This window comes from Sapajus apella, unplaced genomic scaffold (genome assembly GCF_009761245.1).
Source record: "Sapajus apella isolate SASKATOON/1434 unplaced genomic scaffold, GSC_monkey_1.0 scaffold89, whole genome shotgun sequence".
Taxonomy (NCBI): domain Eukaryota; kingdom Metazoa; phylum Chordata; class Mammalia; order Primates; family Cebidae; genus Sapajus; species Sapajus apella.
The window spans coordinates 8,608,684-8,752,862 of record NW_022437029.1 but is presented as its reverse complement, the minus strand read 5'-3'; the positions used below and the strand labels follow the sequence as shown (position 1 = coordinate 8,752,862).

At 39.4% G+C, this 144,179-nt stretch overlaps 1 protein-coding gene across 1 annotated transcript; it reads right to left on the bottom strand.

The window, feature by feature from the left end:
• Positions 1-31,797: 31,797 nt before the first annotated feature.
• MRPS9 (mitochondrial ribosomal protein S9) lies at positions 31,798-100,914 on the bottom strand. Its single transcript, XM_032255581.1, has 11 exons — positions 100,740-100,914; positions 89,590-89,769; positions 68,852-68,914; positions 68,738-68,768; positions 60,261-60,340; positions 42,218-42,303; positions 41,298-41,373; positions 38,755-38,923; positions 37,699-37,807; positions 34,421-34,590; positions 31,798-32,084 (listed from the first exon to the last, which is right to left on the bottom strand). The coding sequence occupies exons 1-11, from the start codon at positions 100,872-100,874 to the stop codon at positions 31,993-31,995; spliced, it is 1,191 nt and encodes a 396-aa protein (XP_032111472.1). The 5' UTR covers positions 100,875-100,914; the 3' UTR covers positions 31,798-31,992.
• Positions 100,915-144,179: the final 43,265 nt, after the last annotated feature.

The following is a 144,179-nucleotide window of genomic DNA, read 5'->3' as shown; positions in this document are numbered from 1 at the left end:
TGAGTCTCTCTGATCTGCTCTAACAGAATAGCTTAAACTGGGTGGCTTGCAAGAACAGAAACTTACTTCTCACAGTTCTAGAGGCTGAGTAGTTCAAGATCAAAGCACTAGCAGATATGGTGTTGATTCACTTTCAGGTTCATAGATGGTGCTTCTCACTGTGTCCGCACATGGTGGAAGAGGCAGGGAGTCTCTCTCAAGCTTCTTTTATTAGGATACTAACTAATCTCATTCATGAGGGCTCTGCATTCATGACCTAATCCCCTCCTGATGACCGTCCCTCCTAATGCCATTGTTTTGGGTGTTAGGATTTCAACATATGAATTTTCAGGAGACACAAACATTCAGACTACCGCAGTGATTCAGCCTGAGGAACACGCTATACAGCCATTGATCCAGCAAATGTGTTCTTTCCTATCACAACTAGAAAAAGAGGATCAGAAACAGCTCACTTTCAAAGGGAACAGACAACGATATGCATATACGGTTTCCTCCGAGGTTATGTTAACCCACTCTCTGTTGTAATGTTGTCTGAAGCTATCTGCACTATCTGGACCACCTGTATTGATCCATGACATAGATGACATTGTGTTGATTGGTCTAGATAAGCAGGAGGTGGCTAGGACATTGGAGGCCCTGGTAAGGCACATGTGCTCCAGAAGGTGGGAGATAACCCCCTACAGAGATTTCAGGACTGGTCACATTGGTAATATTTTTAGGGGTATATGGACAGAAACATGCTGGAACATCACCTTCAAAATGAAAGACGAATTATTCCATCTTGCACCTCTCGAGATGAGGAAGAAAGTACGAAGCATGGTGACCTCGCTGGTTTTTGGAGGGGGCCTGCGTCACAGTATCTTCTATACCGCTTCTGCCCATGTACGGGTAACATAAATGTCTCCCCGCTTTGAGTGAGGCACAGAAGGAGAAATAGCTTTGCAGTGGGTCTAGGCTTCAGGGCAAGCATTTATGCCACTTGGACCTTATGGTATTAGAAGTATCAATACAAAAAAAGATGATGTGTGGAGTTTGTGACAGGGCCCAGTGGAAGAATCACGTCATAAGACCCTGAGGTTCTGTGACAAGGCCATGCTATCTTTGGACAAGCAACTTCTGCCATGCCACTAGATCCTGGTAGAGTCATGTCTCCGGACCACAAGACAGCAAGTGACCAGTGAGCAGGCAGGGAGAATTACCTACCATGAGCTGGTTCCTGGCAGACTCCCCGAGTCATAAGGTTGGGTGAACTCAGGAGCAATCCTCTGTAAGATGCTAGATGAAATTGATGCATTCAGGCATTCCAGGCTCAAAGGAATGAATGAGCAGGTGTTCCAGACCTCAATGACATCCACCTCTGTTGTATCACTTCCCCTAATCTCAGTTCACATCTATGGCCATGTGTGTTTTTGTGGGTCCTTTACAACCAGAAGCAGGAGGAAGAGGAAGCCCGAGCTGGGGTTACAAATGGGTTGGCTTGGTACGTGGGTGGAAGCTGCAAATGGACATCAACTGTACTACAGCCTATGCTACAGCAACTAGAGTACTTTCAAGGGTGACCCTGAAAGACAATGGCAAAGGAAAATCTTTGCAAAGGCCAGAGCTTTGAGCAGCATATGTGATCATTGACATTGTATGAAAAGGGAGTGGTATGAGTTAGAACATAAATGGATTCCTGGGCAATGGCGAATGGCGTGGTTGATTCGTCAGGAGCCCAGAAGGAATAGGATCGGAAGATCATGTACAGAGAAGCCTAGGGTAAAGTCATATGGATGGATGTGTGGGAGGGATCATGAAGAATGAAGATAATTGTAAACCACCTTATCATCCACAAGAGTGCAGCCACCTTGGAGGAGACACTAACTTGTCAACATTATTGATATTTTGGGCCATATAATTCTTTGTTGTGGGGGACTGTCCTGTGTATCGTAGGATGTTTAGCAGCATCTTTGGTCTCTATCAACTAGACACCACTAGCACCCTCTCACTTGTGACAACCAAAAATGTCTTAGGCATTACTAAATGCCCTCAAAAGAAGGATGGGCAAAATCGTCTCAGTTGAGAATCACTGCACTAAACAACCAAATAGACAAAATAACTCAAATATTTGATGGCCAGCCTGTCTCTATCGCTAATCACTCCAGTGCTGGCACAGTGAGCACATGAATTAAATGGCCACGACAGCAGAAATGGAGGTTCCACATGGGTATCAAGCATAGATTCCACTTACCAAGGCTGTTCTTGCCAGATCTTTGCCAGATCTCTGAGCTGCCAGCAACAGAGACAGACAATAGATCCCAATATGACACCACTCGTCAAAGAGTCCAGTTGGTCAATTAGTGGCAAGTTGATTACACTGGACATCTTTCTGGAAGGGTCAGTGGTTCATTTTCACAAGAAAGATACACATTCTGGATCGAGGTTTGCCTTTCCCGTTCATGCGGCCTGAGCACCACCATCCACAGGCTTACACAGTGTTTGAGTCACTGGCATGTGAGCCTGTCTTGTGCCTATCTTTTTTATTCTGATGTTTTGTCATGGGGGGCCTTGTTGACCCTGGAGAAGCTGTCCTTCTTAGGACTAGCCAAGTCCTGGAGACAATAGATGACTTACCTGTGAGTGTACTTTTCATATGCACCGATCCAGACCCCACACCCCAACCACTTCTTTTATGAAGGTCTCACACTTCAGGCCAATATTTCCCTGCCCTTCTTACCTCATGCGCAGGTACCAGATAACTAGGGAAGCCCCTGCACCCCAGAGCCTGCTGAAATTATTCAAACAAGCCAGTTCTAAATCTGCAAACCATACCTCACCCATTCCTTCCTGTGGAAGCCACATGAAGGTTCTTGCCCATGCCATCCAGTGTCCATCCCCTCTGCCTTCTGACTGACCCTGGTGTTTCCTCATGTGTCTCTGCATGGCTTGCCTGCCTTTTGGGAACTGTGAGTAACATATGATCTTTTCAGTGGCAGTCATCTCCTGATCTGCTGGCCTCACCACACTTCAATAATAATAAAATCTGCATTGTAAATAACAGGCCCCACACAGGCTCAGACTAGAGGACCAATTTACAATTACAGCAAAGGAGGCATGCAGCAAGCTCCTGACTATGGACACACTGGTTGTACCACAGACATGTTTTCTCTCAGAGACAGAGGTCTACTGGGGTCCAGGAGAAGTGGAGTTACCAGAACAGGGCGAGGGGTGGGCTGGGATAGACACAGAGATGGGCCACTTTCTGTAAGGCAGTGCCCTGCCCAGCACAGGAAGCACAGGCCACAGGCACCTCTACTCATCGGCTCTTTCTGGTTCTTCGAGCTGCAGAGAGCTGCCTTGCCCAAGGTCACACTCATACAAGGTCGGCCCACATCTGCAGACTAAGTGAGGGAGAGGAGGAAGGCTGTCTTGTGATTCTGGGGAGCCGTTCTTGCTCCAAAGACACCTGCCAGATTGGTTACAGCTTTGTGGGGGTGCATGTCATTGGTTACAGCTTTGTGGGGGTGCATGTCATTGGTCACAGCTTTGTGGGTGTCCATGTCATTGGTCACAGCTTTGTGGGGGTGCATGTCATTGGTTACAGCTTTGTGGGGATGCATGTCACAGTACAGTTTCCCTCTCCACCCTTTCCCTTCACAGGCGCTGATCTCTGTGTTAGTCATCTTGGACTGCATAGCAAAGTACCACAGGCCTGTGGCCTTAAACGACATAAATTTATTTTCTCACAATTCGGAGGCTGGAAGTCCAATGTCAAGGTGTCAGCAGGGTTGGTTTCTTCTGAGGCCTCTCTCCTTGGTTTGCAGATGGCTGCCTTCCTGCTGTGTCCTTACATGGTCTCTCCTCTGAGTGTGTCTATGTCCTAATCTCCTTTTCCTCTTGGAAAGACACCAGTCATATTGGATGAGGCCCATCCTAAGGGCTTCATTTTGACTTAATCACCTCTTTAAAGGCCTATCTGCAAATGCAGTCCCATTCTGAGGTACTGGGGGTTAGGACTTCAACATGTGACTAATGAGAAGACATAACTTGGCCCATTAAAATCTCCAATGAACATCTTGCACCCAAGCTCCATCTCAGAATCTGCTTTTAGAAAACCCAGCCAGGGACTCCAAGCCAATGGGCAAAGTCCTGATTCCTAATGTCAACAGGCCTAGCCTGATCTAGTCTTCCATGTCCTCCCTTCTGGTCCACTGCCCTTATCATGCACCATCTACAGTCCTGCACTGCCCCTTCAGTCGGTGTAAATGCTGTTTCCTCCTGGAGCAAACAACTGAGGAAGAAGCTTTACCATCTTCATATCAATACTAAGTATCTCTTTATTTTATTTTTTGAAGGTAAACTAATTAAGAAAGCAAAGGAACAGTGATTGGCTACTCCATAAGCAGAGCAGCCTAAATATTAATATTTCTTTAATTTGCCTCTTTGCCATTCCACCGCCCCGCCTTAGTTAAATTCACCACTGTGCCTTGCCTGGGTTTTTATAACAGCATATGGCCTCACTGTCTCCTGTCTTGTGCGTGTTTAATTCATGCCCTGTACTGCAGCCTGAGTGATCTTTCTGAAGAACTCTGCAGGCACAATGTTTTTGTGCTATTAAACTGCTGTGTTTTTCTTTCTTGTAGATGATGTAGGCTCCCCTTGCATGGCATCCATGGCAGTCAGAGCTTGGGAGGAAGACTGCAAATGCCCAAAAAAAAAGGATCCCTGCTCAGGTTTGCATGACAAATGAGGTATTTTAAGTCCATGACTGGAATGTGTTCTTGTAAAGCTGGATGGAGTGAGAAAAAGGTTCATTTGTTTTTATTTCCTCCTATGTTTCAAAAGTGTTCTCTCGCACATCAGGAGCCAAGAGGAGAGTCCTACGCACAGTTTGCTGAGGACCTGGAGTAGGCAATGGCACTAGGAGATTCCCCACTGAGGAGCCCAAAGGGAGCCCTCTGGAGTTGAGAGGATGAACTGCCGGAGAGAGGGCCGGCCAGGATTCCAAGGGGAGGAAGCTGATTTTGCCTGGGGTTGACATGGAGATGTGCCGCTCTCTGTGAGGCAGTGCCTAGCACAGGAAGCACAGGCCACTGGCACCGCCACTCATCAGCTCCTTCTGGTCCGCACACACGCCCATGTCCTTTCCCACCTGAAACTTCTAGACAGCTTTGAAGGAAACCTCAGGACAGGGAGGGTTTCATCTCTATCAATTAGGCAGAGGCCATCAACTGCAAAATACCCTCCTTTGCCCCCTACTCCTTCCCTCTCCCTTCCCTTCCTTTCCTTTCCCCTCCTTTCCCTCCTTCTTCCATCTCTCCTTCCCTCCTTCTTCCATCTCTCCTTTCCTCCTTCTTCCATCTCTCCTTTCCTCCTTCCCATTCTTTCTTCCTTTCTTCTTCTCTTCCTCTCTTCCTCCTTCCTGTTTCTAAATTAATCAGTCGTGAGGAGGGGATCTAACATGGTCGGGAGGGAAGACCCAGCGATGCTAGCTTTGAGCAGGCTGCTGCAAACGGTTTGAGCACTTGCTTGCTTGCCTGTTCCTGTCACCTGATTAACCTGTTCGTGGACAGATGGCTATAAATGTAGCAGTTGAGTCGGGAGGACTGTAGGGGGCGCCCGTGATCCTCCTTCCTCCTTGTGTTAATCCGCTTCCCTTGAGTGTGGGGGACCCGGCCAACAACTAACCTCAAAATTGGCCGGGAGGAAAAGACTAGTAAAGACTTCTTTGGACCTTCACGAAGCCATCTCCTTGAAGGCGAAGGTCCCTTCCCAGATATCAGCAGCACGTGCCATGTTTGCATGTAAGATGATGAGCAGCGTCTGGGCGCACAGAGCACCCGGATGCCCTGGGAGGCACGGGCTTTCCTTGCTTCAGGGAAGAGGGTGAAAAGTTGGTGGGCTTGGGGGTGGGGGTGGGGGGCTTTAATCTGCCCTCTGTTGAGGGGTAAGGCTGCCTGTCCTCTGGGCCTAGATGCTGGCGAAGGAGTGGATTTCAGAATCTGGGATGGCCTCTCAGACTTTTCCCAGGTAGATGCTTATCCTGCAACTTGGTTATTTTGTCTGAATTGAACGCCCCCAGAATATTAAACATATGCATAATCAAACGTAAGTACCAGCCCACATTTGAAAGTCAAATAGAAAAGATTCCTGGATTTGTATCATTTTACATTATCCAGGTTTCTGCTTTCATCCACGAGAATGAATAAATAAGGGTAGTCTCAAACCAAAATAACTTTCTGGGCAAAGCAGAACAAATGTGTTAAAATGAAGAAGAAGAGGAAACCTCTGGAGATGAAAAGGTTTTCACCCAAGATTGAGCTCAGAGAGATGGAATCTGCCTGTTATTTTCAATTTTTATCATCCAGCTTTTTATTATCAAGGTAAAGATAGGGGAGTGGCGCCTTTGTGGAGGGGAAGAAAGGAAGCAAAAATGAACACACAGCGTTCATCAGTTAGCCCCAAGCAGGCGCTGCTGGAGCCCTCGACACCAACCTCCAAACACATTAGATTCCAATCAGTTCTCAAGGTCCTAATCAAATTCCTTGTTTTTATGAAAATCCAATTTCGTTTGATAATATTTTAGGAGGGAGCTTGAGAACGCAGCCCACCTAAGACCCTCAGTAGGCTGGATGTTCACTGAAATTAAGGAGATTCTTCATTCTGTTTCCTTTTTCCATTTTCAGAAAAGAGTAGACATTTTATAGCTTGAGGAATTTTCAAACCCTTCTAAAATGAGGAGAGATCATTTATTATAAAGCTATTTCTCTTCTGACAACTTGATATTTCTCATCTTGTGTTCTCTCTAAGAAGGGCTATCTGTAGTTGTAAAAAAGGCTTTCTTGATAACATTTATGCAAGAATTAGTTCTATTTTTAATTACACATATATCTCCCCTTGTCAAATTTAATAGGTGCTTGGATTAGAGAAATAGAATCGATGGCTTGAAATAGTATTTTTAAACGGGCTACTTAGATTTTTGCTTCTCTGAATACAGAAGATGCACTTTTTATTGTGAAAAAAACAGGAATATATATATGTGCAATTTAATAATTCTGAAGGGAACACTAGATTATTCACTACCTAGATCAAGAAATAGAACATTGCCAGCACCCCGAAATCGCATTCTGTGCTGGCTCCCTCACCCACGATCCTGACTTTGCCGGTGATCATCTCCTTCCTTCTTCTTACATGTTTACTTCTGAGATATGGATCCCTAAAGACAAGCTGCTCCCTCCCCACACTTCTCTCTTCACTCACTCATTATGGTCCCCTAGGTTTTTGTTTATTCCTTATTTATTTTTATTTTTAGAGACAAGGTCTTGCTCTGTTGCCCAGGCTGGAGTTCAGTGGCCCGATCACAGGTGACTGCAGCCTCAAACTCCTGGGCTCAAGCAGTCCTCCTGTCTCAGCTTCCAAGTAGCGGGGACTACAGGCACAGGTCACCACACCTGGCTAATTTTTTTTTTTTTTTTTTTTTTTTTGAGAACTGGGCCTCCCTATGTTGTTTGTGTTGGGCTTGAATTCCCGAGTCAAATGATCCCAAATGACCACCTTGGTATCCCAAAGAGTTCAGCCACCACACCCAGCCCCCTCTTCCTTATTTTAAAGTGATTATTTTTTTTTGAATGTTCAAATTGTCCTGATTTGACCAGAGGAATGCCCTCAATATGGCTTCTGTGTCCTTTTGACTTCCCAGTTTAATCTTTTTTTTAAGCATCAAGTGCAATATTACTTATAGAAAATAAAATGCATTCATTCTAACTAGAGTTCAGAAGTTTTCGACAAAGATAAACACCTGTATGACCCCACCACTATCAAGACACAGAATTTCCATCATCCTACCAAGTTTTCTTATGCCCCTTTTGGGTGAGTTCTCCATCTTGGCACCATGATCTACTTTCATCACCATTGATTCATTTTGTCTTTCTCAGTTTTCGTATCAATTAAATCGTACAGTAGGTGTTCTTTTGTGTCTGTTATTTTTTCACTGGCATAATGTTTTTGAGATTTATCCACACTTTTGTGTGTATTTATAGTTGGTTCCTTGTTATTTCTCAGTAGCCCTGCACTGTAACATATACCAAATTTGTTTATTCATTCACCTGTTAATAGAAGTTTGGGCTGTTTCCAGTTTGGGATTTGTGAGAATAAAACTGCTATGAAATTTGCAGTGTTTGTGTGGACAAATTATAGTTTTCACAGGTGTGGGATTGCTGGGTCATATGACAAGTGTGTGTTTAACTTTACAAGACATTACCACAAGACAACCATGCTCAATTTGCACAGTCGCTGTCCTAGACAATCCCGCCACTTCTCCAAGCAGTCAGGATTTCTTTAAAATAAACACGAGTATTTGGAAACTGGGATTGGGTGCTTGGTGTGCTCATTTTTACTGGTACCCACAGGCAGCAAAATGAACTTTGACTTAAACGTCACAACGTATACAACTAAAATCAACTGAAAATGAATCACAGGCTTTTGATAATGCAAAATGTCAAACTATAAAACTTTTCAAAAAATAGGGAAGAACATTTTCTGAACTTAGGACTAGGAGTTGGAACTCAGACTTGATTCCAAAAACACAATACGTAAAAGAAAAAATGGACCCAATCAAAATTAATAACTTTTGCTCCGTGAGAGATCCTGTCAAGAGGATGAAAAGGCTAGCTACAGAGTGGGAGGGAATATTTGCAAATCCCACCTCTGGTAAAAGACTGATATCTGGAATATAGAATTCTCAACACTCAACAGTAAAACAAAATCAATTCATTTAGAAAACAGGTGAAAGACATGGACAGAGACATAACCCATCTTCACTGAAGAGGATACAGATGGCCAACAGACACATGCTAAGATGCTCAACATCGCTGACCATTAGGGAAATGCAAATTAAGCCACAATGAGATATCAATATACACCTGGAAGAATGACTAAAATTTAAAAAAAGTGATGAAACCAAAGACTGGTGAGGATGCTGTGAAACTGAGCCATTCATACATTGCTGGTGGGAACATAAAATGGCACAGCAAACTGGGAAACAGTTTGGTAGTTTCTTACAAAACTAAACATGCAATCACCAGGCCATGATGCTCTTGGGCATTTATTCCAGAGACATGAAGACCTATGTTCATCCTCAGAAATGTACGTGGCTGCTTGTAGCAGCTTTAGTCATTCCCAAATTGAAATAGAAAATATTTTAAGTTAGAGAAAAAATGAAAAATTAGACATATTCATCAATACTTGCAAAAATAACCATGCCCTCCCACTTAACAAAATTAAAAATAAAAGCCTTTTATGAAATTACTTCCTGCTTTGTAGATAATACGAATCAGTAGATAATCAGGAAAATTTCTTGTTATGATAAGCAGTTTTCTATTTAGTTTGTTAATATTTCAAGAAGATTCTCTCACACCTGAAATGTCTTTTGAGAACAGAAGCAGAGAGAAATCTCTGTTTAAATGCGGAGGCTCTGCCAGACCCCAGCAGCGAGTGGCGCACTTCCTCCTGACAACACCCTAACGCCTCTTATCATTTCGATGAATTGGCAGAAATTAACACTCGGCTTCATTTCTTGCCTCTCTCATTAGAAAACTCCATATACCTTATATTCTGCCTATGCTAATGCTTTTAAACAAACCTTTCTATCTTATGTGCATATCAAAATATTGTTTGAATCATATGTTCATTTATTTTGGTTCATTTCAAGCTCAGAGATATGTGAGCATTGAGATAAGCCAAAACCTCCTCTGACCCCTAAACTCCGCTCTGTGAAACCTGGGCCCCTCTGAGTGACAGGTAGATGCTTTCATCATCACTGATGCTGGCAGTCTCAAAGATGCTGGGAGAGGGGCCTCAAACAGACCAGTCTATGCATTCCTTCCAGAACTGGAGGTATTTCTCCTATAACTTAATGCTGGATTAGAGACTTCTCTACAACCTGCTGTGTGCCAGGCATTGTTCTGAACATTTTATATATGCTATTTCTTATAACCACGGCATGAAGTAAATAATAGTGTTATCCTCATTTTACAGGTAAGAAAAGTGAGGCACGGAGGGGCAAATTACACATCCAAGGCTCTGCAAGTAGGTGGCAGAGCCTGGATTCAGGCCAAGCAGTTCAGATCTGGACTCAGGCTGTGCTACCTCCCAGCTGAATGAGAGTGACTGGCTGGAGAATATATGAATGTGTGAATGATTGAGTCAACAAATGAACAAGTTTGTCCCATGTGGCCCTAAGGTGTGGGGAGGACCCCATTGGCCCGGGAGCTCCATGGTGCCTGGGGTCCATTTGGGACCTGAGGCCTTGTTCCCGGCCAGGACTTGCTTTTCCATGAATGTCATGGTTGCTGAAATGTAGTATCAGGAGTTCAGAGTTGGGAGGCAGGAAGCCTGCCTTCTTGTTTTGGCTGCACCCACCAACTTGCCGTGTGTTCTCAGGGCAATCAATGACCCCTTCCCTAAATGAGAGCGTTCAACAAGAATCATTTCTAATATTTCACAATGCCATATGCTGGCTTGTTGGAGTGAAAGTCTGTTGGCAAGGCTAAAAAAGTCCAGCTCTGATCTTGAGACTGATTTTGGAGACCGTCCTCATCCCCATTTAGGAAAAGCACAGGGCCTCAGGTCTCTAAGTGGTCTCCATGGACAGGCTGAGACCATCCTCATCCCCATTTAGGAAAAGCACAGGGCCTCAGGCCTCTAAGTGGTCTCCATGGACAGGTTTTGTATGGGCAAGTTACAGTCTATATACTGTAAACATGTATATTCACCTCACAGCTTGGGAATCAATTTGTGTTAACTGTTGAGCTTAATAAGTAAAGGATAAAAGTGAATGTTTAGTTAGATATCCCTGTCTTCAGAGCTGAAGCAAGCTCTGTACAAAGTAGGAATTACAGGGAGTGTGGAAATACACCTTCAAAAGTTTAATAATGCCCTAGAGAAAACTTAGTTTGTTTTACAAAAGGGGAATTTACAGTCAAATAGCTCCATTCATTCTATGAAACCAGGTTTCCTGATGGAAGTATTCATTATCTGTGTGGGTTTCAGAGATCGGGGACAGGACTCCAGTAATCCTGCTGCAAACATCTCCATAGATTTCCAAATACACATGGCTTTGCCCTGAAATCCATCCAGTTTGGCTTTGCAATTTCTGTTATAAAAGTTTGGCTTCCTATCTCTATGGGTGATTCAAGTTGGAAAGAGTGAAGTTAGCTCTTTTTTTCATTTAACAGGGGAATGAACACGTGTAAATTCCCTGCATTTGCCCCGAGCCCCTGGTTCTTCCCCTTAGTGGGAACTGAGCTGTGTTGTTGTCTGAGCTGGCACACAGCACAGGGCATGGTGCCCATATCACAAGTCACACAGGGCATTCCCTGGTGAACAGCTCTTCAGTTACTCTGAACTTAGGGTAATGGCTGTGATTGTTTCAAATCTACGCTAGTGCTGGAGAGACAATATACTGGGGAGGGGGCATCTTGCACTAGCCACTTTTGCCCAATTTTCTCTTGAGACAGCTTCATCTAAACCAGTCTTCCTGATGAGGGGGCAGCCAGGACGGTCCTGCAGGCACACCCCGGTCAAAAACATTTCCACAGTGAAACACTAACTACCCGCAGTTGTTAGGGTGAGAAGGAAGTTTAGGTTAGATGGACTAGAGGGTAATAACTATAATTAGCATTCAGAGAAATTAAAAACTGCCATTTATTCCACAGCCAAGGGACATAATGAAACCAAGGAATATCACTGCCTTGCTACAGCTCTTGAGAAAAGATCCATTTCCTCATTTGCCAAAGATGAGTTGATGTTTTACTCTCCATCACAGACTGGGCTGCGGCAGAGATGACAACTCAGTCACGTAAGGGAGATGGGCACAATGGACGCCCACGCCTGGGTTGGACATGCGCAGTGAGTGCGCGTGCTCAGGGCCCTTCTGGGGCTGCAGGCAGGCCTGACCTCCCGTAGGAGGCGCTGTGGATCCAGTCCCACGGATGCGGAAGGCCAAGCCTGGGACCCGGGGAGCGCCCTGCAGAGGCTGGGTGTTGGCCAAGGTCACAGCCCCAGAGAACACTGTAGGGGCAGCATTGTGTCGCTGCGCTGTGTCTCTGCAGCCGGGGAGAGCAGGCAACAAGGCCTGAGAGGTGAGCTGAGACAGATCCCTCAGGGCGCGGCACATGCCTTGGCCTCTGAGCTGTGTCTGCAGGCACAGAGGAGGCTGAAGAATTTTTTTTAATTGAATTTTTTATTGTGGTTTAAATATATACATATGCACATAATATATACATATTTTATGCATATTTAATATATAAAACAATATATAAAATTTTTAAATGTTTTATATATAACAATATTGTATAACATGTGTATATTTTATATATATAATTTATGTTTTATATAGAATATATATAATATACATATTTTTATATGTTATAAAAACACACATATAAACAGATATATAAATATGTGTAACATAACGTTTACTCTTTTAACCACTTTAAGTTCACAGTTTAGTGGCATTAAGTACATTCACATTGTCATACCGCCATCGCCACCATCCATCTCCAGAATTTTTTCATCTTTCTCAACTAAATTCAACCATTGTAATTCAACTAAATGTAATCATTATACAATAACTCCCTACTTCCCTCTCCCCAGCCTCTGGCAATCACAATTCTACTTTCTGCCTCTATGAACTGACCACTCTAGGTATCTCCTGTGAGGAAATACAGTATTTGTCTTTCTGTGACTGGCCCGTCACCCTCAGCACAGCGTCCTCCTGGTCCGTCCATGCCACAGCATGCGTGAGAATCTCCTTCCCTTTAAAGGCTGGAAGATATTCATTGTGTGGTACGCCACGTCTTGCTTATCCACTCATCCCTCAACGGCCATCTGGGTTGCCTTCACTTTTGGCGGTTATGAATACTGTAATGCTGCTAAGAACATGGTGTACAAATTTCTGTTCAAACAGATGGGTTTTGAACAGGATAGTGGTTGGAAAAATCCTTTAGAAAGAACTCCCTGCTGGTGCAGAAGAAGAAGATGATGATGATAACACAACTAATACTGAATGTGCTGAATATATGCTAGGTGCTGTGCAAAGTACTTAACATGCATCAACTCATTTAATCCTCACAACTGCCCCATCCTCACACCTACTTTTTTGAGGTTGATGTTGTTATTATCTACATCTTACTTTTGACCCAGTGAAACCTACCCAGGCTTGCAGATAGCAGAAGGCAGACCCAGGAACTGCATCTGGATAGTCAGCCTGCAGAGCCTCAGAACTCACACTGCACCCCATGGCCTCTCCTGGAGGACTGGGAGGGGTGAGCTAATGCATGGAGGCTGTTGCTGGACCATGGAAATAATCCAGGCAGGAGCTGATGGGAGCTGTGAACTGAGCTTAGGAAGCAATAAAGAATAGACATGAGGCCAGAGACTTGAGATTTTTAGGGAGTGAGATGGACAAGCTCCCCAGAGAGACTGTGGGTGTGAGGAAGGGGAGAGGTCTAGGTTGACGTCAGCTTTTGATCTTGATCACCTAGGAGGATGGTGGTGCCATTCACTAAGAGAACATGGGTAAATTGGCAGGTAGAGTGGGAGGGGAAAAGAACGATTCCATTCAGTACCTGCTGAATCTGAGATTCCACAGGATATTTGGATACAGGTGTCCAATAGGCAGCAAGGGATGAGTCAAAGCCAATAGAAAGATCTTGTTGGAGACAGAGACTGGGAAGTCATTAGCATAGGGAGAGTTAGAATCTTGGAAGTAGATGAGCTTGTCCATGGATTATGTGTGTGGAATTGAAAAGAAGAGATGGAAATTAAAACCCAGGAATGGGTACTTGAAAAGCTGGGGCAGAGGAAACACACCAGGGCTTGTAAATTTCAGAACTGATATGACAGCAGAGAGGGGGCGAGGCCCCACGGCATCACCACATGTGCATTGATCCGCACTGTGCTCCCTTCTGGGGAAAACCAATGATTAGAGGCTGGGTCAATGGAGAGGAGACAGCAGGCACTTGGTGGGAAGCTTCAGAAGGGTAGGAAGATATGGAAGCCAAGGTGGAGGAAATATTTCTGGAAGGATGGCATCAAATGCCTCAAAGAGATAAAAAAAAATGGAACCAAAAAGTGCCCACTCACTTCTGCAGGTAACATTGCTGGTGACTTTAGAAAGGGACATTCTGTGGACGGGGTAGGAGCAGAGACCAGCTTGCCCTGGACTGAGGCATAAAGGAGAGTGTGGGTGTATATGGAGTATAGACGTCAGAAGTGGGCATCTGGGGACTAGGGGGACACGTAGTGGCTCCTAGGGTCTGGCCTGTGGGAGGCCAATGGAAGATCTTGAGTTCATTCGCAGATAAAGGGACAAAAACCAGTGCAGAAGCATGGTCGCGGGATCAGGCCTGGGAAGTCAGAAGACAAGAGGAGGAGCTCATGTTTATGAGCATTCCCCTTCAGTAGAGGAGGGCTGCCGGCTGCCTGAGGCCGGAGAAGAGAGCGGCTGGGCAGGCACTGTGCAGGGGCCCTGCGGAAGCCCGGATCTTTCAAAAAAGCATGTGCTCAAAGCAGATCTTGACACAGCAAGGCTGAGACACACATGTCAGAAATGGCAAAGTACTTTTGGGAAGTCATTTGGCAAAGGATATAAAGTTAGTTTTGGGAATTTGCCCTAAGGATAAATGAAAGAAAAAGCATCCTACAAATATGCTCCTGGCACATTATTTACAATATTATTTTTAAAAAGCACATGTGGCTAATGGCATGGAAGCGAGTTAAGTAAATTATGGAACATATGCTCAATGGATGGAATATTATGAGGTCATTAAAGTTATAATTATGAAGCTTACAGCTACACAGAAACATGGCTATGATAGTAAATGGAAAATTAGTCCTAAAATTGTATGTATACTCTAATTGCAACTAAGTGAAGTATGCTTTCCCATAAAAGTACATTACAAGAGAATCCCTAAACTGATACTAGCTGTTGGCTGGAGATAATGGTAAGATTACGGCTGACTTTTTTTCTTTTTCCATTTGGAAAGCTTGTTTTGAATCGTAATGCTACAGTTCCCCTTAAGACAACAACATCAACAAAAAGTCGCCTTATATCTTATTAGCTAGTACCGTATTTAAAAGAGAACATCAGGCCGGGCGCGGTGGCTCAAGCCTGTAATCCCAACCCTTTGGGAGGCCGAGGCAGGCGGATCACGAGGTCAGGAGATCGAGACCATCCTGGCCAATGTGGTGAAATCCCGTCTCTACTAAAAATACAAAAAATTAGCTGGGTGTGGTGGCATGTGCCTGTAGTCACGGCTACTTGGGAGGCCGAGGCAGGAGAATTGCTTGAACCGGGAGGTGGAGGTTGCAGTGAGCCAAGACTGTGCCACTGCACTCCAGCCTGGTGCCTGGCAACAGAGTGAGACTCTGTCTCAAAAAAAAAAGGAACATTGCTGGATTGTTTTTCCTCTCTACCTGACAGTATCGAGGCCTAATAGGGTGGATTTTATGTGGTGTGGCAATTCCATTCAAAGCTCCTCGCCTCTGATGTTGAGATTGAGTGTTGAGTGTAATGGGTGTCTCCTTCCCGCAGTCCAAAGCATACTTGGATGCTTCTAATAGAAAAGACACTGGCTAAATCTTGAACAACATTCCCAGCACAGGCGCCATGCCTTGCGAATGGCAGGCAGGGCAGAGAGAGCCGTCCTTGCCAGCCCTGTATCCAGCACACAGGTAGTAGCTTTCATTTTATTGGGGTCCATCCCTGGAGGAGTGTCCTGGCAGCTTGTCATAGAATCCCAAACTCTCTGGTGCCCAAGTCGAAGATTAGGCTGCAGTCCTAAGTCTTAGTCCCTTACTATTTGTCTTCTTCTACTTTGAGTTAAATTATCTTTATTTTTCTCTTTTTGGGGTACACTAATATTTAGAGAAGTTATGAATGGTTCAAAATATTGATACAATAGGCCTTTTGAAATGGAACTGAAAGTCAAATGGCAGCCATTCTATGCTAGGGACAGGGCAACGTGGGGTGGAATAAGTGGATCCCAGCCTCCTATCTGCAAGAATTTCCCTTCGTTAGAAGAAGCTGCTGCTGGCTGGGAGCGGTGGCTCATGCCTGTCATCCCAGCACTTTGGGAGGCCAAGGCAGGTGGATCATTGGAGCCCAGGAGTTTGAGACCAGCCTGGGCAACATGGCGAAACCTCATCTCTACAAAAAATACAAATTAGCTGGAAGTAGAGGTGCACATCTGTGGTCCCAGCTACTTGGGAGCCTGAGGTTGGAGGATCGCTTGGAAGCAGCAGGTCGAGATTACAGTGAGCTGTGATGGCGGCACTGAACTCCAGTCTGGGTGACAGAGTGAGACCCCGAGAAAGAAAGAAAGACAGAAAAAAAAAATAAATAAAGCTGCTGCTGCTAAGTACACTAGCTCTGGCTTCTAGTCTTCTCTAATAATTTACCTCTTTCATTGAAAGGAATCAATTTAGTAGGTGAGATAATTATAGGCTCAATATAAGCATAAGAAAAAATCAGAATTTAGAGATTCATCTGCAAAAGGTGCATTAAAAAGGATAATTAATACATCTGATGTTTTCAAGAGGCATTAAAATGTGCATGAATCACCTAGATTAAATCCAGGAGTGGGGCAGGAATTGCATCCTCTTCCTCCTGGTCTCTGGGTGCGTAATTGCTTATTCGGTTGTAAACTACTCCATCTTGTGGTTAAACAAGGGTACTAACAGAGCTCGAGGACCCTTATTTTCACACTGAAAATCACTGCATTTTCTCCTCTTAAAAGTTGTACATAGGCTTTAAGAAATCCAAGCCATTTAAGAATCATGAACAAGTTTTAAAAAATTCCAGTCATACCTAAATGAAGAAAGAAGCAAGCAAATTATCCATAATCTCATTATCTACACTTATCCACACAGACATATATTTTTAGGCAAATACAGGCACATAAGAACATACATTCTGCTTTAGGTGAGAACTAGTTACAATTTGTCTTTTTTCACTTCAAATGAATCACTATGTTAACACAATTCAGGAATGAGAGCTGGTCAGCATTTGATAAAATTAACAGGTTCAACTTTCTAGTTGCTATTGTAAACAGAACAATCAGGAAATCTATAACTTTGGGAAGTAGAGCTTTATTTCTTATAAAGGGTTATAGCCTGTAAGGTGGACATTCTAATAGGTTGGGAAATGGAGCCTCCAGCCAAAGCTATGGCCAGGTATACATATTCAACAGGACATAGGAGAAGCCATGAATATTCGTGAAAGGGGGTCTTGCGCATGTGTGAAAAGCAAATATGCATGTTATATACATTCCAGGTTCTCCTTGGGGAGACGTAACATTTAAATGTATTATAATTAGGCCCTATATGTCAAAAGGTGAAGCAGGGCGTCAACACACTCAAGTGGGCAGCCTCTCTAAACCGGCCAGAACCAGTCCATGGCCTGCGGTGGCTTATAAGGAGAAAGTTACAGAAGTCAGTCTCCTTGGGTCTGGGCCTCCTGATCTGTTAAAAGGGATGAAGGGTGGGTGTCAGAGATTGTACACCAGTGGGACCCCAATTCCCCTCTGCAGCCCTTCTGGCCTCCAAGGTGCCCAGGGTCTTACAATGCTCGCTGCATTTGTTGCCTGCCTGGGGAAGCATTTGGCTTGCAACAGTGGGATTAAACGAACCCTAAATTCCCCGCCACTTGAGACATCCAGCTGATGCTGTTCCAAAGCTGTAGTTATGGCTGGTGGAAGGGGCTGAGTTAGTCAGTGTCTGGCAGTGGGTGAGCTGCTGCTGGTTCAACACTGCTTATGTCAAGGCCAGTGCTTGTCTCGCTGCTAGAGAAAACAATCTCTGACAGTTAGAATCTAGGTGATCCTTTAAATGTTGAGTGTGTGACTTAACCCTTCCCTGCCATGGCCTTAGGTCTTGTTTATAATTTGGTAGCTTATTGTCATAAAGAGTTTGTTCTGTCAGTCTTATGGTCTTTATTTTAACATTAATGCTGGTCAGTGGCGTCTACACTGCAAAAGGGAGACGGTATTATATAACGTGACGTCCAACCTCTTGTCCTGCTATGGCCCAGAATTTTCTTTAACGTTCCTCTGGGGTCCCCTTGGCTAAGAGGAAGTCCATTCAGCTGGCTGGGGGGCTTAGTTCTCACTATAAATATTTTCATAGAGGTTAGGACAACCACAGTCTCCTTGGGCCTGGGTCTCCTGATCTATTAAAGGGGATGAGGGGCGGGTGTCAGAGACTGCACACCAGTGGGACCCCAAATTCCCACCACAGACTTTCTGGCCTCCACGGTGCCCAGGGTCTTGCAATGCTCCCTGCATTTGATGTCTGCCTGGGGAAGCATTTGCCTCATAACAGCGGGATTAAATGATCCCTAAATTCCCCGCCACTTGAGACATTCAGCTGATGCTGTTCCTATCCTGATAACTCTTAATAAACTAGAGAAGTGGTTCTCAAAGTGGGGTCTCTGGACCAGCAGGATCAGCATCAACTGGGAACTAGTTAGAAATGCGTATTATTGGGCTGGGCGCAATGGCTCACACCTGTAATCCCAGCACTTTGGGAGGCCGAGGCGGGCAGCTCACGAGGTCAAGAGATCGAGATCATCCTGGCCAACATGGTGAAACCCCACCTCTACTAAAAATACAAAAATTAGCTGGGCATGGTGGCACACGCCTGTGGTCCCAGCTACTTGGGAGGCTGAGGCAGAAAAATCGCTTGAACCCAGGAGGTTGCAGTGAGCCGAAATTGCGCCACTGCACTCCAGCCTGGCAACAGAGCAAGACTCTGTCTCAAAAAAAAAAAAAAAAAAAAAAAGAAAAAGAAATGCAGATTATCAGGTCTTCTCTTGGGTGTCCTGAATGACCTGGGGGTGGGACCAGCCACGTGTCTTGGGCCCTCCAGGTGATTCTGGTGCACATATAACTTCCAAAACCACTGATGCAGAACATCAGTGAGAGCACCCCTTTCTTATTCACGTATCTTTCACCCTGTCACTATTAATTTTCACAATCTTATCTCCACACAGATTAGGCTACTGCAGTTCAACTGATCATAACACAATAAATCGAGAGTCAGGCTCCTTTCCCCCAGCTCCACTGCTAGCACTGTAGGCCAAGCCACTGCCTTCTGTCATCTGATTTGCAGCAGCCACTGCCCTGGTCCCCTTGCTTCCATTTTCACCCAGAGTCAGCTCCACTCAGAATGCTCCCACAGCTCCCCTCGCACCCAAGGAAAGCCTGCTGCCTTAATGTCAGGGCTCTATCGGTTGCCTTTTGGCCTTGCTGACCTCATCTTCTACTCCCTGTTCTCTCTGCTTGAGACACATTTGCCTCTTCCTCGTCCCACCATTCAGCCTTTGCATTAGCCAGGCTCACTCTACGCCCCCCACCCCCAGAGCCCTCGGGTACCATATGTGAGCATAGGTTGCCTTCTCACTGCCTTCTCACCTCTGTTCAAACACCACTGCAGCATCGAGGCCCCTGATCATCCTATTTAAGTTGCAACTCCTTCACTCCCACCCCTCCACATTCCCCGTTCCCTCCTTTCTGGCAAATCTACCAGAGGGAACATCAAGTACTTGGCTTATTGCGCTGGCTGGAATGTGAGTCCCGTAAGGGCTGGGCTTTTGATCTGCTCCAGGGGCATCCCCTGCACCTAGCACAGGGCTGCTTGGGGCAGTGATCAATAAACATTTGCTAGATGAATGAAAGAAACATGCTTATTAGAGGCACGTGCGCCCTGACGTGGGGGGCCCATGACTGAGGGCAACCCCACTCCCATGTTCTGGCCAGCTCATATCATGCTTCACCACCTGTGCATGCTTGGACTGCCTAGGAGGGCACAGCAGACGCTCTCACAGCCCCTGCCCCACTGAGGCTACCTGGAGTCCCGCTGCGCTCCTTCTTGTCCAGATTCCAAGTCAGATTCTGAGTCCTCCCAGTACAGGGCTCCAGGCTGCCACACCTGGTTAACCCATCCATGGGCAAGGCCCAAGACTTGGCCAGAGAGAGGCTTCGTTGTACATGGAGGAAAAGAAACTTGTATTATTTGGTTTGGATCTGGAACATCTCCCAGGCACCTTGAATTGTCGCCCCAGTCTAATCTCATTCTTTCTACCTGTTCTGAAACACACAACCACTAGTCCCCATTCTGTCTGCTGTAAAAGTAACACCTGGTACTCTGTGAACACCTGTGGCAGCTTCTCTGGCTGCCGTGATGGATTATGGATTACCAGACTTAGTGGCTGAAACCAGCGCCATGTCTGGTCTGACAACAGCGCAGGTACAGCCTCGCTGGGCTAACAGCAGGTGTGGGCAGGCCGTGCTCCCTTCTGGAGGCTCCCAACACCTTTGTAGGGAGGCTAGGAATCTATTTTGAGATTAGATTTAAAATGCAGAATATGAAGGGGACTCAGGTCTAATAGTTGCTGTGTGCTCATTGAGCTCAGAAGTTAATCAAATAATTTAAGCTTATTCCAAAAGACTTTAGAGCTATCAATATAATGAAAGGGGTCACAGACACATACTAGGTGTGTTAGAAATGAGAAATACCCAGCCAGGCACAGTGGCTCATGTCTGTAATCCCAGCACTTTGGGAGGCCAAGATGGGTGGATCACTTGAAGTCAGGAGTTCAAGACCAGCCTGGGCAACATGGTGAAACGCAGTCTCAACTAAAACTACAAAAATTAGCCTGGCGTGGTGATGCACCCCTGTAGTCCCAACTGCTTGGGGCAGGGGTGAGGCAGGAGAATTGCTTGAACCCAGGAGGCGGGGGTTGCAGTGAGCTGAGATTATGCCACTGCACTGCAGCCTGTAACAGAGTGCGACTCCATCTCAAAACAAACAAAAAGGAAAAAAAGAAATACTGAACACTTCCTTCAGAGTCACCTTTGTCTTATTATCCTTCCAGCCTCACAAGCATCAAGGCACGCTCCCTGCACAACAGGACGCTGTGGTCCTCCTTCCCAAGTGACCCAGGAGTGGTTCCATTTTGTCATGGGAGCTGAGTTTGCAAGGTCACCAGATTCTCCTGCTGCTTCCTCTGAGACCCAAGAAACCCACAAAGATTTCTACCGATAAGCAGGGCAGCCTCAGCAGTGGCCAGTGGAGACCCAGATGGCTCTGTGGTGGTGGGCTGCCAGCATAGCCCCCTGCTTCCCTGCAGATCCTACATGAGGAGGCAGGAGGAGAGGGAGGGAACAAGAGTCAGTCTGGGCAGGGAGAGCCCTCACATGGGGAGGTCTCACAGGCAGCTAGAAACACCCATCACATACCATGCGATACCCGGGGCTTATGTTTAGGGAAATGATGTACAAAATTAATCAATATTAATCCATGATGCTTTTTAAACAAGTATTTTAAAGGCAAGAGCAAGAAAATCAGAAACTAAATAAATCGTGATAAAATGTGACTACAAAATTTTGAAGGCTGAGTGCGGTGGCTCACGTCCGTAATCCCAGCACTTTGAGAAGCCAAGGTAGGAGGATCACTTGAGGCCAGGAGTCTGAGACCAGCCTGGGCAACATAGAGAGCTCCCATCACTAGAAAACATTTAAAAACTTAGCCGGGCGTGGTGGCGCACACCTATAGTCCCAGCTACTCGGGAGGCTGAGGTGGGGGCATCACTTGAGCCCAGGAGTTTGATGCTGCAGTGAGCTAGAATTGCATCATTGCACTGCAGCCTGGGCAACAGAGTGAGATCACATCTCAAAATAAGTAAAAATTTTGAATGTGTCCCATCATAGTAATGAACTGAACAGGAATTCTGAAGCCAGTGGAATGCGGACCTCAGCCCATGGTAAACGTCAGGGGTACTGTGAGCCCCTCGTGCCATACAGCATTGCTTGTCCATGCTGCTGGCCAGGGCAGGAGTCCTCTGCTTTCGCCTGACTCCATTACCCCAACGTGGCTTAATGGAATTCTAGGGTCATGTAAATTCACCTTATTCTGCAAGAAGACTGAAGTGCTGACTGTGTGCACAATGGCCTCTAGCTTTGATGTTCTTTGTTTGCAAAGATGTCTATTGAGAAAGGCCTCCCAACTTTCGATTCAGGCTGCAGCTGCTCACCCTATGATTCCTGTGCTGGAGAAGGCAGGGTGCAGGGAGACAGGCAAGGGCCAAGCAGGGCCCCCAGAAGAAAGAATATCACCATGAACTCCAAACCAACTAATGCAAGCCAAATCAACTCACAGAAGGAGAAAAAACCATGGCCTGGGACTCCAAGACCCAGTAAAACAGCAAGTTAGTATTGTTTTCCGATTAATTCTTTTCTCAGGGAGAAGAGGCCCAGTAGAGCTGTCACCTGCCTCTCTAAATGCTATCTGTGGGTTGGGCTTCACTCTCCCCTTGTGATGGCCTTGCTTTTGCTGTCGATGTGATAACACCTGTTTACCCAGGGCCTATCCTGTGTCAGAAACTGCTGGTGTTGCATCTAAGTCCTTGAGTGGCCCAGAGCCCTGGAGGGTAGGGTTTTGTCAACATTTTTCAGGCAGGAAAATGGAGGCTCATGGAGACACAGGGAGTCATGGCACCTGAGTGCCTAAGATGTGCTGGGCACCATGCCAGGCCTCTTCCAGCTCAGGGTCCTGAGGCAAGAGCCTGAGACCCCATGAGGCTTTTGTTACCTGTTCCCAGCCTGACCCAACAGGTGAGGTGGTGTCCCCCCACCATGTGGGGACAAGCCCTCAGCACTGAGTCATTACCTTGACACTCACAGGCAGCACCTCACAGCCAGGACTTAATTGCCTTCTAATTTTTTTCTCTGTTTGTTTTTTTTCTGTAATTAGACTCGAAGCTCTGAGGACAAAAACTCTGACTTGACTGTATTTTGTTACCCTGACTGCTGGACCCAAAGGCGTTTTTAGTAAATATGGATTGACTGACAGAAGAATCCAGACTGCACAAGGCAGACGGCTGGGCAGATGGCCACCTTCCAAATCACCTGAACACTGTTAGGAAGCGTCGGTCATGAGGTCCTCCAACTACTAGGCAGAAACTGATTTCTGTGCTTTCTGTGCGCCAGGTCCTGGGGACCCATGGGTGGAACAGGATCCCTGCGTGTCAAGCTTCCAGTCTCAGGGGAGGAGAACACATGCATGGCCGGCCCCCAGAAACACTCTCAGAGGTGTAGGCAGGTTCTGTGTGGTATAAGGAGATGCGTGGTGGGGTGGGAAGGGGCCAGGCCTTCCTCGTGGGCAGAGGAGCAGGGAGGTGCTGGGGCCGGTGTGGGCTCAGCCATCTGGGATGGCGGAGGGGAGGGTGCTGTTGGGAGGAGGAATCAAGCCTGAATGAAAAATGGGGCAGAAAGACGTTTTGTGAGAAGCCCCCAATAACTTGTGGCAGAGAGAGGCTTCAGACTGCATTCCACAAACGGAAATGAGAACTTCTACTTTAAGATGGCTCTTTTCTCAGTGCGACTCACTGCCTCCTGGAAACAGGACCTGATACCTGCTAGGAATTATCCCTTCTGCTCCAGCCACAAACTCCAACTGGCGCCGTCATCATTCCAACATGATCCCAGCCCCCTAGAGCCAGCTCAAGACAGGCCAGTAAGTGATTTCCCTGCATCTTTTGGAAGAACACTGAGAAGCAGTTCTGCCTAGAAGGGAAGAGTGCAGACAGGGTGGCGACAGGCACTTTGGGGGCATTTCAGCCGTGAGACCAGGATGATGCTGCCCTGCCTTTAGGTCGGCCATTCAACTCTTCTCTCAATAACACCCGACACCCCAAGAGCTTCCCAATAACCTGAAAGAGCTTCCCCCTTTCAATTTAAAGATAGAACAAGTTGGACTTTTGCAGCCTGCAACCAAGAGTGTCCTAATATCACCGAATACAATCCCTGACTGAAATGCAGTCCTTAGCGTCCTTTATTTTATCTATTAAACAGCACTATGAAAAAACACCTTCCCTCCACCATTTCCTCACCTCGCTTCAAAGAAGCAATATTCTGAAATTACAAAAGAGAGATTCAACTTAATAGAGGGGGACAGTGTGAGGGAACAGTTTACTTGGCAAAAGTAATGATGATATCCTCGGTGGAGGTTTGCCGTGAGGTCGGATACAATTACGGAGAGTTCGGGATGAATCTTTCATTCCTGACATAGAGGGAAAGACCTCTTACTGCGAGGCTGGCTCCCCTAGAGAGGTTTCAATCTTTTTTAGGAAGTCCCATCAAGTCCTGGGAAAATGAAAAAGGAATAAATGTGAAGTTCTCCTGAACAGTTTTCATAGAAGATCCAAAGTGGCTGTAACTTTTGTTAAAGCTTCTATAGCAGTGATTTAATGAAAGTGATATGAACTCAGCACTGTAATAAAGGGGGTCTTCCCCCTTCCTTTTCAAAATATTTCCTAGAAGGAACTTTGGCTGGCTGATGCGTATCACCTTATTAGATATTTGATGAGTGAATGAAAGCCAAATACAAAAAGGCAGAAACACAGGAAAGTTACAGTCTGGCCTCTGTTTTGCTCCTGTATTAACAGTGCCCGTCACAGAGGCCTTCTTTAAAAAGATGGGTTTTATTATTATTTCTATGGGGAGGCCAACAGATAGGAGGTGACTGCCATTGAAAAGACAGTTTATTATTCACAGACCCCAGGAGGGGGCGGCCACTCAGTGCAGGGCCACCTGGGGAGGCAGAGGGAGCCAGGGGAGGAAAAGGCAAGAGCCTTGACTGTAGCTATTCCTGGAAGAAGAGACAGGATAAGCAGCTGAGTGGGCTTAGGCTTGGCCAGTTTGAATCATTTCATTTGTTTTTGGATTAGCTACTTTGAGTAATTCCAGTGGGTTTAGGATTACCTACTTTGAATAATTGAGTGGGTTTAGAATTGGCTACTTTGAATCATTTCTGTGCCTTTAGGATTGGCTACTATGCATCATTTCAGCAGGTCTAGGATGAACTATTGCATCATTTCAGTGCGATTCGAATTGTTACTTTGCATAAATTCAGTGGGTTTAGGATTGGCTACTTTGAGTAATTTCAGTGGGTTTAGGATTAGCTGCTTGCATTAATTTTGGCAGGCTCTGGTATGTGGGAACTGTCCCTAATTCTCTGGTGCCCCGGGCGGGGTTGATCAGGGCTGGGGAATGTCTGCCTAGGGTGTGACAGCCATAAAGGAGGTGGCTGGCTGGATGTGGCTCTGGATGGGCTGGTTTGTATAGGAAAGGTGCATTTGCAGGCTAGTCCTTCGCTATCTCTAGGAAATTTACTAGTTTTAGACATCGGCTAGTCCTGGGAGGGGCAGTCCCTCCAGGGTCAGCAAGGCCCCCACATTTTATCAAAGCATCAGAAAAACATGGTTTTAAATACAGGCCTTCGCTCCATAAAAATCATGATCTTTCTCTTCTAATTCTAATAGAATTCTTAATTCTATTGTTCTTTTTTCTTGGTTATGACATTAATGTTATTGATTATTTTGTTTAAAAGGTTAATGGCCTGTGTTGAATCAAAAGTAATACCGTGACATGACTTGAATTCTTTTAAAGCATATTTTATTATTTTGCACCTCAGTATTAATCTGTGTTTTCTGTCAAATGACAGAAAAATTCTTCGTAAGATTTTGCTTTTGTATTCATTTTGATTTTGTGCTGAGGTTCAGTAGTTTTTATAGCTTAGTGTTCAAAGATCACTTTCAATTTTTAGTAATGGGTTTATAGCATTTAAAGTATTTTAACCAAAGACTTAGAATAAGAAGAAAGGCTTAGGTTACTTCTGTAGCCTACAAAGTTTTATTGAGCAAAAGTGGCAATAATTTTTTGTGAGATTATTATTATTCCTTGCCTCTTAATTTTGGAGAATGCATTACAGCCTTTCTATTAAACTTCAATATTTATAAATAACAATGTACTGATCCTTTCTTATAAATATTTATAAGCTCTTAGCAAGAGCTACTAACATGGTTCTGATGGTTCTGTGAGAGGCTGAACACACTCAGTGTCTGTGGGGTTTCCTGAACGGAGACTAGCCAATGTATTTTAACTGGCATGAAAACACCTGGTCTACAATATCAAATCATTCCAACATTCGTATCATGTTTTTATTTTTTCTGAGTAGTCAGGTCAATGAACTTTGTGTTAAAAAAGGAGGGAAAATGTACCAAATGACTATCATCCATTTTCAAGGAAACCACTTATTTATTCCATCACTCTGTGCCTTCCTTCTCCACACTCTTGGGTCTCTGTGCACCCTTGTTTAATTGCATGACAGAGGTGAGGAAGGGATTTTTTGAGGGGGGGAAGAGAATCATAACCAACATTTACAGAGCTCTTCTTATAGACTAAGTGGCTCAGGTAGATTGTTTTGAATCCTCGAAATCCTTGGACAGGTGCTGCTATTCTGTCTTCTTCACAAATAAGCAATAGAGATTTAAGGAGATCAGCTCATCCAAAGTCACACAGGAACTCCAGAGCCTGTGCTCTGAACCACGTACATATTTTCCCCAGTGGTTTTTAATCTACTTTTATGATACAATAGTGCATAATAAGCATGCGTGTCATATTTGGAAGGTATAATAAAGTGGACACTAAGGAACCCACCTCCCAGCTTCAGATAAACACCACCAATACCTCTGCAGTCTTGGGGGCGTGCCTTCCTCTCCCATCTGGTACAGGCCTTATCTCTGGTGCCTCTTACCAACATCTGCTGTATTTCCTCCACTGGATTCTGTGCTGCACACAAAGGCCAGGCTCATTTTCCTTAAAAAACAAAAAACAAAAAATAATCTCCCTATGCCACGGGGATGGCCCTCTTGGGGCATGTTTTGAGTAAGGGACCTATACCCACAAGCAATGCACATGTGTATAAAACTCTGAAAATGATTTCAGTGTTTTGCAGACTTCCTCAAACTAATGATTTATCAAACCAGGACACTTGGGAGTAAAAGGGGGAACTATGTAGTTAGTAGTGACTGGGATAGCAGGATGGGGGGGCCGTCCTGGGCAAACAGGTGGCACAGTCACCTTTGACTTCATCCCTGGACTTTCATAGCTCTTCCCGTCACTTTGCCCGGAATCTTCTCCTCCAATCACATGGCCCACTGACTGTCCTCATAATGATACTATCTTGATGGAGTGGTTATGAGATCACCACCCCGAATGAGATGAGAGTTCTAGCTCGGTTGGAGAGCACAGTATAAATGCTAACTAATTTATACGCATCCATTAGGATCTGGCTGACATCCACCTCTCCCATCAAGTCTTCTGACTGGACCAATGCAGTATGCTCTCCTTTAGCAGACGGTCTTAGCACAAGCTGTTTCCTGGCTCGCGTGCTATGATAGCCGGCCTGGTATTCTTCCACAGTGGTTCAGAGCACTGGCTCCGGAGCTGGGATTCTAGGTTCCAACCTGGCTTGGGCACTCACTAGCTCTAGGACTTTGGGCAAGTTATTGAACCTCTTTGAGTGCTAATTTTCTCAGTATCTACCTCATAGGGTTGGCTGAGAGGATCAACTGTGTTACTTGTATTTAGAACAGTATCTGGAACAGAATAGGAGCTATAGAAGCATTAGCTCTCACAGTCACCTTAAGGCAATAATCTTGTCAAATGCCTATTTAAAAAAATAGTCCCTAGAGAGTGCTTCCCAATGTATGCACACAGTAGTGTCAAAAATACTTCCCAACAGGTATTTCCCACAAAGGTAGCTGGGATGTCTGAGAAGTTAAGTGCTCCTGTGGTAACGACTTGGTGACAAAGGAGCCAGTGTCAAGCCTGAACAAAGGAACAAGAGCTCCGACATACTTTAATCCTCTTCCCTGGTGGCCTTACATCAACATTGTCCACAGTCTAGCTCATTATAGCCGGAATGGAGCAGATGGCCAGTGCTTTTACATTTATCTTACTTAACCATCATACAAGGGCAGGTGGGGCTGGTAGGGCAGAAAATGACCCCGATTTGACTCAAAAGAAATTGGAACTCACGGCTGGGTGCAGTGGCTCAGGCCTGTAATCCTAGCACTTTGGGAAGCTGAGGCAGGTGGATCACCAGGTCAGCAGTTCGAGACTAACCTGACCAACATAGTGAAACCCCATCTCTACCAAAAAAAAAAAAAAAAAGCAAGCTGGGCATGGTGGTGTGCACCTGTAATGCCAGGTACCCGAGAGGCTGAGGCAGGAGAATCACATCAGCCTGGAACTGAGAGGTTGCGGTTGCAGTGAGCTGAGATAGCGCCATTGCACTCCAGCCTAGGCGACAGTACAAGACTCCGTCCCAGAAAAAAAGGAGTTGAGACTCAGTGGGTACAGTGACCTGCAAGGTTACAAGCCAGTGTTTTCTCCAGACACCATGGGGAAAGGCACCTGTAATGTCCTCCTCTCCTGGAGGCTGCCTGTTGGTCGTCCCCAACGTCCCTGCGCACTGTACCTGGCTTGCTGTCTTCATGTCACCACCCATCCGTGCTTTGCCGGCTCTTCCCTCCTTCTGACTTTAAATTGGATAGCTGTTTCTCCAATAGAGGCTTGGCCTTCTCCCTACCTAATCTTCTGCGCAGACCCAGCCCATGTTTCAAATCCCCTTCCATGCAGCAGCCTCCCACATCTGTCAGTAGGCTGACCTGTCGCCTGAGTCACAGCTGTCTTTGCCAACTATGTTTCAAGCATCTCATCTGAGGTGGCTCCAAACACCTGAAACTCAAGGAAACCTAAGCCAACCCCTCTGGTGTCTCTGCCTCCTCCTACCAACTTTTCTTCTAGTCTTCCTGGCTCTTTGCGTTTCCAGCAGCCTGTGGATCTCATACCTAACACCCGCCCCAGCTCTCCTGCAGCCAATCAGCTATCATACGCAGTTCAGGCGCGCTTGGCCACGTTTCTCACACATACCTCCTTTCTGTTCTCCGTGCTGGGTCCCCTTCCCTCTGTTTACAACAGCCACCTGGCAGGTGTCCTCCATCTAGTCACTCCCTGCTCCTGCAATTGCTGTTACCTTCCTGATGGGGAGATCCTCAAAGCCTTTTTCCCGGAGCTTGGGGTTCCTGAGACCTGGAAGCCAGTGGGACTTATGGCTCCGATTTTGTTGTTACATTATGTACTATGATTCTACTTTACATATTTAAAAGGTTGCTAAAATATGGCTTAAAAACACAGTTCTAATTTCAACCCTCAACTGTTCTCTCAAAGGAGAAAAAAAGGCGAAGTGAATCCCCTTCAACAGTGCAGGAACATTGCCGTGAATTTCAGGCTCTCCATGAACCTACCTCAGCTTCCTTCCCAGATGGTTTCCAAAGGGACCGCCTTCCTCCCCAGCAATGCCCTGGCCTGCCTGGCTTCACTCCCTGCACACTTCCTGAACTTTCCTTCTTCCTTTCTCACCATTTCCTCCATCTGTACTCCCACCCTCTCTTCCCATGGCCTCTTTTCTCCACCACCTCCTCATCAGAGTGTTGCCATCCTCAAGGCCCCTTCCTCAGCTCTCCTCCTGGCATTTTAGGAGCAGCACTCCAGGTCTCCCATTAGACTTGAAAAGTTTGTCTCCTCCATGACACCAAAAGTAGCTGATGCAGGGCCAGATGGCATATATTCCAGGGAGCTCTGCGTTGCCCCAGAGGACACCAGCTATAGCAAGAGCTCAGCAAGCAGGCGATGGGTGCTGACAGAACCACCCACCATCCCATCTCAGCACACCCACACCACGTGGCGGAACCACCTGTCACTTCTCTCTTGTCAAAGTGGTAAAAAGTATGCTCCAACAGATATAGGCTAAATCAACACACCGACCAAAACCTGCCACAGACGACTTCACTAGAGAATGACCGCCACACAGAAAGAACCCCAGAAAGTATTTTCTACAGTTTCATCTGAGATGAAAAGGGGACTGGGTACTACAGGATGTTTGGTGCTCACTCTCACTTCTTCATCATCATGTTATTTTACCACATAAAGGATTTCATGTGTATATACACATCTCAGAACTTATTTGATTTAAAAATAAACATTTGTGAATAAATCAGTGGAATTCAATTCTTTTAAAGGACAATTGCGCATTGAGAGTCTAATTCTTGAAGCAATCTTTTTATTACTTAAAACAACTGCATTGAAATGGATTTTTTTCTGAGACGGGGTCTGAGTCTGTTACCCAGGCTGGAGTGCAGGGGCGCAATCTCAGCTTACTGCCCCTGCCTCCAGGTTTTCAGTGATTCTCCCACCTCAGCCTCCTGAGTAGCTGGGACTATTGATGCATGCTACCATGTCCGGGTAATTTTTTTTATTTTTTGGTAGATATGGGATTTCCCCATGTTTTCCAGGCTGGTCTCAAACTCCTGGCCTCGTGATCCACCTGCCTCAACCTCCCAAAGTGCTGGGATTACAGGCATGAGCCACCACATCTGGCCTGAAATGGATTTTAAAGTACCTGTGGCCCCAATTGCCCCTTTCTTCCTTCAAAAACCTATTGCACAATTGTATTAGAGTTAAAATGCCAATGTGTCTTCATTTTAAGGTACTTTAGGAATCCTAGAGCAAAACTCAACTGAATGCTTAGCTATGACTGAGGAGTCCAGCTGCTGGCCAAACACCTATGTGTGATCTTCACACCAAACCATGGTCAATCATAAAGACTGCCTAGTGGGCCTCATGGGGGCAAGCTGCCCACCCACACCTGACAGTGCATGACAGGCTCTGAGGGCTGCAGTCAAGGAGTCGGTCCACCCCACCGCAGCCCATGCTCTTCCAGAGCTATGTGCACTCCTGGCTGGGTGCCTTCATTCAGAGGCATCTGTTCCCTTCAGCCCAGTCCTCCCTCAGACACCAAACCTGAGACCTCCTGCCGAAGGGGAGCTTGAAGCCACTTTTCTCCACATCCGTGCGATCCAAAATGGAATCCACAACTAAACTGTGGCATATATATACACAATGGAATATGATACGACCTTGAAAAAGGAGATCCTGCCATTTGCCACAACATGGCTGAACCTAGAGAACACTATAAGCCAGGAACAGAAAGACAAGTACTGCAAGATCTCACTTAGCTGTGAGGTCTTAAAAAATCAAATATATAAAAGCACAGAGTAGAACTGTAGTTACCAGGGGTAGGTGGTGGAGGAAGGCGAGATGCAGGTCAAAAGGTACAAAGCTGCAGTTACACAGGACGAGTAAGTCTAGAGACCTAACATACAGCATGAGGATGACAGTGAATCATATTGTACCGTATGCTAGAAATGAGAAGAGACCTTAGGTGCTCTTTCCACACACCCACACACAGTAAACTGTATGAGGGCTATGTAAATTCGCTTGACTGCAGTAATCACTTCACCCTCTATATGTGTATCAAAACATCCTGTTGTATACCTTAAACATATACAATAAAAAGTTTAAATACCCCCAAAACAAAACTGATACAAACTAGGGGGCAGAGGTGCCTTCTCTGCTGCAGCCTTGCTCGTCTTCCTGCAGTGAGTGAGCACAGACAGCTCGAACGTGCCTTTCACTTGGCTGTTGTCTGCACCAGTGCCTCCTATACCTGACAGCTCAGCTCCCTGCCTCTGCTGAGCTCCTGATGGACGCAAGTTACTTCATTCTTCTGTGTAAGCAGTCTCACCTCTCATTCTGAAAACTATGTGGTGACAATTGTTAAGTGAAGAAACAACAGAATCTGGAGAAATGAGTTCTAGTCTAGCTCCAGCATTAAGAGTGCCAACAGTCTGGCTCTGGCTGGTTGCTGAATTTTGGGGGCTTAGCCTTCTCATCTGCAAAATGAGGTAACTCAACTATATTTTGCTGAATGTTCCTTTCAGGTCTAACATGCTAGATTCTATGAATTATGCTTCTTAATCTTCTGAAAAAGCTAAACAATAAAGTAGCAGAATGAGACTAAGATTTTTTTTTTCCTTTTATTTTGTAAAGGTCACCTTTACAAAGTAGCATTTAAAAATAAATCCATCTCACAACTCAAAGACATTTCTGACAGTACTGCCCTCGTGCTGGTCAGCCATTATTCACTGTGTGTCTGCTACGTGTCGGCACGTATATACAGCTCTTCTTCTTTCCTGGGAACAAACCCTTAGCGCTTCTTCCAGGTAAACTTTCTGCGGGCTCCCTCTTGGCCTGGCTTCTTCCGTTCTCTCACACGTGGGTCAGTAGTAAGCAGTCCAGCTGCAGCAATAAAAAGAGGTCTTTAGGAACCATTAATATGCACGTTGCCAAGAAGAAAAGCAGGTGAACTTCATGAATTTATAGGTACTGTTGGCTTAGAAAAAAATAGATGAAAGGAACCAGACCAATAATAATTTACCAATCCAGTGCCACTCTCATGACGGCAGTTTGCTTTCACTTTTTGAGGATATTTTTCCAACTTCTGAGACAAATACCAATTACGTTATTTAAACCCGCTTTCCTTATCTTACAAGAATATAACTTCCTTTTGGTTTTTAAGCTTGCTAAACCTAAGATAAAGCTGCTCTAGTGTGGGCAGTCACTATTCCCTGTAAGGGAACTTAAGCTGCACACTTACTGTTACAGAGGCCACAGTTTTAATGGAGCCAAGAGGGAGAGAAGAAAAACTTACTGTAAAGGTGAAGTATGAGAAGGTACCTAGATACCATCTATTAATAGTTCACATGAATATGCATATATATACAAATATGGCTTGTCAAACATTTAAAAAAGGAAACTTTTATCATTTTATGTCATAATGATATTCCTTGCTTTTTGGTTTTAGAATCTAAAAGATAAGTTTAGAGTTGTATTCTCAGCACAGGCAGTTTCTTCTGGAAGAATAAAGTCAGTTTAAACAGGAAACTTTCATTCTCCCAATCATCAGGAGCGATTATGTTTCTAGGCAACTGCTGGGGTTACTCTTAGCTAGGCCCACAAGGAAGAGCCCCAGCTGTGGCTGGCGCTATAGTAAGTTCGTAAAGACCGCGGATTCCAAGAATACGGCTGATGGGAAAGCTCTTACACTGCTTTAATAAATATGTAAATGGACCATACATTTTCCTTGTCTTTTTCACTCTTCCAACGTTGGCACTCCTCTTATTGTATACAAGCCTTAGATATTTTGTTGAGGACCATTTAATGTACATGTAGGAAAACTTCAATTGCTTATTATTATATACCTGTAAGCTTTTAAACTTGCTTGTACTTAAAGGACATGCATGGCATAAAACAGCAGTATTTGACGAAATACAGACAAGACCTAAGTTCTGGCTTAAATTATAAGTAATAATGCTTTATTACTTTCAGGTATGTGCAGTGGCTCAAACTAATGGAATTGTTAAGGTTCTAGCAAATTATTTCAATGACTAGGTATGAATCCCATACAATGACAAATTGCTTATAAGCAAAAGGATTTTTAAGAGGCTTAAGCAATTAAGTGGCCTAAGCCATAGGTAATGTTTCCATTGGACCCCAGTGGCTGGTACTAGAAGGTCTGGTGCACAGAGACCATCCTACTTGCCCAGAGGAGGAGCTTACGGACTTAGGTGCTAAGTGGCTTGTCCAGGACCACGCAGCTGGCTGACAGCATATATGGTGCTTTCCTCTTTTCATATGGTGCGAAGATAGTCTTCAGCTCAACCTTGATTTATTATAGCCGCTAAAGCAGTACCCTAATGAAAGAATCAACTGCACGTCCTTTTTCAGACTATATAGGGACTCTTGTATTCATGTTCAGGTAACAGGGTTACACAAAACAGAGTGAGAAAATTCAGACACCACAATGGGAAAAAATGGAAACCTCCAATAACTTACAAAAACAAAATACCCAAAGAACTTTATCATGAACCAAACAATTACTACAAATTGCTGTGGTAGGCCAGGTGTGGTAGGTCATGCTACGTAATCTCAGTGCTTTGGGAGGCCAAGGCAGTGAATTGCTTGAGGCCAGGAGTTTGAGAACAGCCTGGGCAACACAGCAAAACACAGTCTCTCAAAATATATAAAAATTTATCCAGGTGTGGTACTGCACGTCATAGTCCTAGGAGGACTAGCCTCCTGGGAGGCTAAGCCAGGAGAGCTGCTCAAGGCCGGAAGATTGAGGCTGCAGTGATCTATGGTCATACCACTGTACTCTAGCCTGGGTGACAGTGAGAGATTGACTATAGAAACAAACACCCACACATTTCTATGATAAAACAAAAACAAGTAATTTGTCTCTTAAATATAACTAAGCTAAGCACCTTGTTAAGCTGGGCAAAAGGTAAGGCATTAAGGGCAAAATTAACTTTTCCCTGACCTTGGAACTGAACATGTTAGCAGGGCTCAAATAATCAGTGCTGGGAGTTCTTCCCTTTTTCTAATTCAAGCTCACCTTGTAGAAATCAAACCTGAAAAATACCGTTATGGCTCCGTAGCAAGAAAGAAGATAGCAGAGTGAAATATTACATATGTAACTATGTATTTTCTCACTAACTTCAGGCACTAGTACAAGAAGCAGATGAACATGTGTAGCCATTATTGGGCTACCACGCCCATCCCACCTAGACTCATACCTTGTCTCATCCACTCGACCTCGTCCTCAGTGAGAAAGCTGCACAAGGCTTTTGCCATTGCCAATCGTACTGCTCCAGCCTGCGCCGACCTCCCGCCCCCTGAGACTGTACAGGTCACATCGTGTTTCCCAAGCCGGTCAACAAAGTGGAAAGGGAACATCAGCTGTTCTCTAAAGCACAGTACAAGTAAATGTGGTTACGTTTACTATAAATAATTATGTAAACAATTGAAATTCTAAATATTTATAAAAACAACATTCTGCATGCCACTGTTACACTTTCCATACTTCTCAATCAATCCATTTTACCAAGATATAGAAACACTAACATTTCTGACATTTTGAATGGTTTGCTGAGAACTGTAAGGTTTATTTCTTTGTCTTGGGTATAGCAGTACACTCTATCTTACTGTTTGCGGATCCCCTTTTCTCACAAGAACTTTGCAATAGTCTTACAGTTGGGGAACTCCATTATTCAACCGAATTAACATCTCTGGATTGAATGATCAGATATAAAATCAACATGCCTTCCCAAACAATTATCAAATGTCATTTGGAGTCACTAAAGTATACTATAAATATATCTGTATAATATATAATGCTCATTCTGATGTGGTTAGTTTTTAAAGTTTCTAAAACTATATTTGACTTCGCTCTTCCCCAACCCCAAACACATATTTCCAATATTCTTATTATAGTACTCTAAATCATAGGGTCCTGCTACCTTCCTGAGGCCAGGTGACATTCTACACAACCCCCTTCAGGCCTGCTCTTTCAGGGTCAGTCAGGGCCTACAAGGTCCTGGGGCAGGTACCACAGACAGAACATGACCCTGGACTTTCTCTTGTTTGATTGAACGAGTATTTGTTGAGTATCATTTTCATGCCAGGTATGATGTTCACCATCACCTTTGTCAAGCATTTGATTTTGCTATTTTGTCTTAATATCTTGCTAAACTTTTATTCAGAAAAGCCCACTTATATTGCATTTACTTTCTTTGACACTGTAGCTTCCAGACCCAAAATAAAGTTTATATAACACAGTTAAGCTGAGAGACGAGTATGGACAGGACGTTCACACGCTATTCTTCGTACCACGCTAGTCAAATAATCACATGCAGATGGGCAAAGATGACTTTCAAAAGCCATAGCAAATTGGAATTTGTAACAATACTATGTAGGGATGACAGAACTCCTACAACAAAAAACCCATAAACCTATACTGCCTTTTTGAACAAATGCTTCCAAGAAACCAAATAAAAAGTAGCCATAAGTTATAAAAACAGTATTATAAGTAGTAGCGATTAATATACTATCATAACTAAAGTTTAAGCTGGGCACCTGCAGTCCAAGCTACTCAGGAGGCTGAGGTGAAGGATTGCTTGAGCCTAGGGGTTTGAGTCCAGCCTGGGTGACAAAAACAGACCTTGTGTCTTTAAAAAAACTGAAAATCTAATCCCACTATTGCATTTACCTTGACCATCTGGCTCCATGGCTCAGATATATATCTAGTAATTACATTATGAAATCTATTTTTCTAGATTTTAATTGGAGTCTCTTTATTTATATAAGCATTTGTTAAAGAATTACAAAATTTTAAAAATTAAGCCAGGTAAGTGTTTAAGCTCCCAGACAAATGGCTGTCCAGAAACCTCCCTTATAACTTAGCGTACATGGCTAACCCACTTAACTGTGTGTTAGGTGATAAGAGAACTCCAATCAAGATCCCTGATTCTGTGTTCATTAGTCTCCCTATGGGTCAATGGTCATCTCACTGCTGGTTTGTAAGTTCCTCACAAGGCTACCCTAAATCCCTACAACTACGTAAAAATAAGGAGGAGTTTGGGTGCCCATTCCCACCAAGACTAGCCTTAGGCTTCCCAACTATGTAGGAAGTTTCTTGCCAATAGAAATCATATCTTAGATATCTCTGATATCTTCACAATGCCTGGAACAAGACTGGACACATAGATGATCCTTAGTAAATGGCTGCTAAATTCAAATCAAAGAATAAGATCTAAGGATGTAATTTCATTATGAGACAAGCCATAATTGAGACTTGCTGTTAAATCATCAGGAGTGATGTCTGAATACAAATCAACAGGCAGGTTATTGGTTAAATGCCATTCCTCCTGTAGTTCCCAATGCTGAAGTTATCAATCCCTGGGGTATGGGTTTCTCTCCACCTTTTCCTAAGGGAAATAAAAGCTTCTTTCATCCCCTGCCCTGTGAGGATAATAGCAGACTTAATTCATCTTAAATGGAGTTAAGAATGCACTGCTTGTTGACACAGGCACACACAAATAAAATAAACATATATTTCCTAAAGTAATTATTATGTCCAGAAGCTTACACTGTATTAGGAGGGTCCTCTTTTGCCAACATCAGCATTGGTATCAAAAGAGCTTTAGCTCTTTTGACCTTAAACCCATAACACATTCAGGAAACAGGAGAAAGATTAGGAAAGGAGGAACTGATCATTCCAAACTTCTGTTACTCGTGATAATGACAGTAACTACTGGGAAAATAATAACTATATCAAGAAGATTCCTTATATAGCAAGTCGGAGAGCATTCTAAGATGAGTATATTTAGATTAGAAGAACTGTAGTATCTATTTATGATTAATGTATATTTCTCCATAGGATACAAAGTTTAAAAAATAAAACTGCCATATTTAGCACCGGGAACTAAGCAAAGCTTGATGAGTTCTTATTTTAACCTGTAAATGCCAGGTTTCTTTGCTTGCTCAATAAATACATATAATCACATTCCTCTGAATAGGAAAAAATCCAAATGATAAAGCAGAATTTTTCTAATATTTATGATCAGGAAAACAAACACAAGCCACAAGAAACTGCTTGCACTTTTCCTTGCCCAGTGGCTTAGGTCGGTTTTAAGTGCCAAGTCTGTTTTTTGTGGTGGTTGTTTTGTTTTGTGCACACCCATCCCCAAACTAAAAGTAACCTACTTTTCCTACATTTTGGCACAGTCTGCACTTCAGAAAAAGCTACACACCTAAGACTACTCAAACCACAGTAGGTTCTGATGAAAAGGGGAAGAAGGGTCAATTAATGAGGAATTTTAGAGATGCTTTTTTAAAAATCTGGAAGCTACATTAAAAAATAACTTCAATTAGCTAGTCTGATATTTTACATTGGTAAAAAAAAAATAATCATTCAGATAAATAGAATTAGAAGATCACAAGCCTTCTTAAATGATCATGGTGTATTACAAAGCATGTTTCCTTTAAAAACCAAAAATCAAAACCGAAAGCGAACCTGTCCTGCATGATTGGGAAGTAATGCAGGTAATCAATTCCATTTACTTTTATTTTTCCACTTCCATGTTCATAAACAATTGCTTCTGCTTTTGCAGTCTTTCTTTTACCTTCAAAAAATATAAAATTCCTATTAGTAAATATATTGAAGACCTGTGCTTTGAGACAGGTAAAACTACATTAAAATTTGTTTCCCCAAAATATCCAACACTGTATATGGTGTGCATCCTGTAACTATTATTTCAAGTCAAACAAAAATAAAGCAGGTAAGCTACACTACACAACAGATGCAATAAAGCTTGCTGTGGGGTAATTTTGTTCTTCAATTCCACTTTAGAAACATTACAATGATTTTAAATTAGTTTGAACAACCAAGAAAGTAATTTATATTCATTTACCTTACTTAAGAGAATTCACAACCAATTTACATAGCATTCTTATAAACAATAAGAATATATCTAACAATATAATTTTTAGAAATATATAAATAGTATGATAAAATAGAACTAGTAGAAATAAAAAAATACTCAGAAAAGGTCACATTTCTTTGAAAATACCACAGTAGTTAAAAATGACAATGATGTGAAATCTTTTAAGAGCTGTAAATATTTTAATAGGTCAAGTCTTAAAAGTTGGACATCTAATGGCTCTGTACATATACAAGGAAAATGTGAGTTAAGGACGTGAAGTTTTCACATTACATAGTTTTGGCATTTGATATGCAGTTTCACTGAGCATTTTCATTTTTTGAAAAGAAAACTTTATTATAAATATTTTACTGATTCTAGCAGCTTAAAATGTGAAAATAAAAATGTGTGAAAATAAAAAGTATTAATATGACTGTAAAGGTACGCACCCACATTTTTGTCTTGGGACATTATAAAGTTCAGTTTCGAAAAACTTCAATAGAATCTTAAAAGTTAGGAAATCCAATGTAGCAGTAGCAAACATAAATAAACAAATAAAAAATCTAATGGATACCAGAGAGCAATAGCAAATGAAAATAATTGTAGTTTTTCAGTCTTCACTGAATTTTCTCTCTGCAGAATGTCATTACCTTCGCTTTTGCTAAAGGCCATTCCTTGCTCGTCATACTGCACAGGTTCAATCTGCTGTTTTTTTGATTGAATGATTACACTTCTTCGAAACCTCTGTACAAATTCTTCCTCAGCAGCACTATACTGCAATGTCAATAACTTTTCTAGCAGTTGAATGAACTGCATATACTGCAGACAATAAAAATTCATTAGAAGGTGCAAGTGTAATTGCATTTGCTAAATTTTTTCTATTTTTGCATACTTGATCTTTCCAATGTTGCTATTCCTGATGGATTTTGACAGGATGACACTTCTGCATCTTTACGCTGCTTTTAAAACGGCATGAGATGCATCACTCTTCCTGCCTATCTTTAGTACCAAATCTTTTCTTTCAAGAAACAAAGAGATTTATCATTCAAAGAAAAATCAATTTCTATGTATTATGATTATGAAATTGGGATTTAAATTCACTTTCAAAAAGTATTTAGATGATCCTCAAGTGTAATTTCCACTCTTTTATTAGAACGGTATCAAGAGGAGCTTTATAAATAATTTCAAGTTAGTTATGTATAGTAAAATGGAAAGAGTTTGATTTTGAGAAAATGTACCTCTTAAATTATATTTCATAATACATTTGGCAAATATATCTTGGGCTGTTCAAGCTGTGTTACTTTAATGTTTATGATTTCCTTTAAAACCGAACAATCAAGCTATTTAAAAATTCAAGAGATACTTGACTTAAAGGGCAACCTCTTGAAATAAATTATCCTTGCTCCTCTGTGCATTTTTTTTTAATAGTTCTTGAACATGTGATTAGAAAGTAAACAACTTGGAATTAACCCCTTAAAATTAGAAGCCAGAATAATCACTCTAAAGTGTTTTTGGAGAAGGAAACAACTAATGCTTGAGAGTCTTAGTTAATATGGATTGTGAAACTCAGCTTTTGATAACCTTGTTTTTTGTCAACTTTAAACATCATACTCATCTTTGTCACCACTGCCTTTATTGTAAAAATCTGCCATTAATTAGTTTGAAATGTTTAAAAATCTTACCAGTAAGATTAATATTAAAAGTACTACTTCAACTATAGCTTCCTATGATGTAATGAAAGAGAAGGCACTCTTCTAGTAAAGGTGAAACACTTAGCTACCTATAATATTGGGTTGACAAGAGCTCCAAGCTCCTCTCCAGTCACTGGCCTGGGAGTTCTGTGCTCGGCTACTCTCTCAATTCCATCTCACACACTCTCAATGACGACTTTTGCATCTATGAAGGGGCACTACAGGTGGAACTCATCCTTGCTTGGTTAAGAAGTCACTGACCATCTCCACCTCCCTCATCTTGAGACCAGCCATTAACACCGGGATTTCTCCTGATATCCAGTACCCAAAGTATAGAGTATCATATATAACTTGTTTCTTTTGTTTTCATAGCTGTACACCTGTATCAAAGTCCTTGAGCTACTACAAAGCAGAAAAAATATCTGAGTTATTATTTAAAAAAGCAAAGCAGCCAGAAAACAGAGGAAATAATGAAATTACTTTTCACTGAAGAAGCAAAGAGATTTTTCAATTAGATTCAAGTACAGCAATAGTTGGCAGTTAGGAGATTAGAATTAGCTCTGGATCTACCACTAACCAAATGTCCAACACTTTGTTTAAGCAAACTGTAACTTTTCCAAATCATTAATTTCCGTAATGCCTTAAATGAGAAAAAGAACAATTCAAGTACATAACTTAAAATCTATATACAGTGGCAAAGTATGAGCAATGTTAGCCACCACCATCAAAGAAAAACTCCATCTTGGAAAAAAATTTGTGGAATTTATCTACACTCCAACCTTCCAGAAAGTAACAAATTTGAAGTGTCAAAATATTTAAGACATCAAATGTTCTATGGTAATGTTGATAGGACATTTAACAAAATAAGAATGCAATTAAGACCTAAAGCAGGGGGTCACAAACTTTATAAGGTAGAAGATTCATCTGGAAAGTTTGTTAAAAAGACTCCTGGGTGACCCCAGAGATTCTGCACTAGGTCTGGGTAAGGCTTAGGACACTGTAGTTTGTAACAGTATTTCAAGGGATTCTGATACAGGTGGTTTGCAGATCCCAAGATAAAAACCACTGACCTTACAGATATGGCACACAAGCAGCAAATTGCATGAAGGTAACCATGTGCTGCATCCCTTTTCTACTTAACCTATAATGACTCCGTACACTTATCATCAGCTTGTAAAATTAGCTACTGGCCTTACGGAAGATGAAACGACATCTGCTGTGCTTTCCTAAAACAACTGGCAGAGTACGTGAGGGCATTTATAAGAGGAGGACCTGGAGACTCGACAAGTCACCTCCATGACCACAGACAAGGTCCTCCCAATGCAGAAATCAATGATGAATGTGGTTTCTTTGTTTAAAAAAAAAAAAGAAAGAAAGAAAGAAAGAAAAATCATCTTAGGAACACCTGCCTCTGAGGAACATTACTATTAGGATCTAAACACAGCAATTGTCTGCATTCTTATGGCACAGGTCCCCTTAAATTAAAAAGATTAATTACTCACATCTTGATCTGACAGTTTTTCCACTAACATTTCTTCTAGTTCCTCCTTAATCAGCCATCTGCTGCCAATCAGGTCTCTGTTAAAATATCACATATATTCTCTTTTTAATTAGCCATGCAATTAGAGTTATATCACAAAAGATCCCACATATAGTAGCAATTTTATGATTTGAAAATAAGTTTTTACATTATGTACCAGTAATTTTACCCAACTAAGCTATTTTTGGCAAACATTCCATTTCCTCAATCTACTTCAGAAAAGGTATCTACTCTAGCAAATGTTTTAAGAGTTAAATATGCCACTATGGAACTCATTTGGTATTAAAAGCGACCAGATTTCTTAAAGATTAAAATTTTATCTGTATAACTTACTTCAAAGACGATGTTATGGACACAACGTTAACCTGTGAATAGACTAAAGTAGTGTCAAGTCCAACTGAAGGGATAGGAGTGCATTTAACTTAACTTAACCAAAATGTTCTTCCTTTATGGAAGAAATCTTGAATAGTTAGGGCAAAATTTAACACTGGGTGATCAGTTTGATGGATCTGATCTACTGCTGTTTGCCAAATGGAAGCAGAAACCTTGAAATACCCAAAAAATAAAAATAAAATATAAAAAAGGATGCAAATGGTAAATAAACGGGCAGCTATATACATAAAAATTCTGAGGACATCATATCCAAGTATAGTAATTAAATATCACATAATATATAAATCTGGGATAAAATAACATAAAAATAACTTCAACACGTGCTTCCTCCTAAACAAAAACCACCTATTATTTTGAACCCTAACCTTAATGCTTAATGATGAAATATGGAACAAATTTTAGGCTTCAAGTATGTCTAAAAATATACCAATGAGTGGCATGTTTTCAGTTCAAATTGCGCAAAGATTTTGGTGAAAGAATGGAGCTTACCTGGTTTGAGTTTCCCCTGGAAGCAGAGCTTTGGCTTGCAACTGGTTTTGACGTTTTTCTAAATTGAGTAACATTCCATACGTATCCTGTGCCAAATAAAAATATACAGTACATGCTAAAAATAAGAGCAGTGGTGCATTATACCTTGTGATATACTTTATAGTTTTGTCCTGTAAGTAGTCTCTAAGGTGTCCTCCTCAGAGAATCTAGCTGCAGAGTAAATAAAACTGAAAATGCTTTTCATAACACTATTCCTCATTTAAACTAAAAGATGATAGAGTAATTCCAATGAGAATTTAGTGTCATACATCACAGCACACTTAACTTTAGCTGATTTTAAAATAACCCTATAAAATTTTTACAACTCTACTACAGTGAGGTTGGTTTAAAAAAAAAACACCTTAAACAATTTTCCTCTTCCTTAGGAAAAATCATAATTTCTATGGCAATGTGCACTTTAAACTTAGAGAATTATCCAGTAAAATATATGGTGTTTATAGATATTTATTTAGTATTTAATACAACTTACTACTTATTTAATATTTAAATAATATTTAAGTCCTTATCATATAGTTTGTATCTTAAAAAAAGCTTTCTATTATATTTTTTGTTATTTGATTTTTTCCTATTTACTTCCTAACAAAACCTGTGAACGCATGTCACTTGTTAAATTACAATGGAAATAGAAGTTTGCCATTTCGTTAGAACTGGTAAAAAGCAATAATCCAGGAATAAGCATTATCAATTAAATATATTTTCCAGGCAATGATTTTACAACAAGCAAAACAGTACAACAGCTTTTGCCTGAGCAAACTTAGCTTTTTGAGGATTAAAACTCAATTTGTATTTATTCATTTATAATTTACACATAACATACCATACTAATACCCAATGAGCAGATAGGCATTTTAAAAGAATGAACTAGAGATGACATAAATTGACCTTTTTTTTTTTTTTTTTTGCTAATCATGATACCTTCTAGTATTAGCAAACATCAAAAGATACACCTTGATACTGATAGAGATCTGATAGAGATGTCAATTCATATCTCAAATAGTCTTAATAATTTCAGGTTTTCAGGGGCAACTTCTCGTGGGCTCTGATTAGACTGCCATATTACCTCATAATGTTGCTGATAAAGTTTGTTCTAAGTGTAGGAGAAATGTCCCTTTGCCACCACCGTCGTATTTACTAGTGCTTGCATTTTAGCATGGTATTCACTCTGCAGCCTATTTTCAGGAATGGAATGGAAGGGAATGAAATGGAATAGAATGGAAAGAAAGAAGGAAGGAAGAAAGGAGGGAAGGAGAAAAAAAAGGGAGGTAGGGAGGAGGAAAGGGAAAGAAGCAGGGAGGACAGAATGAACCTTTGAGTTTTTGTAACATATGTGAGAATAGCCAATATAACACTCAATGGGTAAGACTCCTCAGTGAATAAGGATGTAAAAGTTCATTCCTTTTGGCTGGGGAGATTCATGTAAGTGTTTTTTGCTCTGTTTTTCTTTAAGGGTAGTAGAACTGATAGTTTAGAAGAGAAAAGAAAAAAGAAGCAGAGAGAAAAAGAAGAAACAGCACTTAGAAGCTACAAAGACTTTACCAGTGGACATGAGTATTTCAAAACTGACGGTAAATCCGTCACTCCAGCTCAGCAATTCTAAAAGTGCAGTCCCAGACCAGCAGTAGCAGCAGCAGCAGCAGCATCCACACCTAGACTGGCTAGAAATAGTACATTCTAAGAACTACAGAGAATCTAGTTCAACACAATAGCAAAGGGACAAATGAAGCTAATTTAATCCTAGTATTCCTATTAAGTGTAACTGTCCCTACAACTACATTCCAAGTACACATCCATCACCTGTAGCAGCAGAGGAATGTATCTGACAATTAAAAAACCAACAAAAGATAACTGTCTATCCTAAAGCAAAACTAACACAAACCATCCACATGTAAAATAACAGGGGGATATATCCACATATATATCCCTGTTACTCCACTTAAAATAAAATTTTACAATTTATCTCCCAAGAATTGGTAAGCCTTGTTGACTGTGGTTAGGGTATTTTTAACTCACTTTTAAAGGCTAAAACACTGGGTTGGGACTCCAAATGGATAATATATCAGAAAATTTTCTCTGCACTTTTGTTTCTAGAAGCAATTCTCAAATGCTCTGAAAAGAACCCTCCCCACCCCCCACAAAATGAATGCTTCCCACTTATAAGAAATGCACAGACGCAGGCAAATAGCATGTCACTATGCACCCAGCACATCCTGTCAGCAAGCTGGACCACAGGCAGACTATGGCTCCATCAGGGTGCCCTGGTAAGGGAACTGCAGTGAGGCTCTGAGCTGCTCAGTCCAGAGTCCTGAGATTCAGAGAGTGCCAAAGTCAGAGAACGTCTATCTTTCAAACTAGCTGAGAATATATGAGCTTAAAAGAATGCCGACAATACTACTAAGATACCCTCCTCTGCTTACAAGGGTTTACTTAATTTTCTGAAATAACTAAGGCAACTAAAATAACAACAACCAACCTGTCTTGTACTTAAGTTTTAAGTCAAAGTTTAGGCTGCTAAATTAACCATCATTTCCCAATGATTTTTGAGCAATTTTTACTGTAAGTCCTTATTTTTCTTATTCTTCCATAATGCCATTTCCTCCTAATATTGTACTGAGATCCATAATAATTGATAAATGGCACAAGAAAAACAATCAGAAAAAATGTGGAAGAGGAGAAAGCAACCCATGAAAAGTGCATGTCAGATTTCAAACATGGTGAATTTGATTCATTTGCGGTAAATACTTACAATTTGATGATTGTAACCCATCAAATCACATAATGCCCATTAAGCCACTCCATACACTTCTTTAAATAGGAAAATATATGTAAAGTACGTACTTAGCACAGTGTCTGACCTATAGTAATGGTCACGAATGATAGCGGGGGTGAGGTATGGCTTTCAAGAGTCAAACAATTTTACCGGTGGACCACTTCCATTTATTCTTTCTCTTTTGCATAATAAAACCACTCTTAAGATTCTACCTTGGTTAGTTGGTGACAACATTTCTCTGGAAAGTAGATTCTATAGCTTCAACTCCCTGAAGAGATGTGTACTAATTTACATCAAAAAAAAAAAAAAAAAAATCCTTGAGGGTATAAAACATGCCAAGAACCGTCAACATCACAGATTATCGCTGGTGGCTTCTGGTATATTGTTAAGTTTCCACTTAATTTTTAAGGGACACTAGAGAATCAGTGTGACCCACCTACACTAAGTTTATATACTGTATTTAACAGTGTAATTCTCAAATGTGACAGGAATAACCCAGATGTGAAATGCTGAATCATTAATCACAGCTATGATTAATATTTCATAAAATCAAAGCAAGCCTATCCACCCCTCGTGTCATCAGATTTCCATAATGTATGAGTCAAATTTAGAAGGTGCCTAATTTGAAAATACCAGATGCTCAGGTTGCAGAAAAGAAATGCTTAAACTAAACCCTTCTGAGAGCATGAGCGCTATGATTTTTAGTATCCTTCTGAAATCTGTTTTGGTTCCATTAATCATGTGGAAATTCCAATTTTGGGAAGTGTAAACAAGTAATATTTCATGGGGAGGTGATATAGAAGAAGTCAATTGTATTTTGGTACACAACATAAATAGTAACTAATAGTAATTATCTTAGATACTAGTGTGGTAACAGTAAAGTAACTGACTTAAAATTTGTGTTTGTTAAAGAAATCACAGAAAATCAATTCCTTAAATAATCTCCTCAATTTTTTGGCCACTGACATATACAAGATCAAATCAAACAAATACAAATATAATCCACTTATCATTAACAAAGAGAGAGGTTTCCGTTGTATATCTCAGGTACCAAGTGACATATTTCTGTTGTAGACTCGCGCTATTACTTTGTGAATACAATATATTACATAGATTGTATATCATGTAAATGCCATTCAACATACAAAGAAAATCATCTCAAGATGGATCATATGAAAAAGGACTCTGAGGAAGTCCACATCCAGGAGTGATGACCTGAAAGTTATTGTAACTCAGGTGGCATATACTTTTACTATTGAAATTAAAGCCCCCTCATATATTAGGATAATTATGCCATTACAAAGAGGTAATTTGATTAAAACCAACATGGAGACAATAATACGTCAAATTCTTTTCTAAAAAATTAATTTTCTTAATTGGTACATTTGGAGCATACCAGATATACAATGGTAATTATTCATATGGGAGGAAAATGTACATTAAAGATACCTCTAGAACAGCAATTTCCACTGCTGAATTAATTACTGAATTAACTCCTGCTGTCAAGGAAAGTCTTAAAACAGCATGCAAATATATTTTAGCACCAGTTTGCAGCTTTTTTAAAATAAGCACTTTACATAGTTGTAGTTATTTCACAATACCTCACTGCGAGAAGGGTCACTATTTTAATTCCATTTTAAAAGGCAGCACTATATCCAAGAGTTTTAAATATCCTCCACAAGGTCAGAGAGAGGATATAGACACATCTGCACTAAGTAAGAATTCTGTGATGCTCAGTCCCCAGGACTTCTGTTGACGACTCTGGAGTCTTCACATAACGAAGCAGCACACTTCTGGGGCTGCTGTTGCAGGTTTTAAGGACCGAGTAGGTTACTGAAGTCCTTTAAAATGGAATCCTTCCCAAATCATCTTATGAGACCAACATCATCCTGATACCAAAACCCAGCAGAGACTCAGCAAGAAAAGAAAGCTTCAGGCCAATATCCATGATGAATATAGATGCAAAAATCTTCAATAAAATATTGGCAAGCCGATTGCAACAGCACATCAAAAAGCTTATCCACCATGATCAAGTAGGATTCATCCCAGGGATGCAAGACTGGTTCAACATACGCAAGTCTATAACCATAATTCACCACATAAACAGAACTAAAGACAAAAACCACATGATTATCTCAATTGACGCAGAGAAGGCCTTTGACAAAATTCAACAGCCCTTTATGCTAAAAACCCTCAATAAATTAGGTACTGACAGAACGTATCTCAAAATAATAAAAGCTATTTATGACAAACCAACAGCCAATATCATACTGAATGGGCAAAAACTGGAAGCATTCCCTTTGAAATCTGGCACTAGACAAGGATGCCCTCTCTCACCACTCCTATTCAATATAGTACTAGAAGTTCTAGCCAGAGCAATTAGGCAAGAAAAAGAAATAAAGGGTATTCAAATAGGAAAGGAGGAAGTCAAATTGTCTCTATTTGCAGACGACATGGTTGTATATTTATAGAAGACCCCATCGTCTCAGCCCAAAAGCTCCTGAAACTGATAAGCAACTTCAGCAAAGTCTCAGGATACAAAATCAATGTGCAAAAATCACAAGCATTCCTATACACCAGTAACAGACTTAAAGAGAGCCAAATCAAGAACGAACTGCCATTCACAATTGCCACAAAGAGAATAAAATACCTAGGAATACAACAAGGAATGTAAAGGACCTCTTCAAGGGGAACTACAAACCACTGCTGAATGAATTAAGGGAAGACACAGACAGATGGAGAAACATTCCATGTTCATGGTTAGGAAGAATCAATATCGTGAAAATGGCTATACTGCCCAAAGTAATTTCGAGATTCAATGCTATCCCCATCAAGCTACCAATGACCTTCTTCACAGAACTGGAAAAAACCACCTTAAACTTCATATGGAACCAAAAGAGAGCCCACATAGCCAAGTCAATTCTAAGCAAAAAGAACAAAGTGGGAGGCATCACACTATTGGACCTCAAACTATACTACAAGGCTACAGTAATCAAAACAGCATGGTACTGGTACCAAAACAGAGATATAGACCAATGGAACAGAACAGAGGCCTCGGAGGCAATACCACCCATCCACAACCATCTGATCTTTGACAAACCAGACAAAAACAAGCAATGGGGAAAGGACTCCCTGTTTAATAAATGGTGTTGGGAAAACTGGCTAGCCATGTGCTGAAAGCAGAAACTGGACCCCTTCCTGACACCATACACTAAAATTAACTCCAGATGGATTAAAGACTTAAACATAAGACTTAACCCCATAAAAACCCTAGAAGAAAATCTAGGCAAAACCATTCAGGACACAAGCGTAGGCAAGGACTTCATGACCAAAACACCAAAAGCATTGGCAACAAAAGCCAAAATAGACAAATGGGACCTAATCAAACTCCACAACTTCTGTACAGCAAAAGAAACAGTCATTAGAGTGAATCGGCAACCAACAGGATTGGAAAAAATTTTTGCAGTTTACCCATCTGACAAAGGCTGATATCCAGAATCTACAAAGAACTAAAACAGATATACAAGAAACAAACAAGCCCATTCAAAAGTGGGCAAAGGATATGAACAGACACTTTACAAAAGAAGACATACATGAGGCCAACAAACATAGGAAAAAATGCTCATCATCACTGGTCATTAGAGAAATGCAAATCAAAACAACATTGAAATACCATCTCACGCCAGTTAGAATGGCGATCATTAAAAAATCTGGAGACAACAGATGCTGGAGAGGATGTGGAGAAATGGGAACACTTTTACACTGTTGGTGGGAGTGTAAACTAGTTCAACCATTGTGGAAGACAGTGTGGCGATTCCTCAAGGACCTGGAAATAGAAATTCCATTTGACCCAGCAATCCCTTTACTGGGTATATATCCAAAGGATTATAAGTCGTTCTACTATAAGGACACGTGCACACGAATGTTCGTTGCAGCACTGTTTACAACAGCAAAGACCTGGAACCAACCCAAATGCCCATCGATGACAGACTGGACAGGGAAAATGTGGCACATATACACCATGGAATATTACACAGCCATCAAAATTGATGAGTTTGTGTCCTCTGCAGGGACATGGATGAACCTGGAAACCATCATTCTCAGCAAACTGACACAAGAGCAGAAAATCAAACACCGCATGTTCTCACCCATAGATGGGTGTTGAACAATGAGAACACATGGACACAGGGAGGGGAGCATCACACACTGGGGTCTGTCGGGGGGAAACAGAGGAGGTACAGCGGTGGGTGGGGATTTGGGGAGAGATAGCATGGGGAGAAATGCCAGATATAGGTGATGGGGAGGAAGGCAGCAAATCACACTGCCATGTGTGTACCTATGCAATAATCTTGCATGTTCTTCACATGTACCCCAAAACCTAAAATGCAATAAAAATAATAATAATAATAAAATGAACTGGAGATTCTCCAAATATACCAGAACTTCTTTCACAAGGCAAATGAACCCGTTTACACTTAAGGTATAAGGATTAGAATTATCTGAGTTTTTTTGCACATTTTAAATTTTACTACTATCCCCTTCATTTTATATATATATATTTGGTATAAATTTAATCTGTGGCCATTAACTCCTTTGATTTAAAGATATACTTTGAAAATACTCCATGGTTTATTGTAAAACAGGTTCTAAAATATAAATGAAGTTTCTATATAATGCTATGCGGGGAGCTTTTGTAAAACTTCAAAGAATGCAGTAAGACTGATACCAGTCTTAAAACTGGGACTTTGGGGGTGGATCCAAGATGGCCGTTTAGGAACAGCTCAGGATTGCAGCTCCCAGTGAAAGCATAGCGGGTGAGTGGATGCCGCATTTTTATTGCCCACAGACTAGGAAATTCCCAAGCGGAGGAGCTCCATGTGTCGCCAGCACGGCTGTTTTGGTCAGCGCAACTGTGTCGGCCAGCGCAGCTGCTTTGCCCCACGTGGCTGCTTTGTCAGCGCCCCGGTGCAGCGGTTCTCCGTACAAAATACACTGGTCCGGGTGCCCTTTTGGCTGGTGGGGGGAGCCATGGGAAGTCGCCCATTCATCGGTTTAAAAAGGGGACAGAATGGGTAACCAGGACAGTAAATTCCAGGGCAAAAAAAGGGCCATAAATATCAGTGATGCTGTTTAAGCCAGCGCAGTGAGTCGCTGCACGGGAAAATACACAGATCCTGGCGCCTCTTCAACAGATGACTGGAACACCAACGAAAAAAAAAAAGGCTCTGAGGCAGGGAGCCAGGCGATCAGGCTCAGCAGGTCCCACCCCCACAAAAGAACAGCAATCAGAAACTCTCTGGATTGAGAGTGTCACAGCAAGTGCAGCTGAACCAGGGATGGTCCAGTTCTGTGGGGGAGGGGCGTCCGCCATTACCGAGGCACTCCAAAACTACAGAGGTAGTCAGCCATTGCTGAGGCAGCCCAACAGTGCCAAGGCAACCCGCCACTACAGAGAGACTTCACCTTAACAGAGGCGGGCCACCATTGCTGAGGCAGTTCTAACGACACCCATATAAACAGGACTGCAGGGAAGTTCACTCAGCAGCTGGGCGCAGACCACAGCAGCTCAGCAAAGCCTCTACAGGAAGACAGTGACTAGGCTGCCTCCTTGCTGGGCAGGGCAGCTCTGAAGGAAAAAAAAAAAAAAGGCTGTAGCATAACGGAAACTCATAAATAAACCCCTAAATCCCTGGGATAGAGCACCTGGGAACAAAAAGCGGTTTATGAGTTCTGCTGCAGCCCACCTAAACACACCTGCTCAGCAGCTCTGAATGAACAATGGAGCTCACAGCTCAGCATTTGAGCTCCTATAAAAAGCAGACTGTCTCCTCAAGCAGCTCCCTGACCCCTGTATATCAAAAGAGCCACCTCATAAAGGAGAGATCAGACTGACACTTGGTGGGTATCCTTCTGGGACAAAGATAGCAGAAGAAAACTGGTAACAACCCTTACTGTTCTGCAGCTGCTGCAGGTGATCCCCAGGTAAGCAGGGCCTGGAGTGGACCTCAGCAGACTTACATCAGAGGGGCCAGACTGCTAGAAGGAAAACTAAGAAACAGAAATAACCTCATCATAAACAAACAGAACATCCACTCAGAGACCCAATCTGAAAGCCAGCAACTACAAAGATGACAGGTGGATAAATCCATAAAGATGGGAAGAAACCAGCGCAAAAAGGATGAAAACACCTGAAACCAGAACACCTCTCCTCCTACGAGGGATCACAACTCCTCACGAGCAAGGGAACAAGGTTGGATGGAGAACGAGTGTGATGAAATGACAGAATCAGACTTCAGAAGGTGGGTAGTAAGAAACTTCTGTGAACTAAAAGAACATGTTCTAAGCCAATGCAAAGAAACTAAGAACGTTGAAAAAAGATTTGACGAAATGCTAACGAGAATAGACAAAATAGAAAGGAATATAAGTGAATTGATGGAACTGAAAAACGCAACACGAGAACTTCGTGAAGCATGCACAAGTATCAACAGCCGAATGGACCAAGCAGAAGAAAGGATATCAGAGGTCGAAGATCAACTCAATGAAATAAAATGGGAAGGCAAGACTGAAGAAAAAAGGGTAAAAAGGAATGAACAAAGTCTCCAAGAAATGTGGGACTATGTGAAAAGACCTAATCTACGTTTGATAGGTGTACTTGAATGAGACGAAGAGAATGAATCCAAGCTGGAAAATACTCTTCAGGATATTATCCAGGAAAACTTCCCCAACCTAGCAAGGCAAGCAAATATTCAAGTCCAGGAAGTACAGAGAACACCACAAAGATATTCCTCAAGAAGAGCAACTGCAAGGCACATAATCGTCAGATTACCAGGGTTGAAATGAAGGAAAAAATACTAAGGGCAGCCAGAGAGAAAGGTCGGGTTACCCACAAAGGGAAGCCCATCAGACTCACTGCAGATCTCTCAGCAGAAACCCTACAAGCCAGAAGAGAGCGGGGGCCAATATTCAACATCCTTAAAGAAAAGAACTTTCAACCCAGAATCTCATATTCAGCCAAACTAAGCTTCATAAGTGAAGGAAAAATAAAATCCTTTGTGAACATGCAAGTACTCAGAGATTTTGTCACCACCAGGCCAGCTTTACAAGAGCTCCTGAAAGAGGCTCTACACATATAAAGGAATAACCAGTACCCGCCACTCCAAAAACATGCCAAATGGTAAAGGGAATCAACACAATGAAGAATCTGCATCAACTAATGGGCAAAACGGCCAGCTAGCACCAAAATGGCAGCATCAAATTCACACATAACAATATTAACCCTAAATGTAAATGGACTAAATGCCCCAATCAAAAGACACAGACTGGCAAATTGGATAAAAAGCCAAAACCGATTGGTGTGCTGTATCCAGGAAACCCATCTCACATGCAAGGATACACAAAGGCTCAAAATAAAGGGATGGAAGAAGATTTACCAAGCAAATGGAGAGCAAAAAAAAGCAGGAGTTGCAATTCTCATCTCTGATAAATTAGACTTTAAAGCAACAAAGATCAAAAGAGACAAAGAAAGACGTTACATAATGGTAAAAGGATCAATGCAACAAGAAGAGCTAACGATCCTAAATATATACACACCCAATACAGGAGCACCCAGATACATAAGGCAAGTTCTTAAAGACTTACAAAGAGACTTAGACTCCCATAGAATTATAGTGGGAGACTTTAACACCCCATTGTCAATATTAGACAGATCAACCAGACAGAAAATTAACATGGATATCCAGGACTTGAACTCAGACCTGGACCAAGCAAACATAATAGACATTTACAGAACTCTCCACCCCAAATCCACAGAATATACATTCTTCTCAGCACCACATCACACCTACCCTAAAATTGACCACATAATTGGGAGTAAATCACTCCTCAGCAAATGCAAAAGAATGGAAATCATAACAAACAGTCTCTCAGACCACAGTGCAATCAAGTTAGAACTCAGAATTCAAAAACTAACCCAGAACCGCACAGCTTCATGAAAACTGAACAAGTTGCTCTTGAATGTTGACTGGATAAACAATGAAATGAAGACAGAAATGAAGATGTTCTTCGACACCAATGAGAATGAAGACACAACATACCAGAATCTCTGGGACACATTTAAAGCAGTCTCTAGAGGAAAATATATAGCAATAAGTGCCCACATGAGAAGCAAGGAGAGATCAAAAAGTGACACCCTATCGTCAAAATTGAAAGAGCTAGAGGAACAAGATCAAAAACACTCAAAGTCTAGCAGAAGTCAAGAAACAGCTAACATCAGAGCAGAACTGAAGGAGATAGAGACACAAAAAACCCTTCAAAAAATCAATAAATCCAGGAGCTGGTTTTTTGAAAAGATCAACAAAATAGACAGACCACTAGCCAGATTAATAAAAAAGAAAAGAGAGAATAACCAAATTGATGCAATAACAAATGATAAAGGGGATATCACCACAGATTCCACACAAATTCAAATCGTCATGAAAGATTATTACAAACAACTCTATGCACATAAACTAGTAAACATGGAAGAAATGGATAAATTCCTGGACACTTGCCTCCTCCCAAGCCTAAACCAGGAAGAAGCCAAAACCCTGAACAGATCCATAACAAGGTCTGAAGTTGAGGCAGAAATTAAGAGCTTACCACCCAAAAAAAGCCCAGGTCCAGACCGGTTCACAGTCGAATTCTACCAGACATACAAAGAGGAGCTGGTACCATTCCTCTGAAACTATTCCAAACAATACAAAAAGATGGAATTCTTCCCAAATCATTTTATGAGACCAACATCATCCTGATTCCAAAACCCGGCAAAGACTGAACAAGAAAAGAAAACTTCAGGTCAATATCCATGATGAACATAGATGCAAACATCTTCTGTAAAATACTGACAAGCCGATTGCAACAGCACATCAAAAAGCTTATCCACCAGGATCAAGTAGGCGTCATCTCGAGGGATGCAAGGCTGGTTCAACATAGGCAAGTCTATAAACGTAATTCACCACATAAACAGAACCAAAGACAAAAACCACATGATTATTTCAATTGATGCAGAGAAGGCCTTTGACAAAATTCAACAGTCCTTTATGCTAAAAACCCTCAATAAGCTAGGTATTGACGGAACGTATCTCAAAATAATAAAAGCTATTTACGACAAACCAACAACCAATATCATACTGAATGGGCAAAAACTGGAAACATTCCCTTTGAAATCTGGCACTAGACAAGGATGCCCTCTCTCACCACTCCTATTCAATATGGTACTAGAAGTTCTAGCCAGAGCAATCAGGCAAGAAAAAGAAATAAAGGGTATTCAAATAGGAAAGGAGGAAGTCAAATTGCCTCTATTTGCAGACGATATGATTGTATATATAAAGAAGACCCCATTGTATCAGCCCAAAAGCTCCTGAAACTGATAAGCAACTTCAGCAAAGTCTCAGGATACAAAATCAATGTGCAAAAATCACAAGCATTCCTATACACTAATAACAGACTTAAAGAGAGCCAAATCAAGAACAAACTGCCATTCACAATTGCCACAAAGAGAATAAAATAACTAGTAATACAACTAACAAGGAACGTAAAGGACCTCTTTCAAGAACTATAAGCCACTGTTCAACGAAATAAGAGAGGACACAAACAGATGGAGAAACATCCATGTTCATGGTTAGGAAGAATCAATATCGTGAAAATGGCTATACTGCCCAAAGTAATTTACAGATTCAATGCTATCCCCATCAAGCTACCTATGACCCTCTTCAGAGAACTGGAAAAAACCACCTTAAACTTCATATGGAACCAAAAGAGAGCCCACATAGCCAAGTCAATTCTAAGCAAAAAGAACAAAGTGGGAGGCATCACACTACTGGACTTCAAACTATACTACAAGGCTACAGTAATCAAAACAGCATGGTACTGGTACCAAAACAGAGATATAGACCAATGGAACAGAACAGAGGTCTTGGAGGCAACAAAACACATCTACAACCATCTGATCTTTGACAAACCAGACAAAAACAAGCAACGGGGAAAGGATTCCCTGTTTAATAAATGGTGTTGGGAAAACAGGCTAGCCATGTGCTGAAAGCAGAAACTGGACCCCTTCCTGACACCTTACACTAAAATTAACTCCAGATGGATTAAAGACTTAAACATAACACCTAACACCATAAAAACCCCAGAAGAAAATCTAGGCAAAACCATTCAGGACACAAGCGTAGGCAAGGACTTCATGACCAAAACACCAAAAGCATTGGCAACAAAAGCCAAAATAGACAAATGGGACCTAATCAAACTCCACAGCTTCTGTACAGCAAAAGAAACACTTATTAGAGTGAATCGGCAACCAAAAGAATGGGAAAAGATTTCTGCAGTTTACCCATCTGACAAAGGGCTGATATCCAGAATTTACAAAGAACTAAAACAGATTTACAAGAAAAATGCAAACAAGCCCATTCAAAAGTGGGCAAAGGATATGAACAGATACTTTACAAAAGAAGACATACATGAGGCCAACAAACAGGAAAAAATGCTCATCATCACTGGTTATCAGAGAAATGGAAATCAAAAGTACATTGAGATACCATCTCATGCCAGTTAGAATGGTGATCATTAAAAAATGGAGACAACAGATGCTGGAGAGGATGCGGAGAAACAGGAACACTTTTACACTGTTGGTAGGAGTGTAAATTAGTTCAACCATTGTGGAAGACAGTGTGGCGATTCCTCCAGGACCTAGAAATAGAAATTCCTTTTGACCCAGCAATCCCATTACTGAGTATATATCCAAATGATTACAAATCCTTCTACTATAAGGTCACGTCGTGCACATGAATGTTCATTGCAGCACAGTTTACAATAGCAAAGACCTGGAATCAACCCAAATGCCCATCAATGATAGACTGGACAGGGACAATGGCACATATACACCATGAAATATTATGCAGCCATCAAAAATGATGAGTTTGTGTCCTTTGTAGGGACATGGATGAACCTGGAAACCATCATTCTCAGCAAACTGACACAAGAGCAGAAGATCAAACATCGCATGTTCTCACTCATAGGCGGGTGTTGAACAATGAAAACACATGGACACAGGAAGGGGAGCACTACACACTGGGGTCAGTTGGGGGGAAATAGGGGAGGGACGGTGGGGTGGGGAGTTGCGGAGAGATAGCAAGGGGAGAGATGCCAGATGTAGGTGATGGAGAGGAAGGCAGCAAATCACACTGCCACGTGTGTACCTATGCAACAATCTTGCATGTTCTTCACATGTACCCCAAAACCTAAAATGCAATAAAATAAATGGTCAAACAAACAAAAAAACTGGGACTTTATTAACCTCTCTTTTGAGAAAATGTATTTACTTAAGGTGAGTAATGCCTACAATAACAATGTATAGAATTTTCAACATTCTGTACTATGGTCCTCCCCAAGCATGGGTTTCATGGGACATTAAAAGGGGTTTGGGTCCACTCTGTTTGAGCAGCAGAGTGTTACAGCAACATGTTTCTTTACTTAAGGACTTCACAGAGCTTTGATCCTTCTAAGTGTCTGCTTGTTAAAGTTTTCTAGTATACAATATGTAACATTCCTTAACTAACACCACTTCAGAGCCTCTTTCTTGAAAAATATTTCACAGTTTGTATTCTACAGAAAGCACTTTGGGAAGAGCTGTGTTACAGACATGTCTTGACTGAATGAATCACGCTTTACAAAATGGTTACCAGTTCAGAGTCAAATAATCAGCTTCCATTATGAGTTTTAAAGGATTTTCAACTTACTTTTAGTGAGTGAATTTTTTTTTTCAGAAACATACATATTGGTAAATTTTTTTTTTCTTAAAATTAAAGGACCTTCACAAACTGAACCATGACCACCAAGGCTGCGACCCACCATTCCCTTTGCCACCAGCTCCTGGACAGGCCTAAGCTGCTGTGGGAAAGGGGGTAACCCTGGTGGGGTTTACAGCCTTGGACCCAAAGGGCAGCTCACTCTCTGACCCAGCCTTTTCTCCACTCCCTGCAGTCTAAACCCAGGCTAGTCACAACTCCATTATCTTGCTGTACAGCATCTTCTTTTTTGCACAGACATCTATATCCTTCACACCTTTGCTCAATTGTTTCGGGAAACTTCTGTTTATTCTTTCTCCTTTTTTTTTTGAAACCTAAAGCCCTAAATCATGTCCGAAAAGTATACAAGTTCTACTGGTTAAATGACTATTAAGAAAATGAGAAGCCATCCATTTTTGGTGAAAAAGCCAGCCAAGCCAGTGCCACCAAGCAGGGGATCCCTTCACGGTTCTCAACGATGCTTTGAACAACTCAGGAAGTTTCTTATTTCTTCTTGCTTAAATTACTTTTTATTGTTTAAGAAATTGTTTGTTACTATGGTTTTATATTTTTTTTATTATATACATACATCTTATTAGTGATACTGTAAAATAAATGAGTTTTTAATCAACTTTCTGAGGAATCTGAAGACATGCAAATCATTATGTCCATAGGAAAATGGGTGCCCCAAGTGTCCTGAGAATGAACCTGTAGAGTGTGGCACATTTCCAAAGTGTGAGAATATCACAGATCAGCAAATCCCCCTTCACTTCATACTTTCCCATCATGCTTGATTTCTGGGCAGGAACAATAAACTGTACCTTATATTTCATGGCCATTTTTCCTCAAAACCTCCCCATTTCTCCACAGAAAGTGGATGGACTAAATATAGGACAGTTGGAAACAGGATTCACTAAAGCATCATACACTGACCTTAACTGCAAGTGGCATCAGGACCATCTTTTATTAATCACTATAATGTAATATATATGCTTTCTATGCAAACAGTCAATACTAAAAAGATCTGGCATCTTTATAACGGACAAGAAAGGTTAATCGGCATCAGAAGGGTCTCCTCACGCAACTGCACACAGGCTCTAGATGTGTTTTGCTGTCACAAAATTCCTGGCCAATGGCATCCAGGCCTCACACAATTACAGTTGGGCAATGACATGGGAAAATCAGTTTGGCTTAGTGTCTGTTACCTTGTCACATAGGGAAAACATTATATCAACAAAATAAATGGTAGCAGCAAGGATTCATTTCCAAGTCTTTAAAGCTTGCCACTGTCTTCAGGGGCTACCTCCGGTGCCACAGTGGGGATGGCTGTCCTGTGATCACTAACAGCGGGGAGGGGATGGCTCCCCCTACCACCAAGACCAGGCAGAACAAAGAGAGTGCAGACAGGCGAGATGGCTCCAAGTGTTATAGCTGCACTTTCTACCCAGTGCCACCACAAAAGCACTTCTGTAGGGCGAGCCATGAACATTTAGTCACTATTTCAAAGTCTCAGCATCTCTAGCAGATGATCGTGATATGCATTATCTGGGAAACAAGGCTGGTGTGACTAGGGCTGTAATTAATGACACCTGCCATACATAATGCTGAAATGTATGCAAAGGCATACATTTAGAAATTACTGCATTGAACTAAAGTGTAAAAGGCCAAAGGACTCTTCTATCTATACATAACAAAAATTACTCAAAAACAAAGAATGTTTGTTAGTTACTCAGGTATCATTTGACATTTTAGGGAGTATAGTAACATTTTATCCACTTACAAACTGATCAGTTTCTTGAACAATACCTTTTAAAACATACAACCGATCTTAAGAAATAAAGTTAGGTCTCTCACAGGATGTGTAATTTCCTCATTATGATGGAATGCAACAAAATATCTTGCCCTTGGGTTGCTCAGTTTCAGCCAAAGCAAATGCAAATGGCGTGTCAGATGACAGCTGTTTGATAAGGCTCCTCTACAAGACCTGCATGCTTTACTTTTCTCCGTGAAACTTGGGATGAAAGGCAGAAGGCAGGAAGAGAATTAATGTAGCATACAGTCTAAAGGCAATGCTACAACCGTGATTAAGTAGAAAAGTTAAAAGGCACAGATTTTCCACAGCTTCGCTGCGTGCAACCCATCCGTGTAACAAGTTGACAGGCCTAGCGCGTCAGCTCCATCATCCCGTCCGACAGCTAAAACGCAGCATTGCATCCCTTTTCAGAGAAAATTTGCGTCTGCACCATGAAGCGTTGTACATTATTTCTTAGCACTGCAGGGGGCTCAAGTCCATATGGAACCTTCACAAATATTACCACAGATCAAACCGGCGGCGTTTGGAGGCAGATTTGACATACCTATTTAAATGAACAGCAGGGGTCCCCGGGCAGCCTCGGGCTGTGCGGGAGAGAACCTCTACGGAGCCGGAGCCGCAGCTCCATTACTCAGCAAAGACACACTCTACATTTATCATTCATTTCATTTCTGCCAGGGCAAGAAGCTCATTTGCCCAAGGTCAACAAAAAGCGAAAAGAAGGTTTTCTTTTTTTTCCCCAAGAAATAAATGTACCTGACAAGTGAGAATTTTGTCCTTTGGGTTTGTGGAACACAAACAAACAGCAGATAATTCTAAAAGCAGAGTTAATGTGTGCACTGAGTCAAGCCGTTGCAATCTGACTGCAGATGGGGGAAGCCCAATAAATATTTCTGAAACTTTAAAAAATCATATAATGAGTAAAACAGAACTTGATATTACGTTCTAAAAATAAAAACAGGATATTGGCATCCAGCCATTTTTTCCATAGCAATTCTGGGAAACTCTTCCAAATTTCCACACTATCAGGTATTTATAGCTCTGAAAACAAAACAAAAATTGTTCACAGTATAAAAAATGCAGTTGGAAGTCAAACTGTAATAAAATCATTTCTTAGGCTGTTTTGAGACCCAACTTTTAGGCTCATATACTGCGTTAACCTATGAAAGGCAAAAATTGTACATAAATAACAAAAAACGAATGAGAAATAACCATTTGAATCTTTTTCAAGGCAAATGTCTCACAGACCCTGACAGCATCATACACTTGGCCTCCTCCTTCCTCACCCTGGAAGCACATGCGCATACTGTAATTGAATTGAACATCTATCTTCGAACATGATTTCAATTTGTAAGTAAAAGCATTTAAAGACAAACTATTCTGATGTAAATTCTATAGTCTACTTTTAGCAAAAATGAATAAAATATAAATCATTTCAGCAACACACTGCCTTACCTCTAGAAGTCTTATTTTTGTCCGTTATAAAATACTAGGTAAATTCTGAAGCTGAGAACAGTATCTAGTATAATTAGTTTTGTAGCTTACAATCCTATTATTTACCATTAAATACAATATACTTACATGCATTAATGAATAGTATGACTGTTTGCCAGTATAGAAGAGATAGTGAAATGGACGGCCATCTTCTCCCCACTGGATTGCTGATAAAAAAAATCCAGATGAAAACAAATAAAAATATACACAGAGACAGACCAAACAGTTGCATTCAACCACAGTTATGAGACACATTAATAACTGAGTAACAAAAAATACAAAAAAATCACCAACATTTGGAATTTTAATATTTAGTTTAGCATTATTTGTATGCAAATATTTAGGATATTTAATATTTCATGTCCATTAACATAAAACAATGTTTACATTTAATTTAAAAATTACTAAATATTTCATCAGGAGAATTTCTATAATTTGTTTCAAATAAAAGCTCATAAAATAGCCAAAATCATCTAGTTAGAATAAAAAAAATTCAGGTTTGGCTATAAACATAATGCCCTCTCAGATTCTTAAAAGGGAAAATTGACAAAAAGTAAAAATGCAGTACATTCAGAGAATCTAAAACAGGCAAACAAAGAAGAAAGCTCAAGAATGTATTTTTCTATGCCACATCATTTGTTTCCACACTGTGATCATCTACCTCCCGGAGTTGAAACATCTACAACAGAAGGGCCTCGAAAAGGTGTTGGGTGTAATTGCTTCTGAAATACAGAAGGCCATTCACATCTAACCACCACCAGGCAAACAGAGAAGTGGTGTTACTCTAGGAAACAAGACAAATGTTAACTCTATGTCCTTTGCCCATACAATCTCTGTTGAGTAGTTTCTCTGGCAACGATTTGTAGGAATTCCTATACATTAAAGATTATACTCCTTGGTCCATTACAGAAGTTGTACAGTATTTTTCCCCAGGCAGTCCCTTGCCTTTTACTTTCACTTATGTTATCTTTCATAATCGAGAAGTTTAAAATATGTAAATAGTTGAATCTGTCACTTTTCCTCTATGGCAGCATGACTTAACTGTTTTTCATGATTCACTCCACAAAGAAATCCTTTATAGGCATTTTTTCCCTAACTGCCCCCCACCCCATGAAATGTTAATATTACAGATACACTACACGTCTGCTGATGTATATTGTGGCCCACTGGAGGACCACAAACCATTTTAACAGCTAGGTTTACCCACCCCCACCTTGAACCAATCTTTGCCCCAACAGAGGAAACATGCTTTAAGGCTTTGGGCTCTCTAAAACTATTTTCCTGTATTTCTTCTGGAAGTTTTATTTATTTTCATGTTCAAATATTTAATCTATCTGGAATTTATGTTTGTGAGGCAGAAATGTAAGAACTATTTTGTCCAGCAAAGAGTCATTATCCCTCTACAGTTTTTTTTAATAGTATACGCTTTTCTACTGAAATACCATCTGTATTGTATGTAGGATATCTTTCCTCTGAAACAAAGACCAAAATTTCATAATAAATGCTGAAAAGAAAGTCTTGCTTGGGTATTTAGCTTGAAAAACCAAATTCTTATTTGCCAGTGGCTTATGGATGATTTCAGTGCTTTTCCAAAATCATTGTCATAGACTTCATGAATCAAATCCAGCATAATTTCTAATATTTTTCCTTTCTTATGCAACTGATTTTTACTGTATTGTTAGTCTGTCAGGTAATCTCTGCCCTGCAAGGCTTTTCCCCCTTGCAAGCTCCCATCTGCAAAGACCCTCCAGGATCTTGTGAGCTAAGGTCACCTCCCTTTCTCAGAGATATTGCATAAGCCCTCTTTACAGAACCCTCATGCAAACTCTGGGGTTGAGAAGGCATTCGTGGGACCAAAGCAGTATTTCCTGCTCTGCAACTACCCAGCTGTGTTCCATGGTTTTACAGCACTCTCAGATGGTCTTTACCTTAGGCCTCCTATTGCCACTTGATTTATATTTTACTGCACCAATATTTAATACAGCTTAGTTTGGGGTATAAACTTCAGTGTACAATAGGCAAAGCAAGCTTATGTTTAACTAGAAATAACACAGGTCTGCCCCTGGCCATCTTGACCTACATTTTAAAACAGTTCTTGTCTGCCAACATATATAAAGGAAGTCAAAGACTGCAATTCATTTGCTACCAACAAGACCATCACACTATTTAGATCATCACTACATGCCATTCCACGCTGATTTCTTTGTGTGTGGATTTGGCTGCCACAGAGTCATAAGCTGACAGGATGCTCACATGATCTCTACAGGGTCAGCACTTCACCCTGTAACTATTCTATGGCATGCTTTAATAAGGGTATCATTTTTACAATTTTCAGAATGATTCATAGTTTAAAGTGTTTTGAATTCAGGTATCCAAATAATGGTAGACTACTGAAATTCTAATATAGTTTTCAGTGCATGTTTTCCATTTTTTAATTAGGCAGTCATAACATCTGTGAATAATAATCAATTTTCCTAATTTCTTTCAGTTTTTTAACTTATACTTTTTTCCTTTTCTATCCACGCTTTTTTAAACCATGCTAGTTAAAACTTCCAAAACAATACCGAATACCAGAGGTGAGTATACACATACCTGTCTTATTTCTGAACTCAATGAGATCTGTTGATATACTTTTTCATTTGATGTGTTTCTGTTTGTCATGATAGGCTTTCTCAAACTAAGAAAGTTTCTTTTTATTTCTAGTTTGTGCAAAAAATTGAGCAAAAAAATTAATGCTCAATTTTGTTAATTCACTTTTTTTATTTATGGAAATGTTTTAACCTTCACTCAATTAACGCCAAGAATTAAATAAATCACCCTTATTTTCCTGTAGAGAAAAAAGGCCCTCTGGTATATTCTTTTAATATAAAGATTTACTTGGTTTGCTAGTGTTTATTTAGTGACAATAGACTACAGGTTTCCTTTTCATGAAATTTGTGTCCAGATTTGATAATTGTGTGAGCCTCTGAAGGGAATTTGAAAGCTTTCATTCTTTTCTTCTGCTCTACAACAGTTTAAATGATAACGAGTTATCTCATCCTTTAAGGTATGCCAGAACTACTTGACCAAACCTTCTGGGCCTGGGCCTCTTTCATTAGACCTTCAGTGCCCTTTGATAACTTCTGCAGCTTTAGATTAACCCAGGGGTACCCAACTCCTGGGCCACAAACAGGTACTGGGTTCTATAGATTTTTATTTGCTGTCTTGACTGGTCAAATGAAATCAGAGTGGGTGTTTCACAGTAAGAGCACTTGGTTCTACAGCAGGGGTTCTCAACCCCTGGTCTGTGGCCTGTTAGGAACCCGGCCGCACAGCAGGTTAGCAGCAGGCCAGCACAGTTTCATTTGTATTTATAGCCATTCCCCATTGCTTACTTGCCGCCTGAGCTCTGCCTCCTGTCAGATCAGCAGAGGCATTAGATTGTCATAGGAGTGCGAACTCTATTGTGAACAGTACATGCAAGGGATCTAGGTCGCGTGCTCCTTATGAGAATCTAAGGCCTGATGATCTGTCACTGTCTCCCATCACCCCCACATGGGACCATGTAGTTGCAGAAAAACACTCCCAGGGCTCACACTGATTCTACATTATGGTGAGTGTATACCTATTTCATTATAAATTACAATGTAATAACAGAAATAAAGAACACAGTAAATGTAATGAGCTTGAATCATCCCGAAACCATCCCCTGACCCCGTCCATGAAATCACCTTTCACAAAACTGGTCCCTGGTGCCAAAAGGGTTGGGAACCACTGGTTTAACCAGTATTCTCCTAAGACAACTGTGGGCAATTATATTATTCTTTCAACTACCCGTCTGACAGTCAGTTGAGTCTGACAGACATACATATGTGTGTGTGCCACAACTGCCTGTTCCTGACTGTTCCTGACACAACTATTTCCTGACTGTATGTCTTTGGTAAGTTAAACTCCATGTGCTTTTAATTCCTACATCTGTGCAGTGGGGAAAATTACAGTATCTACTTAAACCTGTTGTGAAGAGTGTGAGTTAACACATAGGAAGCACTTAGAACTATCCCTAGCCTACTCTAAGTTTCAACAAATGCTAACAATTCTTACTTGAGAGACTTTTCAATTTAGAATAAAGTTACCTGTAACAATCGTATACATTAAAATTACCCTCTGATCATTATTATATACAATTTTTTTTGGGGGGGTAGTTTATTTTTTTTATTGCATTTTAGGCTTCGGGGTACATGTGAAGAACATGCAAGATTGTTGCATAAGTACACACATGGCAGTATGATTTGCTGCCTTCCTCCCCTTTACCTATATCTGGCATTTCTCCCCATGCTCTCTCCCCAACTCCCCACCCCCCCTTCCCTCCCCCATTTCTCCCCAACAGACCCCAGTGTGTAGTGCTCCCCTCCCTGTGTCCATGTGTTCTCATTGTTCAACACCCGCCTATGAGTGAGAACATGCGGGGTTTGGTTTTCTGCTCTTGTGTCAGTTTGCTGAGAATGATGGTTTCCAGATTCATCCATCTCCCTACAAAAGACATGAACTCATCGTTTTTGATGGCTGCATAATATTCCATTGTGTATATGTGCCATTGTCCCTGTCCAGTCTATCATCGATGGGTATTTGGGTTGGTTCCAGGTCTTTGCTATTGTAAACAGTGCTGCAATGAACATTCGTGTGCACATGTCCTTATAGTAGAACGATTTATAATCCTTTGGATATATACCCAGTAATGGGATTGCTGGGTCAAATGGAATTTCTATTTCTAGGTCCTTAAGGAATCGCCACACTGTCTTCCACAATGGTTGAACTAATTTACACTCCCACTAACAGTGTAAAAGTGTTCCTATTTCTCCACATCCTCTCCAGCATCTGTTGTCTCCAGATTTTTTAATGATTGCCATTCTAACTGGCGCGAGATGGTATCTCAATGTAGTTTTGATTTGCATTTCTCTAATGATCAGTGATGATGAGCATTTTTTCACGTTTGTTGGCCTCATGTATGTCTTCTTTTGTAAAGTGTCTGTTCATATCCTTCACCCACTTTTGAATTATATACAATTCTTTTTTTTTTTTTTTTTTTTTTGAGACGGAGTTTCACTCATGTTACCCAGGCTGGAGTGCAATGGCGCGATCTCGGCTCACCGCAACCTCCACCTCCTGGGTTCAGGTAATTCTCCTGCCTCAGCCTCCTGAGTAGCTGGGATTACAGGCACGCGCCACCATGCCCAGCTAATTTTTTGTATTTTTAGTAGAGATGGGGTTTCACCATGTTGACCAGGATGGTCTCGATCTCTTGACCTCGTGATCCAGCCGCCTTGGCCTCCCAAAGTGCTGGGATTACAGGCTTGAGCCACCGCGCCCGGCTATATACAATTCTTAATATTGCCCTCTTATATTTTCCCTAGCCAGATTTGCCGGAAGTTGATTGATTTCATTAGCTTTTCAAAGAACGACATGGTTTTGTTTATCATACCCCTTCTTTTAAATGTCTTTGCTATGCTCATCTACTCAATTTTTCTTTTTCTGGCTTCCCAAATTGAGAATTTAGTTCATTTATATTCAGCGTTTCTTAATTTCTAACAAATATATGCTTGTCTCTATATAATACAATGTCCATATTCCATTGGATTTAATAAGAACTGTTGTCATTGTTATGTCTGTAACCTCGATTTTGATTTTCTTTTTAATGCAACAGTAATATTGTTCTATTGATTTTAACTCAGAAAAATCTAATAATATGATTTTTACTACTTGGAATTTGTTAGGTTTTCTTTATGGCCTATTACATCATAATTCTATTAAAAGTCTGTAGGCCTCTGCATAGAAAATGTATTATTTGTATCCCTAGCTATAAAATGATGCGCTATTATTCAAATTCTTTATAGCCTTAGTTAACAGTTTTTGCTTTAAACATTTCAATGCTAAATGCTGGTGCAAAAAGATTTGTGATCATCAAATCTACTCAATGGAGATTAGGCTTTATCAACATAAATTAATATTCTTGTTTCACTGAAGCATTCCTCACACTCCTTGAATTCCATATTGTCTGATATAAGGTGCTACTCTTTGCTCCTGTGGACCCAGTATTTATCTTTCATCAAATATTTTCACCCAGTATTAATTTCCCCCAATATTTTTATCACTTGCTTTAAACCATAAAGAGCAAGACTTTTATGTTAAATCAATCTAAAAGCTTCCATCTGTTAGTAAGGAAACAGTTAGTACATTATAAGTGTCATAATATACCCAAATCTAAAATTCACTGGTTCTTTATTCAGCATTAAAAAAAAATCAGTTTGTCCTATATTTACGAAGTACAACAAAATTGGGAGGTAGGTACGTAAGCAACAAAAAGTATTTTACTAATTCGAAAAGAGCACTGTTTACATGTAGTAAACTACAATTTAAGATACTCCTACCAGGAGTGACATATTTTCAAAATAACACATGGGTATAGAAGTTTCAGTTGTTACAATCAGGCTGCTACTAACAATAAACTTCTAACACTGAGAAGCTGGTATGATTTGAAAGAACAAACCAGTCTTAGAGGGGCAGATGTATAAGAAGAGATGCAACCAGTAGAGATATACAGAACAAAGAGAGAGAGAGAAATAGGTGGGGAGCCTGAGAGGTTAAAATACAGAAGAGTTAGTAAAGAAGAAGAAAAAAAAACACTGCCATTACAAACATTTACTGAAAAGCCACTAGGTATTTAATGTAAGCTACTGTGCCCTGTGCATAGTTTACTTCTACTAACCCTGCGCTGTATCTATAAAAGTGATGAGCACTTCTAACAGTCTTCATTTATTATTTCCTCAAAAGCTATTATTAAATCGGTTATAATTTATAATGAACCATGTCTAAGAATCAAGGAAATACAAATGATAGAGCATATTTATAAAAAGATTCAAAACATTTATAACAAGAATCAAACCAAAGGTTATTTCAAAGAGTGAACTGGAGTGAGAGAATAAATGCCTAGCTTTGAATAAAAATATGACTTAGCAGAAATATCACCGCAAAACAAATAAGTCTTCTATAGAAATATCTGCTATCTTTCCAATTTCTACTTAATTAACTCTAAACACACTAATAAAGCGGCCTGCATATTGAGCACCTGTGGCCGCCAAGTTACTCTCAAGCAGAGTCACACATTTTTGCTGCTGAGTTTCATGCTTACTAATAGTCAGTGTGTTTACTCCCAAGCCTATTTTATTACAGTTGTACTTATTTCTATAAATACATGAGTTAGGTATTATATAAACAAGTTAAATATGAGTCCAAACATAAAAGTTGCTACTTCTAAGAAAACTAGGTTGAATGCTTTAGAAAGGCAAGTTGCTTAAAAAATAAAAAAAGTCATGTTCAACTTCAGTGAGGTTGATGGAAATTTATAGAAATATAAAAATATTCTGCACTCAGATTTCTTTGGAAGCGTAAGTTAACTACTCCACTAATAGGAAATCAAAACTGAAAGACTGCGATGATGCATCAGTGGCATACTTATACACAAGCAATGGGGAGGAGCGGACACACTCAAAACCACCAAACCTCTAGGGTCACAGCAAAAGCTTGATGGATAAGTACAAGTCACATTTTAAGTGTTTTTTAAAAAAATGATTTCTAGCTGTAATACCTTTTTTTTTTTTGAGACAGAGTCTTGCTCTGTCGCCAGGCGCCAGGCTGGAGTGCAGCGGCGTGATCTCAGCTCACTGCAAACTCTTCCTCCTGGGTTCAAGCAATTCTCCTGCCTAAGCCTCCCCAGTAGTTGGGACTATAGGCGCATACCACCACACCCAACTAATTTTTTGTATTTTTAGTAGAGATGCGGTTTCACCTTGTAGGCCAGGATGTTCTCGATCTCTTGACCTCTTGATCCGCCTGCTTCAGCCTCCCAAAATGCTGGGATTGCAGGCGTGAGCCACCGCACCCAGCCTAGCTGTAATACTTTTTAAGTTTACAGAGAACTACCAGTCCTCATTGGATAAGAGGCTTCTAATGCATAGTAAATATATTATTCAATTTCTTGGCAACCTTAAACCCTGCTGCGTGTTTCCTTCAAGATTTTATTTTACACATTTAAAAGATAAAGAGAACATCTTAATAGTAGCCAGAGAAAACAGGAGACACAATTAGAATGATGAGTTCTGCTTGTTAGAAACAATGTAAGACAAGACAATGGAATTACAGCCTTAAAGTACTGAAAGAACAGAAAAGAAAATCTATAGTGAGTGAAAATATGCTTCCAAAGTCAAGAAAAGTTTTAAATTTTCATATAAACAGAAGCTGAATTCGTTGCCAGCAGATCTGTACCAAATTCTTCCTTAAAAGAGCATGTTGGAATGCAAATAGTGTGACATTCTTATACCCATAAACTCTAACCCCATCTAATTTTAACATTTAATTTAAAAGAAATAGTAAACTTCAGTCATTCATTGTTACAAAGTTTTTTGACAAGCTTCACAACTCCCATGACACCGGAGGGCCACCCTACAATATGTGAGTAACTGCTGATACATAACCTAATGCTGGAATATGGTAAAGAAAAAACTGTTTATCTCATTCTTGAACAAACTTACCTCTTTGTTTTGGAAAAATCAGTTCAGGATGCTGTAAAATAAATTAATAATGTATTATATAATTACCATAATGTATAAAAGTGAAATTTTAAAAATAGTAATTAAGATAACTACCTTCATTATTGGCCTGGCTTCTTTCTCAAACAAACCGCTTGGGAAAAGGTAAGCAATAGCTTTCTGAAAATATATACAAAGGTTAGTTAACAACTGTTAAATAAACAAGGTTAGAACTGATAGTTATAGAGTGCTTTCTATATACTGAACATTGAACTAGAGTTTCAAAGCATTATCTTATTTCGTAATTGTTTAAATGGGATAAAATTACTACGCACACACCCAAAAAGAAAAAATTTTAACTATTAAACTGGTTATTGACAATTTTCAAGTGTCAGTTTTAAACATGTCATTCCATGAATATGAAAGCACAAATAATCTCTCTTATTTTTAAGGGATCACTTGGAGGTGCTCCTGTCCAGCTTCTGTGAAAATGTGCTTAAGAGCAATTGCTCCAGCTCCCAGCTGGTCATACCCATATCAAAGCGCAGGCTGCAAGGAGCAGGCTCTAAGCCTCACCCAGCATGACACCCCTGATGTTTCTGGATGTTCTTTCAGTTTTTTCCAGAGTTTTCACACTCTTTCCAAACAAGTTCTTCTTACGTGTCTGTTTTCAACAGGGATGCTACTGGCATTTTGGGTATAAAAACTCCCATCACAGGCACCCTTCCCCCATACTGAGGCCATTTAACATTCCTGGCTTTTTTCCAGTAGACACCAGTAATACCCAGTGCTTGTAACAAATATCACCCCTATACCTTTCCAAATGCCCCGAAGTCCTAGGGAGCAGCACTGCCTCCCAGCTGAGAACAATTGCTTAAGCCTTTATAGTGTCTTCTCCAATGCCCCGCCTCACAATTAACAACAAAATATACATTTTCCTTTGTGTTGAACAGTGCCAGATGAAGAGTCTATAGCCTGGGATCCTGTAGTGCATTTAAATACCCTTCTGCTCATTAAGAAAGCCTGTTCTGAGTGGGCCTTCTCTGTCCACCCACACAGGAAATGTGCTGGATTCTGCTTCCAAAGGGAACAGAAAGGAGAGACCTACAATTTGGGGGTACAAATTCAATCATATTAGGGAGATACTAATTGTGTCTCTGGGCCAAGCTTCTTTCTCTCATTCAGCATTTTTCAAAACAAAATTACACTTAAAAAACCTAGGCCAGGCACAGTGGCTCATGCCAGTAATCCTAGTGCTGTGGGAGATGGACGTGGAAAGATAAGGCCAGGTGTCATAAACCAGCCTGGGCAACATGCTTTGTCACCCAGGCTGGAGTACAAAATAAACAAACAAATAAAAAACGTAGATCAAACATCAGTATGCCCATTTAGCAAACTTTTTTTGTTTTAACCAGGTCTCTCCCCACACAGCCCCTTCCTTCATTGCAGGGAAAAAAGGTAGACTTTTCTTTTATTAATAGACAGGACCTCACTCTGTTGCTCAGGCTGGAGTGCAGTGGTACAATCACGCTCACTGCAGCCTTAACCTCCCAGGCTCAAGTAATCCTCCCACCACAGTGTCAGGAGTAGCTGGGACTATAGGGTCACATCGCCACACCCAGCAATTGTTTTTTTTTTTTTTTTTTTTTTTTTTTGTAGAGACAAGGGTCTCACCGTATTGCACAGGCTGGTCTCGAACTCCTGAGCTCACGTGATCCTCCTGTCTTGCCCTATCAGTATTGGGATTACACACATGAGCCTTAATAAGTGATAATGCAACTGACTGCCATTTGGAAAAAGACACAACTGAAATCCAAACTTCAAAACATACAGCAGAGTAAACTCCAAATGAGTGAAAGGGCTACATATAAAAAATAAAAACAAGTGAATACTCACATACCACATGGGTGAATTCTTTTCTAGCTAAGAAATGGGAAAGTGTTTCATAACTATGATTCCAAATTTATAAGTAAATTTTATAAAAAGATTGACCAATTAAACTATATTTTTAAAAGAAAAACATGACTCATAATAAGATAAGTGCAATTAAAACTCCTGAGAGAACACTTTTCATCTAACAGGACTAGCAAAAGTTCCAAAGTCTGACAGCACACAGTTGGCGAGGCCACCTTGCTGGGGGGAGTGCTAAGTTCTATAATCTCTTCAGCGAGAAGGTGGGGGCTTTCTAACAAAACTACATATATATTTCCCTAGTAATCTGACTTCAATGAATTTACCCAGAAGATACACCCCTATGAATATAAAAGAACATAAGTACATGTTATTGACTGAATTATGAGAACAAAATATTGAAAACAACCAAAGTCCCATACATATGAGGTTGGCTGAATAAATGAGGGCGCATCTGTGCTATCAAGTACTACAGAGCTGTAAAACAGAGAGAGAAAAGCTAAGATGCAAAAGAAATGTACCTAGAATGCTGCTTTGGTGTAAGAAATAGAAAAAGAAAAGGCATATAAAATAGGAGGAGAATACAAAGAATATTTCTTTTTGCAAACATAAACACAAGAAAGATAAGTGGAAACCAATAAAAATCATCTCTCAAGGGCTGGGTGGGAGCAGAGGGAGGAACATAGGGATGAGGGCAAATTCCTCTGGGTATCCTTCGTATAGTTAAGCTCTGAAACATGTAAATGTTTATATATTAAAGAATATTTCCAAAGAAACTCTAAAAATATAACCAGAAGCAAATTTATATAATTTTTAATGACAATGAAATAATTGCAAAGAAATCTTCATCTTTACTTGGTAGGCTTACGGTCAGTCATAACACTGATATTATAATTCTGAAATATTTTATGTATACTGCATCATAAAGCAAATAAGTAAATATATTAATTTTATGGAGACTAATATTTTATTGTTTCAGATACAAATGCAAAAGGGAAAACCCTATAATGTTAAGTAATAAACTCGTATCTTTAAAAAGTATTTTCTGTAATATTCCAAAAACATTATTTCCTAATTCTGTTCCCTGCAAAAGCATAAAGCAATGGAACTTTAGGAGCAACAGGAGGGTCAACTGGTTTCTACATACAATTTCCCAGTATAAGGAACCAAGTACCTTGGAGAAATGGCTGATTCTAGACATAAGGCAGACAAAGCACAAAATGAGTCTGAGACATTCTCACTATCTCTTTCTGGAGATAGTGAGATCCCATCTCAACAGCAACAAAAAAATTTTAAGGGGTGGGGTGGCACACGACAGTAGTCCCAGGTACTCAGGAAGCTGAAGCAAGAGGATCGCTTGAGCCCAGGAGTTCAATGCTGCAGTGAGCTATGACAGTACCATCACACTACAGCCTAGGTGATGGAGCAAGACCCTGTCTCTAAAAATAAAAGAATAATAATAATGCTTCACAACACACTCAATATGTGACATGCACATTCATGTGCACACACATGTGTACACACACACACACACACACACACACACTCTAGGGAGGAGGGACAAGAAGAAAAAGAAAGCTACTTTACAGAACAATGTGTTATAAAAGCAAAAGGAATGACAGAAGTACAAAATCACCATTTTACAACTTCCAAATTAACCTTCAATTTCAGGCAAGGATCACCAACATATGCGAAAGCCACTGGCTTTACCAGAGAACAGAAAATTCATATGAACTCAAAATATTACCCTATAGATTGGTTACAAAAGGAAAAGACTACTTTTACAATAAAGAGGTCTAGTGGCCGGGCGCGGTGGCTCAAGCCTGTAATCCCAGCACTTTGGGAGGCCGAGGCGGGTGGATCACGAGGTCAAGAGATCGAGACCATCCTGGTCAACATGGTGAAACCCCGTCTCTACTAAAAGTACAAAAAATTAGCTGCGCATGGTGGCGCGTGCCTGTAATCCCAGCTACTCAGGAGGCTGAGGCAGGAAAATTGCCTGAACCCAGGAGGCGGAGGTTGCGGTGAGCCGAGATCGCGCCATTGCACTCCAGCCTGGGTAACATGAGTGAAACTCCGTCTCAAAAAAGAAAAAAAAAGAAGTCTAGTGGTCACCACTGTAACCAAGGGATATGTCATCATCATCAACAGTACCTCTTAGACTTTGTGCATGCAATGAGATGTATACAATATCACCTAAGTCATATCCTTTACACATTCTAAATCGATCATGAGAAAGCAAGCAGAAAGCCAGGATGTGACATGATTGTACAAGATAAGTGCCCTGAATTCTATAAAACAACGACTCAGCTATAAAGACATTTTGGGGAAAACAGGAAATTTTCAAGAAAACTATATATATGGCATATAGAATTATTATAATTGTATCAGATGTGATAATGATATTGTGGGAGATAATGGTATGAAGAATGAATGTATGCATTTAGGGGTTAAGTACATGCGGACGTATTTAGGGGCTAAGTTTATCATGTGCAATTTTCAATGGATCAATAAAAAATGTTTTACATATACAAAGAGACAAAGAAAATGTGGCAAAATGTTAAAATCTGGCAAATCTATGTGAGGGGGGTATGTGCTAATATTTATTCAATGAATATTCAACTTTTCTGGAAATGTGAAAAGTTTCAAAATAAAAAGGTGGGAAAAATGTTAAAAATTTAAAAATAAATAAGATTTTCCCAAATGCCACCTGTCTCAGCAAAGCCAACACTAGCCTACAACCTACAGCACTTGTGGGCCATGTAGACCTCAGGCCTTGTCCTCAGTCATACAGGGTAGCCAAGGCTAGTTGGCATCTTAGCAAAGGGACTACCAAAGCCAGGGCCTGGATCAAAACACTAGACGGTGTGGAAGACTAAGCACAATTCTTCAACTTAGGGTAAACACATTGTAACCACAAAGGAAGCAATCCAACTGAATTTCAAGCTGTCATCGGCATCATTTCCAAATATGAAAATTACTGTTAACTTAGGTGACCAATGAATAGAATCCTAGAGGGAAATGAAAATTGAAGAATTCCAACCTATGGTTGGATTTGTCATGAAGACTACGACAGAAAAGTCATGAGGAAGCTAATTGGTGGAAACTGAAAACAAAGCATTGAATGCAAAGGATGTCTAGGACTTAAAGGCAATTTCTCTTTTAAAGAGACGAAAATAAGCCAACAAAGAATTTGCTAGAAGTCTTCTGAAAGTATCAGAAAACGTGGCTTTGCCTTTAAAAATTTTTCTCAGCTAAAAGCAAATTAATACACACTTATTAATTTATAATCCCTTACTATATTAGGTACTATACCAAATACTATGGGAAAGGTCCATAGAGCAAAAGATATGTCAGATAAAAGGCAATATTGCAAATTCAGTGAAAACAATGAAAACCAAAGGATGAAAGAAAAGCCAACAAAAGAAGGAATAGGAAATAAAATAAGTCAGTTGTTTTTAAACTAAATACCCAAACACACAAAACAGAAGAGACACATTCCTGGCACGCTGTCTGCATCTGTTTAGTATGCATGGAATAGTGCTAACATGACAATAACCTCTTACTTCCATTTATCTCCTATGGGCATTCTATGCAGACTTTTTTCTTTTTCTTTTTTACAGATTCTGAAGTAAACAAAGGACTACCTGGCTACTAGGAAAAAAATAATTTTGTTGCTTTTCTTTTTGTGTCTGCTTAACTTCCAGTTAACACACAGTTGTTAAAATATAAGTAGATGAATATCCTTTTGAGATAAATAGCAAATACATATAACAAGAGAATCTTGAGTATTAATACTGAATTGAAAAGCCTATAGATTTGCTTTGGGCAGAGTAATATGCTGTAAAACAGGGAAATCTTTACTTTCTCTACACACTGCAGAGTTCAAAAGAAAGGGAGCGGAGAACATGAAAACACGATGAAAGTGTAAATAATAACATAATACTCATCGTGTCTTATTAGAACCATAATAAGACTTTTCAAATACTACCACCCCCAGTGATTCTGATGTACATGGATATCAACTTTATCTAGCTGCTGTGAGGATTTAAAAGGTATTTAGAAAAGTACAACACAGTAGTCATTCAAGAGCTATTAATTAACTACACAAAAATTTTCAGTTTATGTAAAGCACATGATTTCCCATATTATTTTATGACATAAAATAGCATCCATTCATGAGCTCTATTTTACAGACCAAGAAGCAGCAGTTAAGTAGCTTGCCCAAGATTACACTAAAATGAATGGCAAAGCCAGAATCTGAACTTTCTGAAATTTCATTTCATAATGTATTCTTCTTTGCCCATAACAGGGAACCAATCTACTTCTCTAAGATAAGAGTTTCACTCTTCACTGACATCAAGGACATCCAGCTATTCAGTGGTAAAATTAGGAGAAAAAGCCAAATGTGCTTATAGAGAAAGAAATAAGAGTATTTACCTAAATAAATTTTATTCAACAAATATTTATCCTACCTGAGTTCTAGACACTCTGCTAGTTTAGAAAGGTAAATATTAAGATATGACTCCTGACATCATTCTATCAGTGGAGACAGATGCATATGCAGTCTCAAATACGGGGGCTGCTATAATATTACACATAAAATAATACAACGTAATGAAATAATATACACAGGACCTATGATAGAAATACTTAGAGGTTACACAGAGGTACGGTACAAAGGAGAGAGGTCATCTACTCTTTTCAGTGATATTTTACATCTGTCTCTTTTTACCAGTCATTTCTTCCTTTCTAAACAAATGCCTTTGCACATTGTTTGTCCGCCTGGAATATTGTTGTTCTATTTCTCCACTTAAAACATGCCTGTCGCCATTGCACTCCAGCCTGGGTAACATGAGTGAAACTCCGTCTCAAAAAAAAAAAAAACAAACAAACAAACATGCCTGTTTGTCTTTCAAGAAGTAGATCAAATGTAGCCTTGCCTGGAAGCCCTCCCTATTCCACTGGTCTCTCCATTACTTCTCTTGGTGCCACCTCAGTCAAACAGAGAACAAGCTTCTTTCAAGGTCCACACCATCTTGGCCATTCCATTCTCTCCCCATCCTTGTCACTGCCTTCAGCTTCGACACTGCTCACAGCACTCACCAAGTGCTGAGGTCCAGCTTTCTCCTTTCCATACCAGTGATGCCACATTTGTGAGCAACCTCAAGGATCATGTGAAGTACCCATCTAAACAAGACTGTGCTCCTGGTGGTATCCAGGCCCATAAACAACTCGATTCTCACTCACCTTCCTGTCCTGAGAAGCATCTACCCACTCCCTGAAGTACCCACTGCTTTATTCCACGGATTTCCATCTGGCGTAACCATAATTCCGGTCCTGCAGTAACTCTGTCAGGGGTCACTGAGGCCTTTTTTTTCAAATCCGGTGACCTGCTTTCAGGTCTCATCCGTAAGAGGCTGCTACCTCGCTTCCTTCTTCCAGCCACATTCCCTTCTACCTTTCTGCAAGTTTCCTCTTGGTCTCTTCTAAACCCTCTGCTCATCCCTTAAGTGCTGTTTCCTCAGAGTTCCATCTCTCTTCCTTTCAAGCAAATTTATGTGGGGAGAGAGCCCAAATCTATTTCTGTAGCTCCAAACTATTTGTCAACTGCCTTAGGGACTTTTCCATTGATGTATCCACACAGCACACCCAAAACCGTTCCTCAAATAACTTGTTTTGCCTTCTACCAGTTATTCTTTCTCCCATGCCCTGTTACCAAATCTTTGATTTTACCTTGGTTGTGTCTATAGGTGTGTTTTTGAAGGCAAAGGACTTTGTCTTAGTCAATAATTTTTCACTCCAGAATTAGAACATAGCAGATACTCAAAGAATAAATCAACAGCCAAATGGATTTCAGGGCCCCTGAGAGAACCAACTATAAAAACTATTTTATAGACAACTAGGAAAATGTAAATACAGACTCATAGATGAAATTTTCCACCTCCTGATATAGACTATATTCAGATTAATTTGCTTAGATGTGTTAATAATATTGTGGTTATACAGGCAAATGTCCTAGTTTTTGAAGATGTATTTAGGAGTGAAGAATCATGATATTTGTATTTTACTTTAAAATAAAACAGTGGGCCGGGTACGGTGGCCCATGCCTGTAATCCCAGCACTTTGGGAGGCCGAGGTAGGCAGATCACCTGAAGTCAGGAGTTGAGACCAGCCTAGCCAACATGGTAAAACCCCGTCTCTACTAAAAATAAAAAAATCAGCCAGGAGTGGTGGTGGACACCTGTAATCCCAGATACTCAGGAGGCTGAGGCAGGAGAATAGTTTGAAACCAGGAGGCAGAGGTTGCAGTGAGCCAAGATCGCACTATTGTACCCCAGCTTGGGTGACAGAGCAAGACTCTGCCTAAAAAAAAAAAAAAAGTCCAGCCAAAAAACATATAGTTGAAGCAAATACGGCAAAATGTTAAAAAGTTAACCCAGGTGACAGTCATATGGGTATGCATTGTAGAATTTCTCTTTTTCTGTATGAATGAAGTTTTTCATAAGAAAAAGTACACAAATTAGTATTTACTGCTATTGCTAGTAGAGTGTTTTGATGCTTTTCAATTCTGGTTCCAACATCTGTGCAATATACATATTAATACATAAATAATAAGTATACACATACAAGTCATATAAACCTTTTGTTTTTCTATAATTTGTGATTGTTTTAATACACTTTTTGTTTATTTTTTAGAGATTGGGTCTTACTGTGCTGCCCAAGAGCAGATGTGATCATGTCACACTACAGCCTTGACTCCTGGGCTCAAGAAATCCTACCGCCTCAGACTCCCAAGGAGCTGAGACTACAGCATGTGCCATGGCACCTGGCCCATTGCTGTTTCATTCTGATAAAAGCAACCATGTTCTATACTTCTAATATTTTCTCTTTTGTAGTATTTTTGAACTGTTTTCAAGGCCAATTCTTCAGGCGTTTTGAATTGTTTCAGTGAAAGACAAAATAGAAACTATAAACCAGTATTACTTATACTTCCATGTATTCTCTTTCCTGTAAGTAACACAAAGCAAAAATTACAAATTTTTACTTGAGAAGAAATGAAGGAGCAATCCTAACATGTCCAGTAGAATTTCCCTTGATAATGGAAATATTCTATAATCTGTGCTGTCCAAAATGACAGCCAGTAGCCTATGTGGCTACTACGCCCACTGACATGTGGTTGGTGCAACTGAGGAAGTTAATTTTCATTTTATTTACTATCAATTTCATGTTATTTACTGTCAATTAATTTTAATTGTGCAATTCAGCAATGTACTAATGTTACTGAGGTGTATTTCAGCAAGGTTTTAAAAACTTCATGAAACTGTTAAAAGGTTAAATTCTGTAATGTAATGTTATTGATCTAAATTAACAAACACATATCTGAGGTGGGCGGATCACGAGGTCAAGAGATGGAGACCATCCTGGCCAACATGGTAAAACCCCGTCTCTACTAAAAATACAAAAATTAGCTGGGTGTGGTGGCGCACGCCTGCAGTCCCAGCTACTCCGGAGGCTGATGCAGGAGAATTGCTTGAACCCGGGAGGCGGAGTTTGCAGTGAGCCGAGATTGAGCCACTGCGCTCCAGCCTGGCGCCTGGTGACAGAGCAAGACTCTGCCTCAAAAAAAAAAAAAAAAAACCACAAGACAAAATATTAACAACCAAGTAGTCTCTGAATAGAGGATTTCTACAAGACAGCTAGTAATAATGGCCATTCCTAACTTTCTCTCCTGTGAAGTGAAAAGGCTGGAAACAGTGTTTCAGTATTCGTTCCTTGAGGGCTTGGATGGGTAACTCCATATCATGACAACCAGCTGTAAGGCTGCATTTCCTGACATCTCTTAACACTACAGAGGCCTTCTGCTACTAAGCGTGACAGACTTACTTTACTCTCTTAAATAGCCTAGGCGACAGTGCAAGACTCCATCTCAATAAAAAAAAAAGAACTGAGTTTCGGTACCCTATTTCATTCAGACTGGACTTCAAAGTTGGGTGTGTGTGTGGAAATATTTACATACAGGAAGCAGTAGGAAAATAGGAAAATGTAAGAGAGAGAGAGAGTGTGTGTGTGTGTGTAACATAAATGTGCATATGGAGTAAAAATGAGAGTAATATTACAAACGCCTTCACTTTCCCAATCAGCCTTCTTGTAGTCTGTATTCATTCAGAGGTCCTTATGGATCAGCTCCAGTTTTCCCCCTATGCTTTGTTGTTCATTTCTGCAGTTAATCTTAGCTTGCTACTAGAAAGAAAAATATGTAAATATCAAGTTGTGACAAATACTGAAAACCTTCTCTGCTTGTTTTTGCAGTTTCTTTCTCCTAGAAACAAATCTTCAGCAAGAAAAACCAACAAAGCAAAATGACAAGCACAGACCTCTATCTTATGTACTAGGAAGGTCCACCTGAAGGAATAATGTCCTCTCTAAGTGCCCACATGGACAGTATCTTACTTGCAATGTGCCCCCTAGGGAATACTGTCCCCAATGCTCCTCCTTCCCAGTTAGTGCAACTTTCAGTCCAGTTCTGAAATAATTCTTCCTCATCACCATTCCAAAAGCAGGGATGGTGGGGAGGAATGGGGCACTATCATCTTTCTCTCCAAACCTGCTGCTGGTAGTTATGCACTATTAGAAATTCTATGTGTCGGAAAAGCATCAAAATGCATCTGCTGCAGTCTGCATTTCAGTACCAGGCACAATTTTACCAGCACTGTCTTGCTGAAGTTACTGCTGTCTCTTGTCACTGGAGGTTCTGCCTCAGGTATGACGAAGCTCACCCCATACCATCCCTGTAGAGGGAGCAAGGCCCACCCAGGGAGCACAATACCTTTCCAGCTTTCTTCCTCTCAGACTGCCTTCCCACCCCACAAGGCCCAATGTAAAGATTTCAACATCTTTGACCAATAATGTTGCAGGCCTAATTCAAAGCCAGGCTATGTGAAACCAGCTCAGTGCCACACATCCACTGTTTCAGTTTTGCCTGCCTGTAAGGTGGTCTACTAGGGCATTATAACTTGAAGTTTATTTCAGTAGAAAGACATTTGTCCAAGCCCTTCCAATACGATATTTAACTTTTCATCTCTGCTCTTACCCCCTACTATTTTGCCCTTTGGCGTACTCAATCAGTTTCTCTCCAAAGCCAATGGCTCAAGAGACTTTATCCAAGCTCTCCTCAAAAGCCTTTGCCCCCATATTGAGAAAACACTTCATTGAAGATAAAGTCTTCCATGAGCTGATCTCTTGAGTCCTTGGAGCTTTCCAAAACACACAACAGTGGCCAGGTGCAGTGGCTCAAGCCTATAAAATCCCAGCACTTTGGGGGCTGAGATGGGCAGATCACCTGAAGTCAGGAGTTTGAGACCAGCCTTGCCAACATGGTGAAACCCTGTCTCTACTAAAGACACAAAAATTAGTCAGGCATGGTGGCATTGCCTGTAAAGCAGGAGAACCACTGGAACGCAGGAGGCGGAGGTTGCAGTGAGCTGAGCTCACACCACTGCACTCCACTCTGGGCAAAAGGGCGAGACTCTGTCTCAAAAAAACAAAAACAAACAATTGTAATTTCCCAATCCAACGTAAAGCATTAAGCTTAAAATAAAATTAACACTAAGGAGGGCATTTCAAATAAAATAACTATAAAGAATAAGTAACAAAAATGGTTAGAAGGGCTACTTCCAAAAAATTTTCGATTAGGGCAAAGATGTGGTTGGGAAAGGTTCAGAAATATAAGAAAACAAAATGAGAAACACAAAGGCAAAGAAAATGTTAGAACAAGACTTCAAGGTCTTTAAGCCAACCAGAAAATCACTGGGGGAAGGTGGTGAGGGAAATACTCTCTGTTAATGTTAACCTATCTGCTCACTGTCAATGTTCACTGGCCCCAGAATGTGTATGGCATTTACTAGGCACTAGAAAAAAAGTGCCAACAAGTAGTTTAGTCTCCCAGGTATCTTACAATTAAAGGAAAATTGGGATTTCACGTCCAAATTGTGATTTGACCGACTTGGACAAGCTTACCAATCATGACAGAATTAACAGAAATTTTGTAATTATCTGAAATAAACACTTTTTCACTTCTAAACAACCTTCATAAAAAATTTTTATTTAAACTAAGAAATACCCAATCCTTCCTCAAAAAAAAAAAAAAAAAACCCACAAAAAATGAAAATACGTGTATCAGTTGGGACTCAGATAACAGTTTCTCCATAAGCTTCAAAATAATCCTGCTAGCCAGGTATTTGTGTTTGGTTTCGCATTCGTGTTTCAAGAAACCTTTTCCCAGTCTAAGAACCAGATTTTGGTGGTGCCTCTAGTAAACACACGAGTATTCAAACATCCTCACCATCCATGTTCACATATCTCAACTACATACAAAAATCATTGCCTTACTCTCTGATTTAAGGTTGCTGATGCCCTAATCTTTCATTTTTAAATTCACTCAGAAGAATATCTGCCACAGGAATAGCAAACAAAAGGCATTTTCCCAAAATAAGTTCTGGCTTAAAATTTCCCATATTCAATTCTAAAATCGGTATGAAATTTAACTTGGCAAAGTTGTTAGGTGTTTTAAACTAATGCTACACTTTAAGAAATTTTTACACATACAGTTTAGGGTCAATGATTGGTTGGTCACCCAAAAAAAACCCACAAAACAAAAGCAAAAGACCTATACTTAATGTGAATCCAAAACAAAAAAGTGCTGACAGAAGAGAAAGAAAAGGTAAGAATGTAAATTTTAATCAAAAATTTAATCCAAATAGAAATGGAGTAAGGTAATCCTTATTAGTAAACATGTTTCTTCCATTTTTGGGTTTTAACTAGAATACTGGTATTCAACAGTTCCCTAAAATGAAGGCAAAGTATCTGAATATATTATTAGGCTTAAGTCAAAGTATAAAAGGATTGCAGACTCAACCCAGAAGTACTGGGTCAGGAATGCAATCTCTATTAATTAGGTATCCCAGCTGGGCAGTGGGTCTGCAGCTGTTAACTTGATCAATGACTTACCTAAATGTCATCTCTACTGATTCGCTTATAAATTACCAGCAAGTGAGACTAATGTACAGGTGCTAATTTGTTTAAACTGTTCTCTACAGTTTTACATAGCTTTATAAACTGCATCTGGCACCTAATGTTAGCTGTCAGTTGTACTTAGACATGCCTGTCCTAACGACTCTGTTCATTAGAAGTGAGCACAAATTATGAAATATTGTGAAAAATGATACATCAAATGGAATGGGCACAGCAAATCAATTAGAGAAACTTCATACAGCATATTCACACTTAGGAGAATAAAACATTCTGGTTTCAGAATGAGGTCTATAATACCAATTAAAAAGTAATTGGTAGATTCAGCAGTGCTATATATCAATTTGCTGGCTTTTTTCCTAAAATTCTATAGTAATGTAGAACTTAAATTTTAATTCCCAAATAAAGACATATAGTAAATGGAAGTGCAAGTCTGTATTCATAATATTTAATATAACTGAAAAGTCTTCAACCTAAACTTTATAACAAACAACTACATGCTTAATTGAAAAAAGAAAATGTAAATATCATTGGTCCTCATCTTTCTGGTGTTTACAGTATGATTTTGAGTAAAAAAATTTTTGATGGTACACATGACAGGTTAGCAATCATTGTTACCCCACATCTGCTCTAGCAGAAGGAGGTGTTACAAAGTCTATAAAGTTCCCCTGGCACTGGCTGCTCTCTTCACCTAGCTATTCTTTAGTCTTGGGGTCATTAAGGAAAACTGTTTCTGCTGCCTCTGTTACACACTCATGGGCTTAGTTCTTCGGTTTCCATACACCCCAAATCTTCTTTACACTAAAAAACAGACAAAGTTCCAACTGACAGATTCCTCCTAACAGTTTCATATACTGTTACAGCCAAAAATAATTTTTACACACTGATCAACATTTGGCAGTAACCTGTGAAAGATTTATGAAACCTGAGTTGAGGATAACAGCATTGAGGTCTATTCGCAAAATATTTAGCCTGCATTTAAAGTACTTTCAGCCTAACACCATATACGCTACTAATTTTGTTAGAGGCTACCTGTTTTTCCTCCTGTTAGAGCATCTAAAGGTTATTAGTAGTACCATCATGGTTCAGTGGGTAAGAACAATAGCTAGTTGATTTTGTTTCAATATAATTTTTAAAACTGGGCAAAAATTAAACTATTCTGAAATGAAGAAAATCTATACCCGCCAATGACTAATTTCTTTTTAGTGATAGTACTTTACTTTTTCACCAATAAAAATAATATTTTTCTTGTAAATGTAATAAGATTGAACACCAACTAGAGCAAAGTAATTTTGGAAGGAAAATTCTGAAATATATAGAATCCTGTAGCCTTAACAATAATGATAAATCTTCTAAGTGATATAACTTTAAAATAAGTACCAACAGTGATAAGCAGAATTATTTTTATTCAAAAATTTTATCCATCATATTCCTTTTACCAACTCACATTGTACTCTTTAAGAGGCCTTAAGGAACCACTAGCATATTAGATTAGCTAGGTATAATTTTCACACACAAATTATATATGCTATATTCAGTGAGGCTAGATTTCTATTCAAACTTAACCCTCTGAAGTAAAGTTGTAAAACTAGAAATCAATGAAAAAGACCTATGAAAAGTTGCAACAGCTGACATAAATTCATGGCTTTTATTTACTAGGAGGGGCACATAATTCCTAACTCAGAGTCCAATGGCTCTTGATTTTAATTCACATGCCTAACAAGTGTAGTTATGCCAGAAGGTTGGAAGACAGGTGAGAGTGGCTAGAGGCAGACATAAGACGTCTTGACAGCTAGGGAGGAGACAAGAATCAGTAATACAGCATAGCCAGGCCATTCATTGCAGGTACAGGCAGTCTCTACAAGCTAGAGTCAGGGGCTAACAACCATACTAAAAAGGAAAATCCTAAGGCACTGTAAGGTTAAATTATACTCACTATATCTTACTAAATAAGACTGCGGGAGACTGAAATTTATTTTAGAAAATGTTATCTAAAAAATTAATCTGAAAGTGTAGAAAGAACAATTTTTGGATGAAGACCTTGTAAAGCCTTAGTATTATTAAAAAAAAAAAAAAAAATAGAAGATACCTATCCCATAAGGTTTTTACAAAGATAAAATGTGGCAATGTATATCAGGCTCCCAGATGGCATTTCACACATACATAGAAGGTTTTCAGTATGTGGTGGTAGTTTTCATTACAAATAACATTTAAAAATAGGTTTCCCTTATCTGAAAAATTTTTGTGGATTATCTAATTTCCTAATCATACTAAATAATTAGAGAAAAGCTACTGTTCCTAGTCTTAGTTAATGTATTAAAAACCAAACATTTAAAAAGCATGATAACTTCTAAATATGTAACAGCAATTGGAATGGAAACTTAAAATATTTTCTTAATCTTGGATAAATTATTTTTGGATAAATTATAAAAATAATTTGGATAAATTATTTTTGTTTTCAGAAATAACTCATTGTTGCAGCATGGAAATGCTGTCTCATCAGCCACAGTGTCCCTTTCAGTTGATACACACTGTTGAACCACTTTTAAAAACAACAGTTTAAAAAACATAAATGAAAACAGGAAACCATGAGTATGTAATTTTAATTCTTTGGTAATGGTTGTCACTGTCCTTTTTTGCTTTTACGTCTACTCAAGTGCCACAAAGCTGGGAGGGTGGTCCACTAAATTTAATAAAATTTGATGCCAAAAGGGGTCCAGTACATTTAATAAAATGCCACAAGAGTCAGTGAAGCCGATCTATCACTTGCAGCAAAGTCTAGCACAGCAGAATTATGTCAATGGTATCAAAGAAAATGGTTAACACTTACTTCCATATGGGCTTTTTAGATACCAAGCTAGGTGAGATAATATCAACCTACAGGAGATAAAGCAATCTCCCCTTTAGTCAATCAGTGATAAATCAATGTTCCCAACAGTGTTTCAGATGATTCTCCCCAGCACTCATTCTCAGGTGGCATGGAAGACTTGTGTGACAAAGCAGAGAACTAGAGAATGATTCCAGTGATGGCAGATGGTATTTATTACTGTTAATAGTAACAGGAATAATAACACACTGCATTAATGTCATGGTTTTTAGATATATCCTGAGATAGGCAAGTGAGTATTATTATTTCATAGATAAGAAAATCAAGTGACAGAGAGCCCTGACTTGCTCAACGACACTACCTAGTGACATCACAAGGACTCTCCTAATCCCAGTTCCTGTATTTTTCTAAAAGATCATTTCAACTATGATGAATTTATTTTTAATAAAAAGACAGAAAAAAATCAATCTAATAAAGCTGTCTACATGTTCTGCATTTATATTCCTCACAAGAAATTCAACCTCATTTTAGAAGAGTCTATATATTTTAAAGAAGCGATTGGTTGTTTTTTCATATTAATTCATGATTTGATTACTTAATTGGCTAAATCTAAAGGTAGATTTTTATAGTATTTTGTTAACACAATCACACAAGATGACATCAAGTTGCTTTTACCATATATACAAACATATAGTTTTAAAAGTACAGAATACCTGCCACCACTTATCTTTACATAGTGATATTAAATATCTCTTCCCTGAAAAATAATTATCTATTTTGAGAACCAGAACTAAATACATTCTTAAAAAATTTGTTTCTACCCAGTTGAATGATAATGTATTCACTAAGCTATAGGATCCTTCTATATTTCTCTAAATATTAAAAAGATTCTCTAGGTAAAATCACCTGTTTGTATCAGTTATAAATACTTTAACAAAAATGTTTAAAAGATACTTTAATATATGAGAGAGTTGTTTTAAATCTTAAATGTTTTGCTCAAATGCATTTCATAAATGGTCTTCACAATCATTATTTTAGTAACTGGATAACTAGTATGGAAAAACTAGTTTCTAAAATATATAAAATAACTAATAGTTTAATCTGAATACAATAGTGCTTAATTTGTCTAAGTGAAAATTATAGTGAGCCTAGACTTTTAACTATGTAATTGAATTAAATAATAGACCATGGCTACTCTGTATAAATTAAATCCTCATGAAAATCATATTAACATAAAAAACTCTGGGTAAACATCCAAACAATGAACAAACTACTCCAAACAACAAAATTCACGTTTAATACTTACACTGTAAAATGCTTATCCCTTCAGATAAAATTACAAAATTGTTGAATGATTCTGCTTCTTTCAATAAGCTACATACAAATGCCCAGTGTACATCCAAAAAGGTAGTTAAGAGGGGCTGGGCATGGTGGCTCATGCCTTTAATCTTCTAGCACTTTGGGAGGCCAAGGTCAGGGGATGGCTTAGTGCTAAGAGTTCCAGACCAGCCTGGCAACAACATAGGAAGACATCGTCTCTATCAATCAAAGAGACAAACCAAAAAGGTAGTTAAGCGTTGCTCAAAACATCTCAGTAGTAAACTCAGTTGGGTAATGAAATCCTGCTGCTGAGAACAGTCACTCAGGGACACAGAGACCACAAGGAGAAAGGGAGGACCATTTTAAAAAGTAAGCAAGTTAAAAAAACACAACAACAACTACTCACAAAGAAAAGCCCAGGCCCAGATGGCTTTACTGGTGAATTCAACCAAATACTTAAAGAATAAGTAATACAAATTCTTGACAAACTCTTCCAAAAATAGAAGAGAGCCCTTCCCAACTCATTCAATGAGGCCAGTATTACTGATACCAAAACCAGACAAACAGTATAAGAAAGCTATAGACTAATATCAACTAAACATGAAAATCCTCAAGAAAATGCTAGCAAACCAAGCCCAGAATCATATAAAAGAGATTATACACACCAAAGAGGTGGGATTTATTTCATGAATGGAAAGTTGGTTTAACATATAAAAATCAATTTGTGTGATACATCATACCAACAGAAAAGCCAAAAGCCAAAAAAAAATCAAAAAGGAAGAGCATCTGACAATATCCAATATCATTTCGTGATAAAAACATTAAACACACAACAAAAAAGTTAAAAAAAGGAACTAGGTAAGTAAGGAAAAAACTTACTGAATTTGATAGAGCATCCATGAAAAACCCACAGCCCACATCATATTTAATAGCGAATGACTGAATGCTTTCCCCAAGATCAGGTACAAACTTAGGATATCCACTCTTGCCATTTCTACTCAACAGTTTTAGAGGTTCTAGCCAAGGCAATTAGGTTAGAAAAAGAAATAAGAGTATCCAGATTAGAAAAAAATGAAATAAAACTATTTCCATTTGCAGGTGAAATGCCCTAGTTCTCAGGGTTTTTAGCGGATTCTTTGGGATTTGTATATATGTGGGATACCCTGTTATACCTTTCTATATATGGGCTCTCCTGCTTTATCCTGTATTTAGAAAATCCTAAGGAGTCCACTAAAAACTATGAGAATTAGTAAGTTCAGGAAGGATGTAGATTCAAAATCAAAAATATACAAAAATCAACTGTATACACCTGCAATAAGAAACTGAAAATATCATAAAAGAAAACAATTCTATTTACAATAGAAGTTTTTAAGACATTAATGCTTAGATATAAATTCAACAAAAAAGTGCCAAATTTGACTCTGAAAACTATAAAACATCACTGAGAGAAATTAAAGAGAATCTGTATGAATAGAAGGACACCCCATGTTCAGAGATCAGAAGACTTAATTAAGATGGGAATACTCCCAAAATCTATCTAGAGATTCAGCACAATCCCTATCAAAATCTTAGGTGGCTCCTTGCAGGAACTGACAAGCTAGTCCTAAAATTTCATATGAAAATTTGAGGAGCAGAGAACAGCCAAAATAATCTTGAAAAGCAAGAAGGACAGGTATGGTGGTTCACGCCTATAATCCCAGCACTTTGGGAGGCTGAGGCAAGTGGATCATGAGGTCCAGAGATGGAGACCATCCTGGCCAACATGGTGAAACCCTGTCTCTACAAAAATACAAAATAGCTGGGTGTGGTGGTACGTGCCTGGAGTCTCAGCTACTTAGGAGGCTGAGGCAGGAGAATTGCTTGAACGCGGGAGGTGGAGATTGCAGTGAGCAAAGATCACGCCACTGCACTCCAGCCTGGGCAACAGGGTCAGACTCCACCTCAAATGAAAAAAAAGCAAGAAAGAAGTAGGAGTACTTACATTTCCCAATTTCAAAACTTACTATAAAGCTACAGTAATCAAGACAAAGTGGTACTAGCATAAGGATAAGTGTATAGATCAATGGGATAAAATAGAGTCCAGGAACAAACCCTCATAGTTACACTGATATTCAGTATGAGTGACAAAAGAATTCAATGTGAAAACAATAGTCTTTCCAACAAATGATGCTGGAACAACTGAATGTCCACATGTAAAAGAATGAAGCTGGACCCCTACCTCACATCACACACAAAAATTACCTCAAAATGGATCAGACCTAAATGTAAGAGCTAAAACTACAAAACTCGTAGAAGAAAATACAGGGGTGAATTTTCATGACCTTGGATTAGCAATGGTTTCTAAGGTATATACACAAGAGAAATAAAAACATATGTCTGCACAAGAACTTTATAGCATGCACATTCATAGCAGCATTATTCATCATAACCAAAAATGGAAACCCAAATGCACATCAACTGACGAATGAATTATTAAAATATGGTATATCCATACAGTCAAAAACTATTCAGGAATAAAAAGGAATGAAATACTGACACACATGCCACAACATAGATGAATGTGAAAACATTGTGCTAAGTGAAAGAAGCCAGTCACTAAAGACCAAATATTATATGATTCTATTTACATCAAAGTCCAGAGTGGGCAAACTTAGAATCTAGAGAGTCTATGTTCTTAGTAATTTGAAAATTAGAACCTGAATTCTATTCCTGTTGCATTCTTGAATTATTACATTCCTGATAAAAGCACTAATAGTCAATAATACTTTTTTGCTAAATGCCCCAGGATAGCTAGCAAAGGAACTTAAATTTAACAACTTTCAATTATGTTCTAATTTTTAAAAAGCAATATCTAACATCTCATGATATTTTATACTTAACTGAAGAACAGCCTCTCTTTATAGATAATATTCAACCAGATAACTGTAAAATTCAAAAAAAGGACAGCAGCTACAAGGTCCCTAACTCTAAATCACCTAACCTAGAAGAGCAGTAAGAAATCCTTCTGGTTGCATATAAAATGTTGGTCTGGGGCCTGAAAGTGATACTTCAGTACCATTTATAAACAGGAAAAGTATACAAAAAGATTGAAATTAAACTAGCATAAAATGACAAAAATTATAATATTGAAATCATACAAGAATGTTATCTATCCAAAGATGCTCTTTGGTTAAATATAAAACATCACAGGATGTTAGATGTTCATTTTTAAAAATGAGGACAAGATTCAAAGTTGTTAAATTCAACTTCCTTTGCTAGCTACTCTAGGATATCTAGCAAAAATATTATTGACAATTACTGCTTTTATCAGGAATATAATAATTCAAGAGTGAATAGAATTTGGATCCTAATTTTCAAATCACTTAGACTATGCCCCATTTTGAAAATTCAGATACATATTTGACAAAAACACTGGGCCAAGGCTTACTAATGGGATTTGATACAAATTTGACTCTATTTCCGTTACTATCTGTTTTATCATTTTGTAAGAAAGCTGAGTCTAAAACTATGTAACAGGTTAAACATTTCCAAATAGTATATAAGTGTTTATAGATTCATTTCTAAGTAACACCTAAAACTCACCATACTATGTAAATCCTGCACACTTCTCTTTGAAACCATGGCTCCAACTTGCAATGTGTAGCAACATTTTTCCTTATTCTGACAGCTTGATTAAAACACAGAGCTAAGGGGCTCATGAAGAAAAGTGCTTTTAATATCTAAAACTCCACAGCAATTACTTTTCCAACAGAGTAAGTGTACTTACATCAATATCCTCTTGAGTGAAAGTTTCTGGATCTTCTCCCATCATGTTGGCTAAATGTCTCTTTCCTATGTTGAATTCTTCAATCTGCTTTTTAATAAAATCCACTGTGTACGTTTCACGTTTTAAGGCGGGAACATTTTTCTTTCTTGTTATAACTGCAATATGACTTAGCCCTAATACCTAAAAGAAAATATAAATGTAAAGAAAAGAAAATAAATTGAACTGAGATCTTCTAGGCCACTGTCTTTAAATAAAATAGGATACTGAATACCATAATAAAAAGAGGCAACTACTTGCAATCAACTGGAGTCTAAAAAAAAAGTTTAAAAGGCCTGTTAAGAAAGTTGCTAGAATGTGTCCTCTGCTCAAAAGCTTGTTTAAAATGTAGTTTAAGTGACAAGCATTTAAATACATTAAAACCAAAAATATCTGTAAGTCCTATGCCACCTCCTGGTCTATTTTAAACATCCACTTTTGATAATGCTTGGTCAATGTGAGTGAGTGTTGATATTTGGCACATGGAATAAAGAGTAAAAGGCTACTCCCTGAAACAGGCAAATGCACAGGCACCCAGAAACCAGCAAGCAGAAGACATGAGAGCAAACGGCGTGGCCTGGGGAAGAGCACCTTACACCGTGGCTATTCACCTTATTTGTGGGTAAAAATACAGCCTATCTTCAACCATCTTTTGGCTTAGCTTAAGACTTTATTCCATGGTCCTTACATCAAACTGATAAAAAGAAAAAAATGCTTGACTAAACAGTTAGAAGATTTCTTATTACTAATTTGGTTTAACATGGTAACTGCAGAAATAAAGGCTCACATATCTTTTAAAAGCATCAGTAACTATATGCCACTTGCGGCTGCTGGTCCTTTTACGCCGTGGCACTAGAAATTTCCCTCCAAGGCATTAAGATTTCACCTTCAATCAAAGATGCTAAAGAATGAGAAAAATGTTTTCAAATGACAATGAGCTGCATGCAGTAGCTGGAAATAAGCAGAACAGACCTTTCTGGTCCTGGCTTTTCTTAAGATCTGAAATCTATGGTTCTCAACCTTCATTGTGGCCCCAACAATTCTAAACACTCTTAAAGCAACATTCAGACTTTAAAGCTACAATCTTGGGAATCCACTCCTTTCCTTTTTCATAAACATAAATCTCTCTCAGATATACGCCATTCACTGGCACCATCCCTCCTCCCTCCATCCCCTTCCGAGAGCCCTCAATTCAAATGCCTCTACAGCAATTTGTCACTAAAGTTACACCAGAAAATATAAGAAAAAATACAGGAGAAATGTAGCAATACCCAATTAATGAAAAAAGTATGTTTTCAAACTCTTCCAAATTGATAGTAAAAATATAGTTTCTTCCTACTCTTTAATGAGTAAGAAAAGGGCAATTTAAAATTCTCTGAAACTTGAGTTTATTTTTGCTTTGGAGATCACAACCTTCTAAAATATATTACTAACCAGTAATTACCGTTTCTTAGAATGCTTTGTGAAGATACAGTGTTCCTGTAAATGAGTAAACACATGACCACAACTGGCTAATGCATAGTCTGCTCTTTTATAGATGCAGCCTGTCTATACACCCCTGCTCCCCTGTCACAGCCCAGCGCCACCAACACCAACTCCCAACCACAGTGGTTCCCATCTTACTTTTTTACTGTTTTCCAGGGGAATTTAAAATTTGTTCTTTATAAGTCTACGTCTTCTTTGAGCAATGGAGAATGTTGCTTCACATATTCCAACTGGATAGAAATTTTCTACCCCAAGACTCATAGGAAAGGTGTGATTTGGGGGCCTAAAAGTAGCAATCATATAGTAGAGACAATTCTCCCAAATGTTCTATTGCCAAAAGGATGATTACACTGCTGGTTTTATAAATAATGTATCAAAATGTTTTTGTTCATAGCTAAAGCAACCCTAATACAAGTGAACCCACAATTCAAACAAGATCTAGAAGACTTTCTTTTAGGTCACTACAACCACACTCCCTGCCAATCACCAACCACAGCCCTCAGGAGGAAAAATGTGCCTCCTGGAGAGTATGGCTCCTTTCACTGAAGGGATTCCAGAGGAGGAGCAAGATCAGAGAGGAAAGTGATGCGTTCAAATTTTAAAATGTGTGTGAGATGTTGATGGACATCCCAGGAAGACAGATGTCCAGGAGGCAGGTGGCTTTGTGGGTGTGTCTTGTGGACAGACCTGAGCTTCAGATACAGGTCTGTTAATAATCCACCTGAGACATGAGGTTGACACTTTCAGAGAAGCAGGAAAAATGGTAAGCACCAGTGTTAGGACAAAAAACATGTCTTCTGCTAGTGATCAAACAAATCGTTTGTAGGTGAGGGAAGGTAGGCAGAAAGGCAAGGTTACTTATGTCTTACACCCACTATTTTCTCTGTGAAATAGAAGATGATCTGCTGAGAGCAAAAGGTAGTAGGTTTAACAGACTAAGTACCTCATATTCAAAGAACAGTTGTGAAGTATAGACAGAAAAACTGTAAGAAAGAAATTAGAGATGGCTGGGCACGATGGCTCACGCCTATAATTCTAGCACTTTGGGAGGCCAAGGTGGGTGGATCACTTGAGGTCAGGAGTTTGAGACCAGCCTGGCCAACATGGTGAGACTCCATCTCTACAAAAAATTCCAAAAATTAGCAGGGCATGGTGGTGTGAGCCTGTAATCCCAGCTACTCGGGAGGCTGAAACAGGAGAATCGCTTGAATCGCAAGGCGGAGGTTGCAGTCAGCTGAGATCATACCACTGTACTCCAACCTGGGCGACTAGAGGGAGACTCCATCATTAAAAAAAAAAAAAAAAAAGAAATTAGAGAAAAAATTTTAAGTATCCATTTATACTGGACACTTAAATTACTTCTACTAGTAATATAAGTAGAGATAATCCCATTACTAGTGAGCCAGGAGAATAATTCCAAACAGACAGGAATTGATATCCATTATCCATACAACGTCTGTAATATTTTGTCAATTTTCTTTCCCTATGGTTGGTTTCCTTGGATGTTTCAGTGGTATGTTGAATGTGCTATTTAGTTCCAGAGAGTTACATCTCAGGGTAGATTGTACTGTTTGGCATTACAAGCTTTTCTACTCCTATGTAATATTTTTTTTCGATTCTGTTGGGTCATAATATTGCAACCCTTTCAACCTGCTATTTGCATTTCCCTGGAATATCATTGCCCATCTTTTCATTTAAATTTTAGACTATTTTAGGTTTTGTTTTCTCAACCCAATCTGAAATTTTAGTAGATGAGAATACTCAAGTTACATGGGCTTTCATGGCTATTCTGTCTTATTTAATCTTTATATTTTTTATGCTTCCTTCCTATTTTCTTTCTTTTGCTTAATGAAAAAAAAAATAACTGCTTTTTTTGGGGGGTGGGGCTTTTGAGCTAGCAATTTCGACCGTATACAGCTTGCTCTCATTTTACCAGTGACAATACATGTGTCTCTGAATAAAATGTTTAAATGTACTTCTCCCGTCAACTTCAAAAATAAATATCCAATGAATTCCTACCGACTTATTCAGCTCTCTTTTTCAGCCACAGCAATTATCTGCTCTTCTGTTCTCCACAGTTTAGATCAGCTTCTTTTAGTCTTATTTCTTATCCCTTGTTTCCGCATTCTGTATGATTTTGAAATCTTCACTCCATGGTGTTTTCCCTCTTTCTGCAGTGTCAATTCTGCTTACTGAAGCCACTATGAATTTTTAGCTTTTTATATCATTGGTCTATCCTCAAAATTCTTGCCTCAACAGTTTCTTTTAATCATATCTTCTTGTCTTATCGCATCTCATAGAGCTCTCCCTCACTCAACTGATTTTTAAATGTCCTTGACAGTGTGAAGTAGTTGTGGTAAAATAATTCTTCCATTTTGTTAGGTAAAAATCCCTTTGTATTTTCTTCAGTTGTCTCTTCTACACTGTTCCTTTTGTTCCAACAACATTTTAGCATCTTCTCAAGCAAAAGAGTTGATTACTGAAGACTTGGTTTTTCACTTGATTTAAAATTGTGTCTGTCTACAGTCTTGAGTTTGTGACATCAGGTGGAGGCTTTCCTACTTTTAACATAATTGAAGTTTAAACATATTTATATTCATTTTCATTGTTCATTTAGAAAGGGCTTTAAAAAATGTCCCTAATTTGCTATTTTTCATAAATGATCTTTAGGATCTTTTTTCAAAGACATTTCTACACATTGCTTAAGAGTATGACATTCTGGACATTTATAACATTAAATTTACAAAGCTATCACAGCATCAATAGCAGGATATTGAATATGTTTATTAAATGTCCAGAATTATTCCAGCAATGGAATTATTTTGTAAAAATACAAAGATTAGCTGGGCATAATAGCAGGCACCTGTAATCCCAGCTACTCAGGAGGCTGAGGCAGAAGACTTGCTTGAACCCAGAAGGCGGAGGCTCTAGTGAGCTGAGATTGCACCACTGCACTCCAGCCTGGGCAACTGAGCAAGACTCCGTCTTAGAAAAAAAAAATTATGGCCAGGTCCAGTGGCTCACGCCTGTAATCCCAACACTTTGGGAGGCCAAGGCAGGCGGATCACAAGGTCAGGAGTTCAAGACCAGCCTGCCCAACACAGTGAAACCCCATCTCTACGAAAAACACAAAAATTGGCTGGGCATGGTGGCAGGCACCTGTAATCCCAGCTACTCGGGAGGTGGAGGCAGGAGAATCACTTGAACCTGGGAGGTGGAGGTTGCAGTGAGACAAGATCGAGCTACCACACTCTCCAGCCTGGGCGACAGAACTAGTCTCCATCTCAAAACAACAAAAAAATGCAACAATATTTTCTACAGGGTCCATTTCCAATGGAAAAGCTATGAGGAGAGAATTTTGTTCAGATTTTATGTTTACAGAATATAGATACAACTCTACAGATTTGTTTCTTTTTAAAGACAATCAGTAGGTCAGACAACTATAATTTCAATCATGCAGGCTGCCAAAGAAGCAGACATATCCTGACAGAGCAATGATGTTCCAAATTTGACCAAATGCCAGTCTTGTATAGTCTTTTAATGGTATTATAGTAGTATTAAGGAGTTTCCTTTTAGTTAAATTAGATAAAAATGGAACAAATGTGGCTAATTTGAATAGAAAAGGCAAAAAAAAATACTGAGGATTAGAAGAAAAGGTAAAAACTGAAGTCAGATCAGAGAAAATGTGAATAGAAAGAAACAATATAAGGACGTCAACAGAATGATTATAGTAACCTGCTGGAATCGTTTATATTTCTTTTTGAGATGGAGTCTTGCTCTGTCACCAGGTTGGAGTGCAGTGGCGAGATCTCGGCTCACTGCGACCTCCGCCTCCCGGATTCAAGTGATTTTCCTGCCTCATCCTCCTGAACAGCTGGGACTACAGGCTCCTGCCACCACGCCCAACTAATACTTGTATTTTTAGTAGAGACAGGGTGTCACCAAGTTGGCCAGGATGGTCTTGATCTTTTGACCTTGTTATCTGCCCACCTCAGCCTCCCAAAGTGCTGGCATTATAGGCGCTGAGTCACTGCGCCTGGCTGGAATAGTTTATATTTCTATCAATTAGAGGTGTCTGGCTGGAAGCAAAAGAAATTGACTTTGGCTTACTTAAGCAAAAGAAACATTTGCTAGAAGGGTATCAGGAGCCCACAGAACTATACTTGAAAGCAGGCAGGGGGCCGGATCTTCTCAACTATAACCAGTGAAAAAGCACTAATTCCTCCTGGGGAAACTGGGATGTTGCTATGGAGGGGAAACGGATTCCATGTTAAACCAATAAGGAAATTCACTTACTTAAACAAAATTTACTATTTATATTAATTCCACAACCTGTTATAAATTAAGATACTTAACATACTTACCAATCAAATGAAACATATAAACCCTGTTTAACTTCCAATAAAAATAAACCAACTACGAAAAGCTACTGTTGGGACAATTCAGAGAAATTTGAACATGAAATAGGTAATAGATGATAAGAAATTACTGCTCATTCTGTTAGATATGGTGGTGGCATGGAAGCTATTTTTTAAAATAACCTTTATGTTAGAGATGCATATTCCAGTACCTATAAGTAAAATAACAGAATGTCTGGGATTTATAATAAATGACTCTGGGAGGGGGAGGGGAGGGAAAAAACAAGACTTGGAAGATATTAATAATTGTTGAAGCTGGCTGACAGATCTGTGGAGTTCATTATATTGTTCTATTTTTTATATGCTTGGTTTTTCATAATAAAATTCTGAAATAAACTACTTTACAAGTCCATTTAACAAATCTGAGCAATTATTATAGACCAGGCTCTGTATTAAATGTTAACAGAAATAACGGAAAAGAAATGAGTCATGTTAAAATGAGAATGTTGCCATAATAAGAAAATAAAACACAGTAAAGATGCCGTTTTCTTTAAGCTAATAATCCTATCTGACAAAAAGAATGATGCAGCAGGTGTTCAGATGTACCCATATGTACACACACATAGACACCCACATATGCCCACACATAAGGACCATAGGCGAAAGATGTAAATACAGGAGACACTTAGACAACAAGAAAAAAAGTAGACGTGGGTTTTCTACTGTTGTAGGCAGCTTCCGAGATGGTTCCCAGTGAATCTGCCACCTGCTGTTCTCTCTTGCTTACATTTTCTTGATCAGCCTGAGGGAAGCCAGATGTGCTGAGCTGCCCTAGAGGCCCATGTGGCATGAGCTGAGGGAGGGCTCTGGCCAACAGCCAGCAAGGACCTGGGGCCTTTGGCCCCACAGCCTGCAAGAATCTACATCCTGCTAAAGACAACACTGAGTGAGCCTGGAAGTAGACTCTCCCCACCCACAGTGGAGCCTTGAGATGACTGCAGTCCCAGCCAATATGTGGACTGTTGCCTTACCAGAGACCCTGAGCAAGAGGACCCAGCAAGGTGTGCCTGGCAACCCTGCCACACAGAAACTGTAGATGACAAATGTCTGTCATTTAAGCTGCTAAGTTGCAGGATGATTTGTTATATAGCAACAAAGAGCTGACACATTCATCATCCTAATTACAACAATGAGGCATAGTAAAAGAAAGTTTAGTTATCTTGTTTTATTAGGAAAAGATAGGTGGGAATGATAATAGCATTTATTATCGAGCTCTTATTGAATAAGAAATTTATAAATTGCCAAATAAGGAAAGTGTAAATTTTAATGTGGAGGTATTTTTCATAATTAAAGCAACGAGGAACATACTCAATTCTATCCTGACAAGGATAGGATTAGATCTCAAAGGGAAAAGCACATCCTACCAAAGAGCTTTTCTTTTCCATTGCTGCTAACCTGGGATTAAAAATAAATATATTCAAAAATTATGGGGGGTAGGGGCCTAACTAATTTACATAGCTGTATAGAGCATCTCACACCAATTCAAGTCAATTATACATTTATTTTTCAAAGTGTTTTTTTTTTTTTTGAGACGGAGTTTTGCTCTTGTTACCCAGGCTGGAGTGCAATGGCGCGATCTCGGCTCACCACAACCTCCGCCTCCTGGGTTCAGGCAATTCTCCTGCCTCAGCCTCCTGAGCAGCTGGGATTACAGGCATGCGCCACCATGCCCAGCTAATTTTTTGTAGTTTTAGTAGAGACCGGGTTTCACCATGTTGACCAGGATTGTCTCCATCTCTTGACCTCGTGATCCACCCGCCTCGGCCTCCCAAAGTGCTGGGATTACAGGCGTGAGCCACCGCGCCCGGCCTCAAAGTGGTTTTTAGTCGTTTGTCAAAAAAATATATTAAGACCCTATTGCAGCAGACCAACAGAATGCTGTGATAAATACAGGATATTATAACCTCCAGGAGCATGGGAGATTAAAAAAAAGAAAAACAGATACTTTAGACAGATACAGGAATGTGTTTACAGTGAAACCAAAATATAAAGGGCCAGGCCATTTAATGTCATTGATCACTTCTCCGGCAGATGGTCTAAATCAACAAAGGCATCTTGGCTTGGTAAAACTGAATGTTTAAGCACTAAGAAAGTGTTCAGTAGTAAAGAAAAATAAAGAAGACACACTGTTCATGTTTTGTAGAAATATTTTTCAAAATAGCAATTGGTCTTTTGCTTTTTCTTATCATAAAAATCACAAATATTATAGGAAGCCAAATTAGCATTCCTATATTACCTGTATTGGTAGAGAATTTATGAATTCATGGGTAACCTTTGTAGTACAGCATGGAAAGGAACTGTCAACTGCTCATCATAATGCTAACACTATTTTCATTTGTGACAGATAAAAAATTCAGTTACCTTAGCATAGCAAAACAAACCATACCAATTCCTGCCAAACTTTCCAGTCCTGTCTCTCACCATTCTCTTAACAAAACCCTATGCTATAACCAACTGTTGCTGACAAAACACACTATTACTCAGTACATCTCCATACCTTTATGCACCTATTATATCTTCCTTGAATAAAATAGCTTTCTGTTTTCATATAACTCCTAATTGTTGCTAAAGACGCTATTTTCCTTTGCCTCCTCTGGGAAGCTGTCCATGACAATCGTCTATCTGGTCAATAACTCTAATCTGACTCAGGTATAGCACTTCTGTGTTTTTCTGTATTTACCTCTGTAAATACCACAGTACACTATGGATCCCTGATATTCATGGGTATATAATCTGAGAAGTTTGGCCATTCATGAGTAAGACTGCCTCTTCTGCCCCAAATTTGGGACACTCAGACATCTGCAATTGTACTGAGGCATTAATATGAAACATGCATACCACAAGATTGGTATGCAAAAGGTAGACTTCTAGCGAGGGTTTCAACTGAGAACCCAGGAATAGCTTAACAAAACTCACTTCTTTTTTCTTGTTGTATCAGTGTTTCTCAAACTTTTTAAACTGTGAACCACAGTAATATGTACTGTTTATATCACCGCCTAGTATACATTTACATATATTTAAAAAATGCAAAAAAACTCTGTATGAAATGCACTTTATTGTTATTCTATTCTCCCAATACCCTTCAAGTTTTCTGTAACCTCTGAAGTGATTTTGTAATTAAGGAGATTAAATTTTGAACAAAGGAAAGACCAGTTTTGTCACACATTAAGTGATTAAAATTTTTATTCTTTTATAAAACATAGACTACCAAGAGAAATCTATTAATGTTGAAGACGGAAGTGCAAAAACATTAATATTTAAGACAGATAAGGTCTGTGCCAGGATAAGAAAAAAAAGCTTTATGAATGCCTTTAAGCATATGCATGGAATCACTAAGAATCTAAAAGGGGGTCAGCTAAGTGTTTCAGTTATATCTCAGCTGTGCTTCATGTGGTAAAACATAAGCTATAGTGGTATTCAGGAATCTGGGGATTCAGCCATTTCAGGATCATCCCTTAAGAGTGCTAAGGGTCGATACTGTCTGGTAATTGCTTGTTTGACCTTAAATTGTTTACTTCACAGTGCCTGGCTCAGATAAAGATCTCGGTAAATATTTGTCATATGGGGGAAAAGGACTGTTTGAAGAGTGGTCAAGGAGATGAAAACTAAAGTAACAAGGAGAAATCATTCTTCATCCATTTTACTAAACCAGTACCTAAGAACTAGACCAGATGTTTCCTGAAACTTTATTAGAGCAAAGAAAGTAGAAACAAAGCAAATGTCCAACAACTGTTACATTAACTTTGATACATTTCTATTATGGAACAGTGGTTAAAATGTACGCAGTGGTTAAAAATGCTTTTAAATACATAATAGGGAACCCTGAAGGATTTCTATTATACAATACACTGCATACAGCAAAGCAAAAAGTAAAATGTAATCCAATATAGTCCCATTTTTTGTAAAGTACACCCGTGCATGTATGTTTATCCATGATTATAAGAACATGGAAAAAGCATAGAATAGATGCCAGGAGGGACAGAAAACCATCCCCAATACACATATTAAATATCAACAATAAAAATACTCTGTATGATACAGTCCCTCTCATAATCATGTGTATACAGCAAATACTCAGAGATGCATGAAAAAAAAATTTCTAGCACATTGTCCAGTAAGAAAAAATAAAAATAAAAACAAATGTCCAAATGAATAGATAGACTGGCTGATCTAGGTTAGAATATATAAGAACATATAAAAAGATGTGGTTTTTTTTTTTCAATATGGCTTTTAAAGTATGGTATTTGACTTTCCTCCAACAATTAGTACTGGTTATCACTCCTCTCCTTGAAACATTAACCTGTTTTCCATGGCACCACACTGGCTGGTTTTTCCCCTGCTTTTTTGGTCTCTCATTCACAAACTTTTGGGACCTCTTATTCCTCATCTGCCCTTCAGGGCCTTGTCCCTCTGCCTACTCCTCAGTACACTCTCTCTAGGAAATTAGGCCTCAATTATCATCTACAAGTTAACAGGGCAGTTCGAATTCAGTTCTCCTCTTGAGCTATAGACTTCCCTATCTATAGACCTACTGGAAATCCCGCATGCCTACAACATAGTCCAAAACTAAACTCGTTTCCTCCCTCTCAAATCTTTTTCCTCTTCTGCGAGCTCACATCAGTAAACCGGCATTATCAGCCAGCCAGCTGTTGGCTCCCCACTTCCCTCTGGATTAAAGGAAATGTACAAGTTCTGACCTGCATCTTTCCACTGAGAAAGATTCGGGAATATTAAGAAGACAGAAATTGCGCAGATGTAAGGCACTTTTAAAAAGTCACTGTCCTCTACACAACGTGATTCCTCCATTACTGTCTTCCAGGCCCCTACAGGAATCCAATTCCCCTCATTCTTCTCTGGCGCGGCCCTCCTCCTCTCCGGACAGCAGGGCAGGGTGGAAGGACTGGACCCCACACCAGACCTAGCCGCTGACCCTTAGCTCAGCAGCCAAATGAAAGAGCTCACTCCACTTCCACCTGCAAGTAACTTGCCCTCGCTGCACACGGCAAAACAAGTAACAACCTCCGCAGCAGCCGCTGGAAGCTAAGACTCACCTCTTCACTCCAAACTCAGACCTCCACTAAATACCTAAGACTCTAAGGCACGTGAGACGCTGGGGGAAGGCTCCACAAGGCATCCACTGTGGATGCCCGCGCTGGTTCCACATCCTTGCGCTACAGAGATAAACCACTTCCAGGTCCTCCCAGCCCTTACCTGGAATCTGACATTTGTTTGCAACTCAGCTGCCACGGTTTTCCAGAGGACTTGCTTCTGGAGGAGGCTACCCTTACCCCAGAGAAGCAGCCGGTAGGAAACTGCTCCGCGGCAGGACATACAGGGGGCCGCCATGTTAGGTGTGGGAGATCCAGGACTGAAGGGGCGAGGGGGCGGGGCCTAGGGACTGCGCAGGCGCTGATGGGCGCCAGGTCCTGGCGGGTTGAAAGCAAAAGCTTTTCCCTGTCCCGCGGCCCGAAACGACACGTCGTTGATTGGGTGCATGGAGTCCGCGGGGCGTGTCCGACTCCACCCCTGGCCGGTGTCGACTTCACGAAGGAGCGTTAGTGGGTCGTTCGTCTTGGCCTGTTTTCTCTTCACGTCCTGAAGTCGGTAGCTCTCCTGATCTCTTTGGCACTCACTTCCACGTGGCCCCTTAGTCAGCCCTTCCTTCCCAGCCCCGTTGCTGCACCTCGAACCGGCTCTTCCTCCACCTTGGCAGGACGGCCGGGGCCCCAAATGGACTCCAAACCTTACTTTCTATCTGCCTTATCCAGTAGGAGTTTTCTCCTCCTCTAACTTTCTACGTTCTTCTGGATCCAAGTCAAGACCTTCCTCCAGCAACAGTCAAACCCCTCTCAGTTCTCTGGCACTCTCCTGCGTCGTTTCTTAATTGCACAATGCACAGGTTAAACCTTAAACCGGTAAGCACAAAAACTGCCTTTCTCGTTTTTGCACGTCCCTCCCTAAGCGTTGATACTAAGCCTTCCTTGAAACCCAGTCAGAACTAATTGTTGAATAGAGATGAGTGTGTCTTGCTTTCTGAAACTTGCGTGCTCCTGGCGGTTAACTCCCAGGGTGCTTTCTACGAAACACATATTCAATGATGTAGTAACGCACTTTATAAGAGTTTACAAACACTTAGACATGAAGGGTCAGTAAAATTAAAACATACACAAAATCTGAGATCATACAAAGTTGTCAAGCAGATAAATGCCATCTACTATTACCATCATTTCACGAAACAGAACTTTTTAACATAAGAAAGGTAGAATGGCATGATTTCATAATAAAGAAAGATCTTTTAAATGAAATGCATTTACTTGTATAAAATGCTCATCCTGTTGTTATTTTTGTTGTCAGCTTTTAGCCTAGCAAAAAATTTCATGAGAAATTGGCAGAGGTCTGAGGACTAAACTCTACTTTTTAAAAAAATCTTGTCCAAATTCCTATCTATGGGATTTGGGGAGTTATGCCCTACAAATCATAAAGTCTTATCAGATGCGTTTTACTTAACCCTATATATGGTGACTTACCTTCCAACCTGGCTCTGGCATAACATTACGAGACAAGGAAGAAAATCCAAATATTTTACCCCAAAACATGTTTCTTTGCCATATCTTGAAATAGCCCTGCAAAGCTGTCCTTGGAGGGGTGGAATATGCATCTGTAAAGAATCTCTATTTACATAGCTAGATCTTTTTCTTCCACACCCTCCCAATCCTAAAGAGATTAACTAAAATCTGAATAGGAAACATTTGTCATCTGTTGTCTCTAAGGGCAGCCACTATAAGACTTCAAAACTTTGGTCTCCACAATGTTTAACTGAACATTCCCTTTCTATCAATCCCAGATAGAACCAAACCAGGTCTTTCTGAACCAAACCAATGTATATCTTAAATGTATTTGATTGATGTCTCATGCCTCCTTGCAATGTATAAAACCAAGCTGCGCCCCAACCATCTTGGGCACATGTTCTCAGGACCTCCCGAGGGCTGTGTCACAGGCCAGGATCACTCATATTTGGCTCAGAATAAATCTCTTCAAAATATTTTACAGAGTTCGACTCTTTTTGTCGACAGGGGGGTGAACTAGCATTTGGAAACCAAGATTTTATTTTATTTTATTTTATTTTATTTCCGAGACTGAGTTTCGCTTTTGTTGCCCAGGCTGGAGTGCAGTGGTGCAATCTCGGCGCACTGCAACTTCCACCTCCTGGGTTGAAGCGATTCTCCTGCCTCAGCCTCCTGAGTAGCTGGGATTACAGGCACCTGCCACCAAGCCCAGGCAATTTTTGTATTTTTAGTGGGACAAGGTTATGCCATGTTGGCCAGGCTGGTCTAGAACTCCTGACCTCAGGTGATCTGCCCGCCTTGGCCTCCCAAAGTGCTGGGATTACGGACGTGAGCCACTGCGCCCAGCCGAGAACCAAGACTTTACAGTTTATTAAAATAGATGTCTTTAAGCAGCAGTTCCTACACATTGTGAGATTATTTAAATATTTTTTTTTAGATCTTAACTGTGGAAATTCAACTAGGTAGAAAACAGTAAATATGTAGAAACAGGATTTGTACTATTAAAAATTTATTGATGTTGTACCATGTGAGAACAAAGTATTAAAATTAAGGTTAGGAATTGTGGAGATTTTTCCTTTTTCTGAAATTCGTGTCACAGTCCTTTATGAGAATGCCATCATGCACTGCATAGTGCAGTTTCGGTCAACAATGACCCTCACATAAGACAGTGGTCTCATAAAATTATAATAGAGCTAAAAAGTTCCTATCTCCTAATGACCTTATAGCCATCAATGCATTGTACAACGCATTGCTTACCCATTTGTGGTGATGATAGTGTAAACAAATCTATGCACTGCCAGTCCTATTAAAGGACATACAATTATGTCTAATACATAATACATGATAATAAACTATGTCACTAGGTTATTTATTTACCAGACTATACCTTATAGTTTTTATAGTTAATTTGGAGTGTGCTTTTTCTGCTTATAAAAACAAAAAGTTAACTGTAAAACAAACTCAAATAGATCCTTCAGGAGATATTCCAGAAGAAGGCATTATTGTCATAGAGATGGCAGCTCCACGTGTGTCATTTCCCCTGAAGACCTTCCAGTGGGACACACTGTGAAGGTGGAAGACTGTGGCATTAGTGATCCTGACCCTGTATAGGGAATGTGTGTGTTTCTGTCTTTGTTTTTAACAGAAACGTTTAAAAAGCTAAAAAAAAAAAAAAATTAATTGAAGAATGAAAAAAGCTTATAGAATAAGAATATAAAGAAAGATAAAGAACATAAAGAAAGAAAATGTGTTTGTACACCTGTACAGTGTGTTTATGTTTTAAGCTAAGTGTTATTTTTTTTTCCATTTATTTATTTTATTGCATTTTAGGTTTTGGGGTACATGTGAAGAACATGCAAAATTGTTGCATAGGAACACACGTGGCAGTGTGATTTGCTGCCTTCCTCCCCATCACCTACATCTGGCATTTCTCCCCTTGCTATCTCTCCCCAGCTTCCCACCCCCCACCGTCCCTCCCCTATTTCCCCCCAACTGACCCCAGTGTATAGTGCTCCCCTCCCTGTGTCCATGTGTTCTCATTGTTCAACACCCGCCTATGAGTGAGAACATGCGGTGTTTGATCTTCTGCTCTTCTGTCAGTTTGCTGAGAATGATGGTTTCCAGGTTCATCCATGTCCCTACAAAGGACCCAAACTCATTGTTTTTTATGGCTGCATAATATTCCATGGTGTATATGTGCCACATTTTCCCTATCCAGTCTATCGTCGATGGGCATTTGGGTTGGTTCCAGGTCTTTGCTATTGTAAACAGTGCTGCAATGAACATTCGTGTACACGTGTCCTTATAGTAGAACGATTTGTAATCCTTTGGATATATACCCAGTAATGGGATTGCTGGGTCAAATGGAATTTCTATTTCTATGTCCTTGAGGAATCGCCACACTGTTTTCCACAATGGTTGAACTAATTTACACTCCCACCAACAGTGCAAAAGTGTTCCTATTTCTCCACATCCTCTCCAGCATCTGTTGTCTCCAGATTTTTTAATGATTGCCATTATAACTGGCGTGAGATGGTATCTCAATGTAGTTTTGATTTGCATTTCTCTGATGACCAGTGATGATGAGCATTTTTTCATGTGTTTGTTGGCCTCACGTATGTCTTCTTTTGTAAAGTGTCTGTTCATATCCTTTGCCCACTTTTGAATGGGCTTGTTAGTTTTTTTCTTGTAAATCTGCTTTAGTTCTTTGTAAATTTTGGATATCAGCCCTTTGTCAGATGGGTAAACTGCAAAAATTTTTTCCCAATCTGTTGGTTGCCGATTCACTCTAATGATTGTTTCTTTTGCTGTGCAGAAGCTGTGGAGTTTGATTAGGTCCCATTTGTCTATTTTGGCTTTTGTTGTCAATGCTTTTGGCGTTTTGGTCATGAAGTCCTTGCCTACACCTACGTCCTGAATGGTTTTGCCTAGATTTTCTTCTAGGGTTTTTATGGTGTTAGGTCTTATGTTTAAGTCTTTAATCCATCTGGAGTTAATTTTAGTGTAAGGTGTCAGGAAGGGGTCCAGTTTCTACTTTCTGCACATGGCTAGCCAGTTTTCCCAACACCATTTATTGAACAGGGAATCCTTTCCCCATTGCTTGTTTTTGTCCGGTTTGTCAAAGATCAGATGGTTGTAGATACGTTGTGTTGCCTCCGAGACCTCTGTTCTGTTCCATTGGTCTATATCTCTGTTTTGGTACCAGTACCATGCTGTTTTGATTACTGTAGCCTTGTAGTATAGTTTGAAGTCTGGTAGTGTGATGCCCCCCGCTTTGTTCTTTTTGCTTAGAATTGACTTGGCTATGCGAGCTCTCTTTTGGTTCCATATGAAGTTGAAGGTGGTTTTTTCCAGTTCTGTGAAGAAGGTCATTGGTAGCTTGATGGGGATAGCATTGAATCTGTAAATTACTTTGGGCAGTATGGCCTTTTTCACGATATTGATTCTTCCTAACCATGAACATGGAATGTTTCTCCATCTGTTTGTGTCCTCTCTTATTTCGTTGAGCAGTGGCTTGTAGTTCTCCTTGAAGAGGTCCTTTACATTCCTTGTTAGTTGTATTCCTAGGTATTTTATTCTCTTTGTGGCAATTGTGAATGGAAGTTTGTTCTTGATTTGGCTCTCTTTAAGTCTGTTATTGGTGTATAGGAATGCATGTGATTTTTGCACATTGATTTTGTATCCTGAGACTTTGCTGAACTTGCTTATCAGTTTCAGGAGGTTTGGGGCTGAGACGATGGGGTCTTCTAGATATACAATCATGTTGTCTGCAAATAGAGACAATTTGACTTCCTCCTTTCCTGTTTGAATGCCCTTTATTTCTTTTTCTTGCCTGATTGCTCTGGCTAGAACTTCTAATACTATATTGAATAGCAGTGGTGAGAGAGGGCATCCTTGTCTGGTGCCACATTTCAAGGGGAATGCTTACAGTTTTTGCCCATTCAATATGATATTGGCTGTTGGTTTGTCATAAATAGCTTTTATTATTTTGAGATACGTTCCATTGATACCTAGCTTATTGAGTGTTTTTAGCATAAAGGGCTGTTGAATTTTGTCAAAGGCCTTCTCTGCATCAATTGAGATAATCATGTGGTTTTTGTCTTTGGTTCTGTTTATGTGGTGAATTACGTTTATAGACTTGTGTATGTTGAACCAGCCTTGCATCCCCGGGATGAAGCCTACTTGATCATGGTGGATAAGCTTTTTGATGTGCTGTTGCAATCGGCTTGTCAGTATTTTATTGAAGATTTTTGCATCTATGTTCATCATGGATATTGGCCTGAAGTTTTCTTTTCTTGTTGAGTCTTTGCCGGGTTTTGGAATCAGGATGATGTTGGTGTCATAAAATGATTTGGGAAGAATTCCCTCTTTTTGTATTGTTTGGAATAGTTTCAGAAGAAATGGTACCAGCTCCTCTTTGTATGTCTGGTAGAATTCAGGTGTGAACCCATCTGGACCTGGGCTTTTTTTGGGTGGTAAGCTCTTAATTGCTGCCTCAAATTCAGACCTTGTTATGGGTCTGTTCAGGGTTTCGGCTTCTTCCTGGTTTAGGCTTGGCAGGAGGCAAGTGTTCAGGAATTTATCCATTTCTTCCAGGTTTATTAGTTTGAGTGCATAGAGTTGTTTGTAATAATCTCTGATGATGGTTTGAATTTCTGTGGAATCTGTGGTGATATCCCCTTTATCGTTTTTTATTGCATCAATTTGGTTATTCTCTCTTTTCTTTTTTATTAATCTGGCTAGTGGTCTGTCTATTTTGTTGATCTTTTCAAAAAACCAGCTCCTGGATTTATTGATTTTTTGAAGGGTTTTTTGTGTCTCTATCTCCTTCAGTTCTGCTCTGATCTTAGCTATTTCTTGTCTTCTACTAGATTTTGTTTTTTTTTTTGATCTTGCTCCTCTAGCTCTTTCACTTTTGACGATAGGGTGTCAATTTTTGATCTCTCCTTGCTTCTCATGTGGGCACTTATTGCTATATATTTTCCTCTAGAGACTGCTTTAAATGTGTCCCAGAGATTCTGGTATGTTGTGTCTTCATTCTCATTGGTTTCTAAGAACATCTTTATCTCTGCCTTCATTTCATTGTTTATCCAGTCAACATTCAAGAGCAAGTTGTTCAGTTTCCATGAAGCTGTGCGGTTCTGAGTTAGTTTTTGAATTCTGAGTTCTAACTTGATTGCACTGTGGTCTGAGAGACTGTTTGTTACGATTTCCGTTCTTTTGCATTTGCTGAGGAGTGATTTACTCCCAATTATGTGGTCAATTTTAGAGTAGGTGTGATGTGGTGCTGAGAAGAATGTATATTCTGTGGATTTGGGGTGGAGAGTTCTATAAATGTCTATTATGTTTGCTTGGTCCAGGTCTGAGTTCAAGTCCTGGATATCCTTGTTAATTTTCTGTCTGGTTGATCTGTCTAATGTTGTCAATGGGGTGTTAAAGTCTCCCACTATTATTGTGTGGGAGTCTATGTCTCTTTGTAAGTCATTAAGAACTTGCCTTATGTATCTGGGTGCTCCTGTATTGGGTGCATATATATTTAGTATCGTTAGCTCTTCTTGTTGCATTGATCCTTTTACCATTATGTAATGTCTTTCTTTGTCTCTTATGATCTTTGTTGCTTTAAAGTCTAATTTATCAGAGATGAGAATTGCAACACCTGCTTTTTTTTGCTCTCCATTTGCTTGGTAAATCTTCCTCCATCCCTTTATTTTGAGCCTTTGTGTATCCTTGCATGTGAGATGGGTTTCCTGGATACAGCACACCGATGGGTTTTGTCTTTTTATCCAATTTGCCAGTCTGTGTCTTTTGATTGGGGCATTTAGTCCATTTACATTTAGGGTTAATATTGTTATGTGTGAATTTGATACTGCCATTTTGGTGCTAGCTGGCTGTTTTGCCCTTTAGTTGAGCTGGTACTTGTTATTCCCTTATATGTGTAGAGCCTCTTTCAGGAGCTCTTGTAGAGCTGGCCTGGTGGTGACGAAATCTCTGCGTACTTGCATGTTCCCAAAGGATTTTATTTTTCCTTCACTTATGAAGCTTAGTTTGGCTGGATAGGAGATTCTGGGTTGAAAGTTCTTTTCTTTAAGGATGTTGAATATTGGCCCCCATTCTCTTCTGGCTTGTAGGGTTTCTGCTGAGAGATCTGCTGTGAGTCTGATGGGCTTCCCTTTATGGGTAACCCGACCTTTCTCTCTGGCTGCCCTTAGTATTTTCTCCTTCATTTCGACCCTGGTGAATCTGACGATTATGTGCCTTGGGGTTGCTCTTTTTGAGGAATATCTTTGTGGTGTTCTCTGTATTTCCTGGATTTGAATGTTTGCCTGCCTTGCTAGGTTGGGGAAGTTTTCCTGGATAATATCCTGAAGAGTATTTTCCAGCTTGGATTCATTCTCTTCGTTGCATTCGGGTACGCCTATCAAACGTAGATTAGGTCTTTTCACATAGTCCCACATTTCTTGGAGACTTTGTTCATTCCTTTTTACCCTTTTTTCTCCAGTCTTGCCTTCCCGTTTTATTTCATTGAGTTAATCTTCGACCTCTGATATCCTTTCTTCTTAAGCTAAGTGTTATTACAAAAGAGCCAAAAAGTTTTAAAATATTAAAAAGTTTATAAAGTTAAAAAGTTACAGTAAGCTAAGGTGAATTTCTTATTGAAGACACATTTTTTTAATAAATTTATTGTAGCCTAAGTGTATTGTGTTTATAAAGTCTACAGTAGTATATGGCAATATCCTAGGCCCTCACATTCACTGACCACTCACTCATTGACTCACCCAGAGCAACTTCCAGTCCTGCAAGCTCCATCCATTAAATGTCCTCTGCAAATGTAGCATTTTTCCCTTTTATACAGTATTTTTACTGTACCTTTTCTATGTTTAAATACAGGTATACATACTATTGAGTTACAATTGCCTATAGTATTCTGTGCAGATTCGTAGCCTGGGAACAATAGTCCGTACCACATAGCCAAGATGTATAGAAGGCTACACCATTGAGATTTGTGCTGTGACAAAATTACCTAACGACACATTTCTCAGAATGCATGATTGTACAGTAAAGCAAATGTAGTACATTTTTCAACTCTAGGTGCAATACTTGTACTCCTGCATTCAATTTCCTGTGTAGCCTTTGAATTTGGGAACAAATGCACTGCTATATGTTGACATTAGTTTCATAATTTGGAGACATAGGAAAGATTGAAACATGGTGATCAATCTTTATAATTTGGAAAATTTTAGTTTACCAAATGGCTAAAGCTTAGATTCTTTTCATTTTGTTCTCATTTATTGAGCACCTGATGTGAGGGTTTTGTTCTAAAGACAGCTTGTGAGATGAACATCAGGAAAATAAAAATGTTGTACTAACACCAAGTATTGAGATATGGGGTAGCAGGAACTATTAAATGCTGCTGGTAGGAGTGTAAATTGGTATAACTCTAATGAAATCAACCAGGTAATTAGTAACCTACTCAGCTTAAGATAAGCACACCCAACAATTCTTCAATTACATTCCTAGATATATACCCTGCAGAAGGTCTTGCACAGTGCATTAGGAGATATGTATTAGGATGTTCATAGCAACATTTTTTGGGGGTAACAACAAAAATAACCAGTCTGTTGATAGGAGAATTGATAGATAAGAGAGCACATAAAGCAATGAAAATGAATGAACCTTAACTATGCATATGAATATGGTTGAGTTTTACCACGTAGAGCAGAAAATAGGAAGTCACATATGCATAGACACAGTAGTATTCCATTTACAAAAAAATCAGCAAAACTAAGCAAAATATTATTTAAGGGTTTATCCCTACATAGTAAAACTATAAAGAAAAGCAAGAAAATGATAAACACAAAACTCAGGATAGTAAATACCACTGGGAGGAGGGAGAAGAATGCCTCCAGAAGGGTACAGGAGGTGCCAGTGTTTTTCTAATCTTTAAATGACTGGAGGATGCATAAGTGTGCAACTTACCATTTTTCTTGAAATGCTACATACTTGTTTTATATACTTCTGACAAGAAGAGTTGATTTTCACCTTCCATCTCTCTCTGACTCACACTGAAAGGTGTGGCAGGCTGTGGCACCAGTGTAAATTGGCACAATTGTAATTTCTTTCTCCTGTGTTCCTCATTTCCTTATTCCTGTCTCCTTTATCACCTCTGAATGATGTCATCCTCAGAAAATTGATGTCCCCCTGCTCTGCCTTGCATTGCAGGATTCCTGGAAATCGTCCCTAGCGCTGCAGAACTTTGTGGATCAATATGAAAATCTAAGCCTAGGAAAAAACACAAAGACTTAATGTTTTTCACAGACATCTGAGATCTTCAGAGAACTTTGGGTCAAAGATGACCAAACACTTAGCGGTATGAAAAGTACATTAAATGTGGACCAAGAAATCAGGGTTCTCATCCGAGCCCTGCCACAGAATTACTCTGACATTTACATGTCATTTAGCTTAGAGGAAACCCTACATTTCTCACCAGTGTAACCAGGCAGTTAGATTAGACTAGTGGTGCTCAAAGTGTGGTTCCCAGAGCAGGAGCATCAGCATTACCTTGTTAAATTGTATCCCACAAAAGGATTGTAGAGTCCCACCCTCTGTACCTCTTAATGTGACTTTACTTGGACATAGGGTCTTTATAGAAATAATTATGTTAAATTGAGTGATTAGGATGAGCCCTAATTCAATATGACACTAGTACTTACAAAAAAGGAAATTTGGGCACAAAGTCAAACACATAGAGAGGGAAAGCAATGTGAAGACACAGGGTAAAGATGGCTACCTTCAAGCCAAGAATCATTCAAGGCTACCAGAAGCTGGGAAAGGGACCTGGAACAGAGTCTCTCTCACAGGCCTCAAAGGAAATCAATCCCGTTGACACCTTGATCTTGGCCCTCTAGCCTCTAGAAATGTAAGACAATTAGTCTCCGCTGTTTAAACCACTTAGCATATGATACTTTGTTACAGCAGACTCAGGAATACATCTAGTGTATGGGCTTTAAAAGTCCACTGACAGAGCAGGAGCATTGCTATCTTGGACAAGCACTGCCATTTTAAAGTTCCTCTGATCAAAAACTGCCTAAATTCAACCCAAAGGGCATCAGCCTAATGGCTAATGTCAGCATGACCATAAACCACAAACATCCCCACCCTAGGACTAACCCCTTTCCAGCCAGAGACATCAGCCCTGAAATAACCTGCTATCCAGCCAGAGAAATGTCAGGCCCAAGGTAACCTCCCCTCCAACCAGAGACATTCCAACCCCACAATAAACTTCTCCTCTGCACAGAAACGTTTCAACCTGTGATAAGCTCTCTCACCCTGAACACTTAAATACTCTTAGCCTATAAGAGACAGTACCCCTGACAAAAAAATTGGCCAGAAGCCCCTCTCAGGTTAATTCTCCAAAATAAACCTGTCTTTGACTGTTGAGCTGCTTTTCATGTTTCTTTCCTCTTTCTTTAACTCTTACATCCACCAATTTTTTGGATACTTCTCTCTTCAAAAGGTAGAATGCTTTTTCTTGAGTGTGAGCTGAATTTAACAACCTGTCTCTGAAAAATAGAAGAAAGTGGAAGTGTTGGTGTATAACTTTTGATACTGGTCCCAAAAGGTACTGTGGCTTCCTGCTTGCTTGCTTGCTTTCTCTCCTAAAGTGCCTACTCTGGGAGAACTCGGATGTCATTGCCAGAGACAGCCCTCCAAGAGGCCTACCTAGTGAGGATTCGAGTCTTTTGCTGACAGCCATGTCAATAAGCCATCTTGAAAGTGAGCCCCCCAGCCATGGATTTCTGTGACTGCAGCCTCTTTCAACATCTTGCCTGCCACCTTCTGAGAGATCTTGAGCCAAAACCACTGATTTCATGTACTTGGACCACAGAAACTGAGATAATTAACATTGTTTTAAGCCACTGTATTAGGCTGTTCTCACATTGCTATAAAGAAATACCTGAGACTGGGTAATTTATAAAGAAAAGAGGCTTAATTGGCTCGTGGTTCCTCTGGTTGTACAAGAAGCATGATGGTGGCATCTGCTTGGCCTCTGGGAAGGCCTCAGGAAACAGAATCATGGCAGAAGGTGAAGGAGGGATCAGGCACCTCACATGGCCAGAGCAGGAGGAAGAGAGAGAGGAGGAAGATGCCACACACTTTTAAACTACCAGATCTCATAAGAACTCATTCATTATTGTGAGAACAGTACCAAGTTGATGGTCCTAAACCATTTTTAAGAAATCTACTCTCATGATCCAATCACCTTTCACCCAGCCTACCTCCAACATTGGTGATTACAATTCGACATGAGATTTGGACAGGACATAGATTTGAACCATGTCAGCCTCTAAAATGTGGGACAATTTGTTATACAGCAATAGATAACTTGTACACTTGGGAACTTATTAGAAATGCAAATCCCTGGATCACAATAAAAACATACTTTATCTGGGTGTGAGACCCAGCACAAAGCCCTTTGAATAATTCAGGATTCTTATTTTTGGTTTGTTTATTTTAGTTTACAATATTTAATTTAGTAATAGATCAGATTTCATTATATTTAATTCACTGGCAATGTTCTTTTCCATCTTATCTGGCAGATTCCTATACACTTTTTATTATTATTACTATGATAAAAATATATAACATAATATTTACCATTTTAACCATTTTTAAGTATATGTTTCAGTGGGATTAAGTACTTTCACACTTGTAAAAGCATTGCCACTATCCATTTCCAGAATTTTTCCATTCTCCCAAACTGAAACTCTGTACCTATCAAATATTAACTCCCAGCTGGGCGTGGTGGCTCATGCCTGTAATTCCAGCACTTTGGGAAGCCAAGATGGGTGGATCACCTGAGGTCAAGTGATTGAGACCAACCTGGCCAACATGGTAAACCTCTGTCTCTACTAAAAATACAAAATTTAGCTGGGCATGGTGGTGTATGCCTGTAGTCCCAGCTACTCAGGAGGCTGAGGCAGGAGAATTGCTTGAACCAAGAGGCGGAGGTTACAGTGAAGAAGAAGAAGAAGAAAGAAGAAAGAAGAAAGAAAGGAAAGAAGAAAGAAGAAAGAGGAAGAGGAAGAGGAAGAAAGAAGAAAGAAGGAGAAGAAGAAGAAGAAAGAAGAGAGGAGGAGGAGGAGGAGGAGGGAGAGGAAGAAGGAAGAAGGAAGGAAGAACGAGGAGAAGAAAGAAGGAAGAAGGAAGAAGAGAAGAAAAGAAGGAAGAAGAAGAAGAAGAAGAAATAAGTACTAACTCCCTAAACCCCTTCCTTCAGTCCCTGACACCCACCATTCTACTTTCTGTCTCTGTGAATTTGACTATTTTACGTACCTTATATAAGTGGAACCATATACAATATTTGTCCTTTTGTATCTAACGTTTTTCACTAAGCATAATTTTTTTTTTCATTTTGGCATTTTTTTTTCCCAACTTTTATTTAGATCTGGGGGTACATGTGCGGGTTTGTTATATAGATATATTATGAGGTCTGAGGTATGAATAATTTCGTTGTCCAGGTGCTGAGCATAGTTCCTAATAGATAATTTTTCAGTCCTTACCCCCTTTCCTCTTTCCTCTTTTCTCCCTCCTCCCTCTAGTAGGGCCCAGTGTCTGTTGTTCCCAACTTTATGTCCATGTGTACCCAATGTTTAGCTTCCACTTATAGGTGAGAACATGCAGTATTTGGTTTTCTGTTTCTATATTAGTTCACTTAGGATAATGGCCTCCAGCTGTATCCATGGTGCTGCAAAGGACATGATTTTTGCTCCTCTTTTATGGCTGCATAGTATTCCATGGTGTATGTGTACCACATTTTTTTAATCCACTCCACTGTTGGCAGGTGCCCAGATTAATTCCATCGTAAAAGGCACTGCAATAAAAATACTGTCTTTTTGGTAGAATGATTTCTTTTCCTTTGGTCATGTACCCAGTAATGGCAGTGCTGGCTCACATTATAGTTCTATTTTTAGTTTTTTGAGAAATCTCCGAACTACTTTCCATATTGGCTAAACAAATTTACATTCCCAGCAACAGGGCATAAGCATTCCGTTTTCTCTGCAGCCTCACCAACATCTGTTATTTTTTGACTTTTTAGTAATAGCCATTTTGACTTGTGTGAGATGGTTTCTCACTGTCGTTTTGATTTGCATTTATCTAATGATTAGTGATGTTGAGCATTTTTTCATATATTTGTTGACCAGTTGTATGCCTTCTTTTGGGAAGTGCCTGTTATGCTTTTGCTTGCTTATTAATGTAGTTATTTGCTTTTGCTTGCTGAATTACATTTCTTATGAATTCTGGATATTAGTCCTTTGTCAGATGCAGTTTGTGAAATTGTTTCCCATTCTGTAAGTTGTCTGTTTACTGTGTTGATAGTTTATTTTGCTGTACAGAAGCTCTTTAGTTTAATTAGGTCCTACTTGTCAATTTTTGCTTTGGTGCAATTGCGTCTGAGGACTTAGAGATAAATTCTTAGCCAAGGCCAATGTCCAAAATGATATTTCCTAGGTTTTCTTGTAGGATTTCTATAGTTTGAGGTCTTACATTTAAATCTTTAATTCATCTTGAGTTAATTTTTGTATATGGTGAAAGGTAGGGGTCCAATTTCATTCTTCTGCATATGGCTAGCCAGTTATCCCAGCACCATTTCTTGAATAGGGATTCCTTTTTCCATTGCTTATTTTTGTCAGCTTTGTTGAAGATCAGATAGTTGTAGGTGTGTGTTTTTATTTCTGGGTTCTCTATTCTGTTTCATTGGCCTATGTTTCTGTTTTTGTACCCATACCATGCTGTTTTGGTTACTGTAGACTTACAATATAGTTTGAAGTCAGGTAATGTAATGCCTCCAGCTTTTTTTTTTTTTTAATAGCACAGTGTTTTCAAGTTTCATTCATGCTGTAGTATTTGTCAGAATTTTCTTCCTTTTGAAACCTGAGTAATATTCCATTGTATAGATATACACATTTGTCTACTCATTCATCCATTGATAGTCACTGGGGTTGTTTCCACGTTTTGGCTATTGTGAATTATGCTGCTATAAACATAGATGTACAAATATCTGTTCAAGCCCCTACTTTTTCTTTGGGGTTATATACCTAGAAATGGAATTGCAAGATACTTGTTTTTAATATGGCCAGATTTTGTGACTTAATTCACATAGGCAGAACCCACAAAAGATAGCTTGAGTGGTATTTAAATCTACAATTTGAAAAGTCTCTAATTATCTAGATCAGGGGTCCCCAGCCCCTGGGCTGTGGACCAGTACTGGTCTATGACCTGTTAGGAACCAGGCCACACAACAGGAAGTCAGTAGCAGACGAGCTAGCATTACTGCCTGAGCTCTGTCTCCTGTCAGATCAATGGCACCATTAGATTCTCATAGAAGTAAGAACCCTGTTGTGAACTGCACATGTGAGGGACTAGGGTTGTGTGTCCCCTGTGAGAATATAACTAATGCCTGATGATTAGGTGGAACAGTTTCATCCTGAAACTATCCCCCAAAATCCATTGGTGGAAAAATTGTCTTCCATGAAACCGGTTTTTAGTGCCAAAAATGTTGGGAACTGCTGATCTAGAGCACTCCCAGCTAAACAAATATATATGGAGTAAGAAAATGAGTAACGAAATTTAAAAATATTTATTAGAGGTAATTTTCATATTAATTGCTATATATCAAACTACTATAGCTAGTCAAAATGGAACCTGTCTCAGCCCACAAGTAAATCTATTCTCCCAAGATGCATATATTTTACCATATAATTGAATCTTAATAAATAACAAATAGAGCAAGTATCTTTGATTTTTTTTCACTGTGTTCAGTGTGGACCAAATCCATACGCATGTGCAACTCTTTAGCTGTGAGCTGTCAATTATGTTTTCTATAAAAGATACACACTTAGGAAGCTGTCAGTCAGTGCTGTTGTGATGCTTGAAGCACCATTTCTCCAAGTTTAGCTATCAAAAATAAAACAAATTTACGTGAAACCTAAAGGTAGATTGATCACACCACTTGCTGTAAATTGAAAATGTTTTTGAACATACACAAGTTCAGAGATAATATGCTTATAGAGTTTGTTATTTAAAAAAAAGAAGAAATGCAGGCCAGGCAGAGTAGTGTGCATCTGTACTTCCAGCTACTCAAGAAGCTTTGACCTCAGGGGTTTGAGAACAGCCTGGCAACATAGTGGGATCCATCTTGAAAAACAAACAGACAAAGAGCCCCCCAAAGGTACATGTAGACAACGAAGGTAGTTGTGAAATGGTGATGGGATTATGAGTGCTTCCTTTATTTGAAATAGTAGCATATAGAAATTTCTATGGTGTTAAGGACATTTCTTTCACTCATGGATTTGGAGTCAATGCAGGACTCCCTGTGATGAACAGAGTGAAGGTAAAGAAGATCTAGCAAAAGAGAATTAAATGACCACAATTATAGACTGGATTTATTCAGGACACTAGGACTTTCTGAATGAAAGAAATGAATGTGAAGAAGGGAATGTAGCTAAAATCATGAAGGACATGTCGAAAGTAAATAAGACGTAACCAAATTTGAAAAACCAGAACCGACGTGAGGCTGCTTCAAGCATAGAAGAGAGGAAGTACCACTTTACACAACAGGGGGGCAACTTAAAAATTGCATTGTCTCGAAGAAGTGGATGCAGCTTGAAAATATGTCAGTTTAGAAGATGGTGATTCAGATCCCGAAGGTAAGAAACATTCTGAAGTGAGTAATTTTCATTCCGTCTCTTTTTTTTTTTTCTTTTGAGATGGGAGTCTCACTCTCATCACCCAGGCTAAAGTGCAATGGCATGATATCGGCTCCCTGCAACCTCCACCTTGTGGGTTCCAGCAATTTTCCTGCCTCAGCCCTCCAAGTAGCTGGGGTTACAGGTGCCAACCACTGTGTCCAGCTAAATTTTATATTTTTTATAGAGACTGGATTTCACCATGTTGGCCAGACTGGTCTTGAGCTCTTAGCTTCAGGTGATCCACCCACCTTGGCCTCCCAAAGTGCTGGGATTACAGGTGTGAGCCACCATGACCAGCCAGTCCAATTTTCATTCTTAATCTTTTTTTTCTTGAGACAGAGCTTCGCTCTGTCACCCAGGGTGGAGTGCAATGGTGTGATCTTGGCTCACTGCAATCTCCACCTCCAGGGTTCAGGCAATTTTCCTGCTTCAGCCTCCTGAGTAGCTGGGATTACAGGCACACGCCACCATGCCTGGCTAAATTTTTTTTTTTTTTTGTATTTTTAATAGAGACAGGTTTTGCCATGTTAGCCAGGCTGGTCTCAAACTCCTGACCTTAGGTGATCCACCTGCCTTAGTCTCCCAAAGTGTTGAGATTACAGGCGTGAGCCACCGTATCTGGCCTTATTCTTGATCTTTTGAGGAAGCAAAGGTAAGAGCCATATATCTCTTGTGTCTCTATCAGAGAAAGAGTATTGATTGAGATGGACCGTAGGATGCAATTCTAAGAAATATAACAGAGAATAACATAAATTATACACACATATGCACATAAATACACATTATATATAATATTAAAGATTTTAAAGAGCATTATATAACATCCAATGGCCAGGCCTGGTGACTCACACCTGTAATCCCAGCACTCGGGAAGGCTCAGGTGGGTGAATCACCTGAGGTCAGAAATTCAAGACTAGTCTGACCAACATGGTGAAACCCTGTCTCTACTAAAAATCCAAAATTAGCTGATATGGTGGCACATTCCTGTAATCCCAGCTACTTGGGAGGCTGAGGCAGGAGAATCACTTGAACCTGGAAGGTGGAGGTTGCAGCGAGCCAAGATTGAGCCATTGTACTCCAGCCTGGGCAACAAGAGTAAAACTCCATCTCAAAAAAAAAAATAATAAATAATAATAATAATCAATGACATTAATTGAGTACTGTTCTGAGTACCTCAAAGGTTGTATCTCTGTTAGTCATAACACCATCCCTGTGAGGAAGGTACTGTTAGTATCCTCGCATTAGATGTAAGGAAGCTGAAGTATCTCTTAGTCCTAGCCCCTCATCCTCACCTGTATCCATACCATCTGCTCTCTGTAGCCCTTCTCTTCAGGGACCCAGCTCACCTGTCCTCCTACTTCAGCACCCAAGCCCCGCTGGTTAACTCTGCCCACTGGTCTCACAGTTATCACCCATGCCATCTCCTGTGTAAGGACATGAGAGTCTATTTGTCTAGGTTGCTTTTTAGAAGTGAAAATCTGGCCCCCACCCTTCAGCTATGGTTTTCATGGCCTGCACAGTGTTTTGGGTGTGTGTGTGAAATTTAAACATGGATGCTATGATTGATCACACAACGTCCCTCCACCATGTCCCCACAGCTCCTGTGGTGTCCCATGTTCACATGACAATCTGCTTTCTACAGTGCCTATCATGAGTTTAACACATGTACACTTGACAGATGCAAACATGAACCCCAGAATTGTTCAGGCTTTGCCTACTCAATGAGGGAGTGGGGTGCTGGGGCCCTAAGACCCACAGGATTCTTCCAGGAAGGCCAACTGGCAGACTGGACATTTCACAATTTGGACACATGGACAATCCTGCCCAGCATCCCTGCTGACTTTGCTGCCCTGCTAGAAAGTAGAAATTTGGTACTTTAGGAATTAAGGTAAGAATGTATTATACACAAAGATGATTTTATCTTTATCAACCAATATTTAGTGACACATGCCTTGCAAGGCTCTGTTGTCAAGAACCATCCAGGTGTTAAGATGATACTTGCCTTTGAGAGGCTTATAGAAGAAGAAAAGATATTTACATGAATATGATAATTCTAGGAAGACCGTGATAGAGTCATGAAAGATTGCAAAGTAAGTTTTGAGTTCAAGAAGGAAAACATCACTTCCTGCCAAATGGTTCAAGATGGTTTTATTTCCTAAATGTTTTATAGAGCTGCAAATCAAAATAAAGAAACTGTCTAATTCATTTCTTTACTCTTATGCAGAACCACTTCTAAATGCTCTCTGAAAGCAATTAACCCATCCCATTTTACAGTACCTACAAAGTAGAATCTTCTATCTCAATATATTAAATCATGTGATTAATAATTATTCTTCAGTAACCGTAAATGATTCTTAAGCATTTGCATGTCACCTTTCTTATTTCCACTGGAGAAATATTCCTGGCCCATTTTCCAAGTGTTTTCCAAAATCAAGTACCATATCTGATTTTTAAAATTGTGTCCAATTTCAATAAGCATGTCACAGCCTAGTGTGTGATTAAACTATCTCATCTCTTTATGAACAGAGTTTGCTGTGATTTAAATTGTAAACACCTGCATGATGTTATTTTGACTTTAGACTCAAAGGAACATTTTATCCTGGGAAATACAGACTTCTTGAACTAAGCATATCAGTTTTCCAACCAAGCTATTAGCATTACATTCTTAATGACCTTTGAAGTTAGAAATATTTTTGTTTATATGGCAAATCCACGTTTCCCTGTCTTCTAAATTATATGTCCGGCACTATTTAGATATAGATTGATGACCTCAGGGCATGCACTTGTCAAATATTCATATTCTCTTAACTTCTTATCCAATCGGGGCAAAGTGTTTCTTTATGTTGTCAGAATTAGAGTTCAATGTAGAAATTCAAGAAGCTCATGCAGTTTATAGCAGGGAAGTTAAAACTGATAGTACAAATTAGTGTAACTTCTAGATTTTAAAAATGTATGTATGCATTTGGCTCATTATTGGAAAGAGAGAACATTAAAAAAGCAATGGAATTGTAGCTTTTGCCATCTTTTGTTTCTTGTGTGTGTTGCAATCATGCAAAAAATCATCAGTATTTTAGGTGCACACCATTCTAGCAGCAGAGAGAGATTCCTGCTAGACAGTAGGCACAAACATTGGATTAATACAGCACATCCATTTGTGGTCAGTTGCAGGCAACAGAAAGAGCTCTAACTGGTTTCAGTGAAAGGAATTTATACCAGATGTTAACCATACAAAATTATTGTAAGGGAAGCTGGGTCAAGCCTTAGCTGAACCTTGGGAACACCTCTAGCCCCTTGAATGACACGGCCTCTGCCATGAACTGCACCAGCCAAGGGATGCCTCATGCTCTGCCCACCTATTCCTACTTAATTCAGCTCCAAATTTCAGTCTCACATAAGCATCTCTGATCAGTAGAAACTAAATCAGATCTAGAACTCTAACTTGCAAGAGAGTCTTTAACTTTTCATCATTAGCTATATAGTACGAAAGTCATTTATTAAAAAAAACTGTTTTACTCATAGTTGTAATTTCTAACAATTTTCCAAATGGTACCCAGTGCCTAGAACCTGGAACGTAAATGTTTTTAAAGGAATAAATTGGAATAGATATTGAGCAAAAGCTAATCCACAGTTTTCGCAACCACTTAATTCGGATATTGCAGAGGGGTCTTAACTGTCTACTAGATGGTTTTGCTGAGAGCAATTTGAGGTCCTTTTCAAATGCTTTAAGGGCACAATCAATGTCTGTTTTGTTTATGTTGTATTCCCAATCCAAAACATGCCTGGCGTAATCAAGGCAATCAATAAATACTTGGTGAATGTGTGACTGTGTAACACCTAAGTTGTCTCTTTCTTCTGTCTCTGCCATCTTTCAGTGGTAAACATTCATATTCTTCAATTTTTTGGTGCTATATAGATATTTAGGTTGGGGCAAAAGTCATTGCAGTTTTTACCATTACTTTCAATGGCAAAAACTGCAATAACTTTTGCACAAACCGAATATTTTATGATTTTATCATTTAATTTCCTTTGTTTGTTTGTTTGATTTTTGACATGGAGGCTCACTGTGTCACCCAGACTGGAGTGCAGTGGCACAATCTCGGCTTACTGCAGCCTCTACCAACAGGGTTCAAGCGATTCTCCTGTCTCAGCCTCCCAAGTAGCTGGGATTATAGGCACCTGCCACTGCACCCGGCTAATTTTTGTAGTTTTAGTAGAGACAAGGTTTCCCCATCTTGGCCAGGCTGGTCTTGAACTCCTGACCTCATGATCCACCCACCTCAGCTTCCCAAAGTGTTGGTATTACAGACTTGAGCCACTGCGCCCAGTTAATTTCCTTTTTCTTACATGAGGGTCTGTACAAATTGAGAATTTGTATGTTTTCGTGCACTTTATGCTGACAGCTAACTTTATTTTGGTGCTTAATTAACTCAGGGAAAGAGTGGCTGTTACAGTAACTGTGTGCGGTTGTCTAATGAGTTCATCTCCATTTTTATTGCACAGAAAATTATTATTGAAGATTTTTACCCTCACAGAGGATGCTTTTTTTTTTTAACCTTAGAAAATGGTACCTTGACTCTTGAAGGAAGGCAAATGCAGCATAATTAATCGGATTATAATGGTCATGATGACAGTTTTCGAAGCAAGTCCTTGACTTGGCTTGGTTTCTGAGATTTCGGGTGAGGGCTAAACAAGGAGAAGTGCCAGTTGTTTGGCAAATGGTCCCTTATGACCATATTCACAATAGGGTTTTTTTCCTACTTCTTTTTTCACTTGTAAAGAACAACTGACTTTTTCCTTTCCTAAAAAAATTCATTGGTGTTTTATTTTCTGTTCAGATATGTGTAGAAACATCCATTTTATTTTGCATGCAGACCCAGCATCTGTGTATTTCTATAAATGAAGTATTGTAATGATTATTTAATGGAAGTACCCACAGTTCAGCACCTTTAAGAATTATAGTGAATTTCTTGCACATTATATACAGCTCCATATTTTATTTTACAAATTTCTACTGTGTAAGATTTTTTTTGTCAAAATTAGATTTGTAACTAAGAACCAAATTCATACTTTTATTATTCAATAATTTATGTTTCTTAAAGCATTTTTACATATTTTACCTTGAGTCTCACAATAACCTAATTAGAGTTAAAGCATCAGAAACTGTTTAAGTTTGGATACACTGGCTTGCATGTTTTAAACACTGAAAACACATGTTAACAATGGAAAGGTGTTATTTTAACCTCAAAAAAGAGAAAAAGTGTTCCCTATTCATATTGTGAAAATTAAATAGTTCAAAAGAAAACTAAAATGTTATCAAGCTAGATTGGTCAAGAAAATAGAAGAAACTCTTAAATTTCTTAGATGTTCTTAATTTCCTCACACACACACACACACACACACACACAGAAAAAGAGGGAGATAGAGACTCTAAAGTACCCTAAATAACATGAGAAAATTCTTTAAAAGTATTTGAAATCATTTCATCACCACAAACACTAATTTGCTTTAAGGATTGATATCCACATTTCATGGAATGTTCCTTTGGCCAGATGGATCAAGTTTATTCTTCAGATTCAGACTAAGAGTGAGTAAATGAGGATTTAGAAAAAAACAATTGGCTGAGATATTTCTTCTATCATTTTGTTGCCATTTTCTTGATTGGCTTATTATCCTCTCCACATAAACCTTTTCTCTCTTAGCTTGATAGTCATGTCGCTTTAAATTTTCTTTTCAAAAAATTGTGGTAAAACATACAAAACATTAAATTTACCATTTTACTTGTCTTTAAGTGCACATTTAGTACTATTAAGTGCTTTCATATTGTTGTGCACCATTATCACCTTCCAAGAGTTCCTCCTGTAACTCTTTTTATTTTACAAAACAAACTCTTTCCTTCATAGTGCTTATAAAAATTATTAAAAAATAAAAAACAGGGAAAAAAAAGGAAACTCTAAGCCCGTTAAAGAGTAACTCACCTTTCCCCCTTTCCTCATGTATTCCCTGGCAACTATCATTCTCCTTTCTGTCTCTTTCATTTTGACAACTCAAGGGACCTCATACAAGTGAAATCATACAGTAGTTGTATTTTTGTGATTGACTTAGTTTGCTTAGAATGCTGTCATCAAGGTTCATCCATGTTGTAGCATGTATCAGAATTTCCTTCCTTTTTGGGGCTGAATAAGATTCCATTGTATGAATATGCCACATATTTTTTATCCATTCATCTATTGGGGGACACTTGGGTTTCCACGTTTGGATTCTTGTTAAAGTGAGTCTCTTGTAAGCAGCATATAGTTAGATTGTTTTATTTTTCTGTGTTCTGCTAATCACTACCATTTGGTTGGAGAGCTTAATCCATTTACATTCAAAGTAGTTACTGATAAGGAGGGAGTTCTGTCGCTTTTTTGTTTTCTGTATGTCTTTTTTTTTTGAGACAAAGTCTTGCCCTGTCACCTAGACTGGAGTGCAGTGGTATCATCTCAGCTCACTGCAACCTCTGCCTCTCAGGTTCAAGTGATTCTCCTGCCTCAGCTTCCTGAGTAGCTGGGATTATAGGCACATGTCACCGCACCTGAATAATTTTTGTATTTTTTAGTAGAGACAGGGTTTCACCATGTTGGCCAGGCTGGTCCTGAACTCCTGACCTCAAGTGATCCACCCGCCTCAGCCTCCCAAAGTGCTGGGATTATAGGAGTGAGCCACCGTGCCTGGCCTGTTTTCTATATGTCTTGTAGATTCTTTTGTTCCTCATTTCCCAGATTGCTGTCTTTTTATTTTTAGTTGATTTTTCTGTGACAAAACATTTTAAGTGTCTTCTCATTTTCTTTGGTGTATATTCTATAGATATTTTCCTATGGTTACCATGTAGATTACATTTAACATTATAAAGTTATAATACACTAGTTTGCATTTATACCAGGTTAACTTCAATAACAAATAAAACTCCACTCCTTTAACTGCTCAGTCCCCAGCCTTTAATAGTTATTGATGTAACAAATTACATCTTTATACCTTATGTGTTCAAAAACACAAACTGATAATTGTGTTGTTACCATTAGTGTCTTAAATTATTTAGAAAACAAAGTATAGTGTTACAAATCAAAGTTACAATTATACTGACTTTTATGGTAATAATTTTAAAATATGTATTAGTTCCTTAAATCACGTAAAATAAACAAAAAGTAGAGTTACAAACTGGTGTTACAGCAACACTAGCTTTTATAATTGTCCATGTACCTACCTTCACTGACATCTTTATTTCTTCATACAGCTTTGAGTTCCTGTCTAGTGTCCTTTATTTCAACCTGCAGTAATCCTTTTAGCAGTTCTTGAAGGGCAGGTCTAGTGATTACAAACTCCTCACTTTTGTATATCTGAAAATGCCTTAATTTCTCCCACATTTTTGCTGAAGATAGGATTCTACTGGCAGTCTTTCTTTCAGCACGTTGAATATATCAGCCCACTGACTTTTGGCCTCTAAAGTTTCCCATGAGAAATCTGCTGACCATCTTATCTGTAGATATTTATATGTGACAGATTGCTTCTCTTTTGCTGCTTTCGAGATTCTCTTTGCCTTTGGCTTTCCACAGCTTGATAATAATTTGCCTTGATGTGGGCCTCTGTTCATCCCATTTGGAGTCTGTCAAGCTTCTTGAATATTTGTATTCATGTCTAAATATAGTATTTATATTCATGTCCACTTTAGGAAGAATTTGTCTGTTATTTCTTTGAATAATTTCTCTGCCTTATTCTCTTTTTCTTTTAGATTTCCACAATACATATATTGGTCTGTTAGATGTCCCACAGGGCCCTTACTATCTATTCAGTTTCCTTCAATCTTTTTTTTTTCTGTTGCTCAGACTCAATATTATTTCAATTGTGTCATCTTCAAGTTCACTGATTCTTTCTTCTTCTTGCTCAAATCTACCTTTGAATCCCTAATGAATTCTTTTTTTTTTTTTTTTTTTTTTTTTTTTTAGACAAGGTCTTGCTCTGTCACTCAGGCGCAATCCCAGCTCACTGTAACCTCTGCCTCCTGGGTTCAAGTGATTCTCCTGCCTCAGCCTCCTGAGTTGCTGGAACTATAGGCATGAGCTACCAGGCCTGGCTAATTTTTTGTATTTTTAGTAGAGACAGGGTTTCATCATGTTGCCTAGGCTTGTCTCAAACTCCTGAGCTCAGGCAATATGCTCACCTTTGCCTCCCAAAGTACTGGAATTACAGGCTTGAGCTACTGAGCCCATCCCCTAGTGAATTTTTCTTTCATTTTTCTTTTATTATTTATTTATTTATTTTGAAACAGAGTCTCACTCTGTTGCCCAGGCAGGAGTGCAGTGGTGTGATCTTGGCTCACTGCAACCTCTTGTTTCATATTTCAAAACAATAAAATATTCTCCATGTAAATCTCTGCAAAATTCTTAATAGCTTGTCCCTTTACCAGTTAAATAATTTTTAAATAAATGCCAAGTAATACATTAATGGGGAAAAAAGGATGTCTTTTTTTTTTTTTGTCAAAAGCAAGACATTTTTCTATTAACATGTTATCGTATTGAGGGGCAGAATGTTTTGTTTTCCACATTGCAAAGAACAGTCATCTTAAGAAAGAAACTACATCTTTTTGCAAATGCCATCAATATTGACACTGTGCTCTATGCCACAGTTCCTTAACATTGGCTACGTGTACAGGCTGAAAAGACACATGTTGAAAAGAGACATGTCTGGTATCTGGCCCAGAGATTCTGATTGAATGGTCTGAGGTGTGACTTGGGCTTTGGGATTTCTAAATGTTTCCCAAGTACTTCTAATGACCATAGGAATCTCTGTTCTATACCTTTCTTCTCAGATGGCAATGAGCATGCTACTCAAGATATGACTGCTCAGATTTTTTTTACATTTTTCTTTTATGACAGAGCTCATGATTTCTGCATGCACATTTATCCCTACATTATAATTCCAGGCATATTGTCACATGCCATACATTTTAAGTGAGCATAGAAGGTATTTTTTCATTCTTGCAAGGAAAATATCAGGTTACTTTTAAGGAGGTCAGGGTGGTTCAAGAATCATTTGGGGATCACTTGCAGATGGAATGACATAGTGATTTCAATGTAATTTCTGATCCGTGAGGATCCAGAAAGCACTGCCCTAACAGTTGCTCATTTTTCCACTTAAGGCTGCAATCTTAGCCAAGAAGCAAATACTAGATCAAGATTAAAAGTAACCAAAGCCCTCTTTTAAGAAGTATTCTCTCTAGTGCAAAATTGAGGCCAATAGCAGCACGAAGGCAGTTCTTTTCTGAACACAATAGTTTTGAAGCTGAACAAAAGGCTTCATTTTCTAGAGCTGTCAGTCTGGTGCCTTTCTTGACAATTAGATTTACTAAAGAATTTTATAGAGAAAAAAGAGAGAGAGAGAAATTAAGCAAAATGCCCAGATGTCATCTGTTAAAAAAGCTTTATTGAGACAATAAACAAATAACATCAACAAGTACTAAAATTTTAATTAAAATATGATTTACAATGTTGCTATACACCACTAGAAGCATTCTTATTGATGGGAAATAAGATTGCTTTGCTTGTATCCTTAGGACACTCAAACATCCCATTTGACTTTGTAGGTCTCCTAAGTCTTATAATATCTTTTCCATGCCCATGAGCATGAACATTTTCTTCAACAGTTTAAAACACAATGGCAGTATCAATCGTTCCCTTTCATTGCTGGCTACAACACTGAAGACATGTATATTATGTTCTCTTGCCTTCTGCTCACAAAAAGCTAAGTATTGCATTTCTGTCAATTCATTGATTGAAGAGCTTCCCCTCAGAATGTTGACAGCTGTTTCAGACATTTATAAAATAACTTGGATAACAGCTGCAAATGGATTGGCTAAAGAGGATTTCGAACCATGTAATTAGCATTCATCAGATGCACACATTTCCATTGAAAAACCTCTTCAACCCAAAAGTTGACTATCAGGAAGCTGATAATTTTTCCTAAGTCTCCAAACAGGACTTGCTAATACATAACTCTCCATTAGCTGATTTTTAGACGGAGCATATTAATGTAGTTACTATTAAATAACTTAATGTTAAATGCTATCTGTAACAAACACTGGTTTAATTTTTGTCCTTTATCCATCTAGACACCCATCCATGTAAGACTAATATCAGGTGAAAAAATTAAACACATATATCACACACAAAAATAAAAAAGACAATAGCTTATTGTGGTGGGTGATGATATCTCTCACTCTCTCTTTTTTTTTAAACAGTTTCCCAGGCTGGAGTACAGTGGCACGATCTCAGCTCACTGCAGCCTACACCTCCTGGGTTCAAGTGATTCTCCTGCCTCAGCCTCTTGAGTAGCGTATGCCACCACCCCCAACTAATTTTTGTATTTTTACTCGAGATGGGGTTTCGCCATGTTGGCCAGGATAGTCTTGATCTCCTGACCTCATGATCCACCTGCCGCAGCCTCTCAAAGTGCTGGGATTAAAGGCATGAGCCACTGCACCTGTTCGATGATCTCTTAATGATATAATGCACTGATAAATCCCATGTACTTGAGCATATGTAATTCCCCAGCTATAACATGGAAATAAACTTAGTCATGTAATTATCTTTATGCACAAAAAAATAGTAGGAAACAAAAATGTGTATGTATTTTAGTCACTATATTAAGAAGTACATTAAAATTCTAGAGGTAGACACCCAAATATTAATTGTTGCTTAGTGTGACATGAATATAAAAGACTTTTTCTTCTTCCTATATCTTGTAAATATACTATTTGAACATGTAATTCTTATATAATTGAAAAAGTAAACTTTATATTAGAGTGCTTTGAGTACCTGAAGTAAGCTACAAGTGTACCTTCAGATCCAGGGAGACCACTGTTCTACTTAACTCTCTTTTATTTATTTATTTATTTACTTATTTATTTATTATTTTTTTATTGCATTTTAGGTTTTGGGGTACATGTGAAGAACATGCAAGATTGTTGTATAGGTACACACATGGCAGCATGATTTGCTGCCTTCCTCCCCTTCACCTATATCTGGCTACTTAAGTCTCTTGAAAGCATCTTCAGTTTAAAAGGAACTTCCCCAGAGACTATGTTCCTACAGATAGATAAACAGATAATACAGTGTGTGTTGCATAAACATTTCACTACCTGTAAAAAGACAGTGTCCTCCAAATAATAAAGACATTCAAACATAGACTCACATTTAAATATACATGATTATATTTGATATTAGAAATATGACTGCAAATCTGAATATCCATAGAGCAAAATGTAAGAGACTTGGAAGAAGGATACTGCTTTTCAAGACCGCATATAAGGATTTCCAAATCTGTACATTTGTTCAACCAGCTCAGTCTAGCAGAAATTCCCTTCTTTACCATCTTATTTAAATCTTTTAGGGTCTGTTTTAAATCTTGCTTCTTGAAATTGTTTGTGCGTATCTAAATTGTAGCTCCTACACAGATGAACAGAGGAGTACATGGAGACTCGGATCATGAACTTGGCTCCAGAACTACTGCAAAAATAAACCAGGAAAGCCAAGAGAACCCACAGACCCTCTGAAGAAAGCAGATTGCTCCTGCAGGATCTGGGAGACACTCCAAATACTGTTCTGGTATCCATGGCTGAGAGACCTGCAGACGGTTCACATCACAAGACTCTGTGCAGATGACCCCTAGTACCAGCCCAAAACCTGGTAGACCTGCTGGGTGGCTAGATCCAGAAAAGAGATAACAATCACTACAGCTTAGCTCTCAGGAACACATCCCTAGGAAAAGGGGGAGAGTACTACATCCAGGGAACACCCTGTGGGACAAAAGAATCTGAACAGCATCCTTGAGCCCTAGACTTTTCCTCTGACAGAGCCTACCCACATGAGAAGGAACCAGAAAAACAATTTTGGTAATATGACAAAGCAAGTTTCTGTAACACCTCCAAAAGAATCACACCAGCTCACAAGCAGAGCATCCAAACGAGATGAAATCCTCGATTAACCTGAAAAAGAATTCAGAAGGTCAGTTATTAAACTAAGCAAGGAAGCACCAGAGAAAGGTGAAGTCCAATGTAAGGAAATTAAAAAAAAAATGATACAAGAAATTAGGGGAGAAAACTTCAGTGAAATAGATAGTGTTAATAAAAAACAATCAAAACGTCAGGAAATGATGTACTTAGAGAAATGCAAAATGCTCTAGAAAGTCTCAGCAATAGAATTGAACAAGCGAAAGAATTTCAGAGCTTGAAGACAAGATTTTTGAATTAATCCAATCCAAAAAAGACAGAAAAGAATAGGAGAAAATGAACAAAACCTCCAAGAACAAACCTCTGGGATTATTGAAACAATCAGACCTAAGAATAATTAGAAAACATATTTGGGGGAATAATTGAGGAAAACTTCCCCAACCTTGCTAGAGACCTAGACATCCAAATACAAGAAGCTCAAAGAACATCTGGGAAATTCATTGCAGAATATCCTCACCTAGGCACATTGTCATCAGGTTATCTAAAGTTAAGATGAAGGAAAGAATCTTAAGAGCTGTGAGCCAAAAGTACCAGGTAACCTATAAAGGAAAGCCTATTCGATTAACAGCAGTTTCTCAGCAGAGAAGGGATTGGGGCCTTATCTTCAGCCTCCTTAAACAAAACAATTAGCCAAGAATTTTGTATCCAGTGAAACTTCATAAATGAAGGAAAGATACAGTCTTTTTCAGACAAATGCTAAGAGAACTGACCACTGCCAAGCCAGCACTATAAGAATTGCTAAAAGGAGCCCTAAATCTTGAAACAAATCCTGGAAACACATCAAAACAGAATCTTTAAACATAAATCTCACAGGACCTATAAAACAAAAATACGATTGAAAAAACAAGGTATACGGGTAACAAATAGCACAATGAATGGAATAGTACCTCACATCTCAATATGAATGTTGAATGTAAATGGTCTAAATGCTCCACTTAAAAGATACAAAATTGCAGAATGGATAAGAATTCACCAATCAAGTATCTGCTGCCTTCAAGAGACCCATCTTAACACATAAAGACTCAAATAAACTTAAGGTAAAGGGTACAAATATACATCCCTTGCAAATGGACAACAAATGCAAGCAGGAGTAGCTATTTTTATATCAGACAAAACAAACTTTAAAGCAACAATAGTTAAAAAGACAAAGAGGGACACTATGCAATGATAAAAGGTCTTGTCCAATGGGAAAATATCACAATGCATATATATTTAAATATGCACCTAACACTGGAGCTCCCAAATTTATAAAACAATTACTGGTAGAACTAAGAAATGAGATAGCAACACAATAATAGTGGGGGACTTCAATACTCCACTGACAGCACTAGACAGTTCATTAAGACAGTACATCAACAAAGAAACAATGGATTTAAACTATACCCTGGAACAAATGAACTTAACAAATATTTACAGAACATTCTACCCAACAACCATAGAATATACATTTTATTCATCAGTGCATGGAACTTTCTCCAAGACAGATCATATGATAGGCCACAAAACAAGTCTCAGTAAATTTAAGAAAATTTAAATTATACCAAATACCCTTTCAGACCACAGTGCAATAAAACTGGAAATCAACTCCAAAAGGAACCTTCAGAAGCATACAAATTACATGGAAATTAAATAATCTGCTCCTGGCTGGGCATGGTGGCTCACACCTGAATCCCAGCACTTTGGGAGGCCAAGGTGGGTGCATCACCTGAGGTCAGTGGTTTGCGACAAGCCAAGCCAATGTGGCTAAACCCAATCTCTACTAAAAATACAAAAATTAGGCACCATGGCCCATGCTTGTAAACCCAGCTACTAGGGAGGCTGAGGCAGGAGAATTGCTTGAACGTGGGAGGTGGAGGTTGCATTGAGCTGAGATCACACCACTGCACTCCAGCCTGGGTAACAGAGGGAGACTCCATCTCAAAAAAAAATAAGCAAATAAAAAGAAAAAAAAACTTGCTCCTGAATGAGCAATGAAATCAAGATGGAAATTTAAAAACTCTTCAAACTGAATGATGATAGTGACACAACCTATCAAAACCTCTGGGATATAGCAAAAGCACCACTATGAGGAAAGTTCATAATGACTACATCAAAAAGTTGGAAAGAGCACAAAGAGACAATCAAAGGTCACATTTCAACAGCATAGAGAAATAAGAACAAAACAAACTCAAAGCCAGCAGAAGAAAGGAAATAACCAAGATCAGAGCAGAACTAAATGAAATTGAAACAGAAAAATACAAAAGATAAATGAAACAAAAAGCTGATTCTTTGAAAAGATAAATAAAATTGATAGACCATTAGCAAGATTAGCCAAGAAAAGAAAAGAAAAAAATCCAAATAAGCTCAATTAGAAATGAAATGGGAAATATACTGACACCACAGAAATACAAAAGATTATTTAAGGCTGCTATGAACACCTTTATGGACATAAACAAGAAAATCTAGAGGAGATGGATAAATTCCTGGAAAGATGCAACCCTTCTATATTAAATCAGAAAGGATTAGATTCCCTGAACAAACCAGTAACAAGCAGCAAGATTGAAATGGTAATTTAAAAAATTACCAAGAAAAAAAATCTAGGATCAGATGTATTAATGCTACCAGACATTCAAAGAAGAATTGGCAACAATCCTACTGACACTATTCAGCAAGATAGAGAAAGCAAGAGTCACTTCTAAATCGTTCTATGAAGCCCAGTATCACCCTAATACCAAAACCAAGAAAGGACATAACCAAAAAAGAAAACCACAGACCAATATTCCTGCTAAATATAGATGCAAAAACCATTAACAAATTACTAGCTAACCAAATTCAACAGCATATCAAAAAGATAATGCCATGATCAAGTGAGTTTCACAATAGGAATGCAAGGATGATTTAACATGTGCAAGTCAATAATTGTGATACACTACATAAAATTAAAAACGAAATCACATGATCATGTCAATAGATGCAGAAAAAACATTTGACAAAATCCAGCATCCCTTTATGATTAAAACTATCAGCAAAATTGCATACAAGGGACATGCCTCAATGTAATAAAAGCCGTTTATGACAAACCACAACCAGCATAACACTGAATAGGAAAAAGTCGAAAGCATTCCCTCTGAGAAGCAGAGCAAGACAAGAATGCCCACTCTCACCACTTCTATTCCACATAGTACTGGAAGTACTAGCCAGAGTAATCAGACAAGAGAAAGAACTAAAGGGCATCCAAATTGTTAAAGAGGAAGTCAAACTATCCCTGTTTCCTGATAATATGACTGTATGCCTAGAAAACCCTAAAGACTCCTCCAAAAAGCTCCTAGAACTGATAAAAAAGTTTAGCAAAGTTTCAGGATACAAAATTAATGTACACAAATCAGTAGCTTTCCTATACACCAACAGCAACCTTGCTGAGAATTAAATCAAGAACTTAACTCCTTTTACAATAGTTGGAAAAATAAAATAAAATACTTAGGAATATACCTAACCAAGGAGGTGAAAGACCTCTACAAGGAAAACTACAAAACACTCCTGAAAGGAATCACAGACAATACAAATGGAAACACATCTCATGCCCATGGATGGGTAAAATCAATATTGTGACAGTGACCATACTGCCAAAAGCAATCTACAAATTCGATTCAATTCCCATCAAAATACCGTTATTCTTCACAGAACTCAAAAAACAATTCTAAAATTGTTTTTTGGTTTCATACGAAAACAAAATACAGCCTGCATAGCCAGAGCAAGACTAACCAAAAGGAACAAATATGGAGGCATCACATTACATGATTTCAAATTATACTATAAGGCCATAGTCACCAAAATAGCATGGCACTGGTTTAAAAATAGGTACAGACCAATGGAACAGAATAGAGAACCCAGAAATAAACCCAAATACTTAACAGCCAACTGATGTTCGACAAAGCAAGCAAAAAGATAAAGTAGGGAAAGGACACCTTATTCAACAAATGGTGCTGAGATAATTGGCAAGCCACATGTTAGAGAATGAAACTGGATCCTCATCTCTCACCTTATATAAAAATCAACTCAAGATGGATTAAGGACTTAAATCAAAGAGTGGAAATTATACAAATTCTAGAAGATAACATCAAGAAAACCATTCTAGACATTGACTTAGGCAAGGATTTCATGACCAAGAACCCAAAAACAAATGCAGTTATAAAAAAAAAAAAAGATAAATAGCAGGGACTTAATTAAACTAAAGAGCTTTTGCACAGCAAAAGAAACAGTCAGGTGAGTAAAGAGACAACCCACAGAGTGGGAGAAAATCTTCACAAACTATACATCTAACAAAGGACTAATATCCAGAATCTACAATGAACACAAATTAGCAAGAAAAAAACAAACAAACGCATCAAAAATTGGGCTAAGGACATGAATGTACAATTCACAAAAGAAGATATACAAGTGGCAAACAAACAGGAAAAAATGCTCAACATCACTAATGATCAGGGAAATGCAAATCAAAACCACAATGCAATAATCAAAAAATAAAAAAATAATAGATGTTGGGGAGGATGCAGTGAAAAGGTAACACATTTACACTGCTGGTGGGAATGTGAACTAGTACAACCACTACGAAAAACAGTGTGGAGATTCCTTTGAAAACTAAAAGCAGAACTACCATTTGATCCAGCAATCCCACTACTGGGTGTCTATCCAGAGGAAAAGAAGCCATTATATGGAAAAGATACTTGCTTACTCATGTGTACAGCAGCACAATTTGCAATTGTAAAAATGTGGAACCTACCCAAATGTCCATTAATCAAGGAGTGGATAAAGAAACTGTGGAATATGCATACGATGGAATACTACTCAGCCATAAAAAGGTATGAATTAATGCCATTTACAGCAACCTGGATGGGATTGGAGACCATTATTTTAAGTAAAATAACTCAGGAATGGAAAAACAAACATTGTATGTACTCACTCATGAGTGAGAGCTAAGCTAGGAGGATGCACAGGCCTAAGAATGACACAATGGACTTTGGGGATAAAAGACTACAAATTGGGTTCAGTATATACTGCTTAGGAGATGGATGGACCAAAATCTCATAAATCACCACTAAAGAACTTACTAATGTAACCATATGCTACCTGTCCCCCAAAAACCTATGGAAATTTTAAAAATTAAAAAAAAAATCTTGCTTCTTCCCTAAGGTCTTCCCTAAGGTCTTCCCTAATTCTCAGAGGAGGTGTCCCTTCTGCTCCTTCAACTGACCTCCTTTCTTTGAATTTCTCTAATGCACTCATTGAGCTCTGGCTTCCTTCCATCTTCTAGGCCATAAGTAACTCCCTCACAGAGTTCCAGTCCTGTAGGGTGTGAAGTTTTCACAGGCAGAATTAGTCTCCTTCATTATCCATGACAATGAGCCATAATATCTTTTATTATTGTGTGTGACATAAGTACTTATTTTCATTTTTACCTGATGTTGGTGACTAATTCATAGTCCTTTTTTTATAACTTAATTGAGGTATAATTAACATAAATACAGATATTTATAGTGTATGATTTGATAAATATTGGCATGGATACACCTGTGAAACCCTCACCACAATCATGATAATGAATATGTCCAGCATGCCCCCAAATTTCCTCACACCTCTTGGTAATCTCTCCATTCAGCCTTGGTCCCAGGCAATCACTGAGCTGCTTTCACTATGAATTAGTTTGCCTTTTCTAGAATTTTAAATAAATGAAATTATGTGGCATATACTCTTTTTTGGTGATGGCAGGGAGGGGTTCTGATTGCTTTAACTCAGACAATTATTTCAAAATTAATTCATATACTTTTGTATCAATAGTTTGTTTTTATTACTGAGTAGTATTACTTGGCATGGATTAACCACATTTGGTTTATCCATTTAGTAATTAATGGGCATTTGGGTTGTTTCCAGTTTTGGGTGATTATCAATAAAGCTACTAAGAACATTTGTGTACAAATTTTTCTGTAGACATGCGCTTTCATTATTCCTAATCAGATAAGCACCTAAGAGTGGAATGGCTGGATCATATGGCAGACGTATGTTTAACTTTATAAGAAACTGTCGAACTGTTTTCCAAAGTAGTTGTGACATTTACATTCCTAACAGCAGTATGTGAGAGTTGCCCTGGATCCTTGTCAACACTTTATATAGTCAATCTTTTCACTTTTAGCCATTCCAGTGGGTGTGTAGGTGTGTCTTGTGGTTTTAATTAGTAATTCCCTAATAACTAATGATGCTGAACATCCTTTCATGTGCTTATTTGCCATCTGTATAGATTATTTGGCTATCTGTTCAAATCTTTTGCCCATTAAAAAAATGGATTGTCTTTTTATTTTTGACTCATAGAGTTTTTTAATGTATTCTACATAGAAGTTCTTTGTAACATTTTTTTCAAATAATTTCTTCTGGTATGTGGCTTGCCTTTTAATTTTCTTAACATTGTCTTTTGCAGAGCAAAAGTTTTAAATTTTGATGAAGTCCACTTGTTCTCATTTTTCTTCTTATAGTATATACATTTTGTGTTATATTTACAAATTCTTGCTGGGTATGGTGGCATGTGCCTATAGTCTGCAGCTAGTTGGGAGTCAGAGTGGAGCAGATCACTTGAGCCCAGGAGTTCAAGTCCAGACTGGGCAACACAGCATGACCACATTTTTAAAAACGAAAGAAAGAAAAACAACAACAACAAAAAAGTCTTTGCTGAATCCAAGGTTACTAGGTTTTGTTCTATATTCTATTCTGGATATTTTAAAGTTTTTGCTCTTGTATTTACATATTTCCATTTCAAGTTAATTTTTTTCCTCCCTTGACTGCTCAGAAGAATTAAGCTAATTTTTTATATGATAGGAATATGAAGTAAAGGTTAAAGTTATTTTTTAATATGGTTATTCAATTGTTCTAACAGCTATTTGGTGAACAGATTATCCTTTTCCTGATGAATTCACTTAGCACCATTGTTGAAAATAAATTTACCACACATATGTAAGTCTATTTTCTAGAATCTATCCCATTGGTCAATTTGTCCAGTTTTACACAAACACTACACTGTCTTCATTATTGTAGCTTTATTGTAAAGCTTACACACAGATATTTGAGTTATTCATCTTTATTATTCTTTTTCAGCATCATTTTTGATTCTTCTACGTCCCATGCTCCTCTATATAAAGTTTAAAATGAGCTTTTATAATTTCTACAGAAAAAGGCAGTTGAATTTTGACTGGAATTTCATTGATTTTTGTATACCAGTTTGAAGACTGTGTATTTTAATAATATTAACTCTTATCTGTGAGCAAGATATATATTTTTTAATTAATTTAGATATTCTTTCATTTTTATCAGCAATGTTTTATAGTATTAAGTACACCAGCCTTGGAAATATTTTGTCAAATTATTTCCAAGTATTTTATATTTTTGTGCTCTTGTAAAGGGTATTTCTTTTTAAATTTCAATTTATGATTGTTCATTGCTATTATGTGGAAATACAACTGATTTTTGTTTATTGATCTTGTATGCTGCAATCTTGCTAAACTTACATATTAATTCTAGAAGCTATTTTGTAGCTTCCATAGGCTTAGCTATGTATATGATCATACCGTCTAAGAATAAAAACAGTTTAATTCTTCCTTTGAAATATGGATGTGTTTTTTTTTCTTTACTTGTTGCATCAGTTAGAACCTCTAGTATGCTGTTAAATAGAAGATAGTGAACAGTCTTGCCTTGCTTATGATACTATAGTGAAAGCGTTCAGTCTTTCAAGATGTTTGCTGTAGACTTTTCAAAGACTTGTCATATCAGCCTGAGAAAGTTTCCTTCTATTTTTAGTTTGCAGTTTATCAGAAATAGATGTTGGATTCTTTCATTGCTTTTCCTGAATCTGTGGAGATGTTAATATAGTTTTCCTTTTTAGATGGATAATTTGGTGTAATACTGGTTGATTTTTTAATGTTCAACCAACCTTACTTTCTTGGGATGAACTCTAGTTGGTTGAAAGAGAGAGAGAGAGAGATAGTTGTATTTGATTTTCTAAAAATTTGTAAATAATTTTAAATCTATGATCATAAAAGATGTATTATTGGTCTTTAGGTTTGCTGTTTGTTTGTTTGTTTGCAATGTCTTTGTCTGGCTTTGGTATTTGGGTAATTCTGGCCTCAGAGAATGAATTGAGAAATATTCCTTCCTCTTCAATTTTTTGGAAGAATTTGTTTAGAGTTGGCGTATTTTGTCCTTAAATGTTTGGGATATTACTGTTGAAATCCTGTGGGTCTGGAGTTTTAACTACAAATGTAATTTATTTAATAGATAAAGAGATATTCAAGTTATCTTTTTTTTTTTTTTTTTTTTTTTGCAGGGATGTCCAAGGGACAGAATACAGTCATGAGTTCTTAGTTTCTGTTCCTGGTTGGGCCAGTAAAGCCCCTTCCTTATCCCTGTTTCCACTTATCACTAGAGACAGAAACTGAAAACCATGGCTTCAGACTGCTAAAAGCCTAACACAAAACAAAACAAACAACAACAAAAATGTGGTGGGTTGGACAAGCTTGTAAATCTAGAGCGAGTGTTTGTAGTTTATGTTTTTCAAAAATCAGCCTGTTTTCTATAAGTTAGTGAATTTATTGGCTCAAAGTTTATATTGAAGGTAATGGCAAAAACTGCAATTACTTGTGCACCAACCTAATATTATTCCCTACCTTTAGAGTCTGTAATAATTGTCATCTTTCTCCTTCCCGATAGTGATTTTTTATTTTTTTAAGATGGAGTCTCACTCTCTGTCACCCAGGCTGGAGTGCAGTGGTGTGATCTCAGCTCACTGCAACCTCTGCCTCCCAGGTTCCAGCAATTCTCCTGCCTCAGCCTCCCTAGTAGCTCGGACTACAGGCACCCACCACCAAACCTGGCTAATTTTTGTGTTTTTATTAGAGACAGGGTTTCACCATATTGGCCAGGCTAGTCTCGACCTCTGATAGTGACTCTTTTTCTTCTGTTTTTTGTTCTGGTCAGTCTAGCTAGTGATGTATCAAACTTACTGATTTTCTAAAAGAAATATCTTTTGTCTCAAGGTTATATATTGGTTCTACTGTGCATTATAGTGTCTACTTGCATGACAACTGATGAATCTATTTCCAAAGTTAGAGGGTCAGAGAAGTTAGTAGGCTCTTTTCTCTCTCAGAGGTACCAGTGAGGTTTTGCATCTCAGTTTCTGACAGTATCCCTCTCATTATTTTGTGTGCCTTCTTTTGAAGTACTTGGAACAAATTCTTTTTGAGCTGTGTCTAAAAGAAAAATGAGTGGCACTAGACACAAAAAAGCTTAGTCCACACAAGATCTCCCTCACTTCTGACATCAATTGCAAATTTAAAAGGATCCCTGATAGCACTCTCAGGTTCAATAATTTCTTAGAGAGATTCACAAAACTCACTAAAAGGTTGTTATACTCATGGTTACAGTTTATTACAGGGAATGGATATAGATAAAAAATAAGCCAGGAAGAAGCACATCAGGCAGAGTCCATGAGGAAGTGGAATGTGGAGCTTCTGTTGTCTTCTCTGTGTGTGGTCAGGATGCATTCATCCTCCACCTTTGATGTGTGATAATATGCACAGGGCATTGCCAACCCTGAACACTCACCTAAGCTTCAGTGTCCAGAGTTTTTATTGGGTATTCATCACATAGACATTATGGATTGATTGCATGTTTGACCTCAGTCTTAAGGTCAACTGACATTGTGTGATGGCAATCCAGAGGGGCAGAAGTAAAGATTTGAGAAGGCTAGATTAGAGGGATGCTGGTTAAGTGGTGGAAATCTGGAACAGAGAGACTGATTATAGCCTACAGTGGCAGGTACAAAAAGCTTTTAACAAAAAGAACAGCTAACAAGCAACTTTTAAAGTTTTGTTATGTGGTATACATGGCAACTCTTTCCTATAACCATGATCTTTATAAAAATTTAAATTCTCACTGTTATGGACTGAGTTGCATTCTCCTCAAATTTTTGCTGAACAGATATCCTAGCTCCCAGTACCTCAGAATGTGACTGTATTTGGAGACAGTGTCTTTAGAGAGGTAGTTGATTAAAGTAGGTTCATGAAGGTGGGCTACAGTCCAATGTGATTTGTGTCCTTATAAGAAGAGGAGATTAAGCAATGGACATGCACAGCAGCACACACACATGAAGATACAGGGAGAAGGCAGCTGTCTGCAAGCCAAGGAGACAGGCCTCCAGAGAAATCCACCTTGCTGACACCTTGATGGTGGACTTCCATTCTTCAGAATTGTGAAGCAATAATTTTCTGCTGTTTAAACCACCCAGTCTGTTGTGCTTTGTTAGGGTATCCCAAGCCGACTAAGACACTCACAAAAATGTATAAGTGGTTTAGGAAGTGTGTAAATCAGTGCACAGCTTAGGTGTGTAAATCAGAGTAGACGAAGTACAGAACAGAGGCAGCCCGGGCCAAAGCAGAAGTGTAGAGTTAAAATCCACTTTAAGAAATCTCAAAATGTTTAAAAAGTTTGAGGAGAGATTTGGACACCCACAGGAATGTTAGGTCAACATTACCCAGATCCAGCTGCCCACAGGCCTTAGCTGTACTTAATCACCTAAGGGAGTCAGATTCATCTTGGCAAGTGCTTATTTAGACTAGGTATTGGCAAACTAAGGCCTGTGTGCCTCATCCTGCTCACTGCCTTTTGTAAATAAAATGTTGCTGGCACACAGCCCTGCCCATTTGTTTACATATCATCTATGCTGCTTTCTTGCTGTAATGGCAGAGCTGAATAGTTGCGACAGAGGCCATATGGCTTGCAAAATCTAAAACAGTTACTAAACATAACAGAAAAAGTTTGAAACAAAGTGCATATTACAACAAAGTGCTCCTTCCTTGCAAGCACATGATGAGTTTGCCAATGTTCAGGTGCCTCGAGTTCAGGGTACTGTTGTATACTTACAATGAAACTGTACGAGCAGTGGTGGGGTGAGCTTATGGGTCAGTAGCCCTGGGAAATCAGAAGAGTTGTACTTGGGAAGCTTATGTTTGGTGTGACAATGAAAAAGAGTCAAGGCATGCTAATGGAAATGAAAGGCTGAGTATGAGGCAGAGGATGGGGAGGTCTGAGAACCCAGAAACAGAGGAGGCATATTTGTCAGAGAATTCCCTAAGGTGCAGGAGGCACCCTGGAGAGAATGGTTTTGTTCTGGAGGTGGAAGTACTTTATAACCCAGTTGTCAGCTAGAATGAAGTTTTCCAGGCCATGGCTATCCAGATGGGCTTCACTCAAAACTTTGTGGAAGTCTAACCTTCCCTCCCTTCCAAGGTTTCTACAAATGCTGGGCTTTCATCTTTTCAGTCGTTTCTGCCTCTAAGTTCCTTATTTCAGTGACTGCCTCTAGCCCAGGGACATCAACACAGATGTTACACTCAACCTCTTCCATGAATTTTACACATACACACACACACACTCACACACACACACAGACACAGGCACACATGTACTCTTACACATACTCATAGAAAGAATTCAGGAGTGCAAAATATTTTACTATCAGTTTCTGAGGTTTGGGGGAGCATGAGAAAGTAGTTTACATTGTAGCAATAGCAATCACCTTAAATTAAATTTTGAAATATTTTTTCTCCTTAAATCTCCTTTGGCAACTTCATCACTGGGAAATTTCTCGTGGCCGCATCTCACCACATAGTCTCCAGCCTCAGTCCTTCTCACTCTCCATCACTACCTTCTCTGCCAATTTCTTTCTCCTCTTTGATCTATCTGTAATCTCAAAAGCAAGAAGAAGTTCTTCTCCCTGTTTTATGCAGACCCATTAGCCAGCCTCTTTGGGTCTCTTGAAAGTTTCACTGCTTGGCCGGGTGTAGTGGCTCATGTATATAATTGCAGCACTTTGGGAGGCAGAGTATGAGGATCACTTGATCCCAAGAGTTGAAGAACAGTATGGGAAACATAGTGAGACCCGTGTCTCTCCAAAAAATTAAAAATATTAACTTGAGTGTAATGGCACTCGCTTGTAAACCCAGCTACTCAAGGAGGATGAGGTGGGAGGGTTGGTTGAGGCTGGGAGGTTACGGCTGCAGTGAGACACGAACTCACCACTGTACTCCAGACCAGACAATAGAGCCATATTTTGTTTAAAAAACAAACAAACAAACAAAAACACCAGTCTCACTGATGTCTTCTTGGTGCCAATGATACTGTTGAGAAGCCTGATGTCTTTTTGTCTGTTGTATGTAATTTGCTTTTTATCTCTGAAAGTTTTAGGAATTTTAAGTCGTTATGAATTTTTTTCAAGTGCTTTCTCCCCCGTTTGTTTTCCCCTCTCTTTTTGGCACTCCTATTACCTGGATGTTGACCTGTTACTCCCAATGCTTTCTGGGAAGAATTGTTGACCTGCTCTTCTGCTCATGCAATTTATTTATTTATTTATTTTTGATATGGAGCCTTGCTCTGTCACTAGGCCGGAGTGCAATGGCATGATCTCAGCTCACTACAACCTCTGCCTCTGGGGTTCAAGCAATTCTCCTGCCTCAGCCTCTTGAGTAGCTGGAACTACAGGAGTGTGCCATCACATCCAGCTAATTTTTATATTTTTAGTAGAGATGGGGTTTCACCATGTCAGCCAGGATGGTCTCAATCTCTTGACCTTTTGATTCACCCGCCTCAGCCTCCCAAAGTGTTGGGATTACAGGTGTGAGCCACTATGCCCTGCCATGAAATGTTCCTTCAGTGGAATTTATTCTGGTGTGCATACCATCCACCCAAATTCTTTGTTTTAGTAATTACTTTTTGTAGTCAGCATTTCTACTTGGTTTTTTAAATTATTATTTTTTAAGAGACTGGGTCTCTCTCTATTGCCCAGACTGGAGTGCACTGGTGTGATCATAGCTCACTGCAGCCTCACATTCTTGGACTCAAGCAATCCTCCTGCCTCTGCCTCCTAAGAAGCTGTGTCTACAGGCACTGTCACTGTGCCTGGCTAACATTTTAAATCTTTTGCACAGGAGAGGTTTTACTATGTTGCCCAGGCTCATCTCAAACTCTTGGCCTCAAGCAAGCCTCCCACTTCAGCGTCCCAAAAAGTTGGGATTACAGGTGTGAGCCACCCTGCCTGGCTGGTTTCTTTCTTTGTACTTGCATAGTATTAAGTAGAGCATAATAACCTATTTCCAAGAATGAAGGAAACACGAAAGACTTTAGAGAGAAGAATTCAAAGACCTCAGGTTGAAAGAGTTCACAAGATAAATAATAAAATCCCACATTTAAATACAGTATAGTAAAATTGAAGAACGTAAAAGACAAAGGAAACATTTATTTACTAGCTCTGCTATATTTGTTTTAAATTTTCATGGTCTATAAATTCACTTGGTAGAGTTGTTTAGTGTATTTTCTTTGATTTACCCTCAAAAGAGTGTAAATAATCTACAAATAGCAGCTATCATAGGCCCATTCTTTATTTGGTGGTAATCTCTTGGATGATTTGTGAAAGTGGTAATCTCTGGGTGGTTTGTGATGTTGGCATTGTTTTGAGTTAGATATTCTTTATCATGTTCAGGAGATAGAATGCTCTTTTTAGTTTTATAAAACTTTTTATTTTTTATTATAATTAGATGGTAATTTTAATCATATACTTTCTAAAACAAAGAAACCTGCATACTGTAAATTGATTCTGTTCGGAAGTACTATTGGCATTGATAGCTTGCAATGAAAAACTTTTAACCCATACTTTCCAATTTGTTAGTAAATAGATGTCTTAAATTGTCTTATAATAAAAGACCAAAGCTCTTAGTCTGTCATTTCCCTTGAAGCCTAACTGAAATTTGATAGTTCTCACTTTTTTTGATTTGTTTTGTTTTTTAATGTATATTTTATTACACTTTAGGTTCTGGGGTACATGTGCAGAACATGCAGGATTGTTGCATAGGTACATGCAACACCTGCAACTGGCATCCCATCACCTGTATCTGGCATTTCTCCCCGTGTTATCCCTCCCCAACTCCCTACCCTCTGCTGTCCCTCCCCTAGGCCCCCTCAACAGACCCCAGTGTGTGATGCTCCCCTCCCTGTGTCCATGTGTTCTCATTGTTCAACACCCTCCTATGAGTGAGAACATGGGGTGTTTGATTTTCTGTTCTGTCAGTTTGCTGAGAATGATGGTTTCCAGATTCATCCATGTCCTTACATAGGACATCGTTTTTTATGGCTGCATAGTATTCCATGGTGTATATGTGCACCACATTTTCCTTGTCCAGTCTATCATCGACTGGCATTTGGGTTGGTTCCAGGTCTTTGCTATTGTAAACAGTGCCACAATGAACATATGTGTGCATGAGTTTTTATAATAGAATGATTTATAATCCTTTGAATATATACCCAGTAATGGGATTGCTGGCTCAAATGGAATTTCTGTTTCTACGTCCTTGAGGAATTGCCACATCGTCTTCCACAAGGATTGAACTAATTTACACTCCCACCAACTGTGTAAAAGTGTTCCTATTTCTCCATATCCTCTCCAGCATCTGTTGTCTCCAGATTTCTTGATGATCGCCATTCTAACTGGCATGAGATGGTATCTCAATGTGGTTTTGATTTGCATTTCTCTAATGACCAGTGATGATGAGCATTTTTTCATGTTTGTTGGCCTCATATATGTCTTCTTTTGAAAAGTGTCTGTTCATATCCTTTGCCCACTTTTGAGTGGGTTTGTTTGTTTTTTTCTTATGAATCTGTTTTAATTCTTTGTAGATTCTGGATATTAGCCCTTTGTCAGAGGAGTAATTTGCAAAAATTTTTTCCATTCTGTTGGTTGCCAGTTCACTCTAATGATGGTTTCTTTTGCTGTACAGAAGCTCTGTAGTTTAATTAGATCCCATTTGTCTATTTTGGCTTTTGTTGCCAATGCTTTTGGTGTTTTAGCCATGAAGTCCTTGCCTATGCCTATGTCCTGAATGGTTTTGCCTAGATTTTCTTCCAGGATTTTTATGGTGTTAGGTCTTATGTTTAAGTCTTTAATTCATCTAGATTTAATTTTAGTGTATGATGTCAGGAAGGTGTCCAGTTTCTGCTTTCTGCACATGGCTAGCCAGTTTTCCCAACACCATTTATTAAACAGGGAATCCGTTCCTCATTGCTTGTTTTTGTCAGGTTTGTCAAAGATCAGATGGTTGTAGATGTGTGGCATTGCCTCTGAGGCCTCTATTCTGTTCCATTGGTCTATATCTCTGTTTTGGTACCAGTCCCATGCTGTTTTGATTACTATAGCCTTGTAGTATAGTGTGAAGTCCTGTAGTGTGATGAC

Excerpts from the sequence above, each read along its gene's own strand:
- MRPS9 (XM_032255581.1), bottom strand. The coding sequence starts at position 100,874 with ATGGCGGCCCCCTGTATGTCCTGCCGCGGAGCAGTTTCCTACCGGCTG. Across the intron at positions 89,770-100,739 it reads AAACAAATGTCAGATTCCAG|GTATTAGGGCTAAGTCATAT; the intron begins GTAAGGGCTGGG and ends ATTTTCTTTTAG. Across the intron at positions 60,341-68,737 it reads GATTTTTCCAAAACAAAGAG|CAATCCAGTGGGGAGAAGAT; the intron begins GTAAGTTTGTTC and ends TTTTTTTATCAG.